This window comes from Salvelinus namaycush, chromosome 27, assembly GCF_016432855.1.
Source record: "Salvelinus namaycush isolate Seneca chromosome 27, SaNama_1.0, whole genome shotgun sequence".
Taxonomy (NCBI): domain Eukaryota; kingdom Metazoa; phylum Chordata; class Actinopteri; order Salmoniformes; family Salmonidae; genus Salvelinus; species Salvelinus namaycush.
In genome coordinates, this window is record NC_052333.1 from 22,308,201 (window position 1) to 22,417,302 (window position 109,102).

General features: G+C 42.6%; 2 protein-coding genes across 2 annotated transcripts; one reads left to right on the forward strand and one right to left on the reverse strand.

Annotated features, from left to right (window-relative positions):
- Window positions 1-351: 351 nt before the first annotated feature.
- On the forward strand, window positions 352-66,521 carry LOC120022291 (collagen alpha-1(XXII) chain-like). The gene is made up of 61 exons (XM_038966193.1): window positions 352-445; window positions 722-1,288; window positions 6,817-6,897; window positions 20,063-20,174; window positions 21,825-21,948; window positions 25,474-25,749; window positions 26,302-26,394; window positions 26,616-26,723; window positions 26,909-26,953; window positions 27,078-27,140; window positions 27,704-27,742; window positions 31,028-31,081; window positions 31,288-31,341; window positions 31,448-31,501; window positions 36,148-36,201; window positions 36,332-36,376; window positions 38,196-38,249; window positions 38,373-38,426; window positions 39,212-39,247; window positions 39,759-39,812; window positions 39,980-40,033; window positions 42,540-42,593; window positions 45,748-45,801; window positions 45,950-46,003; window positions 46,136-46,189; window positions 46,474-46,527; window positions 46,982-47,026; window positions 47,164-47,226; window positions 47,353-47,406; window positions 47,782-47,823; window positions 48,257-48,289; window positions 48,755-48,808; window positions 49,634-49,687; window positions 51,425-51,478; window positions 51,567-51,620; window positions 51,766-51,819; window positions 52,009-52,113; window positions 52,796-52,806; window positions 52,908-52,952; window positions 53,577-53,637; window positions 54,273-54,371; window positions 54,587-54,622; window positions 54,738-54,851; window positions 56,322-56,375; window positions 56,552-56,659; window positions 56,828-56,881; window positions 57,090-57,143; window positions 57,342-57,395; window positions 57,611-57,664; window positions 57,771-57,815; window positions 58,493-58,546; window positions 58,642-58,695; window positions 58,976-59,029; window positions 64,399-64,470; window positions 64,671-64,706; window positions 64,891-64,935; window positions 65,026-65,205; window positions 65,397-65,463; window positions 65,589-65,771; window positions 66,038-66,115; window positions 66,328-66,521. Exons 1-61 carry the CDS (start codon window positions 352-354, stop codon window positions 66,519-66,521), a joined length of 4,803 nt encoding a protein of 1,600 aa, XP_038822121.1.
- A 5,358-nt stretch (window positions 66,522-71,879) lies between these two features.
- Window positions 71,880-92,794, reverse strand: LOC120022292 (collagen alpha-1(IX) chain-like). Its single transcript, XM_038966194.1, has 37 exons — window positions 92,731-92,794; window positions 90,310-90,384; window positions 89,084-89,213; window positions 86,511-86,757; window positions 86,063-86,212; window positions 85,716-85,796; window positions 84,981-84,998; window positions 84,681-84,773; window positions 84,466-84,501; window positions 84,005-84,076; window positions 83,170-83,214; window positions 83,025-83,060; window positions 82,852-82,875; window positions 82,662-82,715; window positions 82,328-82,399; window positions 81,897-81,938; window positions 81,585-81,641; window positions 81,272-81,325; window positions 81,070-81,123; window positions 80,641-80,694; window positions 80,485-80,538; window positions 80,276-80,329; window positions 80,098-80,151; window positions 79,828-79,881; window positions 78,152-78,205; window positions 77,787-77,831; window positions 77,641-77,694; window positions 77,467-77,520; window positions 77,092-77,217; window positions 76,956-76,991; window positions 76,806-76,850; window positions 76,670-76,702; window positions 76,377-76,523; window positions 75,851-75,905; window positions 75,383-75,577; window positions 72,278-72,364; window positions 71,880-72,088 (listed from the first exon to the last, which is right to left on the reverse strand). The coding sequence occupies exons 1-37, from the start codon at window positions 92,792-92,794 to the stop codon at window positions 71,880-71,882; spliced, it is 2,814 nt and encodes a 937-aa protein (XP_038822122.1).
- Between the last annotated feature and the right edge of the window lie 16,308 nt (window positions 92,795-109,102).

The following is a 109,102-nucleotide window of genomic DNA, read 5'->3' on the forward strand; positions in this document are numbered from 1 at the left end:
AATATTAATTCAGAGCAGATATTTAGCAGAGTTCTTTGGAAAACGTGGTCGCATAAAAAAACGGAGTAAGATTTTACCATCATTTTGTTACCAAACTTTGCATCTGCACAGTTCTTCCGGTAAATGTGTTCATGTGAAATGTTCTGTGTACATTTTCAAAGTAGTCTTTGTGCATAGAATCATATGATTTGTTAAACTTTGAAATCAACGGTTTTTGTTTGGCATACATTCTAAAGTGAAAACTCTAAGTCAAAGCGTACTTCCGTTACTGTGGAATTGCCCATCTCCAGGTTGGAAACCTTGATGGTGATCACATCCTAAGATCAAAACATAACCAGACCAGAGGCAGATATGGAGCTGCGACTGGCATGCAGGGCTTCCCTAGTCCTGGTCATACTGGCCCTGACTCTCTCAGGACAGAGGGTTGATGCTCAAAGCAGGGCAGGTAAGGGCATCAGCTGTAACTAGCTGGTTCAAATAGTATTTGTTTTCTTTCATATACTTTGAGCCACACTGAGCTTGTCTGGCTCAAAGGAACCAATGGAGTAGTCCTAAAAGAAGAAACCCTGCCCACCTGGCACTCCACACTAGCTCAATCCTCAAGAGTTAGAAAGAAAATAAATACTATTTGAACCCAAGCCTGGTTCTTACTATCTTTATGTACAGTACTAGGAATTCCTCAGGTCTGAATTCTAACATGTTACCATCCACTTCCTCTCAGGCTGTAAGAATGTGCACTATGACCTGGTGTTCATCCTGGACACATCGTCCAGTGTGGGGAAGGAGAACTTTGAGAAGATCCGCCAGTGGGTCTCCAACCTGGTGGAGTCGTTCGACGTGGGCCCGGACAAGACGCGTGTGGCCGTGGTACGCTACAGCGACCGGCCCACCACCGAGTTCAACCTGGGACGCTACCGCACCATGGACGAGGTGAAGAGGGCCGCCAGGAACATCCGCTACCTGGGAGGGAACACCATGACCGGGGACGCCATCAGCTACACCACCACCAACATCTTCACAGAGCAGGCCGGGGCCAGGCCTGCAGCCAGGGGCATCCAGAAGGTGGCTATCCTCCTGACAGACGGGAGGAGCCAGGATTACGTGTTGGAACCGTCAAAGGCGGCGGCGAAGGCCGGGGTGAGGATGTTCGCTGTGGGCATCGGGGAGGCTCTGAAGGTGGAGCTGGAGGAGATCGTTGCAGAACCTAAGAACGCTCACGTGTTCCATGTGACAGACTTCAATGCCATCGACAAGATCAGAGGGCGGCTGAGGAGACGGCTCTGTGAAAGTAAGTAACCAATCACACAGGCTCTGTGAGAGTAAGCAACCAATAACAGCCTGAGAAGGAGGCTCTGTGAGAGTAGGTTATCAGGTGTATGATTTTTCTGTGACTGCCTTTACTCTTTAGTTTGTCAGGAAACAGATTCCAGCAAGATGTCTGCATTACATACACAATCAGGATGACAGAATTGGGTTTCAAATTCCGTTGAAAATGCAGCTATTAAAATATATCCCTCTGAACGTATGTACCCTTAAAACACACTGCAATTACCTCCTTAACCATACACTCCAAAACAAACGTCTTTCCTCTCGAATAGGCCTTTCCCCTCGACTAAGCCCGCTCCTTTCTGTGCTTCCTCGTCTCTGACTGGATGTAACATGATATGTGTGAGGTGTGGGCGTTAAGCAGAGATCGACTAGTGAATTATAATTTTTGCAACAGATACATTTTTGTGGCCGCTTGCCCCAGTGACTACTGGGTAAACGTTTGGTTAAGGTTTTCGTAACGCTGGATAGCCTGAATTACTCTAACCTCAATGTCTTTTCTAGGACCCAGTTACAGTACTACACATCCTCTGACGGGGACACTTTCAGTACAAATTTGTTGCAATATTTTTGTTAGTCATTATAAATAACAACAAATATTTATTTAAAATGCCTTGACAAGAAACATTTATAAGTGCTAAAACAGTGAGGTATGTGGCCTGGGGTGGCTCTGGGCAGGTGAGGAAAGTGGAGGAGTGAGTGTGTACTGTACGTACAGGACAGGAGGTGGAAGATGGTTGGTTGGATGCTTCACACTCCACAGTTTGCATTCCCCACTAAAACTAGCTGGACTGGAAAGCAGTGTATGCCTGAAACGGAAAAATCTAAACGGGATCCTTGGGACCGCCATGCTCTGACGTCAAAGTTTACATTTACAATGGCTAATTAAAAAGGTTAAAAAGGTTAGGGCTAGGGAAAAGGCAGCACAGCATGTTTTAGAAACTTTGTGGTTAGGGTTTAGGTTAGGGACGTCCCAAGGATTCCGCGGTCACACGGCTGTACCTGATGATTAGGGCCTCGTCACGAGATAAGTGTTGGACCATCATTTTAACATAGGCTGTCTCTGAAATGCCACTCCATTGGGAACTGGTCAAAAGTAGGGCACTACGAAGGGAATAGGGTGCCATTATAGATGCACTCATTGATTCACTCACTGCTGGACAGCAACACTACAGGACAGCAACACTACAATATTGAGAGCTGTGTTTAGTGTTAACTCAGAATCATACTGTAAGCAGAGCCTCTATTCTTTACTTAAGTCAGACAGGCATCCTTGTGTAGTTAGTGATACTTTAACCACTTGAGTTTGGCAAGGTGCAAAGAGATTCATTTGGAAGCTCTTAACCCTGAGCCTTCCCTTTGAGACCACAGATTCCAATGTTCATATACCCACCTTGGACTCAATCTATAAATTCCTCACTAGTCATAATGCTTTCAGATATGCAATCTATTATGATATGAGGATAAGTGTACTCAGGGGTCACTACACAGAACTTATTTTGCCCTGGCCACAAGTTCATGGCCATCCAACATTTTTCCTTCTATAATCTCTAGGATCACCATGCTAGTGTATCTAAGAATATCAGTGGGCACCGCACAGAGTGGCCCAAGTTATTTTTGCTCTGAAAATTACAGTTCTAATGTTTCAAGTAGGTCCTAAAGAGCATTTTAGGACTTCTACATTGTATGTTTTCACCTTTTCATCAAATGTTACCAGCCCACCACTGTTAAACAAAGTGCTGGGAGAATATATATATATATATAAAAACAGAAACATTTTAACTTAACTAAACGTGAAAGGCGTGTTAGCTAAATCAAAGACTATTTAACTGCCATCATCTTTTTACTGATGAGCCGGTCTGAGGCGTCACTACAGTCCCTGGTTCGAATCCAGGCTGTATCACATCTGGCCGTGATTGGGAGTCGAGGTAGGCCGTCATTGTAAATAAGAATTCGTTATTAACTGACTTGCCTTGTTAAATAAAGGTTAAATAAAAAAAATACAGTACACACGATTTGATCAAAGTGCAACACCACTGTAGGTTTGGCTATTCCAGTGCTTTGGCTTCAGAGGATGTTGTTGATGAATGGCTTCCTAGTCTGGAAACCCAAGGAGACCCAAGGCCCATAGGACTTAGATGAAAAAAGGTTTTTGTATTTAATTAAACTTAATTTTCAATTTCATATACACTGAGTATACCAAACATTAGGAACACCGTCCTAATATTGAGTCGGTGAATAGAATCTACAAGGCGTTGAAAGCTTTCCACAGGGATCCTGGCCCATGTTGACTCCAATGCTTCAATCTTTTGTCTTGCCCATTCAACCTCAGAAATGGCACACACACACAATCCATGTCTCAATTGTCTCAAGGCTTAAAAATCTTTCTTTAACCTGTCTCCTCCCCTTCATCTATACTGATTGAAGTGGATTTAACAAGTGACATCAATAATGGATCATAGCTTTCACCTGGAATCACCTGGTCAGTATATGTCATGGAAAGAGCAGGTGTTCTTAATTATTTGTATAGTCAGTGTATATATATATATATATATATATATATATATATATATATATATATATATATATGTGTGTGTGTATATATATATATATATATATATATATATATATATATATATATATATATATATATATATATATATATATATATGTGTGTGTGTATATATATATATATATATACACACACACACACACACACACACACACACACACACACACACACACACACACACACACACACACACACACACACACACACACACACATCACCTGCTCCACTACAAGATACAAGAGCATGGACACACTTGACCTTGCATGACCTCCCATTCCACCCATGACATGGCATTTCCACTCTCAGCAGATATCTCTTTCCCAGTGGTGATACAAAAGAGCAGCGTGGCTGAATTCAAGAGAGAGATGCATTCAGAAAATAACCCAGTAGTTAATGAGCCTCAAAATGCAGATTCAGCTCAAGTTGCTGTTGCATTGTATGTTACTGCTGGTGTATTAGACCTATGAGATACCACTGGGCCCCAAAAGCAAAGAGCTCTGTCCTGCATTGCTTCCATTTTAATAACTCTGAGGTGAATCTCTAAATTATAGATGTTGGGCCACAAGGAGAGGGAGCAGCTAGCTCTGCAGTGAGCTCAGTCTCAGAGCCTCAGTTACGGCTGCATCTTAAAACACATTGACGCATAATTTTTTAAATATTTAACCTTTATTTAACTAGGCAAGTTCGTTAAGAGCAAATTCTTATTTACAATGACGGCCTAGGAACAGTGGGTTACCTGCCTTGTTCAGGGGCAGAACGACAGATGTTTACCTTGTCAGCTCGGGGATTCAATCTTGCTACCTTTCCGTTACTGGTCCAACACTCTGACCACTAGGCTACCCTGCCACATAACTATCTTTTCTAAGCTAGCATTGTAATTTTTGGCCACAATAGGTATGTAGTATTACTAAAGACCTCCTATAACCACCAGCAACTCCTCTTCCATTTATAAGTTTGGAAATGCTTAAATAAAGGAAAACTCCGCCCAAAAACTATCTTTTGGTATTTGTTGTTTCATTAGTCCATTGTTAATATGGTCCCAAACTGTTTTGCGTGTCAGAAAGTTTAAGATATATCGTTTTCAAAACACAGAAATACGTCCAGTACGATGCATCACATGTAAAAATACAAATAAAAGTTAGAAGAAAGACGTAGTCTAACAAGTTAATGCAAACTGAACAAGCAAGGACACAAACAATCACACAACATGAAGCGCATCTCAGAGAAAGAGACCACATCACATGTAGAAATGATCGTTTGCTTATTTCCTTTTCTGCCACAGTAAACAACTTATTACTAGACATGAACACCGTGACACACTAACAGTCTACCAAGGATAAACTGTCTACCTGGATTTTCCAATTATGCACTTGACTCTGCATTTACAAAGAACAAGACATGCCAAGAGTCTGAGCCATCCCTGTAAAATGGAAACCATAGTTAAGTTAAAGCCTTCCTAACTCAACAAAGTCCTTTTTATAGCTGCGATTAAAGAAAATTACAGGGTCTGATAGTACATGATTGTCAGAGACACGATCTGCTGCGCGGTTTGGGTGTCTGGCTGCTTTACGCACGCACGCGCGCACACGCACACACACACACACACACACACACACACACACACACACACACACACACACACACACACACACACACACACACACACACACACACACACACACACACACACACACACACACACACACACACACACACACACACACACACACACACACACACACACACCTCAGAGGCCTGGGACAGCCAAGTGATGCCAGTGGTGACAGAGAAGAAAGGTAACACCCCCACTCAGGGTTAGTTTACATTGGCAGAGAAGTATTTTCTATTTGTAAGAGGGAATACCCCATCCTGAATGTTCCATGTGTTGTTGCTGAAGTAACAGGTATCAATGCTGCTGGCACAATGGGATGGGGTTCTTTGTATGATGTTCAACCTGGGATGGAGACTAGTGGCTCAGTTGGAGAGGGGGTACAGTATAATGTAAATGTACTGTACATTTCTTTGCCCACCTCACTCTACTTTCCTGGAACACTGTATGGTTTGTTGTATGATGTTCATGTGCAAAAACAGGCATATTAGAGACCTCAACTCTCATTCCTTTGATCTCTATTGATCAAATCTCTGAAACAGTTGTCAGCTATGACGATTGAGAGGAGAGCAGATGCACTACCACTAAATGGTGTTGACGGTGTAGTTATTTAAATTCCTCAACATAGTTGTGTTAAGACCAGAGGAATTCAGTTTTAACTCACATTATTGGCTTTGAACCGTGATGCTACTGTATGATAAGTCGGCATCAGAGGAACTAACTGCACTTACACACTTATGATTAACAATAAATTTGGTTGTGTGTGTGTGTGTGTGTGTGTGTGTGTGTGTGTGTGTGTGTGTGTGTGTGTGTGTGTGTGTGTGTGTGTGTGTGTGTGTGTGTGTGTGTGTGTGTGTGTGTGTGAGAGAGAGAGTCTAACACAGTCACCGCTGGGGTTGGTGCATGCAGCCCTACTCCTACTGGAGCCAGAGGGAATGTATCTTCTGTCTGGGTGCAGTGTGTCTGTGTCAAATAGACTGTCTCAGATCTACAGGTAGTTTCAATGAAGGATCCCATTTCAATGGGACACTGCCTTTTTAACTCTGATCATCTAGTTAAAACTAATAAGCCTATTCAATGACAACTATGTAGCTAACAAGGTTTCTAGGATAGGTCCAAGATAGCATTCTGTAAAATATATATTTTTTCATTTCACACTGTAAACATTGATTTGTTGACTGCATGAATCCAATCATGTATTCTTGCAGCGTAAGACAAATTATAATACAAAGTGCACCTTGAATTACTGTATATGAAAGGCATAAACTATAAGATTTTCTCTTACCCCAATCTAATTCTGCTCTCTCAGACGTGCTATGCCCCAATATGAAGGTCCAACCAGACCGCTTCAAGCCCAACAGCACCAGCTATGGATTGGAAGAAGTTCCAGGTAAATACAACTTTTCTTCTCCCTTTTTTCACTAGAAACTTTTCTCAATGTTTCACATTCATCAAACAGAATGGTCAAATGCAATGTATCTTGGGTCTGACTGAAAGGATAATTGGATCTATGCAATCATGGTAAATAACAGCATCTGACAATAGGCCTGCTACACAAATACCTGTTTGTTTTTCATTATTTAAAAAAAAATGTAAGACCAGATGGTAAATGAATTGCTAAATGACTTTCTATACCTTCTCCTCTATCACTAAAGACCTTCCTTCGAGAACACAAAGGAAAAAGTATTTGAGACAAGCTAAAACATATCGATTCATTTATCCATTCGCTGGGGCAGTTTTCCATTGCTATAATGTTACAAAAAGTATCAAAGCTTGCTCCTGAAGTAGCCTACTTCCCTAGAGTTGACCCACAGACTTTCCATTCGACTACAAGAGAAGGTGGGGCGTTTTGCTAAATGAACAGAAACTATATCACTATCTATGACAACTTAAAAATTGTAATTATGGTTTAGTTCTCTATTTACTAGTTATATTAAAGGAACCTAAGCAGGTTCAGGTTCTTCTTGTGGTCTCTATTTTCAGTGGCTGTGTTTCTGAGTTTGAGAAAAGTGGAGCAGTAGTGCTTAACCAGATAGGTAGGATGTTGTCTTACAGTCTTAAGGGATCTAAGTTCCTGTCTATGCCTCCCACTCAAATTCACCATGCTAAGAGGAAAAACAGACAGGGATGGGATGTCTGACTCCTGCTACAGCCTCTGTACCTGGGGAGAGGAAACTGTCAAATCTAGTTTGAAACGCTTACAGTATCATGAAAGCAGATCAGAGAACGAGTATTGGAGTCACGACACGGAGATATCTAAATCACAGAGAACATCTAGCAGTGAGAAATGCTAGCTTTACAGGCTGTTCAAAATGCTAATTTTCACAGGGATCCTGGCCCATGTTGACTCCAATGCTTCAATCTTTTGTCTTGCCCATTCAACCTCAGAAATGGCACACACACACAATCCATGTCTCAATTGTCTCAAGGCTTAAAAATCTTTCTTTAGCCTCACAAGCTAGTGTATCAAAGCGATATGAATAATAACATACTTCAGAGTTTTACTGCTTAATCCTTTTTCCTTTACTATTCCTGAGTATTAGGATATTCACGGATTTAGGGTCAAAATTTTAACTGCCAAAACATCAATCTCTTCACTCAAAAGTCTAAGTTTTGACACCACCATGTAGTGCAAAAGGCAGGGTGGCCAATTTCATCTAGACAAGCAGTAACACCAGATTCAAATATTTAACTAATAATATGTTTCAAATAAGACTGATTAGCTGAATCAGGTGTGATACTGCTTGGCTGGAACAAAAGCCTGCACCCACACAAGCCCTTAGCAGATAAGACCGCTGGGGGAGTCCTCTAGGGCATTGTGGGACTAAGTCCTAACTCAGTCATGTGTAGCTGCATATTGAAACAGCTTTTCAGCCAAGTTCAGGTAAACCCTATCCGGGGGAGAACAGAAGTTTAACAATGTTGGTTGTAAACCTGTCTGAGAAGCTGACACACACCTGTTACTGTTCATTATCTATCCTGTGGCCTAGACACTTCACCCCTACCTACCTAATTTATATGTACATACAGTTGAAGTCGGAAGTTTACATACATCTTAGCCAAATACATTTAAACTCAGTTTTTCACAATTCCTGACATTTAATCCTAGTAAGAATTCCTTGTCTTAGGTCAGTTAGGATCACCACTTTATTTTAAGATTGTGAAATGTTAGAATAAAAGTAGAGACAATTTTTTATTTCAGCTTTTATTTCTTTCATCACATTCCCAGTTGGTCAGAAGTTTACATACACTCAATTAGTATTTGGTAGCATTTCCTTTCAATTGTTTAACTTGGGTCAAACGTTTCAGGTAGCCTTCCACAAGCTTCCCACAATAAGTTGGGTGAATTTTGGCCCATTCCTCCTGACAGAGCTGGTGTAACTGAGTCAGGTTTGTAGGTCTCCTTGCTCGCACACGCTTTTTTAGTTCTGCCCACATATTTTCTACAGGATTGAGGTCAGGGCTTTGTGATGGCCACAATAAGTTGGGTGAATTTTGGCCCATTTCTCCTGACAGAGCTGGTGTAACTGAGTCAGGTTTGTAGGCCTCCTTGCTCGCACATGCTTTTTTAGTTCTGCCCACATATTTTCTATAGGATTGAGGTCAGGGCTTTGTGATGGCCACTCCAATACCTTGACTTTGTTGTCCTTAAACCATTTTGCCACAACTTTGGAAGTATGCTTGGGGTCATTGTTCATTTGGAAGACCCATTTGTGACCAAGCATTAACGTTCTGACTGATGTCATGTTCTGTTATAATCTCCACCCGGCACAGCCAGAAGAGGACTGGCCACCCCTCATAGCCTGGTTCCTCTCTAGGTTTCTTCCTAGGTTCTGGCCTTTCTAGGGAGTTTTTCCTAGCCACCGTGATTCTACACCTGCATTGCTTGCTGTTTGGGGTTTGAGGCTGGGTTTCTGGAGAGCACTTTGTGACATCAGCTGATGTAAGAAGGGCTTTATAAATACATTTGATTGATTGATGTCTTGAGATGTTGCTTCAATATATCCATATCATTGTCCCTGCTCATGGTGCCATCTAATTTGTGACGTGCACCAGTCCCTCCTGCAGCAAAGCACCCCCACAACATGATGCTGCCACCCCCGTGCTTCACGGTTGGGATGGTGTTCTTCGGCTTGCAAGCTTCCCCCTTTTTCCTCCAAACATAAAAATGGTCATTATGGCCAAACAGTTCTGTTTTTGTTTCATCAGACCAGAGGACATTTCTCCAAAAAGTACGATCTTTGTCCCCATGTGCAGTTGCAAACCGTAGTCTGGCTTTTTTTATGGCGGTTTTGGCGCAGTGGCTTCTTCCTTACTGAGCGGCCTTTCAGGTTATGTCGATATAGAACTTGTTTTACTGTGGATATTGATACTTTTGTACCTGTTTCCTCCAGCATCTTCACAAGGTCCTTTGCTGTTGTTCTGGGATTGATTTGCACTTTTCGCACCAAAGTACATTCATCTCTAGGAGACAGAACACGTCTCCTTCCTGAGCGGTATGACGGCTGCGTGGTCCCATGGTATTTATACTTGCGTACTATTGTTTGTACAGATGAACGTGGTACCTTCAGGCATTTGGAAATTGCTCCCAAGGATGAACCAGACTTGTGGAGGTGCACATTTTTTTTTCTGAGGTCTTGGCTGATTTCTTTTGATTTTCCCATGATGTCAAGCAAAGAGGCACTGAGTTTGAAGGTAGGCCTTGAAATACATCCACAGGTACACCTCCAATTGACTGAAATCATGTCAATTAGCCTATCTGAATCTTCTAAAGCTATGGCATCATTTTCTGGAATTTTCCAAGCTGTTTAAAGGCACAGTCAACTTAGTGTATGTAAACTTCTGACCCACTGGAATTGGGGTAGAGCGAATTAAAAGAGAAATAATCTATCTGTAAAGAATTGTTGGAAAAATGACTTGTGTCCTGCACAAAGTAGATGTCCTAACTGACTTGCCAAAACTATAGTTTGTTAACAAGAAATTTGTGGAGTGGTTGAAAAATGAGTTTTAATGACTCCAACCTAAGTGTATGTAAACTTCCGACTTCAACTGTACCTCAATTACCTCGTACCCCTGCACATTGACTAGGTACTGGTATTCCTTGAATATATACAGTACCAGTCAAAAGTTAGGACACACAAACTCATTCATGGGTTTTTCTTTATTTTTACTATTTTCTACATTGTTGATTAATAGTGAAGACATCAAAACTATGAAATAACACATATATGGAATCATGTAGTAACCAAAAAAGTGTTAATCAAATCAAAATATATTTTATATTTGAGATTCTTGAAAGTAGCCACCCTTTGCCTTGATGACAGCTCTGCACACGCTTGGCATTCTCTCAGCCAGCTTCACCTGGAGTGCTTTTCCAACAGTCTTGAAGGAGCACTTGTTGGCATATGCTGAGCACTTGTTGGATGCTTTTCCTTCACTCTGCGGTCCAACTCATCCCAAACAATCTCAAATGTGTTGAGGTCAGGTGATTGTGGAGGCCAAGTCATCTGATGCAGCACTCCATCACTCTCCTCCTTGGTTAAATAGCCCTTACACAGCCTGGAGATGTTTTGGGTCATTGTCCTGTTGAAAAACAAAATGATAGTCCCACTAAGCACAAATCAAATGGGATGGCGTATCACTGCAGAATGCTGTGGTAGCCATGCTGGTTAATTGTGCCTTGAATTCTAAATAAATCACAGACAGTGTCACCAGCAAAGCACCCCCACACCTCCTCCTACATGCTTCACGGTGGGAACCACACATGCGGAGATCTTCCGTTCACCTACTCTGCGTCTCACAAAGGCATGGCGGTTGGAACCAAAAATCTCAAATGTGCTCTCATCAGACCAAAGGACAGATTTTCACCAGTCTAATGTTCATTGCTAGTGTTTCTGGGACCAAGCAAGTCTCTTTTTCTTATTAGGGTCCTTTAGTAGTGGTTTCTTTGCAGCAATTTGACCACGAAGGCCTGATTCACCAAGTCTCCTCTTAACAGTTGATGTTGAGATGTTACTTGAACTCTGTGAAGCATTTATTTGGGCTGAAAATTCTGAGGCCGGTAACTCTATGAACTCTGGGTCTTCCTTTCCTGTGGCTGTTCTCATGAGAGCCAGTTTCATCATAACGCTTGATGTTTTTTGCAGCTGCACTTGAAGAAACTTTAAAAGTTCTTGAAATGTTCCGTATTGACTGACCTTCGTGTCTTAACGTAATGATGGACTGTCTTTTCGCTTTATTTATTTGAGCTGTTCTTGCCATTATATATATATATATATATATATTTTTTTTTAAATATTTTTTTACATTTTATTTATTTAACCTTTATTTAACTAGGCAAGTCAGTTAAGAACAAATTCTTATTTAGAATACCGGCCTACCAAAAGGCAAAAGGCCTCCTGCGGGGACAGGGGCTGGGATTAAAAATAAAATAAAAATATAGTACAAAACACACATCGTGACAACAGAAACATGACAACACTACATAAAGAGAGACCTTAGACAACATAGCATGGCAGCAACACATGAAAACACAGCATGGTAGCAACACAACACATGGTACAAACATTATTGGGCACAGACAACAGCACAAAGGGCAAGAAGGTAGAGGCAACAATATATCACGCGACACAGCCACAACTGTCAATAAGAGTGTCCATGATTGAGTCTTTGAATGAAAAGATGGAGATAAAACGGTCCAGGTAGATTTATTTTTTGCAACTCGTTCCAGTTGTTATCTGCAGCAAACTGAAAAGCGGAGCGACTTGGTCTTTACCAAATAGGGCTATCTTCTGTATACCACCCCTTTCATTGGCAAGCTATAAGTGAATTATTGATACCCAGAGCTGGAAACACAGACGGCTTCCACATCATCAGATAAAAAATGGGATTGATAGACCTAACAACTAGAAACGGGCAGATGTTTTAGTAAGTGGTGTCAGGTGTGGTCACGGGACATTTCCAAGTGTCCCTAAACCTCTCCAAAGTGGCGTATGTCTGTAAATTAGATAATTCCAGTGCTAATACACATTTGTATTTCCTAAATGCAATTTTTTCTGTATAAAAACACAATTTCTACCATATCAACCTCACTCAAACATGTGGTGGTGTTATGGGTTATCCAGGGTACATTCAAGTGTCCTTTCAACCTCACCAAAGCGTCGGAATGTGGTAATTTCACTGTTTTTGCACACTGGATGTGCCTAAAAGTTATTGTTCACTATAAAAACAAAATGTCTACAAAACCAACCTCTCTCAAACATTGTGGTGGTGTCGGGACATACAGGGGATATCCAAGTGTTTTTTCAACCTCTCTGAATGTTTAGCCTAGGCATATCCAATGTATTGGTTCCACACACAAATGAACTGTTTACAAAAACAATATAAAAGCAACAGCTATACATAAAAAAATACATTAAAATGTCTTATCAAACACAAACTTGGTTACACACGTACGTGTCTTTCACTAAAAAAGGCACAAAAATAGAAATAAGCGGAACTATTTACAAATAGCATTCGTGTTCGTTTTACATCCCAGGTGTAGATGATAAGATTTCACTTTCACCTTAGCTTGTGCATGTCGTGATAGTCTTTGCAGTCCCACTCTGCCAGGAAACAAAAAGCGAACTGGCATTTCAGACAGAAGATCTGGCATTTCACCCTTTTTTCTCTCCCTGTGTTTTGTGCAATGCTTGCAGTTCTTCCTTTTCTCATGTGTGTTGGATAGTTGTGCTCACCTTGAATGGGGGGTCTTGTGATGGTTGTGATGTTGCTTTGGTTCCCCAATTCAGCCATTGCCAACACCAGCTGCTCTCAGAAGGCCAACTGGGAGAGAGTAGTTTGACCTTTTGCTTTGGCCCTCTGCTTGTTGAGAATGAAAGCATTTACTGTAGCAATGTCCACAAAGTGGAAAAAAAATCTTATACCACTTCCTGGTCTTGTGGAGGACATGAAAGAGGAACAGATAGGTCGACACCCCCCATGCTGGCATTGTAGTCCTTCGCAGAAACGGGGACATTCTTCCTTTTTCACCCTCCTTGAGACATGGTTGTTATTGAATGCCTTATGCTGTGTGGTGAGCATGGTTACTTCCCTAGTGTCCTTCCATTTCACAAAAAGCAGCTTGTTAGTTTCTTATTTTCATGAGGCCTATTACGAATGGATGTAGAACCATCAGATGGGGTGATTGACATAACAGTGGGGGGTGAAGACCTTGACCGACGGGGGCGCTTGCTGGGGAGGGGTGGCTCTCAAATCATCAAAATCCTTTACATCCTCCACTCTGTGGTGAATAAAATAAAGGGATATATTGTTGTAAGACACAGAATTAGTTGACTAAATTTACAAAACTACATTACTGTAGAGTAAAAACACCAAGCCCAAACTTTATCTGTACAGAGACTCACATAGAAGGTGTGAAGCACACACACAATGTAAACAGTAATACTTTGGAGACAAAGGCAGAGGTGAGAACCACAAATAAACAATGGCCATGAGAGTTTAGTGGCCTCTCATAAGTGACAAGGATGACACTTAAAACCGCAAACAGTGTACTAATGTGAAACATAAACAATAACTACCTTGGAATTACAGTATATAACATTGAAGTGACTTATTACATAGGCCTATGTAAACTAAATCCAAAGCATCAAAAGCAGGCAAATTATAAAAAAGGAAATACACATAGTAATTTAGCAATATAAAGTCATGAAAATTATTTACTCACAGATCTAAAAGTGTATCCAATCCTTATAGAAACAATCTTTGTCAGCCAAGTCGAAATCCTCGTTGTCCAAATCGCTCCCCTAATCCGAGTCCAACCAGTATTTTATTTAAGCTTCTATGTCGGTATACTTATTCATAGCTGCCTTCTTATTAGCTTCCTGTTCGATATTCTTAGTTTTTACATTTTTATTTTTGTCACGATCGTCATAGTGAGCGGATCAAGGTGTGAGTATAGTTCCACATATTATTAATCTCCATGAAACAAACAAAACAATAAAGAAACAACGAACCGTGAAGTCATTACGTGCACACAGGCAACTAAACACAAACAATATCCCACAAAACACAGGTGGGGAAATGGCTACCTAAATATGATCCCCAATCAGAGGCAACGATAAACAGCTGCCTCTAATTGGGACCCATATTAGCACCAACATAGAAATAGACATACTAGAACACCCCCTAGTCACGCCCTGACCTAATATACCATAGAGAACCAAGGGCTCTCTATGGTCAGGGCGTGACAATTTTCTTGAGAAGCCATCTTTTATGCTAAATCGATGAAATTAGAGCGATGAAATCTGTTTTACAATGTAATGTATTATGCTCGGTGAGTCACGTCTCTGAGCCAGGTAGCAATAGTTTGAATTACGCATAAAAGGTTCAAGGCCTTGCTTTGTCCCACCCAGGTCAACTGTATATCCCTGGAAAGCTTATATCATTGGCCACAATACTGCCAAGGTGCCATTGTAGCCAATCCCCTGTGTAATGGATGCCTACGGTGCGTAAGCAAGCGACGTCATATTTTTGATGCGCAAAGATACAGTCACTTGGTGTACATTCGATTTTGCCATTAAGTCATACATCATCAGATAACATTGACAATAGGCTAGATTTGTTCTTACCAACCTAAGGATGAATTTAATATCCTCTATGTATCTATAGCTCAAACACAGACCAAATTGAAGCTTACCTTGCAAGATGTTTGCTGTTTGGTGAAAATGTTGAGTAAAATAAAAAATATTGACTCTCGGAGCTGGTGGTAGGTCAGAGTTAGACAAATAAGACATCCTCATGATCTGTGGAGTCTCGGCTTTCGGTGTGAGTCAACGCATTCCATGTTTATTTTGTTTATGCTTCACAACGCTAACCAGAATGAAAGTAGCAGCCATCTTGAAACGAGGTAATCGGCTTGCCTTTATACATTTGTATGGCCATATATGGTGGAAAGTCACACCAAAGAAACGTTATGTTGAAGTACTGAAAATTCCACAGAAGCACATTGTTTCTGAACATTCTCTTAACTATTTGAGAACATTCCCAGTGTCAAACCAGTTAGAGAATGTTCCTAGAACATTACCAAAATTGAAATGAAATGTAACCATGTTTGAACTTTTAGGAAACATTCTGTTAAAGTAATGAAATACCAAGAAAATAACGTTTTTTGTCAAGTTCCCTAAATGTGCTGAGAATGTTCCAAAGCCAAGCATCTTTCCTGCATCATTCCCAGAAAGTTGTGTGAGGGTTGTATGCAAAATAACCATAGGACAACCATGTTCTTACCGATCTCTAAGAAACATATGGTTCTCAGAACATTATGTGTTGGCTGGGATCAAACTCCACTTGTTTAAAGTCAGAAGCCTAAAATTAGCTTTTGTATGCAGTTATGTCATGGTGCTCCAATGGAACAGTTGTGTATGCAAGTGTGCGTGCGAGTGTGAGTGTGTGTGACAGAACTGAGGTTTCCAGGGTTAGTCACCCACCATATTAACGTGGTTTGAAGAAAACACACCCTTTTAAACAACAAACAAGTCACTATGGCAATGCCAGCAGGGCCAAGGGCAGGGTGTTTACTAATGTTGCCAGTTATCCATCTGATCTGATTACCAATGCCAATGCCTATAAATACACAGCCAGTCTGGCATAATTCATGAGAAAAGTGGGTTGAATTATATTTGTAGTTTTTGTCTGCTGTAAATGTTTCTTACAGCAACTGTGTATCTGGTAGTACAGGCATCTTGAATACCCTGCTATGCTGAGTTCCTTCATAAGTTTCAGTCCAGACTGCAGACTGCTCTTCATGCAACAGAGAATCACTCTGAAGAGAGTTTTAATCAGGCTACAGTACACATTTTCTCAGTTAGATTTGAATCACATTCACCATATGTACGTAATTCAGAAGAAATATGCCTTGCGAATGTCAATACGGTATACATTGTTCAAGGGGCAGTTAAGTTTCATTATGGAGGCGGTAATGTGAGAGTGCTGCTGAAACCTACTCTGGTTCTGTAGAAACAGCCTTGAAACACACATTAGCAACAGAGGAAAAAATAACCCTAAAACATACAGGGGCCCCATAGCCGTGTCATACCACGCTGCTGGATAGCTGATCAACATTCCTCTGACCTGCTGCATCCATCTACTTCATCTCACAGCAGGGAAGTGACAACTACTCGGACAGACAGACAGGTCTCGCCCCACCCCGCCAAGAAAATGATGGTAGGGGAAACACTGGGGTAACTAGCCTGTTGGTTCTTTAACAGAGATCAGATGAGATCAGATGTCATCTGGGTGGGGAGTGGTCGAAGGAGGTACCAAACCACCCATAATCCAGCTGTGAGTTTTTTAATACCTCTGTTTTCTCTTCTGTAACCGTACTGCACTATGCAAATACTCTCCGTGCTCCATTGGCTCGCTGAGTCCCATGGCTTTAGGGATGAGCCATGGCTGTAGCACAGACCTGTAATTTGGATTGGCAGAGGATGCTGTATAATCATCATCCTCCAAAAAGTTATTCTGAACAGCCAAAGAACAGACGGCCAATGGGGCAACCTGGCTCTGTGGGGAACGCCAAAAGAGTGCAGTGACTAGGAAAAGGAAAGACACGCTGCATTCATTTGATCCGGACAGATGGCAACATCGGAGCGCTGGGCTAGGCTGCCGGTTCATCATTACACACAGTGGGGACATCATGGCCGCCAGTCTATGGTTCAATGGTTCTCTACTGACTCTTTTCAGTATTTATTCAACATGTTGGGTCTATCTTTCAACACTCAGATGTAAATGAGTTAGGCATGATGATTACTGAGTGACTTAAAGGTTTCCTCTGGCTCTGAATGGTGATGTCACCAGTCAATCTCGCCACTTGTTCAATAGGATCGCTGGATGAGACCCTATTCCTACACCAGTCTGGGCCGTGTTCAATCAAACCAGTTTAATAGCTACTTTGATGGTCAATTAGTAGGTAACCACAAACTACAAAGATAATTTCCTTCTGTCTGTAACTATTCTTTTCTCAGGTGATGACATACTGTAGGGTGGAGATCCAAAATATGCATAGTTCTACGTCACTTTAGGGGGTGAGAACTGTTTGGTATTTTGAGTGATCATTGCATGTTTTATGCTGGGATGACAAATGCCTATTTGCTAACTCCAGAATCACGAATATTACTGCTATACAATACCTTGGGATCCCTCTTTCTCTCTCTCTCTCTCCCCCCACCCCCCTAAATTAAAATGTATCTGTCTCGACGTGATAATAACGATATACAGTGCATTCAGAAAGTATTCAGACCCCTTGACTTTTTCCACATTTTGCGATGTTACAGCCTTGTTCATAAATTGATAAATATATATTTTCCCCCTCATCAATATACACACAATACCCAAAATTGACAAAGCAAAAACAAGTCTTTAGATTTTTTAGCAAATTTATACAAATAAGGAAATATCACATTTAAATAAGTATTCAGACCCTTTTCTCAGTACTTGTTGAAGCACCTTTGGCTTTTTGGGTGTGACACTGCAACCTTGGCACACCTGTATTTGGGAAATTTCTCCAATTCTTCTCAGCAGATTCTCTCAAGCTCTGTCAGGTTGGGTCGCTGCACAGATATTTTCAGGTCTCTCCAGAGATGTTAGATCGGGTTCAAGTCTGGGATCTGGCTGGGCCACTCAAGGACATTCAGAGAGTTGTCCCGAAGCCACTCCTGCATTGTCTTGGCTGTGTGCTTAGGGTTGTTGTTCTGTTGGAAGATGAACCTTCGCCCTAGTCTAAGGTCCTGAGCGCTATGAAGCAGGTTTTCATCAAGGATCTCTCTGTACTTTGCTCCTTTCATCTTCACCTCGATCCTGACTAGTCTCCCAGTCCCTGCCTCTGAAAAACAACCCCACAGTATGATGCTGCCACCACCATGCTTCACCATAGGGATGGTGCCAGATGTGATGCTTGGCATTCAGGCCAAAGAATTCAATCTAGTTTCGTCAGACCAGATAATCTTTTTTCATGGTCTGAGTCCTTTAGGTGACTTTTGGAAAACTCCATGTAGGCTGTCATGCAGGCTGTCATGCAGGCTGTCAACCATAAAGGCCTGATTGGTGGAATGCTGCAGACATGGTTAGCCTTCTGAAAGGTTCTCCCATATCCACAGAGCTCTCCAGGAGCTCTGTCAGAGTGACCATCGGGTTCTTGGTCACCTCCCTGACCAAGGCCCTTCTCCCCCGATTGCTAAGTTTTGCCGGGCGGCCAGCTCTAGGAAGAGTCTTGGTAGTTCCAAACTTATTCCACTTAAGAATGATGGAGGCCACTGTGTTCTTGGGGACCTTCAATGTTGCAGAATATTTTTGGTAGCCTTCCCCAGATCTGTGCCTCGACACAATCTACGGACACATTCCTTCGAACTCATGGCTTGGTTTTTGCTCTGTCATGCATTGTCAACTGTGAGTCCTCATATAGACAGGTGTGTGCCTTTCCAAATCATGTCCAATCAATTGAATTTACCACAAGTGGACTCCAATCAAGTTGTAGAAACATCTCAAGGGTGATCAATGGAAACAGGATGTACCTGAGCTCAATTTTGATTCTCATAACAAAGGGTCTGAATATTTATGTAAGTAAGGTATTTCTGTTTTTGTATTTTTAATAAATGCATATACACTACCATTCAAAGGTTTGGGGTCACTTGGACATGCCCTTGTTTTTGAAAGAAAAGCACATTTTTGTCCATTAAAATAACATCAAATTGATAAATACAGTGTAGACATTGTTAATGTTGCAAATTACTATTGTAGCTGGAAACTACAGATTTTTAATGGAATATCTACATAGGCGTACATAGGCCCATTATCAGCAACCATCATTCCTGTGTTCCAATGGCACGTTGTGTTAGCTAATCCAAGTTTATCATTTTAAAAGGCTAATTGATCATTAGAAAACCCTTTTGCAATTATGTTAGCTGAGCTGAAAACTGTTGTCCTGATTAAATAAGCAATAAAACTGGCCTTCTTTAGACTAGTTGAGTGTCTGGAGCATCAGCATTTGTGGATTCGATTACAGGCTCAAAATGGCCAGAAACAAATAACTTTCTTCTGAAACTCATCAGTCTATTCTTGTTCTGAGAAATGAAGGCTATTCCATGTGAGAAATTGCCAAGAAACTGAAGATCTCATACAGTGCTGTGTGCCACTCCCTTCACAGAACAGCGCAAACTGGCTCTAACCAGAATAGAAAGAGGAGTGGGAGGACCCGGTGTGCTTTTCTTTAAAAAACAAGGACATTTCTAAGTGACCCCAAACTTTTTGACGTTAGTTTATATATTGTGAGAAACGGTATAAATATCATCCTAATTACTTGGGTAATTGGTATCTCTCTGTCAGTCATTTTCAACCTATAGGTATATTTTATGTTTTTTTGTGTGTTGCTCTGGCCTTTTCATGATCTGTGCTCCCTCTATTGGTGATCAGAAGAAAGTTCTACAAACCACTTTATGTATTTGATTTACTCGGCTACAACTCTAGGCTAATCATGTTATCTTCTGTCCCGCCTGTTGCAGGGTTCGACCTGATGGAATACTTCAAAGTGGAAAACATACTGGGATCAAGGTTTGATGAGGGCCAGAGCTCCTATGTTCGACTTGGGACCATGCCTATTGTACAACAGACAGAGTGAGTGAACTATTTTGTGTTTACTGTGACAAATACCATGTGAGATTGCGCCAGTGGCGCAGGCCACAAGGCGATGGAAGTCATGGCACAGGTGTGATATTTGGCCGTGTGCATACATGGGTTGGTAGTTTAAGTGATAATGCCAGAGAAATATTGGCACGGGTGTTGTTAGGCCTGAGTCGAAGCTGAGAAAAGCTGCCTGCCTGTCTGTCTCATCGTGACTCCCGACACGTTCATTACTATGGGATATCTGGAGATCGAATTTGAATATTGAAATAAAGTTGCAAATGTCGGAGAGACAGACGGCAAGGTTTATACAAATTTCCGCTGTAGAAAACTCATTGTTAGTCTAAAAGAAATCTGAGATAACGTCCAAATGCTTTTTATAGTGGAGTTCAAGTTTATAAATTGCCTGGCTGGGCTGATTAGACAGTGGATTTTGAACAGAGTAAATAGGCATTTTAACATCATAGATTTAGCCAGTGGTAACTTGTGGAATAGACACCGGATGGAATGCGGTTTTAACAAATCAGCATTCAGGATAAGACCCACCAGTTGTTAATTAGCAATAAAACCACCCGTGTTCAACTATAGGGAAAAAGACTGGAATTGGCTTAGATTGTTGACAACATGTAAACTATATTTAATATCCAAATGTTTATTGAAAACATAATCACATTTGCACGATGAGCACTGTCTGTCTCTCAAATACATCATTACAGTTGTTGGTTAGCTAGCTAGTGAATTTTTGCCATATTAGCATATAAATGAGTCAAAACACCTCAAAACAATTATCAATAACAAGATGCAATGATGCCACAACTGATTCCCCACATAGCTTGTCATTGTTGCTAAAGATCTGACTGTTCAGAATCATAACACCACACAGTCTTCTGCCTCATCGATGCACACATCATTTTAATGACGTTGTCAGCCAACCCGTCTATACCAATGAGGAATCTAAACCCTGGTTCTGGCTAGAGGGAGTACAGCTATGACTGGAAGTTAGTTTTTTTTGTATCAGGTTAGAAGAATTTACCAAGCAGGTTAAGCTGCTACGAAAAGTCACTTCCAGTTGTTGCTGTACTCTGTCAAGATCCAACCATAAACACAGAATTGCTGAGGCTATGTGTTGGCCATTGTGCCAGTTCTTCGACGGCGTTCAATTGAAGTAAAAGTATTTTTCTTTCTCATCAATTATAACGTTATTGTTGACCCAAATGTTTTATGGGAGTTGAAAAGGTAAACCAACAACTCCCGTTTGTGATGAAAATCTCAGTTGCAAGCTGATTGATCAAATCAAATCAAAGTGTATTGGTCGCAAACACAGTTTAGAAGATGTTATAGCGGGTGCAGTGAAATGCTTGTGTTACTAGCTCCTACCTGTGCAGTAAAATGTCAAACAAGTTCATAAATAAAGAACAGTCAAGAAACAAGAAAGCAAGAATGTCAGAACGAATCCAATTAACAACCCAAATACAACTGTCTCAGTAATCCAAATACAATCTAGTCATATAGTCAGAATGATATGTAGGCCTGTAGCAGTAGATATACTACAGTGAGCTATGTCAACAATCCAGTGATAATGCATGCATGTAGTGTGGATGTGATAATTGAATGGCAACCATCTGTGCTTTTGATGTTTTCCAGAGACGTGTTCCCTCAAGGTCTGCCAGATGAATATGCCTTTGTGACGACTTTCAAGTTCAGGAAAACCTCGAGACGGGAGGACTGGTACCTCTGGCAGATCTTTGACAAGTATGGAATTCCACAGGTGGGTTATCATAGTGGTGTGTGTGTGTGTTCATCAACAGATCACATGCTGAGTCTATTGTATTGCCAATTGCAGTGCTGGCATGTCGACAGAGAGGCATGATGATTATTTTTTATACTGAGTGGAACAGGGGAACCCAAGAGCAGGCTCAGACGAGGAGACTGGGATGAAGTAACCAAGGTATTTATTGACACACAGAGGGGAGATGGAGTGCAGGTCAGGGGAAGCTCGGGCGGGTTGCTGGAAACAGGGTAAGCAGGTCTGGAGGGGAATCCAAGGGAGTAGTAGAGTGGGAAATCCAGGACAGAGTAGCAGGATGACGAGACGTGCGACTGGAGACAGGGACCAGAGTCAGAGCGGGCAGAACTGTAGCGGAGGTAACCTGCCTAAATGACTACCGACCCGTAGCACTCACATCTGTAGTCATGATGTGCTATGTAAGGCTGGTCATGTCTCACATCAACACCATTATCCCAGAAACCCTAGACCCACTACAATTTGCATACTGCCGCAACAGATCCACAGATGACGCAATCTCTATTGCACTCCACACTGCCCTTTCCCACCTGGACAAAATGAACACCTATGTGAGAATACTATGCATTGACTACAGCTCAGCGTTCAACACCATAGTGCCCTCAAAGCTCCTCACCAAGCTAAGGACCCTGGGACTAAACACCTCCCTCTGCAACTGGATCCTGGACTTCCTGACGGGGCGCCCCCAGGTGGTAAGGGTAGGTAACAACACAACTGCCACGCTGATCCTCAACACGGGGCCCCTTAGGGGAGTGCGCTTAGTCCCCTCCTGTACTCCCTGTTCACTCATGACTGCACGGCCAGGCACGACTCCAACACCATCATTAAGTTTGCAGACGACACAACAGTTGTAGGCCTGATCACTGACAACGATGAGATAGCCTATAGGGAGGAGGTCAGAGACCTGGCCGTGTGGTGCCAAGATAACAACCTCTCCCTCAACATGATCAAGACAAAGGAGATGATCGTGGACTACAGGAAAAGCAGGGCCGAGCATGCCCCATTCTCATCGACGGGGCTGTAGTGGAGCAGGTTGAGAGACCAAGACAGTCGTGAACAGGGCATGACAACAACTATTCCCCCTCAGGAGACTGAAAAGATTTGGCATGTGTCCTCAGATCCTCAAAAGGTTTTACAGCTGCACCAACAAGAGCATCCTGACTGGTTGCATCACTGCCTGGTATGGTAACTGCTCGGCCTCCAACCGCAAGGCACTACAGAGTGTAATGCGTACGGCCCAGTACATCACTGGGGCCAAGCTTCCTGCCATCCAGGACTTCTACACCAGGCGATGTCAGAGGAAGGCCCTAAACATTGCCTAAGACTCCTGCCACCCCAGTCATAGACTGTTCTCTCTGCTACTGCACGGCAAGCGGTATCGGATTGCCAAGTCTAGTTCCAGGATTCTTAACAGCAACTACCCACATGCCAAAAGACTCCTGAACAGCTAACCAAATGGCTACCTTGATTATTTGCATTGACCCCCCCATTTTTACACTGTTGCTACTCTCTGTTTATTATCGATACCTCGACTAACCTGTTCCCCTGCACATTGACTCTGTACCGGTACCTCCTGTATATAGCCTCATTACTGTTATTTTATTGTTGCTTTTTTTTCTTACATTTTTTTTGTAATTTTTTAAAATTGTTTTACTTCATTTTTTTTGTAAATACTTTCTTAACACTTATTTTTTCTTAAAACTGCATTTTTGGTTAAGGGCTTGTAAGTAAGCATTTCACTGTAAGCTCTACACCTTTGGTGTGTGTGTGACAAATACAATGTGATTTGATTTGATTTGACTATCTGCTGTCCCCACTTGCTTGAAGATGTCCACCATTGCTCCTGTACCCAAGAAAGCAAAGGTAACTGAACTAAATGACTATCTCCCTGTAGCACTCTCTTCTGTCATCCTGAAGTGCTTTGAGAGGCTAGTTAAGGATCATATCATCTCTACCTTACCTGACACCCTAGACCCACTTCAATTAGCATACCGCCCCAATAGATCCACAGATGATGCAATCACTGTCACACTAACACTGCCCTATCACATCTGGACAAGAGGAATAGCTATGTAAGAATGCTGTTCATTGACTATAGCTCAGCCTTCAACACCAAAGTACCCTCCAAGCTCATCATTAAGCTCGGGGCCCTGGGTCTGAACCCCGCCCTGTGCAACTGGGTCCTTGACTTCCTGACGGGCCGCCCCCAGGTGGTGAAGGTAGGAAACAACACCTCCACTACGCTGATCCTCAACCCAGGGGCCCCACAAGGGTGTATGCTCAGCCCCCTCCTGTACTCCCTGTTTACCCATGACTGCATGGCCATGCACGCCTCCAACTCAATAAGCAAGTTTGCAGACAACACAACAGTAGTACCGTATGCCTGATTACCAACAATGATGAGACAGCCTACAGGGAGGAGGTGAGGGCCCTGGTGGAGTGGTGCCAGAAACATAACCTCTCACTCAACGTCAACAAAATGAAGGAGCTGATCGTGGACTTCAGGAGACAGCAGAGGGAGAACGCCCCTATCCACATCGACTGAACCGCAGTGGAGAAGGTGAAAAGCTTCAAGTTTCTCGGCGTACACATCACTGAAAGTCTGAAATGGTCCACCCACAGAGACAGTGTGGTGAAGAAGGAACAACAGTGCATCTTCAACCTCAAGAGGCTGAAGAAATTTGGCTTGGCCCCTAAGACCCTCACAAACTTTTACAGATGCATAATTGAGAGCATCCTGTCGGGCTGTATGACCACCTGGTACGGCAATTGCACCGCCCGCAACCGCAGGGCCCTCCAGAGTCAGCCCAACGCATTACCGGGGGCACACTGCCTGCTCTCCAGGACACCTACAGCACCCGATGTCACAGGAAGGTCAAAAAGATCATAAAGATATCAACCACCTGAGCCACTGCCTGTTCACCCTGCTATCATCCAGAAGGCGAAGGCAGTATGAGGTGCATCAAAGCTGGGACCGAGCGACTGAAAAACAGCTTCTATCTCAAGGCCATCAGACTGTTAAATAGTCATCACTAGCCGGCTACCACCCAGTTACTCAACCCTGCCCCTTAGAGGCTGCTGTACATGTACATACTGGAGACATGGAATCACTGGTCACTTTAATAATGGAACACTAGTCACATTAATAATGTTTACATACTGTTTTACTAATTTCATGTGTATACACTGTATTCTACTGTATTTTATTCAATGCCACTCCAATGCCACTGCTCGTCCTAATATTTGCATATTTCTTAATTCCATTCTTTTACTTTTAGATTTGTGTGTGTTGTTGTGAATTGTTAGACACTAGTGCACAGCTAGGAACACAAGCACTTTGCTGCACCCACAATAACATATGCTAAATCTGTGTATGTGACCAATAAAATTGTATTTTATTTGATAGCATAGAACATGTTTAAGAGAATCCTTCATTATTAACATATTCCAGTTTATTCACTTGATCCTTCCACTGTGGCTCCTATCCAGGTGTCTATCCGTCTGGACGGTGAAAACAAGGCAGTGGAATACAACGCAGTGGGGCTGACCAAAGACGCAGTGAGAGCTGTGTTCAAGAACGAGGAGGTGGACAACCTGTTCGACAGGAACTGGCACAAGATCGCCCTGAGCGTCGAGGCCAAGGCTGTGTCTCTCTACCTGGACTGTAAATTCATCCAGACCCTGCCCATCGGGGACAGGGAGGACATCGATATCCACGGGAAGACTGTGATCGGAAAGAGGCTGTATGACAGCGTGCCCATTGATGTGAGTGGCTGGGGGTTACAAATATAAGGGTTGAGGTTAAGAGCAGTGGGAAGGTCTGGGGGTTGGAAGTATGCTACAGCAGGTGGTGGAACAACACGGTGGATTAAAGGTGCAATATTTAACTTTTTGGGCAACCCAACCGAATTCACATCGAAATCTGTGCTATAGATGATTCTCATTGAAAGCAAGTCTAAGTTGCAGTATATTTGTTCTATGTGCCCCATTTCTATGCTTCCCATTCTTAAGTTTCGTTTTTGTGTCAAACAGCTGAAAATACAATATTTTTGTTTATGGGAAAGATATTTCACAGCAATTTAGATGGTACAATGATTTTCTACACTATACATGCTTGTATTGTCACATAAACTCAAATTAGGAGAACTATTAGATTTTTAGCAACCAGGAAATGGCGGAGCGATTTCTGCATAGTGCATCTTTAAGGAAGTACTGTTTATATTGAATTTTTAGACTAGTGTCCATCTTGTGATTCTGTGTTCATTTACTGTACTGTAGTGTACATTTAGCTAACTTTGTGACTTTCTGTCCCTGCAGTTTGACCTTCAGAGAATGATCATCTACTGTGATTCCAAACACGCTGAGCTGGAGACCTGCTGTGATCTGCCCACCGGGCCGGTGAGTCAGACAGTCAGACAGACAGGGCACCTGTCTTTGTGGTAGGCTACTCCAGGAGCATGTCTGCCATGGTTCTCATACTCACCTTACAGTGGTGAGCCACTCCAGTGAGTCAGCCAATTGTCTGTCACTGTGGTGGGCCTGGGCCACTCTGCTGGACAGAATGCCTATCATACTTCACTGCTTCACCTTCTGACGATAACACTGTTTTTTAATTCCAGTGCCCCAAGAAGGTGGTGACGGAGGCCCCTCCCATAGAGATCCCCACCCCCACCCCTGCAGGTGTGGAGCAGCAGAGAGGACCCCAGGCGGTCAACTGCTCCTGTCCCGCTGGAGAGAGGGTAAGATGCATAGGTCAAAATTCAATCATAGGCCGTAGCTCCTCTATACTTACAATGGAAATGTTGTTTGATGGTTTCCAAAGGTCTGTTTATGTATTCATGTTTTACTGATATGCAAAAGAGATCTCATATTCAATGTGACCACCTGATGAAATAATGGATCAATAAACGTTCCTTCCCCACAGGGAGAGATCGGTATACCTGGCGTTGCAGGGCCCAAGGGTGAAAAGGTCATCTAACGCTCGTCTTCAATCCATATATCATGTGTGATACAACAATATTCCCTATTCCTGTATCTATTTCTCTGGGCTCGTTGTTGTGCTCTGTCACAATGTCACATGCCTACTTTTACAGGGTGATACTGGTGCTCTGGGAGCAGCTGGACCTACTGGCCTCAAGGGAGCCAAAGGAGAAACTGTATGAAAACATTACTGTGATAATGTCAAACATACTAATGCCTCATTTACAAGATCTGCTATCTTCATGTGACCCTGTTTCTCACAGCAGGAAAATAATCCAGCAGCAACAGGAAATGTGAATTGTTATGTAGATTATAATTCATTGAGAATTTTGTAGGGGTTGATAAACATTTTCGTTAGGGTAAATCAAGTCAAATCAATTGGAAATTAGCCAACTTTATAAGCCCTTTTAAACGCTGAATACGCTACAATTTGCATTTCCTGCTGAACTGGAAAATTCTCTGAGCACAGAATATCGAATTAAGATAGCAGATCTGTATGGGCCTCACATTTTAAGGATAAGCACTTGATAGTAAACATAGTAAATAGTGATAGTAGCACATAGCTTGTTTACCTCATATTTGAGTTTTTTTTCCTGCTAGATGATGTGTTCATCTACATAGATATTAGACTTAGAAGTTTCTGTTATCCTAAGTGGCATGCACCTCTTTTATCTTTTCTGCTGTCTTTTCTTCCTCCAGCCTCGATAATAATTGATCAATGTTGATTGATTATTTGCAGGGCAAAGTAATAACTGTCAAGGGAGACAGAGGTGAGAAGGTAAGGTCATGGTTTTGACAGTCAAACTCCTCACATGTCATAATAATAATAACAATAACAATGCATGGGCATCATCGTATCCTAACCCTCTACAACCAAAGATGTCTGTCTCATTGGATCTATCACACACATTTAACAAAGACAGAATTACATCTCCTAAAGTGCAGTAGCAGTGTAGAAAATATATATTTTTTTTAGGAATACCATACCATTCTTTAGGAGTAGGAAAATGGTCCTACATGTCATAGATAGAATTACAGGACTGTTGGCCGCAGAGGAAGTGTAGCACAGAGGACAAGCCCACGCAGACGCCCACCCGCTCCGTTAGAAACACACACTTTGGGTCTGTTAAACACACACGCGCATGCACGCACACACACACACACACACACACACACACACACACACACACACACACACACACACACACACACACACACACACACACACACACACACACACACACACACACACACACACACACACACACACACACACACACACACACACTGTGGCATTGCCAGCTGGGAGCTATAGGTTATAATTTCCCCCTCAGCCCAGACCAGGCCAGGCATGTAGCATACAGCCAGTCCAGACCACACTAAATCTGGGTTCAAATAAGATTTTTGTCCTTTTTGATGCTTTGCTGTGCTTGAATGAGCTTGCCTGGTGGGTAGTTCCAAAACCATCTGACGCTCCAGGCAGGGCTCAATCAAGTGCTCAAAGTATTTGAAATATTTGAAATACTATGTGAATCCAGGTCTAGTGCCGAGGAGGATACTTAAGATGGCCACAGTGTAGACACGAAAGCAAGGCCACACTTCTCGCATCTCTGGTTGAAATGCACTTAAAGTTATGTTATAGTTTTGACAGCTGCACCTGTAGCGAGTGTGCTGTAATTTCAACATGTAGGCAATATGTAGGCAGTGTAACTTCCTGCTTTGATATCCACAGTGTTAGGACTTGGAAATATTAGGTTCCGACACCAAGATCAGGTTAACAGTCTCAACGTCATAGAATCACATTCCAGCCATGTCGACTCACAACACAAGCAGCCCTTAGCTAAAAAAAAGATGCATGCCTGAATCCTGGCAATTTATTTATTTGCAGACATGGCGTGGTGGTGGAATTTCCAGGGCGAGTTGGAGAAGAACACCCGCCTAATGTCTGAGAACTCAATTGTTGCACTTGAATAAAAGTAACCTTAATAGAAAATGACTCAAGTAAAAGTGAAAGTCACCCAGTAAAATACTGATTTAGTAAAAGTCTAAAAGCATGTGGTTTTAAATATACTGAAGTATCAAAAGTGAAAGTAAAATTTCTTATAAGCAAACCAGACGGCACAATTTTCTTTTTTTAATTCGCGGGTAGCCAGGGGCACACTCTAACCCTCAGTTATAATTTACAAATGAAGCATTTGTGTTTAGTGTGTCTACCAGATCAGAGGCAGTAGGAATGAGCAGGGATGTTCTCTTTATAAGTGTGGGAATTGGACCATTTTCCTGTCCTGCTAAGCAATCAAAATGTAACGATTACTTTTGGGTATCAGGAAAAATGTATGTGTCACGCCCTGACCTTAGTTATCTATGATTTCTTTATTATTTTGGTCAGGTCAGGGTGTGACGAGGGTGGGTATGCTTGTTTTGTATTGTCTAGGGTTTTTGTATGTCTAGGGTTGTTTGTAAGTCTAGGCATATGTAGGTCTATGGTGGCCTGAATTGGTTCCAAATCAGAGGAGGCAGCTGTTTATCGTTGTCTCTGATTGGGGATCATATTTAGGTTGCCATTTTCCCTTGGGTATTTGTGGGTGCTTATTCTATGTTTAGTTGACTGTCTGCACTAGCCATATTAGCTTCACGGTTCGTTTTGTTGTTTTGTTCAGTGTTCATCCTTTAAATAAAGAAGAATGTACGCTTATCACGCTGCGCCTTGGTCTCCTCCCTACGACGGCCGTGACAGTATGGAGTAAAAAGTACATTATTTTCTTTAGGAATGTAGTGAAGTAAAAGTAAAAGTTGTCAAAAATATAAGTAGTTTAGTACAGATACCCCCCCAAAATTACTTAAGTAGTACATTAAAGTATTTGTACTTACAGTAAGTACTTTCCACCACTGGGGAGGAGACATGCTAAAGAAGGATGTTTAAGCCTTGAGACAATTGAGACATGGATTGTGTATGTGTGCCATTCAAAGGGGGAATGGGCAAGACAAAATATGTAAGTGCCTTTAAACAGGGTATGGTAGTAGGTGCCAGGCACACCGGTGTGTGTCAAGACCTGCAACGCTGCTGGATTTTTCACGCTCAACAGTTTCCCGTGTGTATCAAGAATGGTCCACCACCCAAAGGACAACCAACCAACTTGTTAACTTGATACAACTGTGGGAAGCATTGGAGTCAACATAGGCCAGCATCCCTGTGGAACGCTTTCGACACCTTGTAGAGTCCATGTCCCAATGAATTGAGGCTGTTCAAAGGGCAAAAAGGAGAGGTTGCCTCAATATTAGGAAGGTGTTCCTAATGTTTGGTAAACTCAACAGACTAGACTAGACAATTGTACAAAAGCAATTTAAAGTATTTTGTGTATAATGTATTTTTATTATAGGCGGTTGTATGAAGACGTTTTGTTGCAATGTTTCTCTCTTTTGATGAAGAATGCGTCAAAGTGGTACAAGCTCTGAGAGTAATGAAAGGGTACATTGGTTTATGAAGTAAAGTCTTTCTGGTGGTTGAAGGCTTATTGGCACTATGTAATTAAACATTCATATGTTTTTTTTGGTTTCTTCTAATTCTTTGGAGGGATTCCTTGGCACAAAGAACGACATCAGAGCACAAACCAAAACTAGGATGTTGAAAGGCTATAGAACATTTTAAAAGCAATTTATCAATGAGATTGAGGTTGGGGTTGAGTTTGCCTGTGTGTATGAACTGACCTCTGCGTGGAGAACACCGCGGGGCTTTGAGAACCGGACTGGACCGCTGTTAACATAGTTTGGCCCCCAACGCCATTGCTCAAAGTTGAATCTGTTCTATCTGTTTGCCCTTGCTTGTTTACGTACAGTGTGTGCATTCTTTATGTGAAAAACTCTCTGTTTTGTCCCGAAGTCTGTTTTTATGTGTTTATTGTGTACTACATGTTCTAACAGTAATCTACTAATCCCTGTTCAGGAAATGAACCCGACCATGTTGTCTCACAGCACCTCGTCGCTGTCTGCATCTGTTGTTACACTATTACGCCTACGCATCACCGGTGTCAAGCCACTCTAACCTCCTCTCCTCTCGCTACAGGGGGATCCCGGTAGCCAGGGGACATCCGGTGACAAAGGATCCAATGGGGAGAAGGTGAGATGATCCTAAAGAGTTGTGATACGGATGCTTTTCCCCTGTTCTGTACCTCTCATGACATGTCTGTCACAGAGGTGCTTCATTAAATGGTGAGGCTAGTATCTGTTCTGCTGCTTGTCTGCAAGCAGACTCTACATTTGGACACGTACAATAGACAGCAATAATATACTTTTTAGATGATTTTGTTTTAAAACCACTTCCAGGGAACCAGTGGAGCGGCAGGTCTTGCTGGGAAAGATGGATCTAAAGGAGAAAGAGTATGAGACAACCACCTCACAATAAGATTTTCCTACAATAAGTGACTGTTATTATGATGTAAACATTTCTGATTAACTTCTGAATGTTTCTGCTTTATTGTGACAGGGTGAATCTGGGCTGGCAGGCGATCAGGGATTACCTGGACCTCTGGGACCAAAGGTGGGTGATCGTTCTAGTTCTCTTTGTTGATTCCATATAGGTCTCGGACAGTATACAATAGCCAATGTACTCTCATGACTACATGCAATCTGCTCTTTGCAAACCCTTGTCTTGTGTTTGGATTTGTGGCAGGTTAAGTTAGATTTGTGGCAGGTTAAGTTAGAGTTTAAAGTTAAGAGTTTTATTTGGTGTTGTCTACTCTGATATCAAAGACAGCCTTGTTCTTTGTGTTCTGTGTCTTGGTGGGCGTTTGACATTTGATAGACAATTACCTCTATGCTTGCTATTGATTTACTGTGACTTGGTTGGCTGACTTCCCTTGTCTGAGGCAGCTGGAGAGGGAGGGAGAGAAGGGCGAGAGAAAGCAAGAGGGAAAGTGGGGGAAGAGAGAGAGGAAAGAGAGGGAGGGGAAGAGGGGGAGAGAAAGAGTGGTTAGGTTTGGCCAATGTGCTGTGTGACCACTCAGTCCCAGACTCCCAGCCAAAAAGAAGATCTCAGCTCAGACTAGCGGGAACAAGAGCCCCCTGTTGACAGAACTTTGGAAAGTTAATGTTTTTTAGACTGTACATCAGGGAAATGAGTCAATTATATCAAACAAAATCCTGAACATAGCATGTCCTTGTAACTGTGCATTCCTTGATGATACTAATACTTTTGTATTGTGGTGAGTTTACTCACTACCTACAGTACCAGTCAAAAGTTTGCACACACCTACTCAATCAAGGGTTTTTATTTATTTTTACTATTTTCTACATTGTGGAATAATAGAGAAGACATCAAAACTATGAAATAACACAAATTGAATTATATAGGAAGCAAAAAAGTGCTAAACAAATCAAAATATATTTGAGATTCTTCAAAGTAGCCACCCTTTGCCTTTTTTAATTTGCACATTTATTTAACTAGGCAAGTCAGTTAAGAACAAATTATTATTTACAATGACCAAACCTGGACCAAATTTGCACCGCCCTATTGGACTCCCAATCACGGCCGGATGTGATACAGCCTGGATTCGACCCAGGGACTGTAGTGATGCCTCTTGCACTGAGATGCAGTGCCTCAGAACCCTGTGCCATATAGGAGCCCTTGATGACAGCATTGCACACTCTTGGAATTCTCTCAACCAGCTTCACCTGGAAATATTTTCTAACAGTCTTCAAGGAGTTCCCACATATGCTGAGCACTTGTTGGTTGCTTTTCCTTCACTCTGCGGTCCAACTTTTCCCAAACCATCTCAATTGAGTTGAGGTTGGGTGATTGTGGAGGTCAGGTCATCTGATGCAGCACTCCATCACTCTCATTCTTGGTCAAATAGCCCTTACACAGCCTGGAGGTGTGTTGGGTCACTGTCCTGTCCTGAATTATAGTCCCACTAAGTGCAAACCTGATGGGATGGCGTATCGCTGCAGAATGCTGTGGTAGCCATGCTGATTAATTGTGCCTTGAATTCTAAATAAATCACTTACAGTCTCACCAGCAAAGCACCCCCACACCATCACTCCTCCTCCTCCATGCTCCTCCATGCTTCCTCCATGCTTTTGGGAAACACATATGCAGAGATCATCCGTTCACCTACTCTGCGTCTCACAGAGACACGGCGGTTGGAGCCAAAAATCTTAAATTTGGATTCATCAGACCAAAGGACAGATTTCCACCGGTCTAATGTCCATTGCTCGTGTTTCTTGGCCCAAGCAAGTCTCTTCTTATTATTGGTGTCCTTTAGTAGCGGCTTCTTTGCAACAATTCGACCATAAAGGCCTGATTCACGCAGTCTCCTCTGAACAGTTGATGTTGCGATGTGTCTGTTACTTGAACCGTGAAGCATTTAATTGGGCTGCAATTTCTGAGGATGGTAACTCTAATGAACTTATTCTCTGCAGCAGAGGTACCTCTGGGTCTTCCTTTCCTGTGGCGGTCCTCATGAGAGCTTGTTTCATCATAGCACTTGACTCCACTTGAAGAAACTTTCAATGTTCTTGAAATTTTACGCATTGACTGACCATGTCTTAAAGTATTGATGAACTGTCGTTTCGCTTTGCTTATTTGAGCTGTTCTGGCAATAATATGGACTTGGTCTTTTACCAAATAGGGCTGTTCTGTATACCAACCCTACCTCGCTACAACACAACTGATTGGCTCAAACGCATTAAGAAGGAAAGAAATTACACAAATTAACCTGTCTCGCCCAGGCGTTCCGCTAGCGGAACTCCTCCCACATTCCACTGAAAAGGCAGAGCGCGAAATTCAAAAAATATTTTTTAGAAATATTTAACTTTCACACATTAACAAGTCCAATACAGCAAATGAAAGATACACATCTTGTGAATCCAGTCAACATGTCCGATTTTTTAAATGTTTTACAGCGAAAACAGCACGTATATTTATGTTAGCTCACCACCAAATACAAAGAAGGACAGACATTTTTCACAGCACAGGTAGCATGCACAAAGCCAACCTAACTAACCAAGAACCAACCAAACTAACCAAGAAACAACTTCATCAGATGACAGTCTTATAACATGTTACACAATAAATCTATGTTTTGTTCGAAAAATGTGCATATTTGAGGTATAAATCAGTTTTACATTGCAGCTACCATCACAGATACCGTCAAAAATAGCACCGAAGCAGCCAGAGTAATTATAGAGACCAACGTGGAATACCTAAATACTCATCATAAAACATTTCTGAAAAATGCATCGTGTACAGAAATGAAAGACAAGCATCTTGTGAATCCAGACAATATTTCAGATCTTTTAAGTGTTTTACAGCGAAAACACAATATAGCATTATATTAGCTTACTACAATAGCCTACACACAACCGCATTCATTCATCAAGGCACGTTAGCGATAGCAATAGGCACGTTAGCGTTAGTGAATAAACCAGCAAAAGATATCAATTTTCACTAACCTTCATAAACCTTCCTCAGATGACAGTCCTATAACATCAGGTTATACATACACTTATGTTTTGTTCGAAAATGTGCATATTTAGAGCTGAAATCAGTGGTTATCCATTATGCTAACGTAGCTTCCTTTTCCCAGAATGTGCGGATATTTCTATTAGACTCTCACCTATTCTGACCAAATAGCAATTCATAAACATTACAAAAAAATACATGTTGTATAGGAAATGATAGATCCATTAGTTCTTAATGCAATCGCAGTGTTAGAATTCTAAAAATATCTTCATTACGACATAAGGCTTATGTTATAGCGAGAGAGTGGCCAAAACCGGGGCGCAAAACTACTAGTATACAGTTCGACAGATATATGAAATAGCATCATAAAATGTTTCTTACTTTTGGTGATCTTCCATCAGAATGTTGGACAAGGGGTCCTTTGTCCAGAACAGTCGTTGTTTGGATTTAGAACATCGTTTTTCCCTCTTGAATTAGCAAGCACACTGGCAAAGTGGCGCGAAGCTCTCCTTTCTGAAAAAAGGCACACAACGCAACACGCCTAACGTCCCGAATAAATTTCAAAAATCGAATAAAACTATATTGAAAAAACATACTTTACGATGATTTTGTGACATGTATCAAATAAAATCAAAGCCGGAGATAGTAGTCGCCTATAACGACGGCTTTTCAAAAGGCAATTCCAGGTCCATCTGCGCGCTCTCCAGAAAACAGGAAATGGATGACTCGTCGTGCCAAGAGGATATATTCCACCTCAGACCAAGATAAACACTTCATTTTTTCTCTCACATCCTCTTGACATCTAGGGGAAGGTGTATGACGTGCATGTATACTCATACGTGTCATGCCCATTTATAGGCAGGCCCTTGAACAGAGCATAATTTTCAGACTTTCCACTTCCTGGTCAGAAAGTGTGCTGCCAAATGAGTTCTGTTTCACTCACAGACAAAATTCAAACGGTTTTAGAAACTAGAGAGTGTTTTCTATCCAATAGTAATAATAATATGCATATTGTACGAGCAAGAATAGAGTACGAGGCCGTTTAAATTGGGCACGTTTTTCCCCCAAAGTGTAAATAGCGCCCTCTATCCTCATCAGGTTAACTTTTAACAAGGCACACATGTTAATTGAAATGCATTCCAGGTGACTACCTCATGAAGCTGGTTGAGAGAATGCCAAGACTGTGCAAAGCTGTCAACAAGGCAAAGGGTATTTACTTTGAAGAATCTCAAATATAAAATATATTTTGATGATCACTTTTTTGGTTACTACATGATTCCATATGTGTTATTTCATAGTTCTGATGTCTTCACTATTATTCTACAAAACCATTGAATGAGTAGGTGTGTCCAAACCTTTGACTGTTACTGTACTTCCTAGCTAAACCCATTGCTCCTCAGGGAGCCTAGCATAGGCCATTGGTGGCTTTCCATTGCACTTTGAGTCTCCCACATTTGGCTCAGTCAGAACAGAGGTCAGGGGTCAGGGTTCCCCAAGAGGGTCACAATGCTAACCGGTGTTGTTGCTGTTCTGGGTGTTAATTGGCCTCTACAGAATCCATATTCCTCAAAGTTAGACACAGCAAAATGCTTTTTTCACCCATTTTAATCTCTTGCCCCTCATATGACCGAATGGGCAATATTACTGCTCAACTTGAAATGATTGGGTAATAACATTGCGTCTGTTATCCGTCAATATAATGTCTGGTCCTTTTGTTCCTACAGGGAATTCAAGGAGACTCAGGACTTCCTGGTTCATCTGGACCCAAAGGTGTCGGTGTGAGTAGAAGTTACAGTAAAAAATAGCACATATATAAGCCAAAGAAATTAATGCTTTTGTCTCAGACAAACCTATGTTTTCTAAAAGAGTCTTTGGATGTTACTGAATGTCTGTGTTGTACTATGTTAGGGTGAAAAAGGTTTGAAAGGAGATAAAGGATCTGCAGGATTAAGGGTAAGTATTATTACATGTCCTATATTTGATTCAAATGATCATCAAGTGTCATAGGTCATCACAAGCATGACTGGTTAAGAAATCAAATATAACTGCATGTACAGAGTTGAGAATAGAAAACTCCACCAGGTTTGGTTAACTTTAAAAATAGCAGACACACCTAGCTGGAATGTGCAAATGTGTGTATACCAATTCCATGTAGGTATACCAATTTAAATAAAGGTAATTAAATGTTTAACAATTGACAGAATTTTTTCCTATTTAAGGGTTAAGTCCATCGTTTCTGAGAAGGAATATAGACCTCCATCTCAGAAGGGAGTAATGGTGCAGACAGATGTGAACTGGCTTCCCTGATGCACTCTCCACACTTCCTGTCCTGGGCTTGAGGGGGCGGATCCTAATACACTCATTCAAGGATAGCTGCCCACAGTACTGTGTGTCAATGCCTCCTTTAAGGGTTCCTGAAATATAGAGTTTCACTGCTGCGGATGGCCATTGACTAGGATGTAACACACTAGTCAATCCCTCAGAGTGATTGTGGCCGATGATTATAATGATTATACTGAAGTAGCACCCAGAATGGAGTAGTTTATATGATTCCTGGCCTACTGGGCTTCACACAGTATGTCAAATGGGTCGTTGAGGACTATGATTGTTATTAGGCTTTTGAGATACAGACTGTCCTTGGCGTTGGGTGATGATGTGAGATGATAGGATTTAGAGGTGCTGGTCAGTGTCATAGAGATAGAATGGGGTTAAAGGAGAGGGGTTTTAGACAGCGAGAGTAGAAGATTATTTACATGGTGGGTTGTGTGAAATGAACTGCCAACCGAGATGAAAACGGTAACACCTAGAGTACATAAGGACTTCATTACACACTTGTAACCCATGTATACCTGTACCGCATCCGTTGGTCGTTGACATACTGTACGTCTCTGTCAGCACATAAAGTTCAGAATAATAAACCGTGTACAGTACTGTCTATATATTTAGCACATGGCTTTTTCCCACCAACCCTGACCCAAAGCCATGCAGCAGGTTTGAAAAACATACCAGCATGAAGCCGGTTCTGACAGCTTAACAGTGGGGTCCTGTAGGAATACGATGATGATGATGGTGGCTATGTTTTCTGTGCTTCTGAGCTGTCATGTTAAAGCCATCAGTCAGCCAGTTATTCTGTTTTCGGCGAGAATTGACGTCTGGAGAAGCATTTACTTCTCTGGAGGTGACTGAGGAACGGGTGGTTCAGAACAGGAAGTAGTGGTCCAGAATAGGAAGTGGTGGTTAGGAGAGGCTTCTGGCGGTCAGCTGGGGGTCAGGGGTATCCATGTTGTTGGCAGATGGAACAGTCACAAAGCCTGACAGACATGTGAGACATGTGTAATGTATTCAGCACCTGCTGGTATTGACAATTAAAAAAAAATATATATATTTAACTAGGTAAGTCAGTTAAGAACAAATTCTTATTTTACAATGACGGCCTACCCCGGCCAAATCCTCCCATAACCCGGACGACGCTGGGCCAATTGTGTGCCGCTCTATGGGACTCCCAATCACGTCAAGCTGTGATACAGCCTGGGATCGAACCAGGGTCTGTAGTGACGCCTCTAGCACAGAGATGCAGTGCCTTAGACCGCTGCACCACTCGGGAGCCCTGGTGTTCTTTTGCAACATAAAGGCCTTGGATAGAATGCAGTACAGCTGGGAAGCTGTGGCAAGGTTATTGTTAGTCATAGCAGGCTACTTTTGAATCTCATTTCTTATGGACCTAGAAGACCCTTTCTGTGTTCCATTGAACACTGTTCCTTGATCCTCACAGGGTGACAAAGGTCTTGACGGATTCCCTGGAAAACCTGGTGTCACAGGGAAAGATGTGAGTTATCGTTTTCTGATAATGTTTTGCAGGAGCATACCGATGTTTACATGAGAGAAAGTTCCTTTCGCTGGTAGTCTACGTCTCATTTCTGAAAGCTGTTTGTTTCGAATCACTGTCTAGGGTTTGGGAGGACTGATTGGCGCACCTGGAGCCGCTGGAGTGAAAGGGGAAAAGGTATGGTCTTCTCTCTATTAAACACCGTAATACAACACATGATCATGAACAATACAACATATGAATTGGAGTAAAACTTTCCTCAAAGAACACTCAAGAAAACACATCAAACATGAGGTGATGTGCTATGCATCATTTTAGGATTGATAAGCCGACACTCTTATCCAGAGTGACTCACAATCAGTGCATTAGCAGGTAAAACAACCACATAAGATCAGAATCATTGCAGGTAATCCTTTAAAAAAGAGACGTTATCTGCAAAAGCCTTAGTCAGACTGAACTGTTAAGTTACTGTCTGTGTTCCAGACATTCCTCTGTTTTCCCTCTTTTTAACCATCGAAGGCAGCTCACTTCTCTATCTGTCTTGATAACACTTTTCTCTTGTCTGACTATAATTACCACACACACACACACACACACACACACACACACACACACACACACACACACACACACACACACACACACACACACACACACACACACACACACACACACACACACACACACACACACACACACACACACACACACACACGCAGTATTGTACAGCTAACTTTGTGGGGACCCACAATTCCACACACATGCACACGCACACCTCAAGCACTGTATGAAAAGTTAAACTCCACTTAACACTGCATCCCGGAAACTACTATTTCCCTTGTCATTGAAATGATTAACGTCTCTGTGTCATCTGAAATATTACCCCATAAACCACACAGATGATTTAAAGAGACAACTTTTCGAAAGTGTTTAATTTCCTGTGTGGTTTCACTGTCTTGCAGGGAGAGACGGGCCCTGCTGGAATGCCTGGGGATATGGTGAGTTCCTGAACATAGTATGCAGTATAGTTTAATGTCAGGTACTGTGTACTCCACTAGCATGGATGCCAAGTGCCAACCTGATACAACAACATAGAGTGATAGTAAAAAAACGAATTTCAAATTTGATGTAGATTACTGTTTGTTAATCCTGTTTAAAAGTGCTTTAAACTACACCTTTATGTTGTCAGGTTCAAAGAGAGGGCTTGAAAGGAGAGGCTGTGAGTACATGGATATAGTCATTTTATTTTCATATTTTTCTGTTCAGTATTTTGAGCATGGGTCTGTATCTTTAACACTATTGCCAAGTCATCTGTAGTCATACAGTGTGTCAAGTAAGGGCATGAAGGTTTGTACACTAGAAAGTACAGAGGTTGAGTTACTACACAATAATGGCTACAGTAACATGGACAGTATAACGTTCCTATGACGTACAGTATATTGTTACTAAGTGACGACTGTCTCTCCTGGACTCTGACTCTGTTATGTCTTTGTCTGTTCTGTGTTCCAGGGACCGCCAGGACCTCGTGGCCCTCCAGGACCTGATGGTCCCCCAGGACCCCCTGTAAGGAATCATGATTTATTACTTCCTCCACCTTAGACTCCACCTTCATATTTGACCCAATTACATGTCTCTGTATAGATAACAGATAAATGCAAAAAGGCCCACAAGCTCTGTAGTTTTACCAGTCAGAGCTGAAGTAGAAAAATGACAAGCGCTTTTCCCCCCAGGGTGCAACTGGTCAACTTGGTTTACCTGGCGAACCTGGAGAGTTTGGCCAAAGGGTAAGAGTCGAATATTTGTTATAGGATTTACAGTACATGCCTTTGATTACAGTAGTACTGTAGGCCTGAATCTGACTTCACTGGTACTTTAGTCATAAGGTGTTTAGGAGTGGCACAAACAGTAGGTTTCTTCCCATCCTCTCAAAACCACAGTTAACTTTTTCTGTATGGCACTCAAAGGTTTATTTTTTTTCTCGGTACCAAAGCACTGTAGTCATAGTGACTGGATGTTGACGGTACACAGTCATCTGTATTACAGCAGTACAAAGCCATTGGACTGCTGTTGGATTCCTCCCTCTGTTTTCTACAGGGACAGTTTAGGAAGTCAACTGTCTCACGGAAACAGAGATGAGCTGTTGGACTGCTGTTGGATTCCTCCCCTTGTTTTCTACAGGGACAGTTAAGGAAGTCAACTGTATCACGGAAACAGGGATGGTGCAAAAGATTTAAGAACCATAACATCCATGTTGATATCCTAACAATAAATAAAGTTATATTCTATTCTAGGCAAGCAAATCCCCATGATAACATTAAACCATCATTTTGTGTATGGCCGTTGTCGATTTGGTCATTTTTGCACATATCTCTGGATATATCTAATGGGTTCATGAGCAGCTGGCTACTCTCTTGCCTCCTGTTGTCGTGGAACTGCCTACAGTGCATTCGGAAAGTATTCAGACCCCTTGACTTTTTCCACATTCTGTTACGTTACTATCACGTTTGAAGGTAAGACCCAGGTGCAGACAATGTCGAAGTAACAACAGTTTATTAATTTGAACACACGCAGGCAAAGGTACCAGACGTCAGGCAGGCTCAGGGTCAGGGCAGGCAGAGGTCGGTAATCCAGAGTAGTGGAGCAAAGGTACAGGACGGCAGACAGGCTCAGGGTCAGGGCAGGCAGAGTTTGGTAATCCAGAGTAGTGGGGCAAAGGTACAGGACGGCAGTCAGGGTCAGGGCAGGCAGAGGTCGGTATTCCAGAGTAGTGGGGCAAAGGTTCCCGGATATCAGGCAGACTCAGGGCAGAAAGCATAAATATAGACAAGACAGGAGCAAGTGGAAAAACGCTGGTAGGTTTGAAGAACAAAACCAACTGGCCACAGACAAACGGAGAACACAGGTATAAATACACAGGGGATAATTGTTTTATGGCGTTGAAGCTTGTTTGGAGGTATGTTAACACAGTGTCCAAAGAAGGGCCAGATGTATACAGAATGGTGTCGTCTGCGTAGAGGTGGATCAGAGAATCACCAGCAGCAAGAGCGACATCATTGATATATACAGAGAAAAGAGTCGGCCCGAGAGTTTAACCCTGTGGCACCCCCATAGAGACTGCCAGAGGTCCGGACAACAGGCCCTCCGATTTGACACACTGAACTCTATCTGAGAAGTAGTTATTGAACCAGGCGGGGCAGTCATTAGAGAAACCAAGGCTGTTGAGTCTGCCTATAAGAATATGGTGATTGACAGAGTCGGAAGCCTTACAGCCTTACAGACTTACAGAAGTAATTAGTGCTAAATGCCTTTCTCAATGACACATAGGTCAATTGTTCACCTATTTGGCTTGGGGAGTCAAACCATCAACCTTTTAGTTACTAACCAAACTCTCGTAACTGCTAGGATCTACTTTGTCCTCCTTACTACCTCTACTGGAGAGCTAAGTCTAACCTGTTCACTGTGGAGTATTCAGAGTGGATCCCCTGGCCTAGTCTACTCTGTTCTGTTCTGAGCAACACAACAGCTAGTTACAGCTTGGTCTATTTTCCCTTTGACCTTTTGGGCTGTTCCGTCATGGCTTGAAGCACTTAACTGTACCTCAGTGTGTTTTTACTGTTGCTGAGACCTTCACTTTGGTGGGATGGGGGCTGGCCCAGAGCCATTAATAATTTAAATGACAAGGGATATAGTAGTTTCTGGGATGTAGTGTTAACTGAAATTTAACTTTTCATACGGTTCTTGAGGTGTGTGTGTGTGTGTGTGTGTGTGTGTGTGTGTGTGTGTGTGTGTGTGTGTGTGTGTGTGTGTGTGTGTGTGTGTGTGTGTGTTTATTGAGGATGTGAAGTCACTGAGGGATTTCTGCTGTGATAATGGTGCTGTCATGGCCGACAGGACCAGTCACATGGTTGATCAGCCGTGTAGTGGACCTTCCCTGGCTCCTCACACGCTTCACAGTCCACACCGCAGCCATCATCAGTCATCTGTTTCCCTGACAAGCCTCAAAGAATTGTCCACCCGCCCATACTTTACGTTAACATTATCAGTCGCAGCAGTAGGGCTGTGTCACGCGAAACATGACGCAGTATCTTAAAGAATCCTGCAGAGGGCAGTATATCACAGTGCATACAATGAGAGAGAGTCGGATTCAAGTACAGGAGTTGCCAAAGCAGCAGAGGTTTTAAAGGGTTGATTTTACTAAGTGAAAAAACATGTTTTCCAGCACAGGTTTATTTTCTCCCAACGTTACTTTTTTGGATGTATGATGGTTGATTTTGTGTCTTCCTTTTTCAGGGCAAGAAAGGTGAAAGTGGATTACCTGGTGTTGACGGGCTACCCGGACCACCTGTAAGAATACCATTTTATTTCTATGTGCTATCCATTGCAGGCACTCTTTATTGTGTCCTACAGTATCAGATCATTTACAGATATATTCCATGACAAAAACATCTGCTGTAACATGAAGGTTATGTGTAACAGTATGATTCCCGGCATCATAATCAAATCAAAGTTTATTTGTCACGTGCGCCGAATACAACATGTGTAGACTTTACAGTGAAATGCCAATAGTGCAAAAAAGGTATTAGGTGGACAATAGGTAAGTAAAGAAATAAAACAACAGTAAAAAGACAGTGGAATAACAGTAGTGAGGCTACATACAGTAGCGAGGCTACATACAGGCACCGGTTAGTCGGGCTGATTGAGGTAGTATGTACATGTAGATATGGTTAAAGTGACTATGCATATATGATAAACAGAGAGTAGCAGTAGCGTAAAAGAGGGGTTGGCGGGTGGTGGGTGGCGGGACACAATGCAGATAGCCCGGTTAGCCAATGTGCGGGAGCACTGGTTGGTCGGCCCAATTGAGGTAGTATGTGCATGTATAGTTAAAGTGACTATGCATATATGATAAACAGAGAGTAGCAGCAGTGTAAAAGAGGGGTTGGGGGGGGGGGGGGCACAATGCAAATAGCCATTTGATTACCTGTTCAGGAGTCTTACGGCTTGGGGGTAAAAACTGTTGAGAAGCCTTTGTGTCCTAGACTTGGCACTCCGGTACCGCTTGCCATGCGGTAGTAGAGAGAACAGTCTATGACTGGGGTGGCTGGGGTCTTTGACAATTTTGAGGGCCTTCCTCTGACACCGCTTGGTGTAGAGGTCCTGGATGGCAGGCAGCTTAGCACCAGTGATGTACTGGGCCATACGCACTACCCTCTGTAGTGCCTTGCGGTCGGAGGCCGAGCAATTGCCGTACCAGGCAGTGATGCAACCAGTCAGGATGCTCTCGATGTTGCAGCTGTTGAACACTGAGCTGTAGTCAATGAATAGCATTCTCACATAAGTGTTCCCTTTGTCCAGGTGGGAAAGGGCAGTGTGGAGTGCAATAGAGATTGCATCATCTGTGGATCTGTTTGGGCGGTATGCAAATTGGAGTGGGTCTAGGGTGTCTGGGATAATGGTGTTGATGTGAGTCATTACCAACCTTTCATAAGAACTATTTTGACACAATGAATGGAGTATGTGTCAGTTATCATCACAGCTCTTAAACCTTGGGCTCATTCAATGACATTTCATTCTGGATGTTAACTACTCACCATGGACTGCCTACCTGACACTACTTCTCTCTCAGTACTAGCGTCACTAAACACTTCCACTGGACGGAAAATACTGTATTCTCGGCCTCTTCAGAACTCATCCACATTGCATAAATTAATTAATATTCAATATCACTCTTAAAAGCAATAATTAGCGCCTTAGGGCCTGGAATTTCTTTAGACAAGGTGACCACCCTACCAGCAGGGGTGGAAAAAGTACCGAATTGTCATACTTGAGTAAAAGTAAAGATACCTTAACAGAAAATGACTCAAGTAAAAGTGAATGTCTCACAGTAAAATACTACTTGAGTAAAAGTCTAAAAGTACTTGGTGATAAATATACTTTAAGTATCAAAAGTAAATGTCATTGCTAAAATATAGTTAATTATCAAAAGTACAATTATAAATTATTTCAAATTCCTTATATTAAACAAACCAAACGGCACATTTTCTGTTTCCGTTTTTTTCTTCTTCAGATAGCCAGGGGCACACTAACACAGACATAATTTACAGACAAAGCATTTGTGTTTAGTGAGCACCAGATCAGAGGCAGTAGGGATGACCAGGGATGTTCTCTTGATAAGTGTGTGAATTGGAAAATGGTCTTGTCCTGCTAAGCATTTGAAATGTAACCAGTACCTTTGAGTGTCAGGGAAAACGTATGGTGTAAAAAGTACATTATTTTCTTTAGGAATGTAGTGAAATAAAAGTAAAAGTTGTCAAACATATAAATAGTAAAGTACAGATACCCCCCAAAAATTACTTAAGTAGTACTTCAAAGTATTTTTACTTAGTTACTTTACACCACTACAGTACCTACCAGGAATAACTGACAGAATCAAATCAAATCAAATGTATTTATATAGCCCTTCTTACATCAGCTGATATCTCAAAGTGCTGTACAGAACCCCAGCCTAAAACCCCAAACAGCAAGCAATGCAGGTGTAGAAGCATGGTGGCTAGGAAAAACTCCCTAGAAAGGCCAAAACCTAGGAAGAAACCTAGAGAGGAACCAGGCTATGAGGGGTGGCCAGTCCTCTTCTGGCTGTGCCGGGTGGAGAATATAACAGAACATGGCCAAGATGTTCAAATATTCATAAATGACCAGCATGGTGAAATAATAATAATCACAGTAGTTGTCGAGGGTGCAACAAGTCAGAACCTCAGGAGTAAATGTCAGTTGGCTTTTCATAGCCGATCATTAAGAGTATCTCTACCGCTCCTGCTGTCTCTAGAGAGTTGAAAACAGCAGGTCTGGGACAGGTAGCACGTCCGGTGAACAGGTCAGGGTTCCATAGCCGCAGGCAGAACAGTTGAAACTGGAGCAGCAGCACGGCCAGGTGGACTGGGGACAGCAAGGAGTCATCATGCCAGGTAGTCCTGAGGCATGGTCCTAGGGCTCAGGTCCTCCGAGAGAGAGAAAGAAAGAGAGAATTAGAGAGAGCATACTTAAATTCCCACAGGACACCGGATAAGACAGGAGAAGTACTCCAGATATAACAGACTGACCCTAGCCCCCCGACACATAAACTACTGCAGCATAAATACTGGAGGCTGAGACAGGAGGGGTCAGGAGACACTGTGGCTCCATCCGATGATACCCCCGGACAGGGCCAAACAGGCAGGATATAACCTCACCCACTTTTCCAAAGCACAGGCCCCACACCACTAGAGGGATATCTTCAACCACCAACTTACCATCCTGAGACAAGGCCGAGTATAGCCCACAAAGATCTCCGCCACGGCACAACCCAAGGGGGGGCGCCAACCCAAACAGGCCAACCTAGAATACAATACTGTACATCACAATACTCTCCCCTCTAGTGGCTGATGCTGGTACTGTATGTCTTGCCTGTTGGACTGAGGTTGATGACCGTTTTGGTTGATGATGCTGTGTCTTTTTATAGGGTTCCCAGGGGCCTCCTGGAGGGCAAGGAAACCCTGGACAAACTGGACCTCCTGTGAGTTTGGTGCACCAACAATCCATTGAAGGCTGTACAGCAGTTTACTGTCAGCAGTCATCCCAAAAGCTCATCCAAAGCAAATGTAACCCACATAGAGGAAATGGAAATAATAGAAAATGTCATATGTTCCATTTTCTTCGCTCAGGGTCTACCTGGTGAGATTGGATTTTCAGGGAAACCAGGAGAGTCAGGCAAAGCAGTAAGTTTACTGTATATTTTTTCCACATTTACATGTAACATGTTTGACATGTTATAATATGATTCACTAAAGTAACATTGAGTTGTCAAAGCACTCATGTCCCAGACTTATCCCAATATTTATTGTTGGAAGGGTTTACCTGGAAACGATGGGCTGGACGGACTTCCAGGAAATGACGGAGCCAAGGTCAGTGTATTGGTAGAAGTAGTGATTCATGTTTCATAACCAGCTGAATGTTTCAGGTTTTTATTAATCACAAAACAGCAAGGAAACATCTAATAACATGTAACATTCCAGAGTTATAGAGGATGGTATCCTTACCGAGATGTTTAGGTTCTCAGAATGTTGTCACATGGTAATGCCATGACCAACCTATTTGCAGCGTTGTGACAACATTATGTGTTAGTTAGGATAATATCTGATACAATACCATAAATGTACTAAGCTGTGTTATTCATTCATCTCCATAGGGGCCTAGAGGAGAGTCTGGATTGGATGGCTTCCCTGGTAAACCTGGTCCTAAGGTACAGTGATACTACTCTTTGTCCAAAATGGCACGCCTTTTCCTATATAGAACACTCCATAGAGCTCTGGTCAAAAGTAGTGAACCTCATAGGAATTAGAGTAGGGTGGCATTTCAGATGCAACCTCTGTCTGGACACCCAGGCCATATCAATGGCACTTCATAAAAGTGATGCAACAGACTAAAGTTTATATGGAGTCTATAAAGGTGACTTTTAAAGTATCCCGTTCACCTAAGCTGGAATGATCATTAAATAGGAGCTGGATTTGTTGGATAGAAACCATCTGAGATATACCTCTGCGTTTATAGACAATAATTTTTCATTGCGCATGGCTCCTTACAACCCCCCCCCCCACTTGAATGCAGACGTAGTTAACAGACAGTGTGACAGAAATGTCAATCGTGGTCTGAGGAATCTTATGATCTCATGATGACTGAATGTGTCCCTGCTATAGGGTGAAGAAGGACCACCGGGACCAAGAGGACCTGGAGGAGAGGGGGTGAGTTACTAATACCTGGCTATGACCTTAAATCATTATACTCAACTAAAAGTTCCCCATCTCACATGCTCTTCATATTTCTCTGTGTGTGTGTGTGTGTGTGTGTGTGTGTGTGTGTGTGTGTGTGTGTCTTACAGGGACAAGTTGGTTTAACTGGACAACCAGGTGTTGTTGGACCTAAAGGAGAGAAAGGAGGACAGGTGAGTTTGATCTCATGAGCATAATTAAAGCTACACTCCTGAATTGTGCATCAGCCCAATGACAGCTTGCATCTAAATCTCCTTGTGTACTATGCTCCTGTTTGTGTCTTGTGTTTTCTTTTTTAGGGTGACCGGGGACAAGGCGGCTCTCTCGGGCCAAAGGGTGACAAAGGTGACAAGGTAAGACAGAGATATGAGACATTGATTCACAAAGACTCATGTAGACAGCTAGCTACTGTATGTCACAACATCATCTTAAAGCTGTACAGTCTCTTACCTTTACCATTACTAGACAGTCAGTAACAATGAACAAGATTCTTGTTACTGTGTGTTTTGTTTGACGAGTAATTGGATAAGCATGGTTATTAGCATAAAAGCTATGTTAGCTGCATGAAAGATGTTTTCTGCTTGTATCAGAGAGTGTGTTTGTCACAGAGACTTCCTCTTCACTTTGTCTCACTAAGGACCACCAGGGGACTAGTGTTTTGTAATGAGTTAATTAACATTCACACACTCTCTCTGTGTGTGTGTGTGTGTGTGTGTGTCTCGCCTCAGGGTGACACGGGACCCAAGGGAACTACAGGAACACCAGGAAATGTGAGTAAAGTAAAGGGATGTTGATTGGTGCAAATGACCATATTAACCACAGGAGGTTGGTGGCACCTTAATTGGGGAGGACGGGCTTATGGTAATGGCTAGAACGAAATTGATGGAATGGTATCAAATACATGGTTTCCAGGTGTTTGATGCCATTCTATTTGCTCCATTATTATGAGCCGTCCTCCCCTCAGCAGCATCCACTGATATTAATACACTGCAAAAATAGCTCAGGGAAGGACAAGATGTATTGCAGTAAATTCGAACAGTGGAAATTGACATGTCTGTGAACCGAATCATCTTTTTGTCATGCATATATCAAAACAATAAAACATTTGGATCCATGTACAACTAAGCAAACAAAAACTTCCTGGAAAAATGCATTGCATTTTGAGGATGCTTGTTGGCTAACTTGTCACTGTTTTTCTCTCAGGTGGCCAATGTTATCCCTGAGCCTGGTGAGCCTGTAAGTACTGTAGAAACCAACAAGATCTCACAGTCTCACTTCAGTATTCAACGTTTGTCCGGGGAGTTAGGGTTAAGTTTAGGCATTGATTCCGGTTTGGGATAGGGTTAAAACAGAAAAAATAAGTACCCAGCACTGGGATTGAACCCACGTGTGGTTTAAGGCGGTGAGCCTACTAGATATAATTGGGTCACGTGTAGCCCCTAGCGGATGGTTATTGAAGGCATTTCTCGACATCCTGGGGACCAGGAGAAACAATGAATACTGAAGTCGATCTGGTGTGACCTTGCTGGTTAGAAACTGCTCTGTGTTAGACATTTTCTCCAGGCCTAATGCATGTCTAGGCATTTTTTATGTAGGCTTTAGTTGATTGTCGCCAGTCCTAGAAACTGTACACAACACGTATTACTATACAGAAATATTACACAACCTGGACGTGCATTTATCCTGTTTCTTTCTCCCCAGGGAACACCTGGAGAGAGAGGAGAAAAGGGAGAGCAGGGGAATCCAGGAGATATTGTGAGTTCAGAATAGAAGGAACCTTCTACAGTTCCAATGGAGTAACATTAGGCTGCATTTGGGGAAAATCAGCAGTGCTCCAAACTCTCCACTGGATGCAAAAAGAGATGCGAGTCGATGAAAGTGTCTCCTTTATTTGGTAGAGTCAGATGGACATCAACTATGCTGCAGTTCAGTGGTGGAAAAAGTACTTAACTGTCATACTTGAGTAAAAGTAAAGATACCTTAATGGAAAATTACTCAAGTAAAAGTGAAAGTCACCCAGGAAAATACTACCTGAGTAAAAGTCTAAAAGTTCTGGTTTAAAATGTACTAATGCACAGTGGTGGAAAAAGTATTCAATTGTCATAAGTCAAAGTATATTCTATACATCAAATTCCCACACTTAGACATAATTTACAAACGCAGTATTTGTGTTTAGTGAGTCCGCCAGATCTGAGGCAGATCAGATGACAATGAGTTATATTGATAGGTGAGTGTATTGGACCATAATGCTGTCCTGTCTGAGCACTCAAAATGTAGCGAGGACTTTTTGGTGTCAGGGAAAATGTATGGGAGTAAAAAGTACATATTTTCATTAGGAATGGGGTGAAGTAAAAGTAAAAGTTGTCAAATATTTATAGTAATGTACAGATACCCCCCAAAATTACTTATTTTTATTTTTAATTTAAGTACTTTACACCACCACTGCAGTTACAGTGCTCTACCACTAGGACGGACACTGTTTGCTTTGAAAGGAATCATATGGCATTGCAAAATACGGTATCATTTGTTTGATGTTGAACATCATTCTGGGGATGTTACTAACCTGCGTGTTGTCTGAAGGGTCAACGAGGAGTGCCTGGTGAACAAGGCTTTACGGGACTGCCCGGACCACAGGTAAGGACTTCAGTCAATCAAATGTTATTTATAATTGGACACTCATCTATTCACAACCCATGTAGAGACAATTACATAAGGGCCCTATAAAATCCGTAGAATATTTTGGCCTAATACCATTTTGTACAACGCTTAAAGAATGACTGCTTTTAAAAAGCACAGAATCCATTTGAAGCGGCCTATGTGGCATCAATAGCAGTCAGAAAAAGTTATTTGAGCGTCAAAATTGACTACAAAGTGCAAATAGGATAATTTTGGTCATAAAGTCAGTCTCGTCTAAAACAAAGTTTGGAACAACCATGTGTCACAAAGGGTAAATTAAGGTCTGTCCATTCGCCCAATAACATGGGGTGAACAGCTGCGGTGATTGCTCTCTATCCAATAGCATAGACATTGAGACAGACCTGTCCAGCAGCTCCGACTGTTTACATAAGGCAACACGTCACAATTTCTTTACTTGAGAAATACTGCACCAAACACCTTAGTTAGATGTAAAATTGCGCAACTAAAACATCCTCGGCAAAAACGTCAAAATCAATTACATATTTCTTGAGTTATCTTAGATTCATTCTTGGGATTTTGAGGAAGTGAAATAGACTTCTGCATCTACAGAGTCTCATAGGGGACAAACTTCATTAATTGGTCAGGAAACACTCATTTAAGACTGAAATCGAATTTTTCTAATGAGCAACAGAAAAACACACATGGCAATCAATATGTTAAGTTGCTTTTTAAACCACATCAGGAGATCATTTTTGAGGTCAGGGAAAAATTCTAAGACATTTTAGTGACCCTTTAATTCAAGTGCGCGCCTAGCAAGAGGCTGTTGTTTAGCTGTGTTTTTGTAGCGCACATGTGATGGTAGAGTTTGCAAAACAAATACCCTGAATTTATGCAAATAATCATGAATGTATTTTGCCAGGAAAGCATAGCCAGCTTTGTAGTTAACATTTAATTGAGAAGACGGTTTTCCTTGGCATCATCGCTAACGGATAGACTGAAGCAATAAGGCCCGAGGAGGTGTAGTATACGGCCAATATACCACGGCTAAGCACTGTTCTTATGCATGACGCAACGCGGTATATATCCAGGCAGTATCACATCCGGCTGTGATTGGGAGTCTCATAGGGCGGCGCACAAAAATTGGCCCAGCGTCGTCCGGGTTTGTCTGTCATTATAAATAAGAATTTGTTCTTAACTGACTTACTTAGTAAAATAAAGGTTAAATTTAAAATAATTTAAAAAAAATATATAGGCCATATATCACAAACCCAGAGGAGCCTTATTGCTATTATAAACTGGTTACCAACTAAATTAGAGCAGTAAAACTAAACGTTTTGTCATACGCGTGGTATACGGTCTGATATACCATGACTTTCAGCCAATCAGAATTCAGGGCTCAAACCACCCAGTTTATAAAAAGTGGTAGACTGCACGCACACAGACAGGGGCATTCTGGTCTTCAGAAAGTTGCAGGAAATATGAATCGCTGATGTATTCTGTTCATGTCTAATGATAAACTTAGAAAAATTAATACATTTTCAATACATTTAGTTGATTCCCTATGAGCTCAATCATTGTTTTTATATTGTCGAATTTCATCGCGGATTGTATAAGAACCTACATAAGGTGTCCTCCATTGGAAAATAGAAATCAAACCTCGACATAATTTGACATATTATACTGAATGATTTCCGCTTCCTTTCATAGCCTTGTTTGTTATCCCCTTCAATTCAGGGACCTAAAGGTGACATTGGCCCTAAAGGAGAGACGGGGAGACAAGGAGAGCCTGTAAGTTCTGGGTCCTTACTGCTGTATATTTGTCTGATAATACTATTACATATAAACAGTTGTGAATGAAGCCTTGTTTCTATTCCAGGGTCCTCCAGGATTGCAGGGTACACAGGGCACCCGTGGACTGCCTGGCAATGTGGTAGGTTCATTTTGTGAAAATGACAGGCCCCAAATATTTTAAACATATGGAATTTGTGTGTTGGTGCTCGAGGACATCCCTAATGCTTTAAACTAACCTTTAACCTAATGTGTGCCCTGAACTTCTCTCTCTGTCTATGACACAGGGCATCCCTGGAACCATTGGACCACCTGGAATAGCTGGACAGAGAGGAGAGAGGGTCAGTAACCGTATCACTGCTTTGCTATATGGAAGAACAGGTGATCTCAAATGTGTTGTTCTAGGGACATCATATTGTAACTCGTAACTCGTGTGTTCTAGGGACCTTCTATTGTAACTCGTGCTGTGTGAATGACTAAGCTATGCTATGCAACACTATGTTCATCTCCCTGTGTGTGGTGTGTTCCAGGGAGAGATGGGGAAGGAGGGTCGTGGTGGCGCCCCAGGCCCTCCTGGAGATGCAGGCATACAAGGACCCCCTGGCCTACCAGGGAAGGGCAAAGACGGACAGAACGTAAGACACAGAAACATCAATCTGTATAAGACGTTCAAACCTCATTGTTACGTTCAAACCTCGAGTTTCTCCTGTCTGTGTGACCACTATAACCAAGGTCAAGAGTTTTGCATGGTCTTGTGGCATAGTCAGGAAAAAGTCCTGACTACAGAATTAACACACATCTAACTTGTTATCCAGACTCTAAGAAATATGAACCAGAGTTTGTTGGCACATATCCAATCAGGAAATTAAGAGCTCAGGCTCTGGGGTTTCAAATTAAAAGCCATTCACATCCTGTACGGGTATTGGCTGCACATGTACATAAATCAACATGCATTTAAATACAACCATACTACAGTATGACTGGTTATGTTAGTGCGGTACAACCCGCATTATACAGTTATGCCAACGGTTTGACCTAGAACCTTTTTACTCATTTTCTACACCACAAACATATGGTGATAATGCTGAGAAAGCAAACAAACAGAACATACACAGGTTCTGCTTTATCACATTAAACTAATGAATGAACCCAGCGGGACATGTGCTGTGTGTGTGTGTGTGTCCATTTTACTACTGTCAGCTGCTGCTCTATAACACATAACATATAACCCTCATGCATACACCAGTACAGTACACTATTTGCACAAATACATAGTAATTATTCTCCTATGTGTTACATTGGTTTCTATTACCCTAGTCCAGGGAACTGTAGGACCATGTATTTTATGCTATAAGACTTTAAATGCCAAGTGTTTGATTTGACCAGCCAGTGGGCTCATAATAGTGTTATGTGTGATATTATATTACAGGGTGATCCTGGACAGCAGGGAATTGAAGGACCGCCTGGCCAGAAGGTAATGTAATTTTAAAGTTGGGTTGGGGTGGAAGGGAGGGAGGGGTAGAGAGAAACATTAGTGCCTTGAAGCCAGGGGTGATTCTGGTGACAAAAAGGTTTTCTTTTTCTCTAGTTTAGGAAGAAAACAATCCATTTTGGTTGGACAAAAGCAATTTTCTTTGACCACCATACCGTGACTGACACACTGATTTAACAACAACTTTTTTGGGAGCAGGAGATTAGTGGGGGGGGATGGAGAGAGTAATTAATTGAGGATAACGCAAGGTAGAGGCCTTGCATGTACATTCTGTTGATTCTATCTCTGTAGTTGTTAAACCATCCTCCATGGTCACCTTTACAACCACCACACTGAATACTAAAAGTTCAGATTGGATTCTCTGTTGTTAGAAATAGACACAAATGTGATGTATCTTGCCTGAGCAGCCAAGACCTGCAAAGATCAACAACCACTCTGCTCAGCACAGCAGAACTCTCTGAGCCAAACATTACGATAGTGCAGGAATGTCATCAGAGAGTATTGGCGATAGCATTAAGAGGACACAGTGTCCGCTGGTTGGATGGTGACCAAGGTTCTGTTGGTGTCTTATTGGATGGTAACCAAGGTTGCGTCTGTGTGTTCCAGGGCCAACCCGGATCCCAGGGACTTCAGGGGGTTCCAGGGAACAGGGGTCCTCCAGGAGAAGGCAAAGTTGGACCCCCGGTATAGACAACCACGCCACACACACACACATAACCACGCCACACACACACACATAACCACGCCACACACACACACATAACCATGCCACACACACACACATAACCACGCCACGCCACACACACACACATAACCACGCCACACACACACACATAACCACGCCACACACACACACACACACATAACCACGCCACACACACACACACACATAACCACGCCACACACACACACACACACACACATAACCACGCCACACACACACACATAACCACGCCATGCCACACACACACACACATAACCACGCCACACACACACACATAACCACGCCATGCCACACACACACACACATAACCACGCCACACACACACACATAACCACGCCACACACACACACATAACCACGCCACACACACACATTCAATCTTGCAGCATATTTTGAACATTGAGAACATCTTTATCTTTTACAGGGACCTTCAGGGCCAAATGGTGCAGTTGGACCGCCGGTAAAAACATTTTTGTCATAATTATGCTCAGTCTTAGAGTGACAAAGTCAATGTGAAAACATGAACTGAGTAAAGTTCAAAGAAAAGTTCAACTGACTGCTGTTTGTTTCCTGGTTCAGGGCATGAGAGGTCTGTCAGGCGTTGCTGGTACACAGGGACCTGCAGGACACAATGGTTTACCAGGAAGACCAGGAGAGAAGGGATCCCCAGGAGAGCCAGTAAGTTGACCAGTACAGTACATGGGGTTGGAAACATCCCAACAACACTGCAAACTCAGACCAAATACTGTACGTTCACTATACTGTACCTTCGTTATCACTGCACTGATATGATGGAACACCTATGGGGATGTATTCAAACAAATAATGTGAAAATCAGTCCAATCAACCTTTGTATAATAATAGATCAAACTAATATAAACCATCTCTTTCAGGGAGCAGCAGCAGACTTGTCGGATTTGAATCTGAAGGTAAGGAGGAGAGGGCTATTACCATAGTACTGTTTCCTCCCTCTTGTTCAATGATACAGTGTATTCTGAGACAGAAGGATTCTTTCATCACTCAGTGTTTCTCCTTGTCCTTCAGGATGTGTGTTCAGACTGCCCAGCCGGAGCCCCGGGACAGCCTGGTCTGCCAGGGACACCAGGGGACAAGGGACAAGCTGGACCCCCAGGGAAGAACGGACAGGACGGGTACCAAGTAAGGGCAAAGTCAGAGCACCATGCTATTCCATCTGTTGTATGATAAAGGCACATCCTGAATCGTTAATAGGAATAATATGATCCTCTCCATAGCACTTCTTCATACTCTAAACACTACAAAGAGAACTTACGGCTAGGTGGCCCGCCAGTGGAACACCTGTCTGCAACTTCCGGTGAAATTGGAGGGCGCGCAAATCAAATAAATAATCATAACAATTATGGATATTAAACATTTAGGTACATACAAGTATCTTATATCTTTATATCTTATAATTCTTGTTAATCTAACTGCATTGTCCGATTTACAATAGGCTTTACAGCGAAAGCATGCCATGTGATTGTTTGAGGACGGTGCCCCACATCAAAATATTTTACAACCAGCACAGGTTTCATAAATTCACAAATAGCGATTAAATATTCACTTACTTTTTTAAAATCTTCCTCTGATTTGCAATCCAAAGGGTCCCAACTACAACATGTAGTGTTGTTTTGTTAGATAAAATCCTTCTTTATATCCCAAAAAGTCTAGTTGGCGCCATCGATTTGAGTAATCCACTCGTTCAACATGCTTTCTATGCATGTTGAACGAGTGGATTACTCAAATCGATGGAATCCAAAAAGCTACCGCTAAACTTTGTTAAAACAAGCCAAAATACATTTATATTTAATCCTCAGGTACCCTAAAATGTAATTAAACTATAATATTTCATACGGAAAGAAGTATGTTCAATAGAAAAGTGATATTAGCATCCTCTTCATCGCGCGCGCACAGACTGATTTCCAACTCTGTGTTCCTGTACAAAACTCAGAATTCTTCCTCGTTTTGGAAGAAACACACCTGAAACATAGGAATTGCAATCTGGGAGCTGGATTGAACTTTTTCCCTATATGTTCGAATGGAAGAGCATGGCCTCTCCCAAAAATAATTTCCGGGTTGGTTTTTCTTTGGATTTTCTACTACCATATCTATTGTGTTATAGTCTCCTACATTATTTTTTAATTTCTACAAACTTCAGAGTGTTTTCTTTCCAGTGGTACCAATTATATGCATATCCTGGCTTCAGGGCCTGAGTAACAGGCAGTTTACATTGGGCACGTCAGTCAGACAGGAAGTGGAGAAAAATAGACCCTATCCTGAAGAAGATTTATTAACTTCATAGAAGTAGCATACCTCAGACAGTGGCCTAGGAGAATAGCGAGGAGTCTCCTGTATTCATCACACTGTGTTTGACTGAAGTGGCGGGAAGGTATCAGGCTGGCTCTCTCAGCATCGTTAGGCTTCCTGTCCTCTGGGGGGTATAGTGAATGATCAGGACCTGGAGACAGGGCTGCTGATGGTATTTTTGGAGAGGGAGAGAGAGGGAGAACCAGGGGGAGAGACAAAGACAGACAGACCTGAAAGAGAGATATAGAGAGATAGCCTTTAGCTAGCCAGAAACTGATGATGTATGTGTCATTATCATTGCAGGGCCAGGCAGGCCCGGCCGGACCCACTGGACCCCCAGGAGCTAACGGAGAAAAGGCAAGTCCTCCTCAACTACACCCGATTATCACCCGCACACTTTTACCTTCCATAGAACATAAATTATTGAGTTGAATACCTGAAAACATCCAGTGGTTTGTGTCTGTTATGTCCCTTGCCATACAACACAGTGGCCAGAGGTGATATGCATTATTTATTTACTGTTTGTCCTACAGGGTGTGAAAGGTGATAGAGGACCCCAAGGAGGGCCTGGAGACAAAGGTGAAATAGGCCACACCGGACCCCCCGGCCACCCCGGTGCTGCTGGCATCATGGGGAATCCTGTGAGTACCTATACCTGCCTGGTGGTACTACCGGTGCCTACCATAGGCCATCATCTTTGCTATTTAGTAGCCTAGTCTCATATCCCTGTGTGCTGTATCCCCAACTCCTGTGGTCATTACAGTAGGATGAATGTTCTTTCTGACTCTTCCCTCTTCGTCTCTCTGTAGGGTAACAACGGTCAACCCGGCCCCATCGGTCCCCCAGGAGCCCCTGGAGAAAAAGTCAGGATGTTGTCAATGTGTTTTATTTTCAGACCACATATTGCACTACATGTCATCAGTTTTCTATTGGCCTCGTCCCACTGGCTGGCCATATAGGTCAACTGGGCTGAGTGTTGTTTTGGCAGAGGTCATTAATCATCATAGTGTTGTTGTTGATTTATCATGGTTGAATCTGTGGAACTATCTTGTGTCTGTTTTCACCCTGCAGGGCAAGGAGGGGATGAAGGGAATCCAGGGGCCACCAGGTCTACCTGGCTTAATGGTGAGAAACACTGTTGATAAACTTTTGTGAAGGAGTAGAAATTACCTGCTGAAGACATAAAATATTCTTGATAGAGGTTGTACTAGTATTGTTACTATCTCAAGCTTACCATGATAACATATGTGGAACTTATGGAGTGGACTGTAAATAAACAGTTTGAAAATTAAGTCTAAATTCTAAAAGCTGAATGTTCCACAGGGTCAAATGGGCAAAATTGGCAAAGATGGCCGCCAAGGAGAACAAGGAGAATCTGTGAGTACACATGATATGGCCAAGATATTATTCCCAACATGTTCTGTATGTCCTGTACTGTATATCTAATTAGGGCTTCATTTCCAGGGATACATTCTGTACATAATCAGTCATAATGGTCTCTGGTTATACATGGCACAATATGTGTCCCCTGCATATTTACCTGCACATCATTCCCTTGGTGTGTGTAATCTAACCATGTGGTGTGATCTCAGGGTAAACAAGGAGAGCCAGGACCACCAGGACAACAAGGACTCAGGGGAATGCCTGTGAGTAACTAAAACTATGGGGATGATTATTTAACTGTGTGGTTAATGAAAATATAATTACACTAGTAATATTGCTGTATTCATGTTACTGCTTATCTCCATGCAGGGCTTCAAGGGTCACAGAGGAGAGCCTGGACCACCAGGGTCAAAGGTCAGTCCATTGACTCCCATATCACAATAGTCAGCACGTTAGATGATTAGGCCATAAAGTGTTGAATATGAACGTGGGCTTATGTCTTCCCTGGTCTGTCAAGATGAAATTATCTCACTCTCAAAATTGTGACACGACTGCTCTCATTAAATCTCACTCAGCTCTCAGCTCGAGGATACGATATCTGCCACAGCAGTGTGACAAATAGCATGTCTCAGTATAGTGTGACCTTTATATTGTGACCAATGGGATGCCTCATTACAGACACCACTGAGGCACTGAAACGCAGTGCCAGGCTCACATCCCCTCCAGCCTTTTCTCTGACCGAGATGGACAAAATGCCCAAGTGCATCACCAGAACACCTCTCTTAAAACAGAGGATTATGTTGGATTATGTTGGATTGACTCCTCTCTACCTCCACGTCAACCTATGGATTTTAAAGAACACATTGGATGTACTGTATAAGAGTGTCTCGCCTTGACCCCAGACTCGTACATCCAGAGCGTCAAGGTCAAGGCATTGGACTTTTGCTCTAATCCCCATAGATTTGACCATTGGAGCCCCTTTCTATAGCTGTAATCAAAACATTTTCTATAGAACTAAATTAGGAAAAGAGAGGCCTACTGTGAATTGATTGATTGCATTGATCAATATATTTCTGTCCTTAACCAATCAGGGTGAAGATGGAAAGGAAGGCCGTAGTGGACCAGAGGGTAAACCTGGCCAAGACGTGAGTAAGAACACCAATTTAGCCAATCATAACTCTGTAATTATCAACATACAGGGAATGTCTCACTAATATATGCGTTGTGTTTGTTTTTGAAGGGTAATATTGGACCACTTGGACCAGAGGGCCTTGCTGGCCGGAGAGGGGAGAATGTAAGTCACCTTTACACTGCAGTAGACAAGCCTTTATCTGCTGACACTTAGTACACCAGACTTAGCACGATGACAACCTGGTTGATAGAAAGTGACACTAATGTCTGTCTGTATTTCTCTCTCTCCCTCTCTACCTCTCTCACTCTCTCTCCCTCTCCCTCTCTACCTCTCTCTCTCACTCTCTACCTCTCTCGCTCTCTCGCTCTCTCGCTCTCTCGCTCTCTCGCCCTCTCTCTTTCTCCCTCCCTCCTTCCATCTCTACCTCTCAACCTCTCTCAAGGGTAAACCTGGTGAACCAGGACCTTCAGGAAAGCCAGGAGCCCCTGGTACTCCTGTGAGTGATTATTTATATACAGCAGTAACTGCTCTTAACATTGCAGACGTTGCTTCTGTGAAAACAGAAACATGCACATACAGTGAAATGCTGTTTGTATTTCGCGAACACAGCAGCTTCCCTCTACCATGTATCTGGTACTCCACAGCCAGCTAGATCAAGCCCTACCAAGCCCTTGTAAATATGAATATTAATCACTTGCAGCTGTTTAGTCTTCCACCGCAAGATCTTTTAGGAAATTTACCTCCAACAATAGCAACGTTCATAAGAACGTCAGAAAGCAAAACGTTAAGTTAATCTCACCTAGTCCCTTATAACGAGTAGTGCTGCCTGTGAGATAATGGCCCCGGAAAGGATGGCTGCCGTTTTATGGGATCTTAACCAACCGTGCTATTTTGTTTGTTTTTTTCGCATTGTTTGTAACTTATTTTGTACACAATGTTGCTGCTACTGTCTCTTATGACCAAAAAGAGCTTCTGGACATCAGAACAGCGATTACTCACCTTGAATTGGATGAAGAATTTTTCTTTAACCTGTCTGGCTCTGGCGTTCCGCTAGCGGAACTCCTCCCACATTCCACTGAAAAGGCAGAGCGCGAAATTCAAAAGATATTTTTTAGAAATATTTAACTTTCACACATTAACAAGTCCAATACAGCAAATGAAAGATACACATCTTGTGAATCCAGTCAACATGTCCGATTTTTAAAATGTTTTACAGCGAAAACACCACATATATTTATGTTAGCTCACCACCAAATACAAAAAAGGACAGACATTTTTCACAGCACAGGTAGCATGCACAAAGCCAACCTAACTAACCAAGAACCAACCAAACTAACCAAGAAACAACTTCATCAGATGACAGTCTTATAACATGTTATACAATAAATCTATGTTTTGTTCGAAAAATGTGCATATTTGAGGTATAAATCAGTTTTACATTGCAGCTACCATCACAGCTACCGTCAGAAATAGAACCGAAGCGGCCAGAGTAATTACAGACACCGACGTCAAATACCTAAATACTCATCATAAAACATTTCTGAAAAATCGATGGTGTACAGCAAATTAAAGACAAACATCTTGTGAATCCAGCCAATATTTCCGATTTTTTTAGTGTTTTACAGCGAAAACACAATATAGCATTATATTAGCTTACTACAATAGCCTACCACACTACCGCATTCATTCATCAAGGCACGTTAGCGATAGCAATAGGCACGTTAGCGATAGGGAATAAACCAGCAAAAGATATTAATTTTCACTAACCTTCATAAACCTTCATCAGATGACAGTCCTATAACATCAGGTTATATGTTATGTACTTATGTTTTGTTCGAAAATGTGCATATTTAGAGCTGAAATCAGTGGTTATACATTGTGCTAACGTAGCATCTTTTTCCCAGAATGTGCGGATATTTTTTCTGACACTCCAACTATTCTGACCAAATAACTATTCATAAACGTTACTAGAAAATACATGTTGTATAGGAAATGATAGATACACTAGTTCTTAATGCAATCGCCGTGTTAGAATTCTAAAAATAACTTCATTACGACATCCAGCTTAGGTATAGCGAGAGAGTACCCAAAATCTGGGCGCAAACGACTAGTACAACATGTTCGACAGATATATGAAATAGCATCATAAAATGGGTCCTACTTTTGATGATCTTTCATCAGAATGTTGTACAAGGGGTCCTTTGTCGGGAACAATCGTTGTTTGGATTTAGAATGTCCTCTTCTCCAGTCAATTAGCATGGAAAGCTAGCAAAGTAGCGCGAAGCTCTCCTTCCTGAACAAAGGCACACAACGCAACACGCCTAACGTCCCGAATAAATTTCAATAATCTAATAAAACTATATTGAAAAAACATACTTTACGATGATATTGTCACATGTATCAAATAAAATCAAAGCCGGAGATATTAGTCGTCCATAACGACAGCTTATCAGAAGGCAAAACCAGGTCCCTTCACGCGCTCTCCAGAAAACAGGAAACTGGTGACACGTCATGCCGAGAGCTTTTATTCGACCCCAGATCAAGTTATACACTCCATTTCTTCTCTCACTGCCTGTCGACATCTAGTGGAAGACGTATGAAGTGCATCTATACTAATAAATATCAAGGACATTAATAGGCAGGCCCTAGAACAGAGCATCGATTTCAGATTTTCCACTTCCTGTCAGGAAGTTTGCTGCAAAATGAGTTCTGTTTTACTCACAGATATAATTCAAACGGTTTTAGAAACTAGAGTGTTTTCTATCCAATAGTAATAATAATATGCATATTGTATGAGCAAGAATTGAGTACGAGGCCGTTTAAATTGGGCATGATTTTCCCCCAAAGTGAAAACAGCGCCCTCTGTCCTCAACAGGTTTTAACCTCTCTTGGGTATGTGAGACGTTAGCGTCCCACCTCTTCAACAGCCAGTGAAACTGCTGGGTGCCAAATTCAAATACAGAAATACTCATTATAAAAATTCAGAAAACAAAACATATTTTACACAGGTTTAAAGATGAACTTCTTGTGAATCCAACCACGGTGTCAGATTTTAAAATGCCAAATGGCGAAAGCATACCTTACGATTATTTGAGAACATAGCCCAGCAGACAAATCATTACAAACAGTAACCAGCCAAGTAGAACAGTTACACAAGTCAGAAATAGAGATAAAATTAATTCCTTACCTTTGATGATCTTCATATGGTTGCATTCAGCAGACATTCATTTACTCAATAAATGTTCCTTTTGTTCGGTAAAGTCTCTTTATATCCAAAAACCTCCGTTTTGTTTGCGCGTTTTCTTCAGTAATCCACAGGCTCAAACGCAGTCAAAACAGGCAGACAAAAAATCCAAATTGTATCCGTAAAGTTCATAGAAACATGTCAAACGATGTTTATATTCAATCCTCAGGTTGTTTTTAGCCTAAATAATCGATAATATTTCAACCGGACAATAACGTCGTCAATTTAAAAGGTAAACAAGAAAGGCACTCTCTCGGTCGTGCACATGAAAAAGCTCTGTGACACTTTAGGGTCCACTCATTCAGACAGCTCTTACTTCCTAATTTTTCAGAATACAAGCCTGAAACAATTTCTAAAGACTGTTGACATCTAGTGGAAGGCATAGAAACTGCAATTTGTGTCCTAAGTCAATGGATACTGTAATGGCATTGAATAGAAAACTACAAAACCCCCCCAAAAACTACTTCCTGAATGGATTTTTCTCAGGTTTTTACGAATGCCAAATCAGTTCTGTTATATTCACAGACACTATTTTAACAGTTTTGGAAACTTTAGAGTGTTTTCTATCCAAATCGACCAGTTATATGCATATCATATCTTCTGGGCCCGAGAAGCAGGCAGTTTAATTTGGGCATGCATTTCATCCAAAATTCCGAATGCTGCCCCCTACCCTAGAGAAATTTTAATGAGTCGGACGAGAAGGAGTTACTTCAGACACCCAAACAGGCCCTCATCCCCGTCATTCGAAGGAAAAGAGACAGGATTTCACAGAAGGAGATCGGGGTGCCTTGTGAGGATCAGGCGATGAGTGGCTAATCTGCCTTTGCCATCAGTACTATTGGCCAACGTAAAATCGCTGGATAATAAAATGGACGAACTAAAAGCGCATATACCCTACCAACGGGACATTAAAAACTGTGATATCTTATGTTTCACCGAGTCGTGGCTGAACGACGACATGAATAACATACAGCTGGCGGGTTATCCACTGTACCGGCAGGATAGAACAGCAGCCTCTGGTAAGACAAGGGGTGGCGTCCTAGTATATTTGAAAAACAACAGCTGGTGCATGATATCTAAGGAAGTTTTGAGGTTTTGTTCACCTGAGGTAAAGTATCTCATGATAAGCTGTAGACCACACTATCTACCAAGAGAGTTTTCATCTATATTCTTTGTAGCTGTCTATTTACCACCACAAACCGATGATGGCACTAAGACTGCACTCAATGAGCTGTATACAACCATAAGCAAACAGGAAACATTCACAAGGCCGCTGGGCCAGACTTATTACCAGGACGTGTACTCTGAGCACGCGCTGACCAACTGGCAAGTGTCTTCACTGACATTTTCAACCTCTCCCTGTCTGATTCTGAAATACCAACATGTTTCAAGCAGACCACCATTGTCCCTGTGCCCAAGAACACCAAGGTAACCTGCTTAAATGACTACCGGCCCGTAGTACTCACGTCTGTAGCCATGAAGTGCTTTGAAAGGCTGGTCATGGTTCACATCAACACCATTATCCCATTATCCCAGAAACCCTAGCCCCATTCCAATTTGCATACCGCCGTAACAGATCCACAGATGATGCAATCTCTATTGCACTCCACACTGCCCTTTCCCACCTGGACAAAAGGAACACCTAAGTTAGAATGCTTTTTGTTGACTACAGCTCAGCGTTCAACACCCTAGTGCCTTCAGAGCTCATCACTAAGCTAAGGTCCCTGGGACTAAACACCTCCCTCTGCAACTGGATCCTGGACTTCCTGACGGGCTGCCCGCAGGTGGTAAAGGTAGATAACAACACATCCGCCACGCTGATCCTCAACACGGGGGCCCCTCAGGGGTGCATGCTCAGTCCCCACCTGTACACTCATGACTGTACGGCCAGGCACAACTCCAACACCATCATTAAGTTTGCCAATGACACAGTTGTAGGCCTGATCACCGACAACGATGAGACAGCCTATAGGGAGGAGGTCAGAGACCTGACCGTGTGGTGCAAGGACAACAACCTCTCCCTCAACGTGATCAAGACAAAGGAGATCATTGTGGACTATAGGATAAGGAGGACTGAGTACGCCCCCATTCTCATTGACGGGGCTATAGTGGAGCAGGTTGAGAGCTTCGAGATTTGGCATGGGTCCTCAGATCCTCAAAAGGTTCTACAGCTGCACCATCGAGAGCATCCTGACGGGTTGCATCACTGCCTGGTAAAGCAACTGCTCGGCCTCCGACCGCAAGGCACCACAGAGGGTAGTGTGTACGGCCCATTACATCACTGGGCCAAGCTTCCTGCCATCCAGGACCTCTATACTAGGCGGCGTCAGAGGAAGGCCCTAAATTCCCCCACACATTGACTCTTTACCGGTACCCCCTGTATATAGGCTCGCTATTGTCATTTTACTACTGCTCTTTCTTTGTTTTTTGTTTTTATGTGCATTTTTCTTAAAACTGCGTTCTTAGTTAAGGGCTTGTAAGTATGCATTTCACTGTAAGGTCTACACCTGTTGTATTCGGCGCATGTGACAAATACAATTTGATTTGATTTGAGTGTTCAACTACAGTATGACTACGCCATGTGAAAGTCATAAGTCCCCGTGTCTCTGTGTGTATTACAGGGTCCGGCTGGAGCCAAGGGAGACCCTGGGAACCCAGGATTACCAGGCTTTAGTGGTCCAAAGGGACCTTTGGTAAATACGGATTCCTGCTCCTCAACGTCATTACTAGTGTGCTAAGCTACTGTTGCTACACCTCCTAGTCCTTCATGTTGGAACAGTCTGAGTTGATGTTCAGCCATAAGAGGATTTCAAGTTGTGATGCAAGCATTTCTGATTTGATCAAATGTATTTCTACTTAAACGTCTCTTCCTTCCGTCTCTCTATCTATCTAGGGTCCTGCTGGTCCTGTCGGCCCAGAGGGAAAACAGGTAAGAACCATTGAGTGATTGATTGATTGATTGGTTCGTTTGTTGATTGATTTTTGGAGACATATTTCAATTTTCATCAGCTACTTTTAGTATCTTTACACTATGAAATGGATATGATGTGGAACATGGATTGGGAGATGTCTTGCCAACGACACATTAAACAAACTCCTTGTCTGTTTCACAGGGTATGTCAGGCAGAGCAGGAGAACGTGGAGTCAAAGGAGAGAGGGTGAGTACATACAGGAGCATGCCCAACCAAAGACCATAAACAACATTGTTTAAATTGTCTCTGAGTGTGTTTTGTTGGATGTCTTTGTAGGGCGACTCAGGTGGGAAGGGAGATAAGGGATCTGTTGGAGATCCAGGTATGCCTGGTAACCCGGGGCCCCCAGGCCATAAGGGCCACACAGGGATGATGGGTATGTCCGGGCCCCCAGGAGAGGTGGGACTTACCGGGCCTCAGGGAACACCTGGAAACCCCGGACAACCAGGACCACGGGTGAGTAGTGACTTGAGTACTTGCAGTGGCTCCCCAGAGTTAGCCGCCAGGTTTTAGCTCAGCAGGCGAACACAGTCTTGTTGTTTACAGAATACTCTGGTTCATATCCAGTCACAGTCAAAGTGCTATAGAAAATAGTACAGACATCTACAACTCGATGATGTAAACATGCTAATTTCTCCTTCCAACAGGGAGAGTCAACATCACTGGAAACAATGAGAAGGCTGATCCAGGAGGAACTAGCTAAAGCGTTAGATGGTGAGACTGGCGTATTGTTAGGGACAATGGGACATTAGTGCAATCTGCAATGTATGCAATGTATGTTTGACCTCATATGAGCTGTGCAAGTCCTAATCGTGTGTGTCCGTGTGTTCCACCTCCAGACAAAATGGCGTACCTGATGGCCCAGATCCAGCCGGCCCATGTGAAGAGCACGGCAGGTCGGCCAGGACCTCCAGGCCCCTCGGGGAAAGACGGGAGCCACGGTCGCCCCGGACCTCCAGGGGAGCCTGGCATGCCTGGGCAGAATGGAGGAGACGGCATGAGGGGACCCATGGGTCCTAAAGGTAACTGATCCAAAGTGAAGACCCATTGTTATTGGTCACACGTACTGTATTTCTTGATTCAGATATACAGACACTGTGAGAGCATAATACTAAAAAGTGTAATATTGTTAAACCACTACATGAGAGGTTTCAGGTTTCCACAAAACACATTTTTGCCAACCATTGATATTAGTTGCCTTTGATGGTCTTGATTTAGGTAGTCTTGATTCAGACACTGTCTGTAAGAACGTCATGTGAGTGTTGTCTGTCATCTCTGTGCCGTCCAGGTGAGAGAGGATCAAGAGGAGACAAAGGAGAAAACGGAGTTGGACAGAGAGGAGAGACTGGACCATCAGGTCCTATAGGTACAGTACTGTTGATCTATTACAGCAATATATCAATGGAATGTCTCTATTACTACAATATCATTCTAAATGGATGATTGTTTGTGTCCATCTTGAGATCCGTAGTTGCTAAACTGTGCACTATCCAGCACGAGTGGGGTGAGTGACTGACACTTGAACTTCCTAAGAAAGCAGCAGTTGCTTCAGTGTGACTTTGCTACTCCACCCCCCAGGTCCAGCAGGTATGCCAGGCTATGGTAAGGATGGGCAGCCCGGGGTGGCTGGAGCTCAGGGAGAAGCAGGGAATCCTGGCCCCCATGGCCAGCCAGGCCCCAGCGGACCCCCAGGACAGTGTGACCCCTCCCAGTGTGCCTACTACGCTAGTCTGGGATCACGACCCCACACCAAGAACGTCAAGGGGACTTAAAGAGACAGAGACACACTAACTGCTTCCGAAATGGCAACCAATTCCTTGTATAGTGCACTACTTTGGTCAAAAGTAGTGCACTATAAAGGGAATAGGATGCCATTTCGGATGCAGTTAGAGAGCTACAAATCCAGCGTTTTATGAACTGGGATGTGTCAGGATGAACCAAGAACTTTTCTTTCTATAAAAATATATCTCCTTAGTTTGGAGGGAGCTCGAGAGAAGTGTTCTGCCTGCCTGCCGGTCAGAATGAGTTTGTTTTTGTTTTTGATGTGGGGGTTGGGGGTGAAATGACCAGGGGAAGTGGGTGTGGAGGGTTGGTTAGTGTCTGATATTTGGTAATGTTATCATCAAGAATTACGTAATTTGTTCAATTTAGACGGACTGCCATTGTTCCTATCCGGCTTGAAGGACCATGTATAAGACCACCGACTACAGTCATGCTTACTGGGCTTACTGGGCCTGGGTTCAAATAGGATTTGTTTTCGCTTGATTGAGCTTGCCTGGCACAATGGAACCAATGGAATAGTCGTCAAAAGAGCAAACCCTGCTGATCTGGCACTTTAGGCAGGCTCAATCAAATGCTCAAAACTATTTCAAAGAAAACAAATACCATCTGTACCCATGTCTGGTAAAAGATGGAGCCACTGTTACAGAACGGCCATTTATACCATAATAGCGTTGTCAGTCTCCCAACGTACACAGTCGTCAGTCTGGTATGGGTTTAACATTAGATTCAACCCATCAGTCAGTAGCCACATCATTGATCCAGCAGTAGGCAGCTCCTCTGGAGTCAACTGGTAGTGATCCAGTGAAGTTATTTCTATTGATGGGAAGGGAGCATTAGCCTGAATGAGGCACAATCTGAAATGTCAATATTAAGTTTCATGGACGGATCTTTAATGAGGCTGTGGATGGTGGTGAACAACTACATGCTTTGTTTTGCCTTGCTTGTAAGCTTCTAATAGTGCAATTGTCTTGAATAATGAGAGCCGGGCCACCAGTACAGGACATGGTGAATACTGAACTTTCACATTCTCTGGGTATCTGTAGAATGACTATCTTGACCTTTATTACAATCTAAGATAGTGTGACAACAACAAAACCATTGGTGACAGCTTTAATTGCCTATTGTGTGTTTGTTCATTATTCCTCCAAAGGGAATCCAACTTCATGAATGTGCGTAAGGCCGTTAAGTAGACAAGACCCGTAAGACTTTCAAAAGGAAATGGAAACTACAAAAGGAAAACTACATTTCCCATTTCTCTGGTGATTCCACAGAGTCTGCCAGTAACCCGTCTGGAGAGAAGGTATTAAAACCACAGCTTTTGTTCCACTCGTTCCTCAAACGTTGCTTGTTTCCTGGCTTCACGCTACGTTCTCTGTAAAGTGTCACTTCCTCCTGCTTATTAGCCAGTCCCCCTGTGGCACAGGCAGGCCAGGGACACAGTGACTCAAATAAAGACATTGTTTTAACTAAATCGTTAAGTGCTATACAACATGAGTTCCTTCTTCCCTGTTTTGTGATTGGTAAAGTCAGTGAGTATTCTGTCTGAAGGATGTCTCTCATCCCACGTCCCTGGTGGACCAATTATACCCTCTCTAAAACTCACAAGATGAGTCGAGGGAGAGTCAGTGAAAAAAAATACAATAGATTACTCACTGCTCACTCGAGGGGAATTATTTTGGCTTGAAAAATGAGAGGAATTTTAGACATCAACATTGAGGTTCCGAAATGTTCATCAGGTCACCAATAAAGTAAAATAGATATATTGTCTTTTAGGCCTTCCTTATATGGATGTGAGCCTGGATCCAGCATGTATTTCTAGAACACAGTAAGAACACCCACAGTGTTCCAGGACCCAGGCCAACAGCCACCGTGTTCCAGAACCCAGGCCAACAGCCACAGGGTTCCAGAACCTAAGCCAACAGCCACAGTGAAAACACTGTTTGGCCATCTGCACCTCAGGTCACTTCACTGAAGGTCGTCCAAAGTGCTCTCCTGAATATTTATAGCTAAATATACAGTGTCTACATTGCCCACTGTACTGTAGCCTATAAAACTGTGCCTCATGATCCATGGCAGTCAAAGGAACAGAGACAGTATACTCTTCACTGACTTGCATACACTTTACTACCACATCACAGTGGAGATGTGTGGACTTCGTTATGAATTACATTTCAGAATGCCAAATAGGAGAAATATAATAGTAACATAACGGTTTTTTAAATGGAAAACGCTTGTTAGCCCATTGATATGAGCATTAGAATGTCTGATGTTTGCTGCCAGTGCTCCCCATAGAAAATAATGCAGAAGGTGCAAGTTTCTAATTATGTTTGGCTTGTTTCCTCATTTCATATACATTTGTGATAATTCAAAACAACCAACTGTATGTAACTGATTTAGAGTTTTTGTGAATTATACTGTTAAATTATTCACAGTTTGAAATACCAGTAGCTTACCGTATGTGGAATGTTAAAAATGTTTTTACGATGGTAATCCTTACCTGTTTATCCTAAAATATTGGTGCTAAAATATCCTAAATTAGTGGCTGGTATGCTTGTACGTATTGGAAAGGTGTATTATGTACTGTATCATGTTGTAATAAAGACTGGAACAGATCATTTTTTAGAAAAAGGCTTTTCCTTTCCTTTGTGAGTAATCTTTCTGTGTCCTCTTATAAGTGCTGGTATGAATTGAATTCTCAATTGTTAGGTTTCCTACTTAACCTCTTTGCTCAATGTCTAATACTACCAGCTAATTTACCGGTAGACCCTGCAGGCATATGACAAGTTCATTGCTTCTTTTGAATGTCAATCGCAACTTCTACAGCCCCATTGAAATGAACAGTAATCGCTCAGTTTAAAATGTTCTCCCGTTATCATTTGCATAGCATGCACAATTGGCAGTTCTGTAAAATATCTAACCAATTTTTATTGCTAATCAGAATTGTAATTTTTCTGAAACGATCCGTCGTGCAACTGTTGGTATGTTAGTGTTTTATGGACAACCTATCGCCTATTATTCTAAGGGATGAGGACAAATAGATGCCGTTGAGAGGCGGAGGAGGAGGGGGGTGATTGGAGGGGGAGGAGGAAGAGTAGGGGGATGGGGAGGAGGGGGAAGAGGAGGAGGGGGAAGAGGAGGAGGAGGAGGAGGAGGGTGAGGAGGAGGAGGGGGAGGAGGAAGAGTAGGGGGATGGGGAGGAGGGGGAAGAGGAGGAGGAGGAGGGTGAGGAGGAGGAGGGGGAGGAGGAAGAGTAGGGGGATGGGGTGGAGGGGGAAGAGGAGGAGGAGGAGGAGGAGGGGGAGGAGGAGGAGGGGGAGGAGGAAGAGTAGGGGGATGGGGAGGAGGGGAAAGAGGAGGAGGAGGATGGTGAGGAGGAGGAGGGGGAGGAGGAGGTGGAGGAGGGGGTGGAAGGGGGAGGGGGATGGGAAGTAGGGGGAGGAGGAAGAGGAGGAGGGGGATGGGGAGGAGGAGGAGAAGGCGGAAGAGGGGGAGGAGGTGGAGGAGGGGAATGGGGAGGTGGAGGAAGAGGGGGAGGAGGAGGAGGCTAGTTCTAGCCTGCAGTAGCCCAATCTCCTGTTTCAGCCAAGGGCCAGCAACCTTCTAAAGGTCATATTGACTCAATAAATGAATCTCTGGTGTATAGACTCAGAGAATGGGATGTTGGCTCTCCTCTCTCAGTAACTAGGCAACGGTGGACTGGAAGACCCTGTTGACGTTTGTAACAAAAACTGATCAAACTGGTCCCCAGGAGGTCTTGGTCCATCCCCTGGATGTAACAGCTTCAACAGATAGAACTCTCCAGTGGTAATCATGATGTCACAAAACATCTCTCAAATTGTAATGCTGAAAGTCACAAAGCTGTCAATACATAGTATTTTGGGCCTCCCAGGTGGCGCAGCGGTCTAAGGCATCCAGGGGATGGACCAAGACCTCCAGGGGACCAGTTTGATCAGTTTTTGTTACAAACGTCAGCAGGGTCTTCCAGTCCACCGTTGCCTAGTTACTGAGAGAGGAGAGTCAACATCCCATTCTCTGAGTCTATACACCAGAGGCGTCACTACAGATCCGGGTTCGATCCCGGGCTGTGGCGCAGCCAGCCGCGACTGGGAGACCCATGAGGTGGCACACAATTGGCCCAGTGCCGTCCGGCTTAGGGGAGGGTTTGGCCGGCCGGAAAGTCCTTTTCCCATCGCGTTCCGGTGACTCCTGTGGTGGGCCGGGCGCATGCATTCTGACACGGTAGCCAGGTGTACTGTTTTTCCTTCTGATACATTAGTGTGGCTGGCTTCCGGGTTAAGTGAGGAGTACGGCTTGGCAGGGTCGTGCTTCAGGCGATGCATGGCTCTCGACCTTTGCTTCTCCCGAGTCCATATGGGAGTTGCAGCGATGGGACAAGACTGTAACTATCTATTGGATACCATGAAAAATGCCATGTTATATCTTCCCTGGAGGGCCAATATAAAAAAATGGACGAACGGTTTGTTCTAAAATGCTTCCCTAAAGGTAAAGGTAGCTGTTCACAAAAACAACTCACGGGTCTGATGTGCAATATTTCCCAAACAAAATAGTTTATTACATTGTTAGAAAAAACAACAACAGGGAAACACATGTGTACTCGTACTGTACAACTTCTGTATAACATAGATTATCCTATGTTCAAGTGACTGAATGAAAACATGAACTACCAGTATCTGTCTATGGCTCATCATGGTAGTGGACTTTTGCCGTTATTTACTTGTTCATTGATCAATATTGAAAATGAATGATTCCAAAGCGCAGTTTGAGGTTTTGTTATTTGTGAAAGGCTGAACCTCGTACTGGTCATGGTGCTGGTGAGGACATTTTTTAATGAATTTATTTAAACAAGGAATTAAACAGTACATGAATAGAAGTAAAATACATACAGTATTTTCCTTTGTGTTAGTTGAAAACGTTGCCCTGTTTGTCTACCTGAATCTGTGGGTATGAATGGAACAACATGAATTTAAACAATATGGTCATTTTAGAAGTTTGTGTAATTTGTCTTTGGGACAGCACTTGGGCCATGATGGGCCACTGATCAGTTGAAAGGCTAGCTTAAAATCAATAGCAGCTGTCTTAGAATGCATAACATCAGATAAGCTCTCTGCACAAAAAACGATGCATCAGTCAAAAAGATGAAAAGCTAGAAAAATATCTATACAGTATTCTAAATTACATTTGCCTTGTCTCTGTTTCTCTTTGGTTCTGTGGTGCGATGAGGGAGACATGTGAAGACTCCCATGTATTACCACTCCTGACCTGGGTACCTCACGTCTGTCTTGCTGCTGCTAGAGATGCAATGTGTTCCGAGCTTCTGTTTGTGTTCCTCACGGCCCCTTGCTGTAGCTGGAGGATTTCTTCCCCCCACTCATCATATAGAGAGGTGGGGGACTGCCTATACAGTTTGAGGGGTCACAATACCCTGGGGCTCCTGTAGCCCCCCTGGAACCAGAGGCACCTGGGCTACCATTAACACCGTCTTTACCGGGAGCTCCATCTTTACCGTCCTTCCCGATGCCAGGGACGCCAGCCACACCTGAGAGACAAAGGATGAGGGAGATGATGGCAACAGGTACTAAACAACGCCTCGTCATGTCTATGTGTGACCAACTGGGTTCAAACCCAGGTCTCTTGAGCGACACCAGACTGTGTTAGCCTGCTGAGCTAAAGTATTGACATAAACTTGAGGAGCTAAAGATAAGAATGGGGGGAGGGGTGGTGTTACCTTGTGGGCCTGGCTCGCCTGAACTTCCTGGGATTCCCACTCCGTTTTCTCCCTTATGTCCTGTATCCCCCTTTACACCAGCATCACCTACAGAGAAGAGGAAGACATTTCCTTTCACATGTTGTACATTGACTGTCTGAAATGGGCTATTATCCCCACAGGAGGTATTTATTTGTGTGTTTTTGTTTGTGTGTAGGTGTGTGTGTGCGCGAGTACATGCATGGGTGTGTGTGTGTCAACAAAAGAGATGCAATTAACAGGATTTATCAGAGAGGGACTTTGCTGTGTTGTCTGATTTAGCCCTGGATGTGAAGGCATGACTCAAGACCATCTACAAAGAACAAACTGTACAAACACACTGTACAAGCTCTTTCAGAGCACTAAGCAGGGTTGGGGAGGTTACTTTCTAAATTTAATATGTTACAGATACTAGTTACTTGTCCAAAATTGTAATCAGTAACTTTTGGATTACGAAAACTCAGTAACGTAATCTGATTACATTCAGTTACCTTTAGATTACTTTCCCCTTAAGAGGCATCATAAGAAGACAAAAGCGTATGTTACAAATTGAACCACGTCTACTGCAGGATAAATCAATGTTAAAGTTTACATAGCTGGCCATATATGGATGTTACATATTACTTTATGGGTTGGATATGTAGGCTTCTTCTAACCCATCGCTTTCTACTACATATAATAATACGATTAAATCATCTCTTTACATTAAAAACCAAAGTCTATCAGAATTCCAGTCATTCTAATAAATGTTATACCCTTTGATCTTCAAGAATAGGACTTGGAAATATGGAAGTATAGATTAGCCAAATTGTTTACCTGAGCATAACCCCAAAACTAAGGACTTATTAGCCAGCTCTACTCTGTTGTTTATGATTTTGTTGTCATGGTGAACGGATTAGGCACATTGATTCGAGTTGAAAAATAAATGCTGTGCTCATGGGTTGGCATGCTTTGAGCACTACTGAAAAGTTCTATTTACATGTGAAAAATGAATGCCATATGCTGCATTTGCTATAGGCCTATTGTTTACCTTTATGTTGGTGACACTTTGATATCTTGATAATATGCAGCTGTTTAAAGGGCAAATCCACAGATGAAACAATTACTACTCCCTTCACAGAACAGCGCAAACTGGCTCTCACCAGAATAGAATGAGGAGTGGGAGGCCCCGGTGCACAACTGAGCAAGAGGACAAGTACATTAGAGTGTCTAGTTTGAGAAACAGATGCCTCACAAGTCCTCAACTGGCAGCTTCATTAAATAGTACCCGCAAAACACCAGTCTCAACATCAACAGTGAAGAGGTGACTCCGGGATGATGACCTTCTAGTCAGAGTTGCAAAGTAAAAGCCATATCTCAGCCTGGCCAATAAAAATAAAAGATTAAGATGGGCAAAAGAACACAGACACTGGACAGAGGAACTCATCCTAGAAGGCCAGCATCCCGGAGTCGCCTCTTCACTGTTGACGTTGAGACTGGTGTTTTGCGGGTACTATTTAATGAAGCTGCCAGTTGAGGACTTGTTTGGCATCTGTTTCTCAAACTAGACACTCTAATATACTTGTCCTCTTGCTCAGTTGTGCACCGGGGCCTCCCACTCCTCTTTCTATTCTGGTTTGAGCCAGTTTGCGCTGTTCTGTGACCACAAACTTTTGAACGGTCATGTATATATATATATATATATGTATAAATCCAAAAATGTATGTAGCAACTACATATTGCCCCTTTAAGTCTATCAAAAGTGTGTGAGTTTGAACATGTGTCCATTAGGTCTATGGATGTATTATTTTTATCAGCATGAATTAGAAAGACCCACTTTTATTCTATAGGCTGGGATCCGCACTGTGCAGCTGTTGCAAGAGCGCATTTTTCACTGGCTGTCCGCTGGTTTCAAAAACAATGATTGATAGGCAGCTTAAACTTCTTGAATTCAACCATTATTTGGTTCAAATACAACCATTATTGGGTTCAAATACACATTTAGACTTGTGAACAGCCATCTACAACAACCACAATCCCGTAAAGCTCAAATAGCTAATGAGAGAGCAGCAGTGTGATTCACATCAAAGCGCTAAGTAGATATCAATAATAAGTGATATCCGTATCGCCATAGACTACACCACTGCTGTCGTCCTTACCTCCAAGCGTTTATTCAAGTTGGATAATCTTTGGATACGGACAGCAGTCGCACCATTGGAAGACATAGCTTGGACTGTAGCCTACAAAAGCCTATTCCTGCTCTTTTCCTGCGATCCATAAAACCCATTTGGTGTGTCATCATAGTGGTCTCTAACTTCTGGTCAGACTCGCTCAGGTGGAACAAGTTTAAACGTGCGCCTTTTTTCAATGCTGATTTCAATGTCATTGAGAAAACAGAGAAGTGTCCAAATCTCCTTTCTGAATTAAAAAATCATCCTCGAATTAATCATCTAGTTTTTAAAAGTTTCACTAACATGATTACAATATTTTTGCTGGCAATGTAACAGATTACAGTTACCGTTTTTTTGGTAATCCCTTACATGTAACTGATTAGTTACAAAAAAAATGTAATCCCTTACATATAACGGATAACATGTAATCCTTTATTCCCCAACCCTGGCACTAAGCTACTGTACTGTGGCGGCAATGAACCTGGAGGCCAGACAACGCAGTATTTCTGTAAAATATTTAAATAGGTTTAAATAGAGTGCATCCATCAGTACGGCTGTGGGCCCTCTACAGAAATACACTATAATGGACAAATAGAAGGCCTAAGTATTTGTACTGTGTCTATACTTTTGTGGTTGTAGTTTCTATGTTCTCTACCGTACACAATGAAATGGCCATTTCCAAGATGGCCGAAGTATTCCATTGGAATGATCAGTTCTTTATACATTTCACCTTTATCTAGCAAGTTATTGATATATAATTCCCCCGTTATCTTTGATCATCTTACAATTGGCTCATTCATCCCCCTCCTCTCCCCTGTAACTATTCCCCAGGTCGTTGCTGCAAATGAGAACGTGTTCTCAGTCAACTTACCTGGTAAAATAACGGATAAATAAAATAAAATAAATAAAAAATCTTTGGGTATCCACGTAGTCCTACCTTGTTTTCCAGGTGTGCCTGGTAACCCAAAGTATCCAGGTGGTCCCTTCATTCCCATCAGTCCTCTGGGACCGGCCTCTCCTGCAGTCCCTGCTGGGCCCGGTGGACCTGCGGGGCCCCGCAGTCCTGCCATTCCAGGGGCCCCGATCGCTGCTGGTTTCTTTAGGACCTCTTTCTTAAACTCTGCTAAGTGTTCTAGATGGAGAGAATTTTTCAAATGTCAGTTGAACAAAGCACCCTACATGGCAGTCTGCCTTAAATGATTACAGGTAGGCCCCGTGTGGCTCAGTTGGTAGAGCATGGCGCTTGCAACGCCAGGGTTGTGGGTTCGATTCCCACGGGGGGCCAGTACAAAAAAAGTATGAATGTATGTACTTGTAAGTCGCTCTGGATAAGAGCGTCTGCTAAATGACTTAAATGTAAATGTAATGATTGTTACAGTGTGTAGGCTACACAATATTCACGTACCTTCAACAATTGCTGAGCATACTTCACGAAGTTTGATATCATTCATTTTAGGACCCTATTGGATTTGGAAGGGTGAAAAGTATATTAATTAACACCAGTGTGTATTACAGTTGTCCTTCACTTGCTTGGAAGAGGCCCAGGTTAAAGGTAATTACAGGTAGGCCTCTAGGCCCAGGTTAAAGGTACTTACAGGTAGGCCCCTAGGCCCAGGTTATAGGTAATTACAGGTAGTCCTCTAGGCCCAGGTTAAAGGTAATTACAGGTGGGCCTCTAGGCCCAGGTTAAAGGTAATTACAGGTAGGCCTCTAGGCCCAGGTTAAAGGTAATTACAGGTAGGCCTCTAGGCCCAGGTTAAAGGTACTTACAGGTAAGCCTCTAGGCCCAGGTTAAAACCTGTAAGGCCCAGGTTAAAAGTAATTACAGTTAGGCCTCTAGGCCCAGGTTAAAGGTACTTACAGGTAGGCTTCTAGGCCCAGGTTAAAAGTAATTACAGGTAGGCCTATAGGCCCAGGTTAAAGGTACTTACAGGTAGGCCTCTAGGCCCAGGTGATCCATGTAACCCTCTCTCTCCCTCCAGTCCATTGGCTCCCTGGGGACCGGTCAAACCCTCATGACCCGGCTGCCCTGGTCTACCATTTTCCCCAGTATATCCCCTCATGCCCTTCTCTCCAACCTAGACGTGAGTGGACAACACAACACGACTTAAATGTTAACTGTACACCATACAGCATTCAATTATTCCATCAACCAACCAACCAATCAACCAATTGATTAACCAACCAATCAACCAATCAATTAAACTGTGACATTGTTCTGTACCTCTCCTTTGATTCCAGGAACACCAGAAGGACCCTATAAAACAACAATACTCGACTGAATTAGGACCCTTGTAGTAACTACAAATACAGTGGAATACTAAAGCTAGATCAAATGTATCTCTCAGTAGAACATATACCTGGTCTCCCTTGACTCCAGAATCTCCTGTAAGACCTGGATCACCCTGAGGACAGAGGTAAGATTGTCAATACAGACACTGTATCTTACAAAAGAATACTGTCTCATTGTTCAAATGATATATGGTATTGATGTGAATCCATGGACTTACTTCACTTCCCTTTGGGCCAGTGGGACCAATAGGACCCTAGGAACAAGACACAGGAAATCAGAAGTCATTCAAACACCTTAATCTACAAACTGACAACTATTACTAAAACAATAAACTACTACACATCAGGACTCACTTGGTCTCCCTTGTATCCAGTGTGACCCTTCAGTCCCTTTTCACCAGTGTCACCTTTGTCCCCTTTGTCACCCTGCATGCCTGTATCACCTGTGACCCCCACTGGTCCCTGCTTTCCGGTCTCGCCCTGGGGAGAGTGAAGCAGGATCAATAAGACTCATGGTTATCATTAAAGGTCATCTAATAATTGTGGGTTTAAGGAGTTCAGCTGTCAGCTCATTGTTACAGTCAGATGTAGGGATTGTTATTGATGAGCAGTATGCATGACAATCATAGTTGAATATATGAATAAAAAATGACTACTGTATTGTAGATTTAATAACAGACTATTATAAACTGTTGAAATTGAATAAAATTTAAATAATTGTCAACTTACAGTAGTTCCTTTGTCTCCTGGTTTTCCATCTTCTCCTGCTGGTCCAGTTGCCCCCTAAACAAACAATATAGTATTTTTAAGCATCTTCAGCACCATCAGTAGAATATGGATCCACAATCATGGCTAGCAGTGTTGAGTGATAGTAAACACTTAAGTGTGAAATTTGATACTCACTGTTTTCCCAGGAACTCCGATTGATCCTACTGGTCCGTCAGCTCCTGTGTCACCCTGCACAAAAAGCATACTGTTTACAATAGACAAACACAAGGAATGAAACTGTATCCAAGACACGCACGCACACAGACACACACACATTTTACCTTGGCACCTCCAGCTCCAACCAGCCCCTGCTTTCCTGGGAAACCCTGCAGAAACAACACACAGGATATTCTCAGAATACCGTACGTGTTATTTTTGAGAGCATTACAACATAAGGGATGGACTACTTCCTTGTTGTGTTGTTTCTGTTGATTCTGTTTCCCCTGCTATGACCTCTGACCCGTATAAATGTTTTATTAATCTGGTCTGCAGTGTGGTTTGACTCGAAGGCAACCAACCGCTCTATTGATTTTCATAGCTTTTGCTTTCCTTTTAAGACCAACAAAAGGTAATCTAATTTATAATTATATTCTTAGATTAATTATAATTATTTTATACAAACGTCAAAGATTAATATTAGACTCACTGGAATTCCGACGATACCCCTGATTCCTACAGTCCCAGGAACGCCAGCTCCTCCCTGTTGGAAAGATGACAGGTATGTTCACAGGATAACAGATTGATTTCTTGACAGATCGTGTAAGCCTGGATATATTCTCTTTATTTAAACTGTACTAACTAAGTATACTAAACTATATATACAGTTGAAGTTGGAAGTTTACATACACTTAGGTTGGAGTCATTAAAACTAATTTTCAACCACTCCACAAGTTTCTTGTTAATAAACTATAGTTTTGGCATGTCAGTTAGGACATCTACTTTGTGCATGACACAAGTAATTCTTCCAACAATTGTTTACAGACAGATTATTTCACTTATAATTCACTGTATCACAATTCCAGTGGGTCAGACGTTTACATTCACTAAGTTGACTGTGCCTTTAAATAGCTTGGAAAATTCCAGAAAATTATGTCATGGCTTTAGAAGCTTCTGATAGGCTAATTGACATAATTTGAGTCAATTGGAGGTGTACCTGTGGATGCATTTGAAGGCCTACCTTCAAACTCAGTGCCTCTTTGCTTGACGTCATGAGAAAATCAAAAGAAATCAGCCAAGACCTCAGAAAAAAAATTGTAGACCTCCACAAGTCTGGTTCATCCTTGGGAGCAATTTACAAACACCTGAAGATTCCACGTTCATCTGTCCAAACAATAGTACGCAAGTATAAACAGCATGGGACTACGCAGCCATCTTACCGCTCAGGAAGGAGACGCATTCTGTCTCCTAGAGATGAATGTACTTTGGTGCGAAAAGTGCAAATCTATCCCAGAACAACACCAAAGGACCTTGTGAAGATGCTGGAGCAAACAGGTACAAAAGTATCTATATCCACAGTAAAACAAGTCCTATATCGACATAACCTGAAAGGCCACACAGATAGGAAGAAGCCACTGCTTCAAAACCGGCATAAAAAGCCAGACCACGGTTTGCAACTGCACATGGAGACAAAGATTGTACTTTTTGGATAAATGTCCTCTGGTCTGATGAAACAAAAATAGAACTGTTTGGCCATAATGACCATCGTTATGTTTGGAGGAAAAGGGGGATGCTTGCAAGCCGAAGAACACCATCCCAACCATGAAGCACGGGGGTGGCAGCATCATGTTGTAGGGGTGCTTTGCTGCAGGAGGGACTGGTGTACTTCACAAAATAGATGGCATCATGAGGCAGGGAAATTATGTGGATATATTGAAAATGTGTTGGCAGAACTGAAAAAGCTTGTGCGAGCAAGGAGGCCTGCAAACCTGACTCAGTTACACCAGCTTTGTCAGGAGGAATGGGCCAAAATTCACCCAACTTATTGTGGGAAGCTTGTGGAAGGCTACCCAAAACTTAAGACCCAAGTTAAACAATTTAAAGGCAATGCTACCAAATACTAATAGAGTGTATGTAAACTTCTGACCCACTGGGAATGTGATGAAAGAAATAAAGCTGAAATAAATAATTGTCTCTACTATTATTCTTACATTCCACATTCTTAAAATAAAGTGGTGATCCAAACTGACCTAAGACAGGACAATTCTACTCGGGTCAAATGTCAGCAATTGTGATAAACTGAGTTTAAATGTATTTGGTTAAGGTGTATGTAAACTTCCGACTTCAACTGTATGTACAGTAAGTAGCCATAAAACGTAGACTGACCTTAGCTCCATCCACTCCAGGGAGTCCATCCATGCCGTCTGCCCCAGGAGTACCCTGTAATCACAGTTCATCATTGACCACAACAACAACAACAGCAACAAAACCTCAGTGTCATAATCACACTCATAAAAAATAAGCGATGTTACACAATATGAATTGTTCAGGTCAATCTAACTATACAACTAACACTACAAACGGATCCTGCATCCATCTGATGACTTATTAGTAAGGAAATAAGTTCAATTTATGTCGTATTGTTTGTTTACTCACAGTGTCTCCCTTTGCACCAACAGGACCCTGATCTCCCTGAGGACCGATGGCTCCCTGAGAAACGCCCATGCAATTAACCATGCAACAATTTAGGTGAACAGAAAGGCTTGGAACAAAACCATATTTAGAAAGCCCAGTAAAAACACTAGAGATACTGTAGAAGAGAGGAGATACTCACATCATCACCTTTTTCTCCCTCCAGACCCTGACGTCCACGAATGCCCTCCATACCCTAACAGAAAACAAGTAGTCACTACAGAACATAATGTCAGACATTTTGGAAAACACCGTTCAGTCCTAGGTAATGTCAACCACAGTCTGTCCTCCAGTCAATGATTGAAAATGGCAGTTATAATTGACTGAGTTGATTAAATGAGTAGTGCTTACAGGAGAACCCGGTGGTCCGGTGGGTCCTGGGATGCCGTTGAAACCAGGGGGACCCTGAGAGGAGGAGAGAACATGGATAGTGAGTTTTAGACCCTAAACACTAAAGTAGAACATTTACAAGACTTGTAGTAAATATTGTTTTAATTAAACCCTTACCCTGTCTCCTTTATCTCCAGAACTACCAGGAAAACCAACACTACCTCTTTGTCCCTGGAATGCATTACAGATGTGAAAATGTATTATATTTAATAGGATTCACAGTGATGCACAGCAAAAACAATAAACAGTTATAAATGGCTGGTTGTACGACCAATTTGACTTGAAGCAAAAAATCTTATGTATCATCTCTGAATGTGCATTTTTTGCTTTAGGCAGAAATCCTATGTAACGTTATAGTGTGCTCAAAATACCCATTTCCATTAGAGGCAGAAATGTCGGCATTCTCATGACCTATGTTCTGCTTGGAACAGGAGAAAATAGGTGTAGAAAATACAAAACAAGCGACTGGGATTTTCGATATCAGACAGTGAAGTAGAATGTCAGCCTGTATGTGTTGGTATATTTCAGAGCAAGGACGGTTCTTACATCATCTCCCATCTTGCCTGTTAGGCCCTGCACCCCAGATGGTCCTGGCTCACCCTGTGGATTAGCAACATAGGAAAAACACAAATACTCACATCTAGCGATTTGTGTGCTTGAATAATCACCCTAAGCACCCAATGTACTTAAGCGCATTGTCAAACATCACACTTTTTCACTAAACATTAGAATTGATTGCTTGTCATACCTTTTGTCCAGCTTCCCCTGCAGCTCCATTGTCACCTGGTAATCCCTTGTGTCCCTGGAGATGACATAACAATCCAGTTCAGACTGAATAGCATCAACTACCAGAAGCTCACATTGGTGGTTCATACAGTGATTTTCCTCCCACAATGTAAAGCGCTTTGAGCGTCTGGATAAGTCATACATCAATCCATTCAATGATCAGTTACTGGTATCAGAGAAAACCAATGGCCACAATGGTGTGAATAATGATACGGGATCTGGTGCCCAAAGCCAGGTATGTATTTCATTCAGTGTCTGTCACTAAGATTCCTCACCTTCATCCCTGATAGCCCTGGGTTTCCCTGTGGTCCAGCTGGACAGGCAGCAGGGCACTGCCGACAAACGTAGACAGACACAGATATTACATTATCACTACACCTGCAGGGGGGCTCACTTCCTCGATAGCCACTGACTGAAGAACAATATAGCTACCAATGTTCCACATGCAGATTTGTCAGAATGAAATGGCAGCAACAACAACAATGTCTAAGGGAAGTGTGAATTAAGCTGAAGTGTAGTTATTACAACAACAGCAGACCCAGTGAAAGTTGGTTTAACCCTGAGAAAGATGATAAAAAGAGACTCACATCATCCCCACTCCCCTCAGCTTTTCCAGCCCCAGGTGGCCCCTTAAAAACAACAGAGTGAGTGACACAGTACATATCTCTATGGAGTGACATCTAAAACAGAGTGTAGATGTCCACAAACACTACAGCACAGATCTCCAGTGTTTGAGGCTGTGCAATCAGTGTCCATTAATGCAGAAGTGATACTGATTATCACTCTGCGTCAGGGTTAAGATGCCACCCTAAAAGTCGCAGAGAACTCTTATGACAATATTGATCAAATGAATAATTAGGTTAATTAATGAGAAAGACCAAAGAGACAAAGCCACAGAGAGGAACATCGGTCAAGACTCCAAGTCGGAAAAACAGAGGTCAATTCACACAGGATACAGATGTTGAATTCACCAATTTCAGGTTAGATCCAGAAGTTAGAGGTTAGTATCAGTACTTACCACAGGTCCAGGTGGTCCTGGTAGACCAGCGGGACCAGGGAGACCCAGACCCCCTCTAGGCCCAGGGGGACCCTGATAACAATATGGACTGTTACAGTTAGACATGAAACACACAGAGAATGTCCTACTAGACACTGAAAAGTCTGACATATCAGTAATGTATGTTACAAAATCGTCCACAGACTATCAAAAGGAACAATGAAGTGCACTATGACTGCTACGACACGTAATGCAGAATTCCTAACATATCCTGTATGTTTTTATTGCTGGATGTGTTCTGTTTAACCAGTCATTACTATAGTCATTACTATGTGATCCTTATTTGAACACTGACCTCAGGCCCAATGTTCCCATCGTCTCCTGGAGTTCCTGCTTTCCCAGGCGGGCCCTGTAGGGAGCGACATACTCAAGTTATGTGATTATTCTATAGCAGGGCTCGATTAAAATACTGTATGCTGTCTTAATGCTGTTTAGAACACGGGGTGAAGAGGATGTGAAGATGTTGAAGGGGTGGTAGTACATACGGGGGGTCCAACTGTCTCAGGGCCCTGGGAAATGAGAGAAAAAGTGATCAGCTACGTCATGTTATTTAGCTATAGAAAATAAGTGGACTGACATGTTCCATGGCTTGACGGCGATAAATATCAGCAAAATGTTCCCATTAATATATAATGATCTAAATATAGTGAATACTTACGGGAGAGCCTGCTGGTCCAGGAAAACCTTGAAGTCCCTGTTATTAGACACAGAACAGTATAATATTAGTTAACATTGTCCCTGCTGTTAAAGTTATTAGCAACATATTGTTTCTTTAGTAGGTTCCGGGAAGAAAAATAACTCACTCTCTCGCCCACAGGTCCTCTTGGGCCCATTGAACCAGGCACTCCCTTCATTAAAAAGAGGAGAAATCATTGATCTACAAACTAAAACATTCTCTCTCCCTTAGTTTGAATTCTAATAATATCAGTTGAGTGGTGGAAAGATGCTGTAAACGGATCAATGGCCAAAGCTAATACACAAGGTGATAGAGAACAACCCTGTCTTGCTCCACAAGGCAAAATAGAGACTGTGTGGTACAGGTAGTGTGTGTGGTACAGGCTGAGTGTGTGACAGGTAGTGTGTGTGGTACAGGTAGTGTGTGTGGTACAGGCTGAGTGTGTGACAGGTAGTGTGTGTGGTACAAGCTGAGTGTGTGACAGGTAGGGTGTGTGGTACAGGTTGAGTGTGGTACAGGTAGTGTGTGTGGTACAGGTTGAGTGTGGTACAGGTTGAGTGTGGTACAGGTAGTGTGTGTGGTACAGGTAGTGTGTGTGGTACAGGTTGAGTGTGTGGTACAGGTAGTGTGTGGTACAGGTAGTGTGTGTGGTACAGGTAGTGTGTGTGGTACAGGTTGAGTGTGTGGTACAGGTAGTGTGTGGTACAGGTAGTGTGTGTGGTACAGGTTGAGTGTGGTACAGGTAGTGTGTGTGGTACAGGTAGTGTGTGTGGTACAAGTTGAGTGTGTGACAGGTAGTGTGTGTGGTACAGGTTGAGTGGGTGACAGGTAGTGTGTGTGGTACAGGTTGTGTGTGTGGTACAGGTTGAGTGTGGTACAGGTTGAGTGTGGTACAGGTAGTGTTGAGTGGATGACAGGCCATGTGTGTTGTGTGTGGTACAGTAGGAAGTAGTGATACTTACAGAAGCTCCTGGTAAGCCAGACAGGCCTCTCTGTCCAGGCAAACCGATCTCCCCCTGGTCACCTTTGGCCCCCTGAGTTACAGACACAACAGACGGCTGAGTTACAGACACAACCAAAGCCACACATAGCAGACACAACAAAAGCTAAGTATTGCTCTGTACACAAAGAAATCTGACAAACAGCTTTATTATCCATCTGCATTGCTCGTCACCGTTGCTAAGATACACCGTGGCTGTGCCGGTCAGCGTTAAACTTAATCAATGAAAGATGTGCAATTTTCATCAGGACAGACAGAATGAGAGATAAGGGGAAGGCAGGGTGGAGGAGAGAACACTGATCTATTTTTGCAGCTAAATTGATTGTAAGTAATGACATAGGTTGAGCTGCAGGATGGAAACAAAGAGTTAAATACATACTTAGAGAATGAAACACATTTAATAATATGGCATATCCTACTTACAGTAGTGCCAGCACTGCCAGGTGAACCTGGAAGGCCCTGCAAGTAAAAAGAAAGACATTGGTTATCCGTTCTAGTCATTGAGAATAGAGAATCAAGAAAAGTGTTTACTGTCTGTCGAAGATGCAGTTTGAGGCAATATCCAGCATGGTAAATGACATAATGCGATGGTTCATTTTTCATTCTATATGTAGTTTGGATGGGGTGGATAGACTTACATCTCTCCCGTCTCTGCCGTCCTCTCCGTGTGGCCCCCGGGGCCCCTCAGGGCCAGTGGGACCAAGAGGGCCAGGGACAGGCTTGGGGTCAGGCTGGAGGGTGAAGAGACAACACAGTCGATGAGTACATGACAAGGACTGAAGGCCACTCTGAGGGGAGTGAAGAAAAGTCTTACTCCAGCCAGAGTTTGATTGGACCACTAAGGTAACAAAGCATCGAGTCAATCAGACAACAGAGCATTGAGGTAGATTATTTGCCCCAAAAACACCAAGAAAAAAGAAGGTAGAAAAGATAAATACCTCAGCATTGGCATACATCTGAAGAAGCAAGAAAAATGAGAAACATGTAGAGTTAGTGAAGAAGTCACACCACCTTCACCCAAAGTGTCAGGAGAAGCTAAAGCACCTGTCTAAAAACAATAGCTGTGAGCAGAATCATATAGGCTCTATCTATGGCTCTGGCTGTGAGCATATCATGCTGTCATTGACATACAGAACCCCATAGTAAACCTATAGTCCCTGTAGTATTACAGTCCCCCTGTACCATTTTAGTGTTGGCGTACTGAAAAGATACTGCTGTACGCAGAAAAGTTACCCTCAAAGCTAGAGGGAATAGACCATTGTCAAATTGATAGACATATTTGCATCATAAAGACAGACGGGAGATTTTTATTCTGCAGTCTATGGGACAATAGGACTCTGCCCACTCATAACAGCATGTACTCTAATCTACAATTCTGACCCGAGGAGTCAGACTTGAATATGCTGCCAAAATGGAACCACTTTATGAAATGTGTCTAGTCCAAATTGAGAGTGAGAGCTGCCAGTATTCTCTCAGTATAAATGAAGTGCTTATTTGACATATTTATTGTAGTCATGGCACTCCTACAATGGTAGAACAGGCCATCCTATCTCTTCACAATTTTGCAGGTGCAGATTCACAGAAGCCAGTTAGTGAAAGTTATGTTGCTGGTCAATATGAACCTAAAACCAAAGCAAGTAAAGACCACGTGGAGCCAAGGTCGTTGTTGTTACCTCTATGGCAGGCAGCTCCTGGCAGTTCTCTCTATTGGCTCTCTTTGGGTCGCAATGGATCAGCATCCACTGGAGTTCAAACTAGAATGAGACAATGGCCTGAGATTGATCATTTAACATAGCATAGAATAGCATGGCATGGTTTAACATAACGTAACCTAACATTTTTCAACTTCAATCAAATATTGGGGAACCAATACCAATACCTTCTCAACCTTAGCCTGATCCCAGATCTGTTTGTGCGGTCTTGCCAACTCATATGGTTATTGTCATCCCAAACAATGACCACAACTGTTGGCAATACAGCACAAACCAATCTGGGACCAGGCTATCCCTGCCCCACTCACCACAACAGAAGCATCAGCGTCAACGTCCAGCCTCCCAATAAGTGTATCTCCCTCGGTGTTGACGGGGCCTTTCCCCTTGATGGGCTTCTTGTCCACGGGCTGACAGTCCACATACAGGGTGACCTGGTCTCTCTCCACCCCAATCATCATCTGTAAGGATATGCTATAGGGTTACTGTTGTTGATCCTCAGGGGCCATCGTAGTTCATGTCATTGGGAGACTGATCGCTAAATAAACACGTTTTTAAAATGCTAATTTGGTAATCAGTCACTAAATACATTGTACCAGGTGTAGGGTTGCACATTTCCAGTAACATTCTCAAAATTCCCTGTTTATTCCTTCCTGATTCCAGGAATCTTCCATCTGGGATTTCTGAAAAAATTGGGCATTTTTGATAGTTACTAGATTTTGCAATGTGAACCAGGAGTACCATCAGTCAATCCATCACCTTGTGCCACTTGGTGTTGAACAACACAGAGAGCCCTGGGAAGGTGACGGTCTGCAGGTTGCCATCCTGGCCCATCAGGAAGTACTCCAGCGCTTGCTGGTCTCCATTTAGCCTGAGCCCCGCCTGCTTCCGTCCGTCCTCGTCCACTACCTGCCACACGTTCCACACCTTGTTCACCGTGTTCTTTATCATACGGAATGTGACCATGACGGAGTACTCGTCAGGGAAACCCCGGGGGAAATTGAGCCTGGGTGGAGAAGAACAGAAGATGAAAATTAAGATAAATATGGGTGAGAGAGGGAGGAGAAGAGGAAAGGGTTGATACATGAAGGAGTCCTCAACAGGGAAGCCCCTAGGGAAGTTCATCCTCAGTGGGAGAAGGATGGATGGACAGAAGAAAGGGTTAAAACGCATCTTTACAAAATCGTCATTTGAATCATTCTCATAAAGAATGCAGTTTAGTTAGAGTCATAGAGAAGAGGGCACCGAGAGCGACGTTTCGCAGTGGGTAAAAAAAAGCAGCTTTCCATCACACACAGTTTGGTTCTATGATTTCAGATCTCTAACGTTGGCTATTGTCAAAGACACTCACCATCACAAAGCAGAGGTAAAACTGCTGCAGGCCACGATCACAAAGCATCACACACAGTGCTTAATTTGCCGTCCAGCTCCTCACGCCCACCATAACATTATGAATGGAGACATCAATCAAACCCTAACACTTTTATGTTAAAGCTCTCCATCCTTCACTCCTTTCTCTCTCTCTATCCTCCATCTCTCCCTGTCTCTAATGCATGATGCATTCATAACTCAACAGTTACAATTACTCCAAAGGAACAAGGAGGCCCTTTATTTCCACATCAAACCCTTCTGTTTTAAACAGAAGCAGAGCCCCAGTGGCTCTGATCAACAGATCAACCAATCAGTCGACCCGTCTCTGTTTCTAACATGCAGATTGCTCTCCAGTCTCTCCAGTCCGAAACCTCTAGGCTGGTATTCATTAAGTGTCTCAGATGCTGATCTCAGATCAGGGCCCCTCCAGTCAAATCATTATTATCTCAAAGGGAAAACTGATCCTAGAGCAGCACTCCTACTTAAAGATTTAGGAATACGAGCCCTGGGGTTTTAACTAGCCATGCCAAGGGCTCCATAGGTGGTGCCTTTATGGACAGGAGCTGCAGAGCTGCAGTCGGCTTGTAAATAGATCAAGATAAGGCAATAAAAAAGGAGTTTCCTGTAACCCTATAAAACAAATGAAGACCACTCTAACGTTCCTGCTGTGTGCCTGTGTGTGTGTGTGTGTGTGTGTGTGTGTGTGTGTGTGTGTGTGTGTGTGTGTGTGTGTGTGTGTGTGTATGTGTGTGTGTGTGTGTGTGTGTGTGTGTGTGTGTGTGTGTGTGTGTGTGTGTGTGTGTGTGTGTGTGTGTGTGTGTGTGTGTGTGTGTGTGTGTGTGTTAAGTGCACCTTGGGAGAAAGTCTCTCACAGCCTAGGCCAAAGTTTGAAGTGTGTTGTGTTGTAGGCCTCTATCCCCTGCAGTGGTAAGGGAACGGGTATCGGAAAGGAACCCTTCTGACGACAGACTTCAAAGCCCAGACAGACTGGCCACTGGATGCCGAGGGATACATGTTTTTGTGATTACCGTCACGTTGTCCTGAGTGGCATGAGGCAGGCTGGGAGGTGTCAGTATGTTACACAACAGAATGTGTAAACAGGCCCGCTACAGGTCATTAGCCAGACCAGACCAGACCACCAGTGAAACACCGGAAGACAGCTTATGTAAAAAAGGGTAACCACCTGACAACAACTTCTAGCCTACTGAGCAATGTGCAAACGGTCTAAGCTGAAAATGGCAAATTGTGTAGTGGTTTTAGATCAAACAAATGACAGGGTACAGTACCAGTCTAGAGGATCCCCACACATTCACTGCTTGATCTAGGCAAGACACACACCCAAACACAAACACAAACACAAACACACATACACACAGTCTTTCTTCACACAGGAAGCTGCTCAGTCTCTTTTGATTCCCAGAATCCTTTATGAGCACAGACATGAACAGGAGAGTAAAACTACAACTAAGAATGCAGCATAATGAAATATGTCTCTCTGTGTTTCCGGGAGGAGATATTTCATGGTTACAGTGGGGGGTGGGGGTGGGGGTGGGGGTTACCCCCTTGTCACCAAGAAATGCCAAATAGGTTCAGACATGTTGTTCTCTGCCAATTACAAGCTGTTTCCCAGTGTGATAACACCTGTCAGGAACCTATAATAATACCACACCTGCATCAACCCAGGGGAAAGCATTTATTTGTGTGTGTGTGTGTGTGTGTGTGTGTGTGTGTGTGTGTGTGTGTGTGTGTGTGTGTGTGTGTGTGTGTGTGTGTGTGTGTGTGTGTGTGTGTGTGTGTGTGTGTGTGTGTGTGTTTAGCGATTATATGTGTGTTGCTCTTTCTGGTTTCTTCATTCTTTCTTTACCTGATAGGTATTGAAAGCTGGCCTCCCTTATCAAGCCATAATAATACAACACCTGCATCGACAAGCTCCGGCATTTTCTTTTTCTGTTTTTCCTTACCTGGTAGGAATCTGGAAGTTGGCCTCCTTATCGAGGCGGTATGCCACCTGGAGAGGAGTGGAGCCCTCCACCTTCCTCACCCCCTTCAGAGGAATAACATCCAACTGGAACTGGGTGATCAGATCGAACCCTAAACGAGAGGTAAACTGATTTCCAGATGTGTCCTGTATCGTTCTGAATAAATGACACGTGACATTACTGTACATATATAGTCATTCTGGTGAAGTATACGTTATATACTGTGTTCCAGGAGTAGAAAAAGAAACAATGCATCTGATTGACAGGTACTGGACTTCTTTGTATCCTACACATGGTGTTATAAAAGTGTAAAGGCATATTTCTGGTTCACATTCTAGTTTGCAACAAGTCACGTGAAGTGGACATTTTGGAATTTCGGTGTTGTCGCACTTTACTATGTTCAACGGTTTATTCTTATTTCATACTCTGTATAAAACACTGGGTGCAGTGATACTACTAGCATATTATTATAATTAGTTGTTCTCTTGCCTGGGCTGGCAACACATAGTACAACATGTTCTTTGAAGGCAGCTAGTACATCTGTTCCTACCAGAGCGCTGGTACACAATTAACATCTTGCTGAGCTAGAATTGTTCCTACTAAAATCTTTCAGGCTTCAGCGGAATATTTTATGTGGCTCATTTGAAACCTAAAGGTGTCTCAAGTCATTACGCATTTAGACAGCCCAGCCCAATTCACTAAGCAATCACAGCAGCTAACTTAATTGTGACATTCTGTATTTTGCTTCCTTATGGATTTCTGAAAACCGAGGCTGGTGGTTTTCTGGTCATTTAAAATGTAAGTCTTTGCTGTCTGGCGAAGAGAAAAACCACAGGGACTATAGTGTTGAACTACTGCTCCATACGGAGTCCCTTCTGACCTGGTGTCTTGAAGAGAGGTGAGACTAGGCTACAGAAAGACATCTCATTAATACTGGCTCAGAGCTCCTGCGATATCTTGTAGTGTATGAGACAACGTTGAGATATGTAGTATGTCTTCCCATGCAGGTCTCCTTTGATTACATCATAAACTATATCCACATCTCATGGTGTAGGGCAAGCAAGCTGTGGCCAAAGTCAGACCGCAGTGGAAGCAAATTGTTGCTGTGTCCAACCAGGCATGAAGACGACTAAGTTAGTACGCATATTCACATAGTCAATATTTCTAAAAGACAACATATGATTGTTAGTATCTAGCGTATACTTTACCTGGAAGGTCATCTTGTCCATTTCTCATGGGAGGGCAGACAGCTGTGTCCCCATCTAACCTGTTGAGATCTAACTCTGACGGAAAACACACAGGGGAAGCAGCTTGGTTAGGATGTTTCTGTTCACAGCATCAACCAGACACCAAATCACAATTCACAGTGCCATCTTCAAGGGAAAGCACCGGGAGATCGATCACAGGTGATAAAACAAGGTAAGAATGCCAATTCACATTATGCTCATGATCCACACTGGATGCATTTTTAATGTTGGTTATTCTTAAAGCTGCAGCGTCTGTATTTCTCAAGTTAATTACACAAGCACAAACTGAACAGCGTGTGTATTGTATTGAAAACAATGGACACATACTTTGACTTCTACACCTGCATTGCTTGCTGTTTGGGGTTTTAGGCTGGGTTTCTGTACAGCACTTTGAGATATCAGCTGATGTAAGAAGGGCTATATAAATACATTTGATTTGATTTGATTTGATGTGCTTTAACTATGTCAGTGTGGGATGACAGAGGTAATGTTGATGAATGTTGTAGTGTGACTGTGCCATGTTGCCTTACATACACTGTAACGTCTGTAAAGTGACTAAAGAAGGTCAGACCGACAGGTAATAGCTCTTCTTTGTTAATTTATGAATCTTCCTGTCAGTTATTGAGATGTCCCCCTGGGGGCGAATGTAAGAAGCCAAGAGTCATCAATCACACTATTGTGCTATTGTGTTTTTCTTGTGTGATTGAATGACCTATAATATTAGTATTGTGTCTTTAGTCTTTGTTAATTTAATATAGCCTACATATCTGTCTGGGATTCTAAATTGTTAACTGTCATTGGATGCGATTCACTGCAAAAAAGAGCTGATGTAATGTAACTGAAACCTGAGGTGATTTTTTACATTTCCTTCTCAACTAAAACCTTAAGTGAACCTTGAAACTTGAAACAACGACAGCGGAAACATTTGATGATGTTTCTTTAAAGAGCCTTGCTCTACTGTAGCAGTAACATCTCAACGTGAAGCTACTAAAGTACTCAAGAATCAGAAAACAAATCTCCTAGCCTCCTCCTCCTGTTTGATATGAGGATGAAAATGCATTGCATGGGGAAACTAGGAAACAAAGATCTGGAAGTAATGAAACAGCACTGGGTGCCGGAGTACCTCTAGCCTCTACTCCCAGTCAACAACCTGAGTCAGCTCATTTGGATGTGCAGACTGTGGAGGCAACACATCTGGAAGCCCCTATCAACTCCACCGTAACTGCTGAGTGGAGGGGATACTTTGGGGAGATGGTATTTATCCTGTGTGTGTAGTGGCCATAAACACTTCTCTAACTGTGCAGTGTGGGCTGTAAGGAGTTAACGGCTCTCTCTCCAAAACCAGGGTATGTGTCCCAAATGGCACCCTATTCCATATATAGTGCACTACTTTTGACCAGATCCCTATAGGCTCTGGTCAAAAGTAGTGCACTATAATGGGAATAGGATGTCACTTTGGATACAACCCAAGTGTTTTAGCCGCCTAGTCATTACGCTAAATGAGCAGGAGATTGAGATGGACTTCAGCTCAGCTCTTACAGTACAACACCGCCGTTACGTGTGACTGAGAGCTATGATGATGACTAGTGGATGTAAGCAGACCATTTCCAAAAGGAAAGGAATCTAGCTACCTATTAGACCACACATCATGTGCTTGTACTGCGAAAGCAAACCGTGCTATAAGATGGCATTCACATTACACGTAATAAGAATAACCATTAGGTTTGTTTTCTGCATTAGATATTCCCCCAAGTCTGAAATGTATTTGTTTTGATGTTGAAAAACACCCATAATGTAGATATATGTGCTATTGTATCTCTCTGACAGCTTGGAAGAGAGGCTTATACAGATGTAGAATCTTAATTTGAGCCAGTTTGCTACAGAAGGAAAATCATGTGAATTATTATGTGGATTATAATTAATATATTTTTTTTTGTAGGGCTTGAGACATTTTTCACTAGGGATAACCAAGTCTGACATTTTTAAGTGGAAACTACAAACTTTAGAAGCCTTTGTAAACATCATATACACTAAAACTTTGCATTTCCTGCTATGCAAAAAATGTACGCAACAACAGGATGATCAAATTAAGATACGGCATCTGTAACAATTAAGAAACAAGAGATTATCTGAATTAATCTACAGACTAGTACAGTAGGCTACACTATGTCTGCTATTTCTGTCTTCATAATAGATTTGCAATTGTAATAAATGGAATGACCTGTGATAGTATTCTGAAACAATTTGTGTGTTTTGATACCAAAAAGAAAGTTAATTATCCATATCAAAGTAGTTGTGCAAGCAAACACCACATCCCAGTAGTACACCGTTATGAGGAAGTGATGTTCCCATCATGACCCTGAAGGCTTCTGAGTAACTTACGGCTGAGGGCAGGAGAGAGTAGCAGAGAGAGGAGGGCCATGCAGGTAGAGGAGTACAGCAACATTGCTGGGTGCCATGGTCGCTTCCTGAGGGAAGAGAGAAAGAGACAAAGAGAAAGGGAGAGAGAGAGATGGCGAAAGAGAGAGAGAGAGAAAGAGAGAGAAAGAGGACAGCTGGGTCAGTGATCTGATGTCTTCATACATGTCTTTGGCCTAAATTGATAAAGCTTTAGAGTACCGACACATTAAAAGAGATTAAAACTAACGTAGACACATCAATATTATCTGACAGAAGTAACATACAGTATGTGACGTACTGATCATTACTGTATCAATGACTACAATTAGTTTGATAGATGAAGATCTTATGATAACACAAACACAGAAACCCACGCATTTCTCCTTTGACAGGTAATGGGGGAAACTGTGTCATGAGGATGTTCATAAGCAGAGACAGACGCGAGTGTACATCTATGTCAGACACGAGTGTAGATCTACGTCAGACACGAGTGTAGATCTACGTCAGACACGAGTGTAGATATATAACAGACACGAGTGTAGATCTACGTCAGACGCGAGTGTACATCTATGTCAGACACGAGTGTAGATCTACGTCAGACACGAGTGTAGATCTACGTCTGACACGAGTGTAGATATATAACAGACACGAGTGTAGATCTACGTCAGACGCGAGTGTACATCTATGTCAGACACGAGTGTACATCTATGTCAGACACGAGTGTAGATCTACGTCAGACACGAGTGTAGATCTACGTCTGACACGAGTGTAGATATATAACAGACACGAGTGTAGATCTGTCAGACACGAGTGTACATCTACGTCAGACACGAGTGTACATCTACATCAGACACGAGTGTACATCTACGTCTGACACGAGTGTAGATATATAACAGACACGAGTGTAGATCTGTCAGACACGAGTGTACATCTACGTCAGACACGAGTGTACATCTACATCAGACACGAGTGTACATCTACGTCAGACACGAGTGTACATCTACGTCAGACACGAGTGTAGATCTACGTCAGACACGAGTGTACATCTATGTCAGACACGAGTGTACATCTATGTCAGACACGAGTGTAGATATATGTCAGACACGAGTGTACATCTATGTCAGACACGAGTGTAGATCTACGCCAGACACGAGTGTACATCTATGCCAGACACGAGTGTACATTGTCTAATACACTAGCTCAACTCCAGAGTAAGAATACATGTCATTACTAAGTAGGTTTGCAGAAATTTGGAAGTAATAACTACACACAGTAAAGACAGACATTGTGTTGTAGAACGCAGAAACAGTGAAAATGACTGTGGAGAGCCGGCCACTGACCATTGTTGTCATACACAGGCCGACACCATAGGAGGCTGCTAAAGCGAGGATGGCTCATAATAAAGGCCGGAACGGAGCGAATGTAATGGCAATCGTGTGTTTCATGTGTTTTATACCATTCTACCCATTCCAGCCATTACCACGACCCTGTCCTCCGCAATTAAGGTGCCACCAACCTCCTGTGCATTACATATGAATGTGTACTACATAAAGCAACAACATTGTGCTGTGTGTCCTCAGACCGATCAACAGGCAATTCTCTCTTTCTCCCTCCCCTGGCCTTGTTTTCCTCAACCCTCCACAGCCTCTTCTTCTATCAGAAGGCTGACAGGCAGGGTGATATGGAGTGACGGCTGAGGCACCAAGGCAGTGTGAGACGGCAGAGACAGTATGCACAGAGGTATTTTTTAGAAAGAAATGTGCCGTGTTAAAGCTGAGATCTGCATTTGGGAAAACAGCGCCACTGGCTGCCCCCAGGCGCATTTGTTATTGTTTTGGTTTTGTATATTAAACGGCAGCGGGGAGCTCCAGCAGTAAGAGAAAAATAAATCACGGTAAAATACTCTGCTGTTCTATCGTGGGTGCAATGACGTTTGTTGTTTGAAGTAACAGCTTTGTTGTTGTAATATTTCAAAGGAACGGGGCAGTTTCCCCGCTGTGGATTCCAACTTTAAGGATACATGGGAGAGAGAGGGGGGGGGGGGGGTGCTGTCAGAGAAATGACTAATGGCTTACTCAGCAAGGTCCCTACAGAGGAGGGAGGTAAGAGGCAGTTAGCCACCAACATATGCCCTTCACCATGGAGGATGCTGCCCAAATCACTACAGGCTGGCAGCCCTGCATCTCACCATGCCCATCAATCTATCTACCAGCCTGGCAGCCAAGAACAGCCCTGACCTTATATAACCATTATTATGGGGAGGGCTTTCACTGACAGGAACCCTGGACCATGGTACAGAGATGTACATTCATTCTGTGCTTCTGGGCATTTCAATTTTCATTTGTCCTTACATCCAGTCTGATGCTGTGACATACAGGAAAGGGAAGCTTACTGTTCTTTGATGCCTAGTGCACCATAGACTCCCAACCCCTGGGGATAAACTGTCACAGCAAACAATAGAATCAAAAACATTTTGACATTGGTGGCCTGGGAAAGCTTGACAGCGGTCTTAACATCAGCTCTTGAGCTGCAGAAAATATCTTTGGATAAAGCAATTGTGTTTTGACTTTTTCCTCATACTATGTTGTCAGACCACAGATCAAACTATAAAGCAAGCCAACAGGGCAACAACCTCAACAACTCTATTCTCAGGGGGAAATTCTAAATCAATATCCTACATCAGCCAGATTTTCTAGTCTGTGCTACAGTGCTGTGAAAGATAGGTCAACGGCATTACAGATAAGAACATAAACATATTTAAGATTGCGTCATGGCTCTCTCTGAGTGAAAAGCACAGTGTGTCATCTCCAGCATCCAGAGATTGTTTGAATGTATTCTGGCCTCCTCGCTGTGCCTCTGGTGTCACACATATGGCCTTGTCACCCGGCGTCACAAAGCCTGGACCGTGTAGTATGCCAGCTCTCCTGGCGTGGCTTCTGTTGCTCTCATCTGTCTTAATTACACCAACTGGACCCTCATTCCAGTCTCTGCTGCTCAGCCTTACAAATTAAACCCTGCGGTATCAATCACTTTAATTACTATGTTAATAATTTGGTAGCATTCCCCAGACAAATCTTTATGGCTATAAAAGTAAAAAGTGTGTGTGTGTGTATGTGTCACTTTCATTGCCACAGTGGGTCAAAAGGTGACAGACCAACATGCACGCACTGACACACACACAGGCAAGCAGGCACACACACACACCACATGACACTGTCTGTGTGACAGGGGCTAATCGAGAGGCCAGATGGATCTTTGACAGAGCTTTAAATCATGACAAAGACACAGTTAACCAGCCCACTGGAAAGCTAAGGAGGAGAGGAAGCCTTCTTAAGGCTTATCAGCTTTATTTGTCCTATGTTCGAATGCCCACAAAACAAGGTTTACAGTCTGCGCATGCGTGTTTGTGTGTGCGTGAGTGTGGGCCAGATTATAAAGCTGTGCTATCTCAATCTTGGCCTCTGGCCACGGAGCTTCTATAATCAATGCAGAGCTAAATATTATAATGGTACCAGCCCACAACATCACTGGCTAATTTCAAGGCTGTATAAATTCAAGCGTGAGTATTTTCAGTTTCTAATAAAAAAGTGCTGTATGTGTTAGGTTTTTTTGTTATATAATGTTATTTCATTATTCGAGAGCGAGTCAATGGTTCAGGGGAATCTGATACTAGAAAACTGATGATTTCACTTTTTTTCTTTTATCTATCCGTGATGAAAAGAGTGGATTCCTAACGAGCAATGTTTCCCAAATCTCTCCTCTAGTACCCCACGCCATACCATTTATTTGATTTATTCGAGTTGTAGCACACCTGATTCAACTGGTCAACTAATCACCAAGCCTTTATTGACAGTATTTGAATCACATCGTCTGGCTCTGGAATGCATCAGATAAGTGGAATGGCTGAGGATTCTAGGGGAAATGTTTGGGAAACACTGCTACAGAGAGAATGTCATACTGTTTCATAATTTCTTGACTAGCACGTCCTCAGACTAGAAATATATTACGTCAAGACAACAGTAAGCCTGACTAAACTCAGTAAGACAACAGTAAGCCTGACTAAACTCAGTAAGACAACAGTAAGCCTGACTAAACTCAGTAAGACAACAGTAAGCCTGACTAAACTCAGTAAGACAACAGTAAGCCTGACTAAACTCAGTAAGACAACAGTAAGCCTGACTAAACTCAGTAAGACAACAGTAAGCCTGACTAAACTCTGACCTCATGATTTTCCCACAGTAAGGTCACACCCAAGTGGATCACAATAATGTGCCAATCCACCCAGATATTACCACTTCAACATGTAAATAACTGCACAATACATGTATCATTCAAAAAGCTCTTACCTTGTCAAGACAGCACAGTGGTGCTCCATGTTTTGCTCTCGTCTAGGTGTGATGGGCGACGCAGGGCTTTAAGAGCAGACAGACAGACAGACAGACAGACAGACAGACAGATAGACAGACAGACAGACAGACAGACAGACAGACAGACAGACAGACAGACAGACAGACAGACAGACAGACAGACAGACAGACAGACAGACAGAGACAGACAGACAGACAGACAGACAGACAGACAGACAGACAGACAGACAGACAGAAGTGAGTGAGTGAGGTAAAGAAGCAAAAGGAGCCACAGGCATGAATCTTAGGTTAGTTCCCCCTGAAGTTCAGTCCTGGTGCTGGGAGAGCATGGTGAGGACTGACTGGTGGTACCAGGTCTGGGGATGCTCAAACTGGGGCCTGAAGACACATAAAACCTGCTTCAAAGGGTTCCCATTGGACAGGAGCTGTTGAGGAGGTGGTGACTAGGTTTTATTACCAACACTTAAAAGACATGTTGGAGGGCTCTAGGCCTTTCCTCCCTCCTGTTACACCTTATCTCCCCCCCCCCTCTCTCTCTCTCTCTCTCTCTCACTCCTTCACTGTGCCCCATAATGATATGTGTTGGCTGTGTGTAATTCTGTTAATAATTATGTTGCAGGTTAGGAATAGGGATGCCGTAGGAGAGTGTAGAGTGATGGAGGAACAAGGATATCCTAATTGTGTAGGTCCTTTACTGTACCCGGAGAATACCTCTGTAGTGTTGAGGTGAAGAAAGATAAAAGATTTTATTAAAAGGTCCTGGTCCACACAGACAGGGTTATTTGCTTGTACATGTCTTACGTGACGGAGTGTGTGATTGGCTTTTTAGAAGACTTGGTGATAGATATAATCAAGGTTGGGTAGGCTACTTTCTAAATGTAATCTCTTGTAAAATTGTAATCAGTAACGTAACTTTTGGAATACCCAAACTCAGTAATGTAATCTGATTACATTCAGTTACTTTTAGATGACTTTCCCTTAAGAGGCATTAGAAGAAGACAAAAATGTATGTTACCAATTGAACGACATCAATTGCAGGATAAATCAATGTCAGAGTTTACATAGCTGGCCATATATGGATGTTCAATTTTAGTTTATGGGTTGGTTATGTAGGCTTCTTCTAACCCATCGCTTTCTACTACATACAGTTGAAGTCGGAAGTTTACATACACTTAGGTTGGAGTTAATAAAACTCGTTTTTCAACCACTCCACAAATTTCTTGTTAACAAACTATAGTTTTGGCAAGTCGGTTAGGACATTTACTTTATGCATGACACAAGTAATTTTTCCAACAATTGTTTACAGACAGATTATTTCACTTATAATTCATTGTATCACAATTCTAGTTGGTCAGACGTTTACATACACTAAGTTGACTGTACATTTAAACAGCTTGGAAAATTCCAGAAAATGATGTCATGGCTTTAGAAGCTTCTGATAGGCTAATTTACATAATTTGAGTCATTTGGAGGTGTACCTGTGGATGCATTTGTAGGCCTACCTTCAAACTCAGTGCCTCTTTGCTTGACATCATGAGAAAATCAAAAGAAATCAGCCAAGACCTCAGAAAAAAAATTGTAGACCTCCACAAGTCTGGTTCATCCTTGGGAGCAATTTCCAATTTCTGTACAAACAATAGTACGCAAGTATAAACACCATGGGACCACGCAGCCGTCATACCGCTCAGGAAGGAGACGCATTCTGTCTCCTAGAGGTGAATGTACTTTGGTGCGAAAAGTGCAAATCGATCCCAGAACAACAGCAAAGGACCTTGTGAAGATGCTGGAGGAAACAGGTACAAAAGTATCTATATCCACAGTAAAACAAGTCCTATATCGACATACACTGAAAGGCCGCTCAGATAGGAAGAAGCCACTGCTTCAAAACTGCCATAAAAAAGCCAGACCATGGTTTGCTACTGCACATGGAGACAAAGATTGTACTTTTTGGAGAAACGTCCTCTGGTCTGATGAAACAAAAATAGAACTGTTTGGCCATAATGACCATTGTTATGTTTGGAGGAAAAAGGGGGAGGCTTGCAAGCCGAAGAACACCATCCCAACCGTGAAGCACGGGGGTGGCAGCATCATGTTGTGGGGGTGATTTGCTGCAGGAGGGACTGGTGTACTTCACAAAATAGATGGCATCATGAGGCAGGACAATTATGTGGATATATTGAAGCAACATCTCAAGATATCAGTCAGGAAGTTAAAGCTTGGTCGCAAATGAGTCTTCCAAATGGACATTGACCCCAAGCATACTTTCAAAGTTGTGGCAAAATGGCTTAAGGACAACAAAGTCAAGACCATCACAAAGTCCTGACCTCTATCCTAAAGAAAATGTGTTGGCAGAACTGAAAAAGCATGTGCGAGCAAGGAGGCCTGCAAACCTGACTCAGTTACACCAGCTCTGTCAGGAGGAATGGGCCAAAATTCACCCAACTTATTGTGGGAAGCTTGTGGAAGGCTACCCGAAACTTAAGACCCAAGTTAAACAATTTAAAGGCAATGCTACCAAATACTAATAGAGTGTATGTAAACTTCTGACCCACTGGGAATGTGATGAAAGAAATAAAAGCTGAAATAAGTAATTTTCTCTGCTATTATTCTGACATTCTTAAAATAAAGTGGTGATCCAAACAGACTTAAGACAGGGAAATTTTACTAGGATTAAATGTCAGGAATTGTGAAAAACTGAATTTAAATGTATTTGGCTTTGGCGTATGTAAACTTCCGACTTCAACTGTAAATGGTTAATGTATATGACCAATTTCCACTTGAAGCAGAAATCCTATGTACCATCTCTGAATGTGAAAGATACAACTTTTGCATTTTAGTCAGGAATCCTATGCAACATTTTAGTATGCTCAAGATACCAATGTCACGCCCTGACCTTAGATAGACGTTTTATTTCTCTATTTGGTTAGGTCAGGGTGTGATGTGGGGTGGTTATTCTATGCTTTGTTTTCTATGTTTCTTTATTTCTTGTGTGTGAGAGAGAGAGAGGATGGAGAAGAGTAACTATGAAAGTGGAAATGAGTTGCACAATAGCCTGCTGACCTACAGATGTTGAGCCGCTGGGGAATGTTATTACTGGTACCGGACATAACTCCTTGACTCAGAGGAACCTGTCATGTGACGTCAAAACGTCAATAGGCTATACCTGTGTAGGATTCAGATCATGGAACAAACCCTGAGCGTAATAAGATTTATATCTCTGTCTGTTTATGAGTGCTCCAACCTGTTAACCAGGAATTTGTATTTTTTTTAAACGTTTTTCATTGGTAAACCCTATCACTAGATTACTGTCATTGTTTTGGAACACCCCTCTTACTTCTTGTGTTTACTGAACTCATAACTCCATGACTCCATATTTTGCTTCTCAATCCCATAATAGTCTAGTTGTTGTAGAATACACTGAACTAAGAAATGCTAACAATCTAATGACTGTAAACATAGCCTATTGTATTTGTGTTGATAGTGATGGTGAAAGGTGTCAGGTGGACTCTTTCAGTGTTTAATTTCACAGCCTGCATTGACGTCAGCCCGTCAATTGTAAGCACAGTGCACAAGCATGCAGCAGCCACGGCAGGACACTGGCCCACCCTGTGCATGCTGACTGTTACCATTCTCCCGAAACGATGTGTCAACCTCGACAGAGGATAAACACGAAGCTAAACCACGAGACAGGCCAGGCGCACCACTTAGACAAATTGAACATTACTGCCATGATGGGGGAAACGTAAGCTACGCTAGGAGGCTGACTTCTAGTGTTTTGCACTGCAGAAGAAGAGGATACAGGGGCTGAATGGATAACCATGGCAACAGCAGCAGCAGCAGGAGAAGCGGTGAGCAGCAGCTTACAACAGCGATATAACGACTGAACACAGACAAGGCATCATACCTCCGTAGATCTGAAAGGCAAGGGTCGCTGTAGGTTGTGAAGCCAAAGCCTTGTGGATATTAGACCGTGGTGGACACTGGTTATTGCGTGGGGATTCGCAGCGCATCAGTGAGGAAGGTAAGGTTTGTTACATTGTAGCTAGCATCCTCATTGTCCATCACAGTGCAGTGGGACAGACAGAGAATATTACGGGCCGGCTGTTGCTTGCTGCTGTATTGTGAAACTGAGAATGTTTTGACAAGGTTGTAACAGACCTGTCCGCTACATTGTTGCCAACGCGCCAGCTCATAATTTAGTTGCGGTTAAAAGGTTGATGAGTCTATAATAGCAGCGTTGGCTATAACAGCATCACTAAAATACTAACAGTAGAACGTTGTGTCTGCCACACACCCACCCACCTGCTCTCTCACTCACTCACTCACTCACTCACTCACTCACTCACTCACTCACTCACTCACTCACTCACTCACTCACTCACTCACTCACTCACTCACTCACTCACTCACTCACTCACTCACTCACTCACTCACTCACTCACACACTCACTCACTCACTCACTCACTCACACACACACACACACACACACACACACACACACACACACACACACACACACACACACACACACACACACACACACACACACACACACAGAGCAAATCATTTTATGGAAAGCATTTGGCAAACCCCCATAGCTGCTTAGTGGAGGGCAGGTGCTTTGTCTGCTGCACACTGCATGCAGCTGTCCGCTTGGTGAACAGTCTACTTTCCTAGCACCTCAGCAGACCCCTACAGCAGATTCCTGAAGTGATAAAACAAGGATTTTCCAGCTGACTTCAACCCACCCAGGTCCATCCGCTCCGGGCAAAATGTAGTCAGACCACATGGGACTTTCGTGTGAAGACAGCATTGATGTTTCACACAATCTGCTGTTAGACAGATCTTATTCCACCTCCATCAACCCTCCAACCACTGTACCAACAGCCCCAACCGCTGTACCAACAGCACACAGGCCACAGCAATGTTATGTTCCTTGGCTAATTGGATGACTTGATGGGGTGAATTACTATGATATATTATATTAGAGTCTTTGGAGAAATGTTACACATTGTTATCAGCACAGAACAGAACTGCAAGTTCAGTAAGTCACTGCAACCCCCACCCACTCGTCACCCTTCCAGAAATGTGTGTGTGACTGTGATCTAAACTAGTATTTCTAAAGTAGCTAATGATCTGAGAAGAACTTGGCCCAGAGTTCACTATCACATTATTTACATAATCTTCTCTCTCCTTTACACAGTCAATTAGGCTCTCCCTGTATCACATGTTTTTGCTGCAGCTCCCTTCCTTACTTGGTCCTTTTTCCTAGGGATTGGGACTTTTAAGAAGCGGGTAGTTTACACATCTCATACAGATCAGTGTACAAGTCCAGCATAGGCCTACTGCTATTCTTGTAACTCAACAATACATTTAGGCTAATTTGTCTTTAAACCAAGAAAATAGCCATTTAATTTATTGTGTGGCATAGAGTATAAGGATACCAGTGTGGTGGAGTGTCTATTCTGTGGGAGGATGTTGTTGTATTCCAGTATGTTCTATTTATTTGTAGGGACGGTGTGTTTGCCTTTTATTCTAGTCTGTTTCATGAGATGGAGGTTCATTATGAAGTGAGTGTGTGAGATTAATTTCCTGTCATGTGACGATGTTGTGTAAACATTCAGCCGGTTGTCATGACACTGTGACTGTCCTAGGATTACGCCTACGCTTGGCCAGTTGTCTCAGTTATGCCTCTCCAAATACTCACTCCAAATATAGGCAAGTAGCTATAGTAGGCTGCTATACTCTGAATAATGTCCCCCTCTGATCCTGAGATATTTGGTTATACTCTCAGAAGGGGAAAAATAGAAGGTAGCCTACCTGCAGACTGCAGGTAGGAAAGTCTGTGGTGAAAAATAACATTTGAATCCATATTATTGTGCTGACCTTAATTTTTCTAGACTATTTCAGGTCTACGAACTACTCGTAGGCTAATGTACGAATACTACGAGTGTACTGGGTTTTGTCCTTATTTCAGTTACTGAAATGTCAGTCTATTTGCCAGCTGAACATACAAGCCAGGTCAGTGAGAGAAAAGCCAGGAGCTTGTTGTCCTTGCTGTGGTTGAGAGAGTAGTGGTGACCAACTCAAGTCCCCCATAGAGCACGAGCGTATAAACTTTAATAGCCTCATAGAGCCCCAGCCTCAGTACTGTAACCTGTAATAGCCTCATAGAGCCCCAGCCTCAGTACTGTAACCTGTAATAGCCTCATAGAGCCCCAGCCTCAGTACTGTAACCTTTAATAGCCTCATAGAGCCCCAGCCTCAGTACTGTAACCTTTAATAGCCTCACAGAGCCCCAGCCTCAGTACTGTAACCTTTAATAGCCTCATAGAGCCCCAGCCTCAGTACTGTAACCTTTAATAGCCTCACAGAGCCCCAGCCTCAGTACTGTAACCTTTAATAGCCTCATAGAGCCCCAGCCTCAGTACTGTAACCTTTAATAGCCTCATAGAGCCCCAGCCTCAGTACTGTAACCTGTAATAGCCTCATAGAGCCCCAGCCTCAGTACTGTAACCTGTAATAGCCTCATAGAGCCCCAGCCTCAGTACTGTAACCTGTAATAGCCTCATAGAGCCCCAGCCTCAGTACTGTAACCTGTAATAGCCTCATAGAGCCCCAGCCTCAGTACTGTAACCTGTAATAGCCTCACAGAGCCCCAGCCTCAGTACTGTAACCTTTAATAGCCTCATAGAGCCCCAGCCTCAGTACTGTAACCTTTAATAGCCTCACAGAGCCCCAGCCTCAGTACTGTAACCTTTAATAGCCTCATAGAGCCCCAGCCTCAGTACTGTAACCTTTAATAGCCTCATAGAGCCCCAGCCTCAGTACTGTAACCTGTAATAGCCTCATAGAGCCCCAGCCTCAGTACTGTAACCTGTAATAGCCTCATAGAGCCCCAGCCTCAGTACTGTAACCTGTAATAGCCTCATAGAGCCCCAGCCCCAGTACTGTAACCTGTAATAGCCTCATAGAGCCCCAGCCTCAGTACTGTAACCTGTAATAGCCTCATAGAGCCCCAGCCTCAGTACTGTAACCTGTAATAGCCTCATAGAGCCCCAGCCTCAGTACTGTAACCTGTAATAGCCTCATAGAGCCCCAGCCTCAGTACTGTAACCTGTAATAGCCTCATAGAGCATCAGCCTCAGTAGTGTAACCTGTAATAGCCTCATAGAGCCCCAGCCTCAGTACTGTAACCTGTAATAGCCTCATAGAGCCCCAGCCTCAGTACTGTAACCTGTAATAGCCTCATAGAGCCCCAGCCTCAGTACTGTAACCTGTAATAGCCTCATAGAGCCCCAGCCTCAGTAGTGGTATAGTACTCTGCATTAAATAGTCATCTGAAAGTGTGTCTTTAACCCAAGCAGGTGGCACTTTGTCATGATTAGGGTTTAATGATTCTTACCTGCAGGCTCATCAGAACGGCAGAATATGGCCACAAGCAGCAGCACATTAAAGGGTCTATTGTAATTGGACTTCAGAGCATCCTCATCAGCTACTAGCATGGTAAATGATGAAGAGCATTTTAGGGCTGAACCCATTTAGTCGACTGGTCGATTGTTTGATCAATAGGCTGTAGGTCGACCGAGATTTCTTTGCTTGAGCAGTAACAAATAAAAACATGAAAATCATGGTATACAAGACACCTGTCTTATTGGTGCCTGTCTGAGTGGACTGATCCATGTTGGAGGCTGTGGGGATGGCACAGTCCATCAGTCTAAGACATGTGCTACTGAAATTGTATATGGTTAAATTATGTGAGAACAATGGTGCAACGCTAAAATAAATGATATTATTTTAAAACAAATGCACTTTCTCCTGCGTTGGATAGTGGTCGCTGTCCGCGGTTCTGAAACACATCAGTGCACTGTTGAATTGGCACCTTTTCCTAGACCATGTTGCTATGTGCATAATAGCAAAGTTTACCAGCATATTGGGGTTGAGAGCGGATGCAGCAGCAGAATTAGGAGACAAGAAAATAGCCCTTGCCTTATTGCCTAAGAAAAGTGAGGAGAGAGGAAACCACATAATGAAACCCCATAGCATAGGATATGCTATAGGTCAGGCCCTATTGGTCACGTGCATCCGATGCATACATGTGTCACATAAAGAGAGCAAGGGTTGAGGGAATAGGGAATGTTTTTCCTAAACGAATGAGGGAGTTTGGTAACAGCATGGCTGTAATTATGTTGCAGCTTAAGCATCATGGACAGTGCGATAAACACTTTGATGTTCTGTGGTGGTCGCTGCAGCAGGGAGAAGAGAGAGACAATGGGTGCTTGTCACAGTCACTTGCTGTCTTTTTTTAACACAGCACAGCAAGTCTGAGCCCGGCCTGGCACAATCACATAAATTGCTGGTCAGACTCCCTCTAGTCATCTGTGTGTCTTAATTATTTAATCAAACAGTGTACTTAACACATCAGATAAGCTTAGTGAATATAGTTGATTTGACTAAAACACATAGGATGTATCTATGTGTGGAAAAATACACGTTTAAAAATTCAGACCAATCGATTTGTCAAAAGAACAGAAGTCTCTTGGTCGACCAAGATTTTTTTTAGTCGGGGACAGACTTAGAACATATTATACTGGACAACAATCTCCAGGTCTTAGTATTCTGTCTAGACTTCATCTGTCTTAAGTGTATTCAAAGTGAAGGTCTTTTTGAATCACAGAGGATCTGAGCTTTAGACTTAGCAACAACCTATCTGGCTTATCTTGTACATACAGTAAGCGTCATTTAACTGACTATAGAGAACATTTTGATTAAACTGAGAGATCCGGTGAGACAAAGCCACAGCAGTTGACCCAGCCTGAGCAGTGTAGGTCAGAGTCAATGTGTAGCTGGAGCAGTGTAGGTCAGGGACAATGTGTAGCTGGAGCAGTGTAGGTCAGAGACAATGTGTAGCTGGAGCAGTGTAGGTCAGGGACAATGTGTAGCTGGAGCAGTGTAGGTCAGGGACAATGTGTAGCTGGAGCAGTGTAGGTGAGGGACAATGTGTAGCTGGAGCAGTGTAGGTGAGGGACAATGTGTAGCTGGAGCAGTGTAGGTCAGGGACAATGTGTAGCTGGAGCAGTGTAGGTCAGGGACAATGTGTAGCTGGAGCAGTGTAGGTGAGGGACAATGTGTAGCTGGAGCAGTGTAGGTCAGGGACAATGTGTACCTGGATCAGTGTAGGTCAGGGACAATGTGTAGCTGGAGCAGTGTAGGTCAGGGACAATGTGTAGCTGGAGCAGTGTAGGTCAGGGACAATGTGTAGCTGGAGCAGTGTAGGTCAGGGACAATGTGTAGCTGGAGCAGTGTAGGTCAGGGACAATGTGTAGCTGGAGCAGTGTAGGTAAGGGACAATGTGTAGCTGGAACAGTGTAGGTCAGGGACAATGTGTAGCTGGAGCAGTGTAGGTCAGGGACAATGTGTAGCTGGAGCAGTGTAGGTCAGGGACAATGTGTAGCTGGAGCAGTGTAGGTCAGGGACAATGTGTAGCTGGAGCAGTGTACTGTAGGTCAGGGACATTTAGCAGCATCTATTAAATTCTATGGTTCAATGCCATTCATTCAGCATGTGGACTCTTTGTTACCAGGCTGGTACACTCTGTGCAAGCAGACCCACACATCTCTTCTATTGCTACGACTAACACACTACTGTACATTCAGCAGGCTTTTTCACGTCAATAGTCAACTTTGAAATGGAAGCTGATGGCTCAACAGAGTAGTAGAGACGAGATGGTAAGGAAGATAATAATAATAATAATTCCCTTATTTCTACTGAGCTTGTCTGCCTGTGGTGATGATGATGAAGATGAGGAGAAGGATGACGATGAGGAGGAGGATGATGATGAAAAATTGATTTATTTTAATTTTATTGCAAACATGTAATACCCTTGAAACTGTTTGTGTTTTTGGATCACAGAGATCCTATCAAAGTTCTATGTAATTCTATGGTCTGGAGATACGGTGCCTGTGACTTATTTACATTCAATTATTGATCAATTTCTGCCTCGGTTGATTAGCAGGGGAGACAATGCAGCCTCCGCCATATACAGTACTTCTGCTGACAGTTAGCTGATCTAGCGGTTACACTGGGATTGTGTGTGTGTGTGTGTGTGTGTGTGTGTGTGTGTGTGTGTGTGTGTGTGTGTGTGTGTGTGTGTGTGTGTGTGTGTGTGTGTGTGTGTGTGTGTGTGTGTGTGTGTGTGTGTGTGTGTGTGTGACAGAGAGAACGAGAGTGAGAGAGAGAGAGATTGACTGATATGCAACCTCCTGTGTTTCTGTAAGGCACACCGTGTTCAGTCCCAGCTGTAGCCTGTATATGTCCCAGACAGAGAGATGAAAATGCAGAGCTCCTTCTTTTGACTCAATGTGAGACAGCTGACAATAGCTGACTAGAACTGGGCTCAAGTGAGACTTGGGAAAATGTTGACTAAACCAAATAAATTATGCATTTTCCATTGTGTAATAGACTTTAGACAAAATAATGTAGAATACAGCACTGATGTACAATACAGCACTGATGTACAATACAACACTGATGTACAATACAGCACTGATGTACAATACAGCACTGATGTACAATACAACACTGATGTACAATACAACACGGATGTTGAATACAACACTGATGTACAATACAATGTACAATACAACACTGATGTACAATACAATGTACAATACAACACTGATGTAGAATAGAGCACTGATGTACAATACAACACTGATGAACAATACAACACTGATGTACAATACAACACTGATGAACAATACAACACTGATGTACAATACAACACTGATGTAGAATACAACACTGATGTAGAATACAACACTGATGTAGAATACAACACTGATGTAGAATACAACACTGATGAACAATACAACACTGATGTAGAATACAACACTGATGTAGAATACAACACTGATGTAGAATACAACACTGACATAGAATACAACACTGATGTAGAATACAACACTGATGTAGAATACAACACTGATGTACAATACAATGTGCAATACAACACTGATGTACAATACAATGTACAATACAACACTGATGTACAATACAGCACTGATGTACAATACAACACTGATGAACAATACAACACTGATGTAGAATACAACACTGATGTAGAATACAACACTGATGTACAATACAATGTACAATACAACACTGATGTACAATACAATGTACAATACAACACTGATGTACAATACAATGTACAATACAACACGGATGTACAATACAACACTGATGTAGAATATAACACTGATGAACAATACAACACTGACATAGAATACAACACTGATGTCGAATACAACACTGACATAGAATACAACACTGATGTAGAATACAACACTGACATAGAATACAACATTGATGTAGAATACAACACTGACATAGAATACAACATTGATGTAGAATACAACACTGACATAGAATACAACACTGATGTAGAATACAACACTGACATAGAATACAACATTGATGTAGAATACAACACTGACATAGAATACAACACTGATGTAGAATACAACACTGACATAGAATACAACATTGATGTAGAATACAACACTGACATAGAATACAACATTGATGTAGAATACAACACTGACATAGAATACAACATTGATGTAGAATACAACACTGACATAGAATACAACACTGATGTAGAATACAACACTGACATAGAATACAACATTGATGTAGAATACAACACTGACATAGAATACAACATTGATGTAGAATACAACATTGATGTAGAATACAACACTGACATAGAATACAACATTGATGTAGAATACAACACTGACATAGAATACAACATTGATGTAGAATACAACACTGACATAGAATACAACATTGATGTAGAATACAACACTGACATAGAATACAACATTGATGTAGAATACAACACTGACATAGAATACAACACTGATGTAGAATACAACACTGACATAGAATACAACATTGATGTAGAATACAACACTGACAT

Excerpts from the sequence above, each read along its gene's own strand:
- LOC120022292 (XM_038966194.1), bottom strand. The coding sequence starts at position 92,794 with ATGTTGCTGTACTCCTCTACCTGCATGGCCCTCCTCTCTCTGCTACTC. Across the intron at positions 82,400-82,661 it reads ATGGGAACATTGGGCCTGAG|GGTCCCCCTGGGCCTAGAGG; the intron begins GTCAGTGTTCAA and ends TATTGTTATCAG. Across the intron at positions 80,330-80,484 it reads CCGGACCACCGGGTTCTCCT|GGTATGGAGGGCATTCGTGG; the intron begins GTAAGCACTACT and ends GTTTTCTGTTAG.
- LOC120022291 (XM_038966193.1), top strand. The coding sequence starts at position 352 with ATGGAGCTGCGACTGGCATGCAGGGCTTCCCTAGTCCTGGTCATACTG. Across the intron at positions 446-721 it reads TGATGCTCAAAGCAGGGCAG|GCTGTAAGAATGTGCACTAT; the intron begins GTAAGGGCATCA and ends ACTTCCTCTCAG. Across the intron at positions 54,372-54,586 it reads AGGGATCCCCAGGAGAGCCA|GGAGCAGCAGCAGACTTGTC; the intron begins GTAAGTTGACCA and ends CATCTCTTTCAG.